Raw genomic sequence first — 144,179 nt, 5'->3', positions numbered from 1 at the left:
TTCAGCGACAAAGAGCCCTCCTTGTTTAAATATAGAAGCGTAAAGCAGATAAGGTTAAGTAAGCTGGCTGCTGTGAGAGTGCCAGGTCTGCTCTCTGTTCAGATAAGCAGCTGGAGGGGCAGGGGAGTATTCGCTGTGCAAGATTGCCCCGTATGAGTTACAACGTGGAGACAGGGGTACGAGGTGAAAACAAATTGAGCTGAGGCCAAAGATGCAAATGGTCAAATATATTTGTGATAACACGATGGAAGGCTGTTGGCATTACCTAAGGACATTTAATGGATTTTGAAAGATGGTTTGGCATGGGAGCTGCCTCTTAAAACAACTTCAGAAACATGGACAAGGGGGTGTGTGTGTGTGTGTGTATACGTGTGTGCCTGAATGTGCTTGCTTGCATGTGGCGGAGGGGGGTTATCCTACTTAACATTTGTGTTTAGAAAGCTTCAGGAGTGCTTTCAGAAGTAATGCCATCTCCTCAAAAAACACACACACACAATCCTAAACAAGAGATGAATGAACAGGGAGGCAGAAAACAGGACTGAGCCAGCGCGCAAGCAAATCCCCTTCCCGAATCACTAGGAAAAAAGTTTCTCCCCAGAGGAATGCTAAACTCCCTTTTTACTTACCAGCTTTTACAAGGCAAAACTGTTGCTCAGGAGAATAAACGCCTACTTTGTGTGCCCCCCGTGTAACCAGGAGGCAGTCAAGTCAGGGCTCAGCTAATGTATAATCTATACTTAGATGTCAAAAAACACCCCCTATTTAGGTTCTTGATTTACAATCCCTAGTTTTCATAGAAGTCAGCCATTCCTAGTGAAAGAATGCAGAGGAGATTTATAGGATCTGCATTATGCCTTAAATCTTAATAGCATTTTTAAAGCATTTTTATGAGTCATCCTAAGTAATGTTTTCCCTCTTTTCAAGACGTTACTGTGTAAAAACAGATCCAAATCTTTACTTTAAAAAACAAGATCATTTTGACCAACTATGCTGGCGTCAACTCTACCACAACGCTAAACGTTGTCAACAATGTCCTTATAAGCCTCTGTTTTCAAGGGTTCATAGCTTGAATGTAAAATGTGCTTTGTACTAAGGTTTGTCTGATAAGATCTCAACCTGCATGTGCACTGAATTTGTTTTCACCATCACAGTCAAAATAAAATAAATCTCTGGAGGCTTCTGTATGTTAGATGAAGGTAAAGTGCCTGACTCTGTGCCTTCTCCCCCACACCAGGCTCCTCTTTTCTTTGAGAAGTCTGCTTGAAATATATGTCAGCTCAGGTTCAGTCCACTTACGAGCAGGAATACCCCAAGTACATTAATCACATGCATACATGCAAAAATGTTGGCTGGACACATGTGTTTGCATCTATGCATGAACACAGCAATGCAGTGCTGGTTGTTAAACAGGTCTCTCAGGAACTGATGTCCTTTAAATAAAAATGTACATATTATCAAGGAAGTAAATAGTTAAGTGTCCTAAGGTGTATTTTTAGAAAATGAGTTTCTTAAACATTTTTATAGGAAACCAAGCAGCAAGTAGGTCATGCTAATAAGCTATTAGAAAATATAAATATATATGCTATACTCACTAGTAAGATCTTTCAGTGGGACTACTGACAGCAAGCACAACACTTAGGAGATATATTTGCAGAAGTTAGGTCCGTAGTTAATGATGGATTGCATAGCACAGAGATCTCCATATCACATCTAAATCGTTGCTGCCAAAATCACCTAACTCACAATGGTTGCATCTTTTGGAACAGTCCTAAAAGAGTTAGCTTCACCTGATAAAAACAACAGTGATGGGGACCAAACAAGTATCCCCATAGTCTCCTTGGCCACAAGTCTGATGGCCTCCCCCTTTCCCTTTAGCTGTGTGACGCTTGTGTTCCTGTCTGCTCAACCACTGATCTTCAACAAGAGATGGATGATACCTCAGCACAGAGTAGTCAAGAGCCTGGAGTGAGCTGCACAGCTTTGGGATAATGAGAAACTGTGGAGGAAAGAAAGACCAGTTCACCTCTCAACTGATGCAGTAGTCATGAGTCAGCCATGGAAAAGGTGAGTATTGGTGACATTGTCCACAGCTGGAGCAGGTGTAGTGCCATCCCAGGAGGAGGCAAGAGCTCCATGGAGGCAGCCTGGCCAGGTGCTGGGCACTTAATTTTCAAAACCTGGGCAAGACACAAGAGAAGAAAACAGACTATTAAAATCACTTTCTTGGTATAGGTCTTTAAATTCAGGTGATATGCCATTTTAAGTATGTAAATTTTCCCCATGATTTTGCCATGAGGGTCTTCAAACCGACTTCTTGGAAATACAGACATAAACATATCAGAATCCATTTCATGGCTCAGACTAAAGTTCAGTATTTTTATTTTGCATTTTATCTTGAGATCTTAGACTCTTCTTTATGATAAAAGAAATTGAAAAAGTTTGGGTTTTGTTTTGATTTTTTTTAAAAGGATATGTTCTAACCTATGGTTACTTAATCTGAAAGTGTTCAAAATGAGTAGAAAATATCTGTTATACACTAGGCTATTACAAGCTAGAGTAAGTATACATCAAATACTACCAATAGGGAAAGAAAAATAAGATGGGAACAGCAAACATTTCCAGTAAATTATAAATATGCTTTAGAGTATCTTGAATAACATTTCAAAGCACTCAGAATATTAACCCACTAAATCAAGTATTTACTCTGGATCCGGTCTTGCAACCTTCAGTCATGAGAGTAGTCTCATTCATAATAACAGGATTGTGAAGGTAAAGACCACTCACTTGAATACACATTTTTAGAGCCTGCTGTTATTCCCTTAAATGCTTTAAAATTAAAATAGTCCATTTACAATAGCATTTGATACGAAAAACAGTTTTTAAAACATCTGTCTCCATTCCAAGATGGTCAAATCAAAATCAGTCATACACACAGCTATTACCTGGTAAATATTTAACTTTTTAAATAGAATTTCTTCAAGTGTCAGAAAACAAAGTAATTAATTTAATTTTTGTGTAAACAATAATAAAAATTGATATCTACTATGCATAGAAAAGAGCGTTAAAATATGCCATCACATTGTGACACTTCATATTAAAAATACTTCCTCCTCACCTCCTCAAAGAATTTATTAATCAATAGCCATGAAGCCTAACGACTGGTAGGTGTTTAAAAGCAAATCATATTTTGGATACATACATGCCACTTCTAAAGCCATGAAAGAGGTCAGTATCTGTAAGTAAATAAACTCAAAATTCCTACCTCCTACATTCCCACCGACAAATAAACATTGATTTCTGTATGCAGTCTATTAAGCTTAATTCTAAGAGAAGAATAAATAAAGAAGAACGAAAACCCTGGGGACTTATCAACAGAGCTCAAATTACATCCAGATATCCAGTATTGATAATACATACATATAACAGGTATCAGCATGAGATGTGATTATACAATATTCAGAGTTCTTGGCTTTGGTCAGCCAAATAGTTAAACAGATGCTTAAACTAGAGTGTGTGAGGAGTCATACTGAAACATCACGTAACTGTGTGCTAAACACTTAAGCTCTCTAGACTGCTACTCCAGAGCATGCTTTTGCTGCTCTTCAGCTATTTTCAGTGTTTAAAGTTGAAACTTGAGTCCAGTTTCTGTCCTTCGCTGTATCTTTGCAGCACGGGAGGTGAAACAAATATTAAAACTCTCCTCTGCTCTCCCCCGTGCAGACTAGACAGTGAGGTCCACGACCTAGCCTGGAAACTCACAGCTGTCAGCTCACGGAAATCACAGACTTAAAGCCTCTGAAAACCCAATCAGCTGTTCTGCAATGGTGAAGGCACCCGAAGCCCCTAGGAAAGCTCCTCGAGTCTAGACAGGGTCTAGACTGCAAAAGCTCCATCTGGCACTATGAATCAGCTGCTCATTTTTCCTACCCTACCTGATCATCTAACAGGCAGTAGCAGAGCACCCCTGCCAGGTACGACCCCACGTGAAATACTGCAAAGCAAAACACGGGCAAGAATTCCTGTCTGCTGTCTTCCAACAAGGGTCTACCCAACAGACTCCTACTCGCTTTACCTCCCAGAAATATCTTATATAAGTTGGAATAGCTCCATCAGGACAGATTGGATAAATACTGTCCCCAAATAGAATGCTCTAGTGACAAAGCTCTGCCTCCGAAGATGAATGGCGTACATTCCTCTCTTTTCACAGAAAGAGAAGTGTCTCAAAGGCCACTAGCGGTCACGTTTGTCTCATGATTTTGAATACCTAGAGTTAAGTGGCTTAATGTGCTGATAGAAAACCTTTCCCTCATAAGGTCAGTGTAGCAGGTTGCCCCGAGAAACTGTGAGGTCTCCACCCTTGGAGATTTCCAAGACCAGACTGCAGGAAGTCTTGAACAACCTGGTGTGTTCCCAGAGCTGACTCTGCTCAGAGCAGGTTGGACTAGAGCTCTCCTGAGGTCCCTTCCAGCCTGAATTACCCTGGCCTGCTAAGAATTCATTCTCCCTCTCTCACTCATCCTCCCTCTGCCCCCAGAATTAAGTTTTCTCTAGGAATATTTTCATCTGTGCCTTAACATGTTCTTCAGAAAGCCTGCTGCTACCCAAGGAAAGCTCAGTTTAAGACAGAATTACATATTTACAAATACTGTTAGCTATCTCATATGTACACAGCTATTTTGCTACTGCCAAAGCCACAACCATTTTCCCCCCAGAGTGAGAGCTGCCAGCTGCAGCTTCCAAACGACCATTGTAATAAAACACTTTATTTTCAAACGTGTCATTTATAGAAGCAGGAAATGTTTTCCACCTCCTGAACTTTTCAATAGCTCAGGAGCATATTGTTTTCCTCTTAACTAAAGCTTTTAACAGTTCAGATGTATAATCTGTGTGGAGGAGTTTATGGCTGAACACATTGGAATACCTGGATGACAACTGAAACTCAAAAGGCAACGTCTTTTAATCTAGAGAATGAAATTTATACAGACAGCAAAAATATTTAATGCAGACAGAAAACTAAAGTGTAAGAGACCATGAGAAGCCAATCACTTCATCTTCTGTCCTTGGACAATCTACCTGTGCTGTTCCTAGCATATGTGTACCTAGGTTTCCTTAAAAACAAACCTTCTCAAAAATCTCCCTTAGCAATTTTTACTTCAAGATGGTAAATGATAAGGATATTATCACATGCTTTGACGGTTTTGGCTCTTATTGTTATTTGAAATGTGTCTTGTTTTCAGTCTGATTTTTTTTTTCTGTCATATATATACCATCCAGCTGGAGACTGTACATCAACTGACCTTGTGCTAAACAGACGTGTTTACATGCCACCTCACTAACCCATACAGGTGAAGAAACCTGTTCTCTGACAATTTAGGAGTTGCTCATTTAAGCATTGAATCTCTTGACCACTAAGAGCTGAACATTAATTTAGTGGGAGATAATTAACATTGACAAGTAGGGGCAAGTTATCAGCCACAGACACAAAAATGCATGTAACTTGTTAAAGCATGAGTTACTCTTGCTCTAGGATTGCATTAGCTCACACATTCCTCTGCTGAAAGCTTCCTTTTATTAAGTATACACTGTGTATGCCTTAAAGCTAGCACTCCCTTTTTGGCTTCATCCAATCTGGAGTATGAATAAACCGCTTCGGAGAAAACTTTTCTGGAGGTGATGGGAATAGTATCGGCTAATGCCTTGTACTCCCTACCCTAACTTCATGTCCCAGTGCTGGATCAGAATCTATTAATCTGGCTACTTTATTGCATGATCATAAGCAGACATTACAAAGGTCTTTTGCTGGATACTGAGTCAGCAAAGATGTGTCAGGGTTTAAGCCTGAATCTCAATCCCAGCTACAGAGAGGCTGTTGGAGGAAATGGGAGGGGGAAGAGAGAGGTCAGGGAGGGGATTTTGAACTAGGAGTGATGAGACAACAGGAATTATTTCTGCAATAGTTTGGAAAAATAAAAGGTTAACTGTGTTTTTTTGCCCCTCCAAAATGCAATGGGGAAGCAGATACTTCCAGACAATTAATAGCTTGGTGGCCAGCTACTCACATGGCAGTCAGGTACTCACAAGTACGTGTGATCTCTGGGCTGCTGACTTGACTCTGGTGTCCTCATTTGACCGAGTTCCATCCTGGCCATGACAATCTTAGCTGTAAGAGCTGGTTTTGGAATCAGATGTATTGCTATGAAAATTTCAGTCCAAACAAATTGCATTTTCTAGTGAAAATTAAACCTTTTGTTCAGCTTTCACCTTCTGACTGGATCCAGGTGAAGTTTGGTTGCAGGAAAGGTGACTGACTTCTTTATCTGGCCCACAGGATCAAACAAACATCTCTCAACAGAAATGCAGGCTCATGGTCAGATCAGAAGTTATGGCTACTTTCCAAGGCATAATGTAAGAGGTAATAACTTGTTTTTACAAGATGGTAAAGAAATGCATGGGACTTAGCAAAATGAAATGAGTCACTTTTTGATCAGACCTCTGCAAAACTTAGTGTGTTGTGTGTCAGAAGTTGTCTGAAGGTCGTGCAACTTGTGTCCTACCTAAACTTAGAAGACAAAGTATAAAACAACACAGTAAATCAAACACCTGTAGATGGCGAACATCATTCCTCAATAGTGCAGCTACTACAATAAATGGGGATCTTCACAGTACATTATGGACATCCCTGGCATGAGCGAGTACTTGTTTCCTCATGTGACAGGGTAAAATTCTGGAGTGAAGGCTTAGTAAAGAGCAGCTCTTAGGATTTTTTTCCCTGCTGGCATACAACAAAGTTTCATTGACTTCAGAAGACCATAAATGAGATTACCAAATATCTCAATAAGGACTAATTCATCTTTTTCTGCCTGTTAATTTTGTGATAATGCTGTATATCTGAATGGAGTTATAAGGGAAAAAAATAGCAGCATGACTTCTTTTTTTTCCCTTTTAATATTTTTTTAATTGAGATTCTGGTTTGTTACCTTTTGAGAAAAAAAATTCATCAAAATGTATGAACAGATTCTCTAAATTAGGTCTGGGTCTGCGGAGGGATCAAATGGAATCTAAAGTAGTTGTCACCTTAAGTAGTTCATGGTTTTGTTTTGTGTAGAGAATTTTAAATTTGGGCTCAAAATGCTACCAGAGAAAAAGTATAAGCAACAACCCCTAATAAACTCAAACCTATAAAGATCATCCATGACAATTGTAAAATCTTCCACTCACAATTTTTTTGTATGAATACAATTTCACATACAGAAAAAAAAAAAAAGGGAAGTTAACAGAGCAAACCAGACATGGTTTAGAATAAGGTGTTTTACTAAACACAATCTTTGCATTTCATCAATATTAAAATAAGTATCCCCTACCTGTTGTGCATTTATGTACTCCTGACTTAGTGATGATGAACTGTTTAACTGCCTGTATGTAAACAAAAGTCTCAAAGGCTTGAGAGGGGTAGTTAATCTCTGAACAGCAAATTCCAAGAGTATTCACCATGAATCAAATTCATATGCACCAAAAAACTCACTAGGCCCCACTGGCCTATCTACCTGGAAGTTTTTACTGGAGAATTGTCTTGCTGCTTTTGCTGCACAGTCAATTTTGGTGAATTTTGTGTGTTTTTTCATCAAAGTTGAGCCAGACAACACTGGAAGAGTCAGGACAAGGACAGTTTTATAGGTACAAGTTCTTCCAACTGCTTAATTTGCCTTGCCCTAGGATGATCCTTGTTGCTTATTTTTAGTGAAATTATCCTGTTTTTCGGGAAGCCAACCTACTTTATGTCTGTTTGGAAGAGCCTGACCAGTCTTCTCAGAAGATCTGTCCTGCTTTGGAAAGCTCACTCGAGCAGCTTTGGGCGTTTCCATCACAAGAAAGTTTCTCTGCCACTAACGGATCAGAAACAGCTCGTATATTCAGAGGCTGTTGACATCACTTTCTTATGTTACTAGTTTGTTATGAAACCTTAATTTCTTCACCTTGGGAAGCATTTTAGGTAGCATTTAGGTTTCTGCATTGCAATCTGTGTGTGAATCAATGGTGGCAAACACATCAAGTTCACAAGAGATGCCCTCTACAGTATACAGTAAAGGTTCAGTAAATACATTATTTTCTCATCTCATGATTTTGCACTAGTAACAACCAGTTATACAAGAAAGTACATTATATGGTTTTCCATCTACTTTGTTTGTCTTTTCAGTGCTGAATCTGCCACTAGGAATCCTATAAACTCCTAGTCTCTTATGTAGCATTTTTTAACCTACAGATTTCAGAGAATTTGCTATAGGAAGACATAAATCACCTTCACTTTACAGACAGGTAAGCACAGGATAAAAAAGCAAGTGACTTGCCCACATAGCAGCTCAGGGGCAGAGAGCAAGGTGTAGAATCCAAACATCCTGCCTCTTCCTGCTCCTGCCAGGAAAGGCTGGGGCATTGCTTTTGAGATTATGCAGTCAACAGTCATAAGGAGAAACCTTCTTGTGGTAAATTGCTTACTGATATTTGCTCAACTTTACCTTACTTAAACTCCTATCCTGTTATACATAACCTAAATAAAATAGTCTGACCTTTCAGATGAAATTGTGCAGTGCTGGGGGCAGAAACTAAGCACCGCTCCAGGAGTGCTCCTCCAGCCTCTTTCATTAGCTTCATGTCTGACTGACTTAAGATATTTGTTACAATTTTCCTGGAATCTTAAAGTTTAATTTGGAAGATGGTCACAGTAAAAAGGTTCTGTTGGGTACATAATGTGAAAATATGATAGCTAATAAAAGATGCTGATTTAGCAGCAAGAAGAGATGACCACTTCTGCTTTAAAAAATAATAAACCAACCAACCAAGCAAATCCATCAACAAGCACTACTGATTCTACACTGTTTCCACTCAAATTGAATTCATGTTCTGGATTTCACTTGATAGTATGTGACAAAGTGGGTCCTTGCAGCATCATGCGAAATGTGCTTTAGACTCTCCATTAAGTGGTCTGTAAACAATATTTAAAGTGAACCATAGTCCTTATATATATCAGTCATAACTGTCACTGGAAAGTTTGTTTTATTCTGTGACCAGCAGTGCTGAACACACAAGCAATTTGCTGCCTCATAGGAGGGAGCAGTGACGTTTGCCTGCTTCTGAACATTGTGCTATGGAGACCATGCAGAGACGGAGAGCAACATTACAGACATGAATTTAGCTTTCTTTATAACCACTGATACTCATTAAAAAAATAACAGATCAAGTTATTATTTATGTCTAGAAATGTCACCAGAATGTGTGACTAAGGACACATTAGAATGATCGCTTTCTATCAATTAGCAGCATGGGAAATATTTTTAGTGAGTCCACGTTTAGATTTTTCCACTTTGGGTAGGTATTTTGCCTGATATAAAAGACTGCTTGATGAAAGTCTTTACTGAAGGAATCACTACCGCTGGGAAGTTCAGAAATGATTTTCAGAAACTGAAATCTGATCACAGTCAAATCTGCGTTCAGCTCTCAGACAGCAGTAAAATGATGCCTTCGTGAAAGCGCTTCTAAGTGGGAAGGAGCCATTTGGCAAAACTCACATGCAGTGTTTCAGCAGGGGTCTTCAAAAGAAATAGAGTAACTCTGCTACACAAAGGCACCAGAAATGCTGAATTTCCCTACATGCATTGTCTTAGAAAACAGCCCTTTGTACTTCGAAAAGAACTGCAGTGGACAATGATTAAACTGCGTAACCAGGGGGAGATGGCAGTGAGGACCTGGGGCATGTACACATCCCTCTGTGCCCACACGACACGCCAGCAGAACACAAGTCGGCTCCGAGCCAGGAGCTGGGTGACCCTGGTAGTGCCATGCTGCTCCTGAAGCCACCGCTGAGGGGGTTGGACCCCGCTGGCATCCAGCATCTCTCCAGCTCTGACATACAGAAACACCCTCGGCTTGACTTCATGAATGGCTAGAAGCTGACACTGGGCTAATTCCATCTGGAAATACGGCACACTTTTTTTTAGCAGCAGCTGTAATTTTAAATGAGAATCTAAATCTGGAGAGGGCATCTAAGAGATGACCTCCTGCCTAACCAGAAACCGTGGGGCAGATGCAGAATCATGTGGCATCTTGGAAGACAAACTGGCTTTTCCACCTTAAGAATTCATGTATATCAAATATCAACTTCATTTTTATCCTTTCACACTGTCCAGAGATGTCAGAAATCAGTTTAATTGCACAGACTGTCAAGACTCCCTGGGAATTATGTGTATTTTCTCTCTCTCTCTGCCTCATACAGAATCTATCTTTGCTCTGAATAATTACTGCCAGAGCTGAATCAGAACCTGCCAAAATTGCAGAAAAGAATCCAACCCTTTTCTACAAACTTTCAAAGCAAATATGAATTTGCTTTGCTGGTCTTTTTTATTTTTTATTTTTTTTTACATGCACTGTCATTTGATTCTCTTTGAATAATTTAGCATGAATGAATTTAGTGAAGGATCTTTGGGCAGATCCTCAGCTGGTATACAATTGGCTTCAGAAAAGCTACGCTCAGTTACATCCTGAAGATGCATCACAGTGAATTTGAAAAGCTCTCTTGGAGATTATTCACCTCATGTGAATGCGACTGTTCCCATCAGCTATCTCATTTTAAGGATTTTTAGCTATTGAGTCAGAGGACAGACAATAGTATGGGATTGAACCCAAACAATTAACTCTTCACTCCGTTTTATTACTGAATCCTGAACTGGACTCCCACAGAGAACCTGTAACACTGTTAGTCAAAGAAAACAGAGCAAAATTTTAAATAATTAAAAATTTGGAAGACAAAAGTAAAGAGCAGCCCATGATTTGCACACAGAACATTTTTAAAAAACAGAAATCCAAAAGGAAATTAATTGAAAGCTTTAATCCCAACAAAGTATTCATTTTGAGATAATTATTGCCATAAAATCCTCTGCCACAGAGACACTGACAAGAAAATCATCTTCAAAAGTTACATACGTAAGCAGCATGGAACTTGAGAAAAGAGTTGGCAAGGATGAAACCCTACAGAGATGTGAAAAGAAGGAAAGATTTTGGAGGGAATTAAGCCTTTCAGCATAAGTCATTCCTCTGTGAAAACATGTTATCATTTAGAAGACTCTGAAACAGGAAAAAGATGGGGAAGATTTGCTAGCAGAAAGCCAGTTCCTCTTATAAGAAACCAGTGGGTAAAAAAAATTAACAGCAATGAACTGCATTTTGAAAAGCAGTCGAGTCAACTGTCAGCAATACAAGTGATTAAAACTGAAATTATACAATTTCTTACTCATGACACATGAAGTGCTATAATCTAAAAAAAAAAAAAAAAGGAAGGTCTTCTGCTATCAGGATTCCACCATTCTTTCCAGATACAATAGTTTCTGAGACACACAACATTAAAACTATTACTGTCCTTTGCTCCAGTCATGCTTATTTTGGCACTTACCCAAGGGTGCTATCAACTCATGGAGCAAAGCAATGTTCAGTCCCTGCCATAGCCGTGCTTAATAAATGTTGGGTTTGGTTTGTATTAGTGGGGAAATGACACGTGCTTTTTAATCTAAACAAGGTTGGCCAATATCTTAAACCACTTTCTCACTCTCTATGTACCGGCTAAGAAACTTTAGACTGACAAATAAATACACTTGCAAAGATCTCCAAAATGCTCTTTTCCTCAATAGCAATATTGCTACAAGCCCCCAAAGAGCAGTGTCCATCGGTACTGTATGTTGTGCCAACCCAGGATTCCGCTCCAGCCCATGCACTATGGTTCTTTCATACTGATTACTTACTTATATACATTTAGATAAAGATGCCTTTGACATAAGGTTTTACTGAAAATTCTATATGACAAAGGACTATACTCATCACAGATAATTTTGTCTATATATTTTTAAATGTTTTTAACAGTTGCTTAGCTAGTCAAACATCTTTATAAACAAACATAATTGTTGAAATTCTGAAACAAGAAATATTGGCTTTTTCCCTTTTTTCTCATCAAGTCTAATTTCATACTTTGTAAGACAGATATATACTTTGTATACAGAGAAGTAGCCCTCTAAACGTTACATTTCATTACCGTGAAAAATAGTCTTATTCTAGTAAGACCCAATATACATATGACATACAAAATGTTAGCAGATTATTATTTTTTTTTAAATTTTGCTGACTATCAGTATGCTAAATATTATGCCAAGTTATATGGGCAGGTCCAGAATTTGGTAGTCATTCCCATGAATTTAATGCAAAGCATCACATAGTTGCACTGCACATTATAACAAAAAGCCTGCATACATCTTACATCCACAGACTTTTTCAGAAGCCTACCTAAAGAGACAAGATGTTCAACTACCAGCATTGCTCTGAATATCCATCATGATGAGGGTTGGAAAACAAAAACAAAAGTAACTTTAAGCCCTAGAGAAAATTACTTCAGCTTCCTCTGCCACAAGCTGAGATGCAGAGACTGAGCAGGCAAAATCAGGATCAAAACCATTCCCTAACTTTCAGTTTTTACTACTTCTGATGCTGGAGAACTGCCCTGATTCCCTGTCTGCAGGCAGTCCTGCTTCTCCTAATCTCAGCTCCCCAAGTGTTTCACCATCCAGGCAAATTAGTTTTGTGGAAGTCTCAGTAAACTGTTTTTTAATCAGGCTGCTTGTCTTCATGAGCCTTCTGGTCTTTCCAGCTTGTGACATTTATACTTACCTGTGAATAAATCTACTGAACGGCCTCTTTAGAAGTTCTCACCAACAGAGAAAGAAGCTGTAAGAAATATATATTTTCAAAAGAAAATGAAACAGAATCTTTCAGAGCAGATATTCCTGATTCATATGAGGATAAATGACAAAACCCCAGAAACAGCCAGACCTATAAGCACAGATCAGGGGAACCAATAGTACCCCTGTCATCAAAGGCCCAACTTTGCTTCTGGGAGAGGGAAATTCATTTCTCAGACCTCTTATAACAGAAGAGTTAAGCCCAGACTGCATCAGTGAACTCAGAATTGCTTTTGGGAGAGTGTTCCCCTGACATCGCCAGTGTTTACATCATCTTTATTTATGTAGGCAATTTGTCACTCTCCTGGGGTGCAACTGCTGTCAGTCTGAGCTGGCTTCAAACTAGACCTGCAAGTGCAAGACTCAGTAACACTCATTACTCAGAGCGTTTTACTACCTCCTCAAACTCCTGGGCAGACAAGTCCGAAGGGAGCACAGCTCTCAAGAGCCGAGACAAAGCAGCCCCAAACCTGCGGGGCAAGGAGGCACCTTTCCTCCCTCCCCACGCTGTGGTGGGGCCAGTTCCAGCCAACAGCTGCAGACACCAGACAGCCTGCAGACAAGTGATGCTCACACCCCCTCCCATCCCCTGGTCCCCCGGGCAGACACCAAACAGGACCCTAGAATGAATTAGAAGCTGAGAGGAGGCCAATTCAATAAGGACTATGAGCTCCATATATATATATATAATCATTTCTTAAATCCCTAGATTCAGGGTGTGAGCATGAGCAGGTCTGAGTTTTAAAATAGAATTACTTGCTTCATAAAATAAATCATCTTTATTCAAAGAAAGCATTAGCCAACACTTACCTTCACATTTGTCACAAACTCTTCTTGTTTGAAGACATTGCACAGTATGTGTCTTCAAGCTTTTTAGTACATTTTCTTCCTGGTAAATTATGCTCTTTTCTGAGAAATGGTGTGAATGATGTGCAAGGTACAAACATACCTTCCTTGGTCCCCAATCCCATATAATTCATAAGTCTGCAATATGAAAAGGGCAAGGAAATGAAGGGGTTTTGGAGAGGTCAGAGGATGGCACAAGCTCCTCAGAGATGCTCTCAGGGTAAGGGTGGGAGTTCTTTCAATATCAGATTCATCGCTGCCCTTGTTTTCCTACCACTTTTGACCATGTTAGCTGAAGAACTATATCTAGTAAGTGAGATGCTTTGCTTTAGGCAGAAGAGCAAACCTCCTTGTACCTGTCATCCACCTAAAACTCTATGGGGATACACACATGGTTTGAATGAGACCGCAGCCTTTATGGAGCTGGGCCTCAAGAATCAGCATAGTTATTGACTCTCATCACTAATTATGAATATTAGATGCTTCTATCAAACAATAAGCATAGAATTACAGAATGGTTTGTGTTGGAAGTGACCTTAAAGTCCATCCAGTCCCACCCCGCTGCCATGGGCAGGGCCACCTTCCACTAGCCCAGGTTGCCCAAAGCCCGATCCAACCTGGCCTTGAACACTTCCAGGGAGGGGGCAGCCACAGCTTCTCTGGGCAACCTGTGCCAGTGTCTCACCACCCTCACAGGGAAGAATTTCTTCCTTAGATCTAATCTAAATCTCCCCTCTCTCAGTTTAAAACTGTTACCCCTCACCCTATCCCTACACCCCTGATCAAGAGTCCCTCCCCCCTTTCCTGTAGCCCCTTTAAGTCCTGGGAGGCCGCTCTAAGGTCTCCCTGGAGCCTTCTCTTCTCCAGCTGAACCCCCCAACTCTCTCAGCCTGTCCTCACAGGGGAGCTGCTCCAGCCCCTGATCATCTTCATGGCCTCCTCTGGACCCACTTGAGCAGGTCTGTGTCCTTCTGATGTTGGTGCCCCCAGAGCTGGACACAGCACTCCAGGGCAGGGGGATCTCACGAGAGCGGAGCAAAGGGGGAGAATTTCCCTCCCTCGCCCTGCTGCCCACACTGCTCTGGATGCAGCCCAGCACACGGTTGGCTTTCTGGGCTGCCAGCGCACGTTGCTGGCTCACAGTCAGTTTTCCATCCACTGATACCCCCAAGTCCTTCTCCTTGGGGCTGCTCTCCAGCCACTCCTCGCCCAGCCTGGATTTGTGCTTGGGATTGCCCCGACCCATGGGCAGGACCTTGCCCTTGGACTTGTTGAACTCCACGAGGTTTGCATGTCCCACCTCTCCAGCCTGTCCAGGTCCCTCTGGATGGCACATCCCTTCCCTCCAGTGTGTCACTGCACCACACAGCTCGGTGTCGTTGGTGAACTTGCTGAGGGTGCACTCAAACCCATTTCTCTGTTGGTTTTCCAGCTGAAAATGCAGGGATTGCTTCCTGCTGAACTGCTCTGGGGTCAGAATAATCTCATGCAGGGCTTTAAGCATCATGACGAGTCTGCATGTTGAAAAAGGAATAGTTCAGTTCTGTTTCCCTTCAAAGGGGATGCCGTGAAGCTGATAGGAATGTTCAGTGCATGATGCCAGAGTTAATAAGCTTTAATAATGATAAAAGATTATTTCAGCATGTCTGTTGTCCAAAACACACACGTGTCTCTGGTCAGTTGTGCTTCCAGTACTTTTTAGCTTACTTAAATATGCTAAAATCATACTAAAATTCACAGACAATTCACTGCTCACCAGAAAGAGCCATAGCAGCAAGTGGTGAGGTATATATCTTTGAAAACCATCAGAACAAACTTTTCCTGTCATAAATTTTCTCTGCTCTTTTCTTCTTCCTACACATACACACAAAAAGATAAGCTACTGTGATCTCTGTTGGTATGCAGGAGTGCTGCCAGCAATTTACTGTGGATCATTGGCGTAAGCATCCTCTGATCCTCTATGTAAATGCAAAAGCAGTTTACTTTTGTCACCTGAAGTTAGGATACACTTGCTGTAATATCTGTGTGCATCAGATCTGCTCTCAGTATTTTCTAGAAGGAAATCTCCCCTTTATTTTAAATAATGAATAATAAAGAGACAATCCTTCAACACAGAAATAAACTGAACTAGACTTGACCACAAGCAGCCACCAAGATTTAAAGCAAACTCTACCTTGCCTGCATTCGATGCAAAGTAATGTTTTAAATCATACTTATTAAGGCATTTTCAATCATTTCTTACCTGCCAAATCAAAACAGATTTCAAGTGAGTTGTAGCTTCATGTTTAATAACAACCCTAGTTCTTATTCCTTATTGCCCTGTAAGAAAACTGCATACCCCTCAATGTCCTCCTTTCCTTCCAAACAGCCTGCAGCTATTCAAAAATGATGCTAAAATCCATAGCTGAGATACTGCTCCTTCTTGGCCACTGCCCTGGAGCTGCCACTCTTTAAGGACTGGATAAAAGGAAAGAACAACCCCATCCCTTTGGTTCACCTTATTTCACTGTGCAAGTGACTGTCCCCACAGTTTCTGCATTTGCTGATCTCTGCTGCCCTCTCCTGCAGGAGCTGGACACTCTCCTTCAAAGATTTTAATGAAGTAACGTTATTAAGGCTGTTAATGGTGACTTCTTTAAAATCTGAGGGGATGGGGCAAGAGTGTTAGGATTAGGGAAAACTGAAGCTGAAAAGGGAAAGTGCTCATGACAGTTTACTGAATGGAGTAAGGGACAAAATAATAATAACCATAGAATGGTTTGGGTTGGAAGGGACCGTAAAGATCATCCTGTTCCAACCGCCCTGCAACAGGCAGGGACACCTTCCACTAGCCCAGTTTGCCCAAAGCCCCGTCCAACCTGGCCTTGAACCCTTCCAGGGAGGGGGCAGCCACAGCTTCTCTGGGCAACCTGTGCCAGGGACTCACCACCCTCACAGGGAAGAATTTCTTCCTTAGATCTAATCTAAATCTCCCCTCTCTCAGTTTAAAACTGTTACCCCTCATCCTATCCCTACACCCCTGATCAAGAGTCCCTCCCCCCTTTCCTGTAGCTCCTTTAAGTCCTGGGAGGCCGCTCTAAGGTCTCCCCGGAGCCTTCTCCAGCTGAACACCCCCAACTCTCTCAGCCTGTCCTCACAGGGGAGCTGCTCCAGCCCCTGATCATCTTCATGGCCTCCTCTGGACCCACTTGAGCTGGTCCATGTCCTTCTGATGTTGATGCCCCCAGAGCTGGACACAGCACTGCAGGGGGGGTCTCACGAGAGCAGAGCAGAGGGGGAGAATCCCCTCCCTCGCCCTGCTGCCCACACTGCTCTGGATGCAGCCCAGCACACAGTTGGCTTTCTGGACTGCGAGAGCAATTACTGGTTCACAGTCAGTTTTCCATCCACTGATACCCCCAAGTCCTTCTCCTTGGGGCTGCTCTCCAGCCACTCCTCACCCAGCCTGGATTTGTGCTTGGGATTGCCCCGACCCATGGGCAGGACCTTGCCCTTGGACTTGTTGAACTCCATAAGGTTTGCATGTCCCACCTCTCCAGCCTGTCCAGGTCCCTCTGGATGGCACATCCCTTCCCTCCAGTGTGTCACTGCACCACACAGCTCGGTGTCATTGGTGAACTTGCTGAAGGTGCCTCGATCCCACTGTCCATGTTGCTGACAAAGTTGTTAAACAGCGCTGGTCGCAACACTCACCCCTGAGGACACCACTTGTCAGTGCTCTCCACTTGGACATCGAGCCACTGACAGCAATTCTTTGAGTGTGACCATCCAGCCAATTCCTTACCCACCATGTGCTCCATCTCTCAAATCCATATGTCTCCAATTTAGAGACAAGGATGTCATGCGGGACAGGGTCAAATGCTTTGCACAAGTCCAGGTAGATGACATCAGTTGCTCTTCCCTTATCCACAAATGCTGTAACCCCATTGTAGAAGGCCACCATATTTGTCAGACACAGTTTGCCCTTAGTGAAGCCACGTTGGCTGTCACCAGTCACCTCCTTATTTTCCATGTGCCCTAGCATAGGTTTCAGGATGATCTGCTCCATGATCTTGCCAGGCACAGAGTTGAGACTGGCCTGTAGTTCCCTGAGTCTTCCTTTTTTCCCTTTTTAAAAATGGGGGTTATATCTCTTCACATCACTTCAGATGCCAAATATGATGGATAATGATAAGAATAAAATAAAAATAAAATAAGTAATAAGAAGAACTATAGCTAGATATTGATGTATATTTGAAGGCTCTGCTAGGGAGATATCTAGCAAGAGAATAGAAAATCTAAAAAAGTGGTTAACTTATCTATCATTCTATCTACCTTTTCTGTTATTACTGAACTCATTCAGCATTTCTTTGAATAAAAGCTGAGGAATACTAAAAACTGGATTGCATATGGGGGTCTGCTTGGGATTTATAAGACTCTGATTTCACACTACCTCTTGGGTTTGAAAGCCAAAGTCACGTAAGATGTTATCACAAAGCACTTTCACAGAAACACACAAATATTTTAAAAGTTCATCAAAAATGAAAATGTGGTGGAACAGGAAAGAGAAAAAAAAAGTACTTTGCAAATAATTTTGTGGCTGAGGAATTTGCCTGCAAAGCAGTCAGAAAGGATAAACAGATTATTTCAGTTCAGTTCAAAGAATGTGTTTTGGCTTTTTGATGAGATGGTTGTGGCACAAAATAATAATAAAACCCCTTACACACTGGCTTAGTCCTACTGGGAGAAAAAGCTGCTACCAGAAAAGATCACATCCAGGACCAGGCGATCACTGACAAATTACCTTCCTGCTCTCTTTTCATATTAGCAAAGCTGCTTTTTCTTGCAATGCATTAATCTGCCTTTCAGCTTGCTTTTAATCAAAACCAGGCTTAACTTTGCAGAGTGGAAAAAGAAAGCAGATGCTGAGGTAAACCACAGAGTACAACTGGAAGAAACAGTCAGAAAGAAAAGTCTCTTTGGCTTGATAAGTATTTAAGAACTATTTTTCTAGAGGGAAAGGAGAAAGAAAATACTCCATTTTGTTCCCATTTGGAAAAATGGCTATGCCTGTCTTTTTTTCCCAAATGTAGGAAAAATGAGCTGGTTTGTACAGTATTTTGCATGCTGCAACTCCTATTTAGTCATGTAACATTCAAAAAGCAAAAAACCTATGTTGATAATTTGCAAAAGAGTCCTCTCAGATTGTGGAAATAAATTGTTTGGGTTGTCAGGAATGAGAAACAAACAAACAAGAACTCCAGATTAATCTGTTGTTCTATGTGCTGGGGAGGGATTGTATGCGAGCAACCAGAAGTCAGGATACAATAATTCAATTACTGTAGAAACCAGCTAAAATTTCAGATGCAAGAAATTACTGGAATAAGAACGTGGTAAGATAGAAGAGATTCAGATATTTGCAACTTCATACCTTGGTTTTTTGTTTGTGTTTTGGGATTTTTTCTTCCTTTTAATGATTTCCAGCTGCTGATGGTACACACCATGAACATCTGATGTACACTACGTCTAACGCACATGATTGCGTTGGTAAATTCAAATACAGATATTGCAAGTCAAATTTTGTAATTAAAAATAAAAAAACAAACCTCTTGCACATTTTTCTCTCCCCAGAGGTTTCAAATCAAGAGCGCGGTTTCATGTCTGCACAGGCAACCTCAAGCCAGACTACCCCAACTCCAAACCCTCACATGTGCGTTCACCTCTTTGTGCCTTAGTAAGCATATGGTGAACCAGGCCAGGGAACTGGTCCAGCAAAATGTTCATCTAAAAAACCCACAAAGACCTTAAAACAAACAAACCCCATCATTTTCCAGCCAGTTCAGCCTCCAGATCTCTCTCGTGACTCTGCCACACAAGCACCAGCACAGTGTGAGTGAGAGGAGCGTGGGCGCGAGGGAAGTGAACACGGGGGTGAGAGCACATCATTTACCGATTCAGCTCACCAGGGACCGACTGAGCCCTGTGCTTGGGCGACTACATAGCTCCTAGCTGAGAGGATGGACCATGCGTGTTCCTTTATTCCTGAAAAAGACGTTAGATATACTCAAAGTGCTATAAAATATGCCAGATTATTAAAAAAAATTTAAAACAGAACAGAAAAGGCATTTGGGGGAATTCTCATATCAGTCAAGGGGAAAAGACTGATTAATACTATTTATATTGAAGAGAACTGGCTTATCTCAACTTGTTCAGGAGAAACTGCAGAGTAATGACGGGGTGTTCTTGGCTCAGTGTTGATGTGGATGCTGAGAGAAACTTTTCTTCAGCACGTGGCTTTGGCTTTAGGTTGAAACCCTTCCAACCAGGGCGGTTCTGCCAAGTCATCTCTCTCCAGCCAAAAAGCGTGTGCTAACAGCCTAGCCCAGCCCTGTTTGTCTTTGGCCCCAAACTAGGGAGCAGAGTAACAGATACGTAGCAAGAGAAGCGTCAAAAGCCACTGACCTCTTTAATTAGAAAAACCCTGCCTTCTCATCCTAAGAGGCCAAGAAAATACTTTCTCATTTTGTTTTCAGTCGGCAAAGGCCAAAAATAATTCAGAAGTTCTAAGGGTGCTTCTGATTATGAGGAAAGATCAAAATATTCTTAAAATATGAACTCATGTTCCTATGATTCTCGACATGCATAATTCTCTGGTTTCAAAGATACTTCCTACAGCAGGACAAGGAGTGGAAATCCTGTGTAAAAAGGAGTATAAAGCTACTGTGTTCATAGCTGCGTACTAATATCCAGGATGCCCTCATCACCCAGAAATGAATATGAAACATCTTCTTTGCAAGTATTTTCTCAGGCAAATGGAATTCTGTTAAAGTGGACAAATAACTTATTATTTAATAAAACATATTTTCCACCCCCAAAGATCCCCAGTTGTTCTCCAAATATCAGGTCTATTGCTTTAATATGTCCTCTTGTTCCCAGGGCCATTTTCATCTGCAACAGAAAGGTGGCTGGTTACCAAATCACCAAGGAAAAAGTTCATCTAGGGAACACAGGAGAAGAAAATTGATCAAGAAGTTGCATAAAATCTGTTCTGAAAAGAAGGATGAAAAGAGGGGTATTTTAGCCTGGATTATGAGTTTTATGAAAACTTGAAAATCTACAGTGCAGTAGACAGTATGGAATGTGACTGATGGAGTAAGTAAATGTGCTTTAAAAAGTCTCATATTTTATAATTGGAGATTACAAGTCCTGAATCACCCTCTCTTGTATGTCCAAAATTAAACACTGAGGAGTTTCCTCAGCAGAAACAAAGAAAACGAAGGTGAGGAGAAAGACAAAGAAGCCAGTGGTGTTCCTGGGCAGAGCCAGGTTTGCATGTCCTCCTCCTCCTCTTCCCCTTCATTTCCCCAGCACAGACTGGAGCTTTTGTTGTCATAGCACCATGCCATAGCTTCAACTCAGCTTAGGAGACAGTTGCTTTGTTTCATTTACTGCTGCCATTTCTGTGCTTCTGTATCACACTTAATACTAGGAAAGAAAGTAAAAGCGGGAGAGTAGCACAGGAGCAGAGCTAAGACAGAACAAGCTATTCCCAGGGTCATTTTACTGCCATTCATCTGTCCATAACTTCATACTTTGCTCTTCATCTGAAAAACAGCTTCTTTGTTGTTGAGGAAAATTTAAAAAAAAAAAGTTTCTCCCAAACGTTAGAAAATAACATCAAAAACCACAAAAATCAAAACAAGTGTTCAGAGATGGAGTCCTGAGAACTGAGGCTGGAAGATAAGACCAGCTTTTTGACATGGTGAATAAGGAGTACAAGAGCACAGTGATATGATCAAAACTGTGGTCTTGGAAAAGATGCCTGCAGCAGCCATCTTGCTGGCTTTCTGTAACACAAGATAACGCTAGTGCTGAAGCAAGGGAAAAGAATTACACATTAAATCCAGACAACAGATACAGAGCCTGGAGAAGATGCATTATATGGAAATCATCACCCAATTGTCTGACATAGCTTGGGTATAAAGACTAGATACTGGTTCTGCCAGTAACATAAACCACCAGATTAATTTACTGCTTATATAAAGCATTACTAGAGACAGAAACCAAAAAGGTAAAAAGAGAGAGGTCTAAATAAGTGGCAGAGGTAGAAACTTTGAAAAAGAGAATACAGATACTTGACAATCATTGTTATCTGGCATATTAAAAAAACCCAAATCTGTCTCAGTTGTAGAATACACCGAGTATTTGGAAATGTGTTGAAATGAGTATTTTGCTTCTATTAAGTATTATGCCTTCAAACCTGAATGTGTTGTACTGCACTTTTCAGTAAAAATGTTTGAAAGCTTGTTCTGACTCCCAGATGAGAGTGACCATGTTTTACAGATCCTCCGAGAGAACCAATCTACCTGCTAGAGAGGCATCTCACCCTTTCTGTACAGACTATGATTTGAGACACCATACCAGAATGAAGAGAATCTGAGAGTCTTAACAGCCTTGCATACTCAAACAACCCTGAAGACAATATCTGAAAAATATACCCAGAAAAGACAAGTGTGTTGAAATATGGAACCTTTGTCTTTATGTCAGTGACCCCCTAGATCCTGCAATCATCAGTGATGAGAGCGCATCGCTGCGAAAAGGCTAGCAGCTTCCCCAAGAGGGGATTATGAATATTAGGCATTATAAAACCGAGGAACATACACTGTGTACATTTTTTTGATCTGTGACTGCTTGTTACAGGTTACCGTAAAATTTCATTCATAAACAATACTGAAAAAATATTTTCAAAGGGTCACCAAAATACACTATTCTTCATGAGTCTATGATTGGATTCAAAAAGCAGGCCTCACAGCAATGAAAGACTGACTCAGTAGGGCCATAATTATGAAAGAAGTGTTTGAAAACAATGACCACTCACAAAAAAAGCACTAAGATGACCTTTTTGCAACTGAAATTTGTTGTCTATAGCTTTTTATTAGTTACAGCAAGTGAAATAGGAGCCAGACAAGTCTAATATAACTCTATTATCTCCTGCTACACTAGTGTGAAAAGTAATGACAAAACACTGCCTTTTTTTTAAAGCACTCATTGGCATCTGGTTCGAACAATATATAACACTATCACCCAATAACCTTCTGGAAAACAGTCTCTGAAATGGAGTTTGTCAGAGAGAACTGCACTGAACTAGTCAGTATTTGCTAAATGAAGTAGCAGTGACAATGACATGGAAAAAAAAATTTCAACTTATGGCTCTGATTGACAGAAAGAAAACCATTAAGTTGGGCCAATAAAGTCACTCTGAAGAAGTATTTAAAAGTCATTGCCTTTACTACCTGCTGAGTCTGGAGTCCAACAGACAATCCTCCCTTCACCCGTAGCATCTGCTGCCCTGCTCATGAGCTGTTCCATAAGGTGGGTGACTACAATCCCCTCCTATCATCCATGATTCCTCCTTCTGCTGCTGCATTAACAGGTAAGGAGGAGAAAATAGGAAGGTGGAAGGGGAAGTTTAACTTATGAAAGGGGACCAACAATTTCAGTGAATACCATGGAAATAAAACTAGTATCATGTAATCGCTTATCTAAGATTTTCAAGCTGGAAATCAAACTTAAACTTCCCTTCCCCCAGCCCTGCACCCATAGGCAGGCACTTACCTTCTGTAATTGCATTTTGAATATGTTAGTTTGTTCTCTTCTCTGAGTATACATGTCTTTCCTTTTCATCCACAATTGTTATGTCCAAGCTAGAATGTCATTTAAATCTTAAAACAAACTAGTTAATAGCAAGTTAAATACAAATTCTAGAATTTTCAAAAATTTTTAAAAAAAAATCTAGATGCTCTAATTCAGATTTATTTGTATGTTTTCTATTATTATTTTGCCAGAGCAGATGGACTCAGATGGACGAGGTACCAGCTGTAATCCCTCATAAACTGTACCTACGGCCTATGCCAAGATGTTACGTTTTACCCTTTTCAGTATTTCACATTTTAGTTGTCTGGTCATTCCAGACCCAGCTCATTACAACTTGATTTGTTCAGATGGACTGAGGAGACAGCAAAATAACAGAGTGCTCTGAAAAGGTCAATGTTCTCTATTACAGGGGTTGGAAGCCTTCTGGTAGTTGATTTCTTAGAACACATTTTATCTACGCAACTCCAGTCTCTCTTGTTATTGTTAAAATTTGCAGGAAGTAAATTAGTGTCTTCCACTTAAGTTGTCAGCATGGACTTCCATAAAATCTCTTAGTACACTACACATAATAAATACTTGTCAGAAGCCAGGTATTTTTAAAAAGGTAGACCTTGTCTTTTGATCAAAGGAGAAAAAAACAGTAGGGCAGGACAGTACTTTGCATGAGAGCAGCAAAGTTTAATTGTATGTACGGCCAACATCTGCCCATCCTTTAGGGAAACCGGGTTTCAGATCTGCAAAGTTTGCACACAGGCTCCACAGAAAATACTTCACTGTGTGCAAACCTACCAGTCCACTTCAAAAAATTTTTATTTCAGATTTTAGCAAGGTCATTCTCCCTTTGAATCAACAGGTGTGGACAAAATACATTTTGCCTGTGGGGTAATTTACTATTGCTATGAGATCCCACCTACACAAACATGCCACCTACCACAACATGTCAGCAACTCATGCAAGTAGGTATGAAGTTGGAAAAGAATCTGAATTATCTTGGGAAATGAACATACACTGACTTTGCTATTTAATTTTTCAGTACTACAACCTTTGGAGAGGTAAGGACACAGTTCTGCTGAATCTCTTTATGAAGAATCCTCTATTAAAGCTGTCACTTTTAAGCAAAATGTTTATACATTGAGTATCTGCAAATACATCATCAGCATCCATCCCCTGATTTTGTTTTGCCATTCTCCCATTCCTACATTTTAACAGAAGCCTTTTAAACACACTTTCCCCCTGACACTAAGGAAAAGGACTTTCAAGGCGTTTCCTCTCAAGTTCAATTTAAGAACTGGCAAGTTCTCCTCCCTTTCCAGTTGCTGTTGGTTCTTCTCATTCTTCTTGGAAACTTATGCTGAGCTTTGACACCTGTTGCCACCTGCCTTTACTGAACAAGGAGGCAGAGACTGTTCTTTCATCTCTGTGCAGTAAATTGCTGCGATATTATCTCACTTATGAATATAGCTCAATGTGTGAAAAATTTTGATAAGGCCTTTGTACAACCAATTCGAGCCTATCTGTTTTCCTCCTCTCTGACTTTTCTGACTTAATACAGAAATTTTAGGAGTCAGTTTTCACTAGTCCTCATACAGCAAAATCATGAAACAGTAAAACATGCCACCTTAAGAAAACTATGTTACATGCCAACACTTCTAATCTTAGCTCTTTCCTTTTTAATTCTGCTTAATATTGCTGCCTTCCAGCAGAACCAGATGAAATACTTGGAGACTATCACAGCTGTGGCTTGTATCTTCAGTGTTTAAGTAGAAACTTACTACCAAGAAGTCCCAATTCAAAAATACTAATGAGTCACAATCAGTCTCATCAAAGAATTTTATGCCACTAATTAGATCTATGGATACAAAATTTTTACCCTGAACTCATTAATGAATTCTCTTACTAGGTTCACATTAATATCAAAGTCGTGCTGAATTCTTCTGAGAAAGTAATAAATTAAATAATTATTAAAAAAAAAAAAAGTTCTTACTCTTTGCCAAGCTGTTATTATTCTACTGTTCACCAGCAATTAAATTTTTAGTTGAGCTTTTAGAACAAAATTTTGGGCAGCTAGCGATCACTCAAACCAAACACATTTCACATTTCCCATTAGACACTCTGTGATCATCCTTGTTTTCTGTCTCTAGGGCCAACTGCTGCAAAACATCACGTCTTAGATTATTTACTCACTGAACACATCATCATTCTGGATCAAGTTTCCTTGATGTATAATATATGCCTCTATCTGGTTGCAAAGTCTCTAAATTGGCAGATTGTTTGCATTTTAATGAAAGTAAATTATAAATAATTTGCAATATAGTACTAATCATTTTTACACTGCAATAAAATAATTTTGTCATTTTCCAGATTATTCCCCCTGAATCAAATGTATGTGTGTGTATATATATGTCTGCTTATATATACACATATATGTGTGTGTATATGTATGTCTGTATGTATACACACACACAATATATAACTAAATTTTTGGAGAAGTACTTCAGAAACTGATCCAAGTAAGCAATTTTAGACACTGTTAATCAATATGATTAATTTACAGAGACTGCCTTTATTGTGAGGCATGCCATGCTCCAATTAAAACTCTAAATTAGGGTCTGCTTATACTGCAACTAAGCTGCTAGACTGTTTTCTAGACTTTTTATTTACAGTTAGAACAAGTAAATCTATCATAAACCTGAAATAATTTGGACTTTAAGAATCACATCAGGAATTGAAAAAAATAACAGTTTTTAAAATTAAGTGTTATCACAAGAGTCCCATGACAACAGTTACCACAAGCCTTTCTCAGGTTGCAAAACCACTAGTTGAATGTGAGCACGCAGATCGAGAAAGAAAATGTCTGTAGGACTGAATAAGCTTCACACAGATGAACACATTTCAGAATGCTTCACTGAAATGAAGACAACTTATTCATCCTTGTAGATGCAATCGTATGCATGGCTTTGTGTACAAACCCAAAATGACTCATAATATTATGACGGGATAATCACCACTAGTTACGCTATAAGATATTGTCCATCTAGAAGTTGTCCATGTAGACAACCCAAATGTCAAAAAAACTCCTTATTTATGGACAAATGTCCTGGCTTTTTGCAAATGAATCTTAAAATAGCTACCAAATAATCTGCTCTGATAGTAAAACATTGTGCTTAATTAATATAAGACTCATGTTCAAAGACAAATGAATAAAGAATCTCTACACATTGACTTGCAAACCCAACTGCTCTACTGTTTCTTCATTGCCAAGAATGGTCAAACACAGGTTCCAGAATTATGGCTGCATTGCAGACTTCACTGTTGACAGAAGCTTCAAAATGCAAAACCCAGAAAACACAGATTATAAACTTCAGTGGTTTGAGGAAGGAATTCTCAAAGGGATTTAAAGGAGTTAAAATTTTATTCATTGGAAACTTTTTAAAATTCATTCAGTTCACTTTCTTTGTATGTTCCAAACTCTCAGGCTTGTCCTTCAAACATACAAGTGAGAAGCCTCTCACATTTCATTCTGTACAAGTGAATTCTACATCAGATATTTGGTGTTTTTTTTTTTTAAAAAAAACTTCTCAGCCAAAGTGACAAAAGCATCCTAAGAGTCAAGAGGAAAGTTATGTGAACTAGGAAGAAAAAAAACAAGACTCCACTGACATGGATCTCAGCACTGCTGAATGCAGATCATATTTTTGAGAAGTTGACTATCTGCACTGATGTAAGTGCACCGGCCTCCTAGACAAAACCAAGATGTGCAATGCTCGCTGGTGTCAGCTGACAAGGGAGGAAGAGTCTTGTATTGTTGTCTACGGTGTAACACGAAAACAGAAAGGAAGTGTTTTTCCTTCATCACTTATTTCCATGCTTTTTAAAATCAGAAAACGCAGACAATGTCTTGCTGTACAAATTTTAGGTTTGCTAGTAAAGGTTGGGAATTAATACCACTCAAACTCAACATTTCATTAGTACTAATATAGAAAATGTGACTAATATGTACAATGTTAATCACTTTCTCTACTAAAACCAGCCCTGAGCATTGTGCTGGTCCAGAAGGCAGAATGACAATTACGCAATCAGCATTCAATCCCAGTGCAACAGAAGACATTTTTGTATTAAAGAAAGACACACAGAGATTTTGAAAGTTTATTTTTATTACTGTAGTGTGACTGCATTATTATCTAAATAAACTTTTCAATCAATGTTACACTCTATTCTCATCATAAAGGTTTCAGTTGGGGAATGCCACACAGTATTCTGCAACCTTCACGCTCAAAGGTTTATAGAAACATCCAGTATTAAAAGGCCTTTAAAATGTGTTTCTTTTAAAAACATTACATTTATAAATCCAAGTGTATATTAAAGCAGGTTTTTTTCCAGAGACCCATTGACAAACAATTCTACATGATCTGTGAAAGAACAAGTTTGTGTGTGCTTACATTAACTGTAGTAACCTTGTCCATGAATACTGCTACCAAAAACAAGAGTAGGAATTGAGGAGTGTTGGAGTAGTCAATGTGAGTCAGAATTTAGGCCACTGTTAATGACAGTTACTTTCACTCAACTGTTGCTCACCAGTTGCGCATAAGGCAAATTTAGTTGCATACTTATTTTCCCAAGCTAAAGTAACTATTAAGCATTGTTTGTAATACATTGAACAGGAAGTATTTTATGGTGTATGTAAGATGTGGTAAGAAAAAATACGATACATTACAGTTAAAACACTAACTTCTCTATTTAGAGTGACAAAACTCACATTTTCATTTTGTATAAAAAACCCACTGTTGAAAAGCCTAACATTTCAAATTTTAACAGAAATGCTATTTCAGTTTTGAACTAAAAGTCTTATGGAGTTAGAAATGTCCCAGAGCTGGTGCATCTCTAGGAAGGAGTGTACAATACGTATCCACAAATACTCATACATAAGGAGAATCCAATGCACTATTACTTTAGGTAGACAAGCCATGAATTACATTCAAATGAGTGACCTTTTAGATGATGATTCTTTTCACTACTGTGTACTAAAGTTCAGTAGCTCCAACAACTTGGTAAAAAGAATAATTTTGGTTTTAGCCAAGGCTAATTTTCACATGCCACAGTCTTCAATTTGCAAGGGCAATTTAACATCAGCATCCACTCCTCAGCTGTAAAATTTCTCAGTAATAAATAGAAAAGATATATCTCACATAAGAATCAATAATAAAAACAAGTACTTAAATACTGGCACAAAAATGAAAAAAGATGTGATTGGTGGCATTCTTCAGTATCCGGACCATAAGATGTGTTAGCATAAAACGTATCTAATTAAAAAGCCAGCATTTTGGCTTTGCGCAATGCTTTCTTTACCTATTGTTAATCACACATTCAAATAACAAAACAGTAACTGTGGAGACAGCGTTAGCAATCTCCTGAATATTCTGCAGTAGCCTACCTTGCTGCTTTTCAGGTAGGATCTTCTCCCATCCTTTGATCCCATGAACCAGTCAACACAAGGCAGCATTTAGTCCCTAAGGTGTGCAGGGAGCACACACTTAAGAATAACATAGAATACAACAATACCTTGATTGAAAAAAAAGGATGTTTCATGGATTTTTGGAATGTCAGGAGACTTTCATAAGTAAACCTCTTAAAGATTCTATTCCAGACAGTTATGAAAATGACAATACAGTGAACTGATAACAGTAATTTTAAACAGAAAAATTGGATTGAGAAAACACGATGTTCCAGGAAAGAACTGTGTGTTTTGTGATCTATATTTATTCTTTAAATATATTTTTATAGTACAGACTGAATCATTTATACATATAAATACAACAGCAGTGAAGAACTATAAAGATTTGATTTTTAGAAGTAAATGGAGTAGACTTTTACACAGGTATAGAACACTTTCAGCACATTTTAAAATTTGATTTCTGCTATAGTTGAAAAAGTTGGAAATATTCTTGTACAATTTTATCATAGGCTTCTTGCCCCTCATGAAAGTGAAGACAATTTTAACATAAAAATAAACATAAAACAGTTCTTAATCTTGCCTCCACACATTTAACAAAATTTGCTCAAATCACACGTATCAGCTGTTACAGTGATTCAAGAGAAAAATGTATTTTCACACATTTCCACATATTTCCACATTTTCAGTGGAATCTCAGCCTGCTATCAACCCAAATTTCCTCATAAACATAAAATTCTTACTCTTGTGTCACTTCCTCTTTAGGCTGTTTGAGCTCAGTCAGTAACTCTTTACCAGTTTCTCCTGCTTTTGAGGCAAAGAGAATAGCTCCTTGTTTAAAGCCCAGGAGCTTCAAGCTTCTGGCATAATCTGCGTACACAGCATGGATCAATTTATGTAAATGAAGCATTAAGGAAAACACAAATTAATAACAAAATGAAAAAAACTCAGAATCTCTTTTTTTTCTTCTCAGTCTTTAGCTCTCCCAAGCTGAAAATGCTGAACATTGCTGCCAATTGTGTGAATTCAGTATTTTTCAGCAAAAATAAAGACACAAAAGTTGCTTTACATTCTACTATTGAATGCATATTAGCATCTATCAGGCAATATATAGAACGCTATACACTAAAACAGATACGTTTCAGATATGCAGAAGTATCTACCATAATACCATGTCATAACTTTCATAAGAAATTAAGAAATTGTAAGGTCATTAATTAGATCTGGAGTTATCTACATGATGACTTAGTGACTTTTTTAAATTTAAAAGCTAACATCAGTGATGACTCCATAAAACACAGATATTATTTACACATGCATTATTATTTATTGCATATAATACAAAAGTTAGAGCAACTGTTCATTTTCCAGAACACCAGGTTAGATGTGCAGACTGTAGAGTGAGCAATACTTTAGATACCTTTTAAAATACTTACTACATTTTCAGCTCATGTAATCTTGACCTTTAATTTTCTTTGTTTTCACTGTCTCAGAACTGACTCCTTCATAAAGAACTTCAATCACTAAAACAGTATGTTGGTGTATAGAGGGGTTCAATGAAGGGATTTTTTGTCTTAAGATACAGTGTTTAAAAGATAACTGAACCACTGATTTCACTATACAGGCTGCAGTAATAATTTCCAAATTCTGCAAAGATCATTTTATCATCCGTTCTTTTCTCTCCTATGATTATTTTCTTCACTTTTTGTTTGTTTTCCAGTGCCACAGGCCTCACAGAGCATCAGGAGGAGGTAATGTTATGGGTTTATGCAAATTACTCCTTTTCACTTGTTTCCTCATACTTCCTTCAAACTACATAACCTGGAAAATACAAACAGGAACTCCTATTCCTGTGCAGACTAGTTCATCTAACATTGGCTCACACATACTCACGGTGTATGAGTAGACAGATGCAAAAATGGGATTTCAGAAAAAGGATATTTGTATCATCGTTACTTTCCAGTGCCCCATACTTCAGACAAGCTTCAATGAATAAAGCTGCTCTATCGAAGTACCTCATACTGTTAAATGAAAAAAAAAAAAGAGAACAATTTGTTAGGACACAAAACAGCAAACTATTCCAGGACATCACATCAAAACACGTACATACATGCTTTCTAAAATGTTGCACCTAGGTCTGGAGTGGCAAATCTCTTCTGCACTGTGGGCTGAACAAGGCTTCTGATCGTCACCAGGGTTAAATAGTATCACTGTTTAGCTGCCACTACAGCACATACTCACACTCCCACACTGCACACACTGCTCTCTTGCTTCCAACGTTGCTCTGCTTTGCTCTCTGCGCCTTCACACTTCACAGTCCTTGAGCGTTCACTACACCACGACCGCGCTGATTGCTCTCCTCACAGCAGGGAGTGCTGCTACCCTGCTCCCAGGCAGGGTGTAGGAGCAGGTCACACTGTTCCCATGTACTGCCTCGTGCTGCCCTCGCACCCCTTAGCCCGGCGCTGCCCTCTCCCCAAGCTTCTTACATCCCCTCTTCCTCCTTGCACTCAAGGAAGTGACATTTGATGCAAAATTTTTGAAAGATCGAGGCTCAATTTACTCAGAAATAATCATAGCTACTATGAAGTGTTACTGCTAGTCAATGAGTGTTAGTAATCTTAAAGCCTCCAGTAAATTTAAATACTAGTATATTTCCTGAAATTGCAACAAAAACATCAACTCCAGCACATGGGAATGACACATTGCTGAGGTTAAAGTTAATTAAAGAAAAAATGCTAAAATAGAAACAAGTGTCAGAAATCAAACTGCAGGTCCTCTCCCCACCCCTTGACTTCTGAGTCACAAATGCTTAAACAGTAATTTTGGACAAGACAAAATACAGATTGTGCTGTTTCATCTTTACCTGTGCAACATCTCGGCAACTTTTGTAAAGCACCCCAGTGACAAGAGGACAAGAATGGCTTTGGACTTCTGGTTGACTTGTGGAGAGCAAAGGTGATCTACCCAACGCTTTAACACATCAGCACACTCCTCTGAGTTCAAACGAACCTTGGAGAGATAGAAAAGCCAGTTATGAATCCTCAGCTGCTAACTAAAGAAAGCATTCTGCTTCTGGTTCATTTTTTAAAGTGAAACACTTTGGGCAGAAGTAAAAGCATCTCAAATGACCAATTTGATTATAAAAAGTATACTAAAACCCTTGAACAAATACAATATAAAGAAAAAGAAGCAGTATATAGATATAACAAACCCCACTCTGGTCACTAGATATTTACATGTGATTAACATTATTTTTACCATATGGCTTTATTAAAATCTCAATTATCAAGGAGTTAGAAATCTTTATCCTTTACTGAAAACTTAAGGACAAAACATCATTATTTTTCTTCAGAGTGGGATTCACCCATTTAGAAAATCTGAGTATGACTTGTTATCTGCAGAAAGCATAACAGAATCTTTATTTAAAGACATTGAAAGATCATCCTTACTGTCTCCTTATAATTTGGAGAATTAATGCTGTGCCTAGGTACTTTTACTGTAATTACGTCCGCATATCAAAACAGAAGTTGATGCAAATTTATGTGGTTGGTGGTAACTTGGAAATCAGCACACATGGTACACGGAGCTCAGCAATGGAGCTCAGCACAAAGTCACACTCTAATTCCTTATCCACTTCCACTTGCAGGAGTATTTTTTTGTAGTTTATTATGAACTCTGTACTGCTGCAGCTATATGCAAGCTCACAAACTATTGCTCAAAAATTAGAAAATGGAGTATTCCAACCATTTATAGGCCCCAGTCTTCTCATGCAGATGACCAGGGCAGACCTCTGTAGTCAGAAGGCTGAAGAACAACCTGTCAACACTGTCTGGATTGGCTTGTTATAGCTTAACACATAGAAAGAACTGATGATGATATTTCAAACTGGTGTTTCAGTTTTTTAATGGGGAGAACTTCAGCACCCTCATCAGCCTCTATTCCTACCTACACTAAGGAGGTCATTTATGTTAGCAAACTGAAAATTGAGAAATTACATACCTTTGCAAGCCATGCTGCACGATTCCACTCGCCATAAGTCTGCAAGTAGCGACAGGCATCAGCAGCCTTATCGATGAGACACAGTAACTGTACACCCTCTGGAAAATAAAAAGCACACTATATAATAAGTTAAGGGAAAGAAGAGTTGCTATATAAGAGTGAGCAGACCATTCATCATCAGAAAAAGGATCTCTATATCCTTGGCATATGAAGATGTTGAAAAACACTAATTTCCACCACCTGGCTCTCCATATAACCTGGGTGTCAGTTATTACATCTTTTTTGTGCTACAAAGCTTAGAAGGACATCACAAAGCTCTCATTTATCCTTCTCCTTAATACAAATGACAAGGAGTTCACTGGACATCTCATCATAAAGAGATAATGATCTCTGCAAGTCAAATAAACAGATTTCATAAATAATCCATTATTTTAATTTAATGTTGTCCATAATGTAATTATTAACAGTGAAGTGTTAATTGTCCACAGGGTGGAAATCCTCTTTTTGTGCAAACAATTGCTAAAAGAATTACTCCAGAAATAAGTTTTCCAATGAAAATAAAACAAGTTGAACTTTATAACTGAGTTACTGATCATTTTTGTGTTAACTGCTCTAGGTAGTGTGTTGTAACATATGCAGCATATAAGATCTATTGCAACAGGACTTTCTCCTCTCCCATCTCCATTAGCAGCCTTAATAATGATCAGAATTACTAGTTTGGAAAATTCAAGTCAGATTTTACCTGCAAGCTTTCCATTGGCTATCATGTTGGTTGCCACCAGTTTAATGGTACTTTGAGATGGACCTGATGAGGTGACAGTTGTGACCAAGCAAGCTTTGAGCGAATCGCAGTAGTAATGTGCATTCTCTGAACTTGTTTCTAACAATAGTTGTACTGCTCTGTCAGTCTGGCGAGAGAAAAAAAAAAAACCACAACTTTGACCACAACATACTCATTTTTAAACAAAAGTCTTCATATTTTTACCCCTTTTAAGACATGGAACAAGTAACAATGAAAGTTATTCTAAAACAGGACACAGAAATATCTACTAGTATAGCAATAATTAAGATTCTATTTCAATAAAGCATTGTGAGTAAGGACAGCATTTAAACGCCCGTCATGAATATAATGCTTAATCACCCGCTAACATTTCTAGAAGAGGTCAAAGAAAACTTTAGTTCAGAATGTTTATTTCCTTGTTTACATAATCTTGTGCAGAGTTACAAAAGGAAGAGAAGCAAGCAGAGAAGAAATAAAATTGTAAGATGCAGAAACTGGCCAGGATGTCAAGGACTGATTCAATACTTGGTATTTTAAAACAAAGGTAGAATTCATCCATTTAAAATGTGAGCTACAGCTGAGCACCTAGCCAGTGGGGCTCATTACACTGCCTGCAGACACCTGTCTCTGAATCAAATGAATCACTGCAGACATGTCATCTCTGCCTGTTATTAAACACCTAACTTTTAGAGGTGTCAGTTTGGTGAGGTCAGCCAAGCTGATGGCTTAGATAATTACAGAAATAATGAAAAGCCACATTAAATACATATTAAAATACAGTGATTCAATAAACAGGCATTTTTAAACTTCTATAAACTGGCATTTTAAACAGATGATCTACAGACTAAATATTTCTGGCATCTTTACTGGTAACATTTGTTGACATGCTCAAACGTACACAGTGGCATCATTTAGAAATCATTTAAGTTTGAACTAGTAATACCAAAGCTATTTTTGGAAATGGATGCAGCACAACTGCATTAGTAGGGGACAGCTCATGATATATACTGTACAAATGCAACAATATTCTTATCAGGGTCTCAGTGAGCAGCTCTGCATAGTGTCTCAGGGCTCAGTACAGATCTCCCAGAAGCTTAGGTACGTCCTTTGTTACCTAAAATGAGAGTTACCCCAAAGATGTTAAATTTTAGTTATTTCTGGGAAACTCAAAATGTAATTTTTCTTTTCTAGTCACAAGATGGAAAGAAAGATTTTTATGGGGTTCCCATGAAAATGAAATAGTCTGAAGCCGGTAACACCAAACATTACCATATACCATGTCATTACACAGAGTCTGCAGTGTAATAACATAGTAAGATAGCAAAAAGTATGCACTGGGTGAATAAAAGTATGAAACAACATATATATTAGTAGACAAAACATTACTTGAATAGGAGAAGTACATAAAATGGACAGGGAAGAAGAATAAAAAATTCAAATATTACCCACAAACCTGGCCCAAGAGAAGAAGTTGATCAGCACATTTCCTGGTATGATCATACGTTGATCTCTTCACTTCCTGGAGATTTACCCTTTCAAGCTGGAATTTCTGCACAAAGAAGGAAAAATATTTTAAATGTAAGACTACCATAAGAAATAAACCCCAAGCATTTAAAAGATACAGAAGTATTTTGAGAGTTTTTGGAACACCTCATATTTTTAAATAATAGGGAGTGGTTTAATCCAGTGGTATGTTACTAATAAAAGTGAAATAAGTATAGTGAAAACCTGTAAGATAATAGGGAGGTTACAATGCTGAGCATTCATTGTGCTGATGACATTCTTATCAAATATATTTTTGAACTCCTTGAAATACCTGGAAGTAATAATTTTCACACAGTATGTCGTAGCATATATCCAAGGGATTAACCAACTGTTCTTGAAGGATGCCTGTGTCTGTTGGTTTTGCAGGCTTTTCCTGGGATAAACTGTGCAAATAGTGGGCAGCAATAGTCCAGAAATGCAGTTCAGATTCATCCCCATACAGCCTGAGAAGATACAAATCAGGATGTGAAACATGTTTGTACTTTTTCACATGCCACATAAATATATTATACATTTAAAATATCTTTTTACAAAGACCATGCATTCTCATGGGCACCACAAGTACTATATATTGTCAATGGGACAAACTGCAACAAAAGATTAAGGAATAACATTCAGCAAGTAAGATAAGAAAGAGGTTGGCCAAAAGACTGTTACAATAATAATTAAACTCAGTAAATGATCAGTATATAAATATATGGAAATTGAATTTTTATTATTATTTTACACTTAATCACTAATATCCTCTTTCGGCTACAAGAAAGTTAACTAAGAATAGTTTGAAAAACACCTCTGCACATAGAGACTAAAATTAGCTACACTTTAGGTAGAAGAACAACACAGAATAAATACATTTGAAATAAAAACCAGGCCTTCGCCTGTTTACATCAAATCTAACATGTGGTTTGAAGTTCTGAATTACATTTTTGGGCATTGTACAACTAAATGTAATGTAGTTAGCAGAACTATTCTTACAAAAGCACCAGCAAGACTGAAGGAAGTCTTCTACATCCAGCAAGCAAATAAAACTAAGTATTTCAGTAAGGTAACATTTCCATTGTCAGTCCTGAAAACACTCTAATATGTGGTAACAAAGTACTTTAGGAATTGCACTGAGTTAAAGGAGAATTAGTTGAGTACTTAAACTTCAGCACATTCATATGAATTAATAGAATCAGGACTTTATTAGGAAACATTTGATATAGTTATCTGAATCTCTACTACCTGGCAACTAGGAGACATCTTTGCAAGAGAGTAAAATCCGGATCAAGCAAAAGTTTCTTTATGTCACTGCAAAAAGAGAAAGCCAAAATAAACTGTAAAATGCTGTGCAAGTTTGTTTGTTTGTTTTGGAACACAAATAGGATATATAACCTACAAATTGAAAACAAAACAAAACATACACAATTTCTTTTCTGAACTGAAAAAATGCATCTATCAAAACAATTACAACACAAAGTACACATCATTTGAAATAGAATTGATCTCACAAATCACCCTACCAGTTCAAATACAAATAGTGAGTCCATCAGGAACCCCTTATTCTTGCAATAAAGGGAACAACCACAAGGGTGTACATGAAACTATAAATTAGTCTGCAGTGATTCTACAAATTACAAGATTAACTTAATTGCAAATAATTTTGCAACTATGTAGTGCCATAGCACAAAAGGACAAGAGGAAAATGGAAAAACTTCTGTTTACTAGCTTCAAATATAATTTTAATAGTTTAAATGGAATGTCAAAATCTGTTTTCTGTGTAAGCAGAACCATCTGCACGAACAGTACTCTGCAAGCATATCTTCAATAAAAGATCTTTAGAATTGTTTGTCTTGTCTTCCTCAGAGCTTAAACACCTTAACAAACCTTGGAGTATTTAAGTAGTGGTGTCCAATATAGTCTGGACCAACATCAAAGAACCATACATCACTGAGAAGTACTGAATAAAATATGAATGCTCACTGGTCAATTACAAATTATATATTAACCCCACTCAGTATCTTTAAATCTCTAGTTGCCAGCCACTAGTATGATAAGTCAATGTTAAAAATTCAATACTGACTTCCATCACACTTCATGTATTCAGAACAGTATATTTTGACTGTTGAGTCAATATTTAACAAACTACTTTGAGATAGTTTGCTTATTTAAAAAGGATATTTTTAGACTGCATTATGATTTATTTTTAATTAGAAAAAATAGAAATAAAATTTTTAAATCTTCAATAAAATGAATAAAATACCACCCTTAAAGTTATATAAAAATTAACTGTTTAGAATAAAAGCTGTCCTTACTCAAGCTTATCTTTATCTTTCTAAAAAAAAAAAAAAAAGCATACTTTCTTCATTAAGTTGTGAATTGTCACTAATTTAAGTTTTTAAGTTTTAAATTAAGTTTGCCTTCTCTGAATTCACTAGCTTTCTCAAATATTAATAGGAAAAGTCTTACTTGGACAACGAATTCAACTGCTCTTGAAGAAGGTTTTTAATATTTTCATTCTCTGGATAATCGCTGCATGAAAAAAAAAAGAAAAAAGGAAAATGTTTTCTATATTACCAAAATTACAGAATTATCTGAAATGGAAATTACTTGTAGTAGAAAAACACAAAAACATATATGGAAACAATCTTTCATATTCTTATGGTAAGCCATTCATGCAAGATTCTTTGTCTAATTACTAGCTGCAAAATAGTAATGAAAGATTGGTTTTGCTTTCTCTCATCCTCTGAGTCAGTGCCACCAATCCTTTTTTTCCCCACTTTTATTCATTAACCTCAAAATTAATGAAAAGGACAATGCCTAGCCCATTATCATGTGACCGCCAACAGTACACAAACACAATAAATGATAGAGAAAGGTGCTCCTACTAGGATGTGAAGCATGGCTTACTAAAAGCAGACAGGACAGTTAGACTATCACTTTCAATTACATTTTAGGTACCAACACTGACTATTCTTGCATTAACTTCTTGAATAAAGAGAACATACAGTTGTTTTCTGAAGTGATATAACCTGTAAATGACAAAAATATTGCCAGTACCTTAAAGTAGACAGCGGTTTTCAATAGCCAACTGAAAGTCAACAGAAATAAAATACTTGACCTTAAAGCCTTTTCTATTTATTATTTCTAGTAATAAATAGTGAAGCTATTATCTTTTTGGCTGTCCCAGAGAGTGAGGAAACTTATAAGTCTGACAGTTATTTGCACAGAAAGGCTAATAAAAGATGTAGGATTTAAAAAAAAACAATAGTATTTTATATATAGACATATATTTCTTCTTACATGTTTATAATATCTAGAGAATATTTCTCATCCCATGGCTGATGCAACAAGAATGCTTTTAAAGCTAATGAAGCCCTTGGAACAAGCAGATAGGGACACCATGCAGGTTCTGAAACAAAAGGAAAAGATTCATTGTTGAGTGGCTACTGTGCAATAACACTGTGCTCAGTAACCATAAAATATACCACCTTGTTTGCAAGCAGCAGAAGAAAATCATAAATCACAGTCTTTTCATATATACAGCATGGGTTACTAGACATAAAAGCTTATCTTTACACTCAAGCAAAAGCATTTCATAGAAGGTACAGGGTTATCAACCATGCTCAAATGAGAATTTCAGGACATTCCATATTGAGACTTCTGGAATACATTATTCTGGCATTAAGTAGAGCTGTATATGATGATTACTGCTAATACAAGGACATGCTAGAAAATAAGTACGCTATACCAAAACGTACCATAATGCATGTTTTACTTTTACTTTGCAATCGTAGTTTCTACAGTGTATTACAAGGATTAATATCCATCATCCGAAAAGTATGCTGTGAAGTTTAATACATATCTATATTAGCAAATAAATAAGATGAAAATTATAGTACTAACTGTTGTCATACAAATTTAAAAGTCAGTAAAAGTCTGGATTCAGTACAAAGTTTGGATGATATGCAGTAAATGCTACCCAGTAACTTAGGAGTAAAACAAGACTCAACCAGCTACATCATTAAATATTCAGCAATTCCCTGTACTTCATATGCACCGAATGATGTCGAAATCTTGTAAATGTGATTTTGTAATTAAAACATTATCACAGTGTAGAGGCAGGACAGCTAAATCACAGGCAACCTTAACCCTGGCATATTCTAATTTCAGTGTGCTTGGTTTTAGAACATTAATTTTTATAGCTTAATAGAACATTCATTTCATAGTAAAACTAGCTGTGATAAATTATGTGTTTATTCAAACATCCCACACCATGGCTCCCCACATCACCATTTTTTGTGATTTTTTGGTGATTTCTTACATATGTCTTAGTCAGAATATGTGTTTTAAGGAAATTGTATGAGTAAAGGTGGGATTGACCAAAAAGACCAAACCAAAAGCAGTTATTTGGAAGAACAGTAATAAAAAATAGAAAAATATAGCTTAGTTAACTATTTAAATAGTTAAATATTTAAATTCCCTTCTTAAACATATGGCAAAAAAAGTTAAACAGCACTAATATTGCTATTTTAGAGTTCAGTGGGAAAATCTACTTTGAAAAGCAATGAATCAGTCTACAAACTGTCTTTGATATCTGGAATATCAGAAAAAACATTTTCACACGTTAACAAATGCTTCAAAATCGTGTAATGAATATCAGTGATGTAGGTACTGATACCCAATTGATGTACTGATGCTCTTTAGGTCAACTTGCTAGACATCCATAAAAAAAGCTCTTATTTTGTTAATTTATATTCCAATTAAGATATTAAAAAGTATAGTTTATTTGGGAGATTAAACCTGTACCAAAAAAACACCCATATTCCCTAAGCCTACAAAATTTATCTGCATCTATGAAAACCACTATAGACACCTAATCCTCTACATATGACAATTCTCTGTTCTAACAGAAATGCTGAACATTTTTATGGTCCATCTTCAAAGTGAAATATCTAGCAGTCAATAGCCAAGAGAAATCAACATACCTATTAAGTCCTGTTCATCCATTCTAAAACACGATGGTTTCATGGACAAGTCTAGAACTCTAATGCACCCATCATCTGATGCCAAAACCACTTTGTCTGAAGTGCACCAGTCCACATCCAGGATTCGGAAATTAATGTTTCTTCCACTTCTTAAACTGCTCACCATTTGTACCTTGAAAAGTTGAGTTGTTTTTCATTTTTAGTAGGCTCTCCATCACACAGTGTAAGACTCTGTCACATGCCCATGAGGCACACCACAAAATTTGCAATAAAAGGTGAAGTTAGTCATAAATCATTTTAACGATAGTCTCTTCTGAAGAGTAGGAAATTTAGAAACCTTGGAGTAGGGCACATGGTTGCCCTGAAACAATACTTTTTCCCAGTTGAGAGCTGAGAAAAGATCCTCCTGAGCATAGCTTTACAGCTGCCTTTTTGTTATCTTTTCTGATATAAAATTTCCATGGTAAACTGGTGGAAATTTACACTCCTCCTTTAATTCCAGACCCTGATCTAGCATACATGCATCAAGGCAGAAGTGAGGTTCTCAGTAAGTCATGCTCTTCATAAACATACACCTTCTCGATAAATCCTTAACTCGTCTAGAAATATAGACATACTATTAACATAGAATTACAAGAATAGGATGATTTATTGTCCACAAACAAAACAGAGGTAAACAAAAGGTTGTAAACCAGACTTTTAACCACAGGTCAGTAGTCAGACATTTTGCAACCTTTCTGTAGCATCACAGAACATTACAATTGTTAACATAAGGAAACATTAACGAAGCATCCGCAGCAATCAACATCTATTGTTTCCTTTTACTTGTTCTAGGGCAAAGCATGGAGTTAAAGAGTTGTAAGGTACAACAGCTCTAGAGCATGATTAGTCTTAGCAGTAAGAGAATTAGAGAAAAATGTGGAAATATCGGCTAACTGGTTGTAGGCAAAGGTGAAGTTCTAAGGAGAGGATTATATGGATATAATAAGGGAGACTATAAAATATTTCTACAGCTATTCTGAAAGATTTTCAGCTGAAAATGTGAATTATTTTTGAATGCTGTCATGTGGGAAACTCTTTCCCTTGTCCCAGAAAACGAGAGGGAACAGCTACAGGAGGAGTATCCTACGGCATCAAAACTACTCAAACGTCTTTCAAGGAGAGACTCATGGGATAATATTCTATGCTGCCTACATAATTCACAGCTGTTCATATCTGCTGTCCAACTCTATCATAAACAGAGAGTTTCATATCGCTCAAATTAAGTGACTGAGCGCTGGTGCTCATTACAAAGTGAACAGAAAAACATTAAAAATCCCATTTCATACCCTCATACCCTGAACTTACTCAGAGGGGGGCTAAGTTAAACCAATACAATTATCCTTCCTTCCCCATGGTAACTATAATCCCCTAAAAGACCTATGAAACAAACCCCAGAAGATTTGTGAACATTACTATAGAATTTCTGAGTAGATGAGAAGCTAGACAATGTTAATTAACAAGTGTCTAGCTTTCTGGTATTCCCTAACAAATTAAATCCACGCCCTGAAGAATACATACCCTTGACTATGCACAGAAGTTAAGACACTTGTAGTAAAAACACTCTTGTCCACAGATTAAATGCTAAGATTGAGGACTCGCCCTTAAATTTTCAATGTTAGCCTCAAAAATATTACAAGAGAATGACAAAGAGTATCCTGGAAATTTTGTCAGCTTTATGAGTGAAAGGTACTTTTCATTGATGACAGCTTAAAAATGCTTGATAGGAACTAAACGTCTTCTGAGAAAACCCATACAACTTTATCATACAACTGTTGGCAAGAAATCATGACTGAGTAAAACTTAATCCCCGACTTGTCCTGATTTTCAGAAGTAATATGTGTGTTTTGCTAAGAAGTGCATATCAAAACAACACATGCATACCTCTTTTGAATCCCAAATTTCTGCTCCATCGTTGTACATTGCCATAAGTTTCTGATTTCCTTTCCCTGGGGCAAAACGTATCTTCTTCACCCAGCTTCGGTGTGTAGGAATCCCCCTAAGAAAAGCACAAGATTAGTATCAATCTTTTTATACCTAATATTGTGGGTAGTTGAATCCTTTCAGTGAATGTTGCAGAACCTAATATTGTACAGATTAAGAAGGAGAACAATCTATCTATCTATATACAAACGACTATCCAAATTATGAAAACTAAAAAGATTAAATGCTTGAAACAAATACTACAATACTTAATGTTTTATCAGAAGTCATTGCAGATGTAATGTAAGAAAGGTATCTAGCTATTTTAAAAACTTTGATAAAATGTTAATCTTTTGTGTTTTCAGATGGAGTAAATGTAGAAAATTGTAATACAGCAGGCATTTTTCTGAAATTTTATTCTCCTCAAAACACCACAGATGAACAAAAATGAGGGGAAAAAACATTCTAACACTCATTATCTCATGTTTGTCCGACTTAATTTGCATTCATACCTAGATACTCTAGCTTTCAAATCCCAGAAGTTTAAGTTTCCATCAACATCTCCAAGAACCAGGATATCCCCTTTCCAGGCAATACATGTAATGCTACCCATACTTCCCTGGAAATATTTAAGAAGCAGAACAAAATCTTGTGATTAATAGAGCCAAACACAGGAACAAACATTTCAACATTAGGTTGTGGGTTTTTTTAAAATATTATATGACATGATAGACCAAATTCTGCTCAGTTGAAACCAGAAACAATTCTATCACATATAAGCATTTATCAAGTCAATCGTATTTGCTTCAACATGCTTCAGAACACATTTCCTTGCAAGAAATTTTGGGTTTAAAGCAATGGAAATCACTTCTCTATCTCTTGTTGCAATGAAACACCAACATGACAGACCTCATTAATCACCATACTAGCATATACTGAAGTAGGAAACAAAAAATAAAAAGAATTCCTTTCTGCAAGTTCAACTTATCAAAGCTTTCGAGAACAACTGAAAAAAGAAAGACTGTTCTTCAGAGTAACTGGGAAAAAACCAAAACTCACAAGAGTGCTCTGGCCCACTCAAGTTGTCCTTATTATGTAAGATAAAATCCATTAACAGCACACAGGCACATTTCAATAACATCCTCTTTGTTATTCAAGCTTTTTGTATATGCTTTACTAAAATTTATTCAGAAAGCAAATCAGGGCCTATGAAGATTCTAACTTATATAAAAATAATTTATTTCAACAGTGCTTTCAATAGAAAAACTGTAAGATTGTGAAAACAAAACTGCTACTGTTTTTGAAGTTGGAATTTTTATTTCATATTTCAGACTACTGCATTAATGACCACTTGACACTACAATGCATTTCCTGATTTTTTTTCTGGCAATCATAGCTAAGAAAAAAAATTAAAGCATCAATGATACAGAAAATTGGAACTCACATCAGGAGGAATTCTTGCACTGTCTTTTACCGAGTTTCCTTCTACTGTGAGATGATAAACCTGCCCATCAGCACCTGTAAACACAAAGTGCTCTCTGGCAGAAATGTTCTGGCTCAGTTCCGATTTACTTTCAGCTTCCTGTAACAAGCTTTAAAGAGAACACAATGAGCACAAGTATTTCTTTCTTGAAATTAGAATTGCAAGGCAAATTCCCCCTAACTAATGCACAGATGCAGCACAAAAATGCATATATCCTTCAAAACAATTTATGCAGAAGCAACAGTTAACTCATTTATATACTTATAGAAATGTTTAGGGGCAAATAAGATTTTTACTTCAAGAACCAGGCAACTAATGGACTGCTACAGACACGTGAGAGACGCAGCTACACTGTTTCTCTCATTCAGCAGTAAATCAAAGCTCCACATTTAAAAGCTAAAGGAAGCTTTGCCCAGTATGTGATCAAGAATCAGTTCCAAAATATTCTGTTCTACAGAACAATGGCACACGGTGGAAAAACAACAACTGATGCAGAGTAACATTATATCAGAATGAGAAATACCTGATCACAGAAGATTCCACACTGCTAACTTCAGTATCTGATGCAACTGTCTGCCGGGCCATGGCCTCACGAGCTGCTAACTGCTTCTTCCTCAGGCTTTTTAAGTTATGAGAAGGTGACCACTCCTGTGAAAAATTGCCCAGGAAAAAAAGGAAAAGACAAATGTTTACTCCCTGAATTTACTGGCGATAATGATTTCAATGAAGATTGCTTTTTATGATACCTCCCTCCATCACCCAAGGAGCAGACCACATTTTTCCACCAGTATCTCCTTTTTTCTTGCCTCTACTTTATGACAGATGAAAATGGAAGGGTAAAAGCACTTATTTGTACACTACAGATACAGTAACATTTTGCTGCAAAATTTCTCATGGATTTTTATACTATCTCAACATATTACATTTAACAAACAGTAAGTAGCAGATTTTCACTCCTTACCAAAGCGGTCGCTGTAGGGAAGTTTTTAGACATTTCTCTAAGCAGAGTACATGTTCTGACATCCCAGATCTCCAATGGCTTGTCTTTAAATACTACAGCTAGATACTGCCTAAAACAAATAAGAATTTACTACATCAGAAGTAATAATTCCGTTTTAATTTGAGCATGTTACTTCACATATGTTGTTCATATCAGCACTCCGGAAACCCTCAAAAACTAAGAGGAAGCACAATAAATTAATTTGGCTCAAATCCCACTCTGAAACTTGTGATTTCCTGGAGTTACTGAGGTGCAAAAGAGTATCTGAAAAAGAGTCCTCCTTCAAAGCTAAAAGAATTAGGAATTTCTGTCAGGTGGTACTGCTCAATTACTGTAAAGGAGACAAGGGAAGTAATTCAGAGAAAGCAGCAGCACCTCTAATTTAGCCATATTCAGCCCGACTTGCAGTGATGACTGCACAAGGTATCAGAAAGACATACCCAGACTGTAGGTTGGACAGACTTTTTTTCTCTATTCCAGACGCATGCCACTATCCTAATCCAGTGACAAATGAACATAAAATCCTCTTACACTAAACCACTTGTCAGTCATGTCTTCAGACCTTTTGTCTGTGGAGCTAGAGGAGTAAAACACCTTCAATCTACCACTTCACATTTAACCTGAAAATACAGAAAGGCCCTAGAGCTATGTACCCTTTGCAACTGCATTAGTCTCTATTCAAATGAACTATCCTTTCTTGTTCTCACTCAACATTCTAGTCTCTTCACCTAAGCCCACAGCTGTTCTTAATTTTTAATATATTAATAAGACCATTACATGGTTGAACTCTTCCAAATTCTCTGGAACAAATACAGACTTCTGAAAATATTCGTATGCAAGCTAAAGAACATTAAATTTTTGCCTTCACTATAAAGAAAAAAACTTCTACAATTTAGACACAATGCCTTATTAAATTCAACACTATAATTTTATTTACACAGGAAAGTAAAGTAATCTTACAGAGTACTGCTGTTATTATTTTTGATACTATGAAGACCAGGGGTCTCCTCACAGGCCTGATCGTAAATTAAGTAGGATTTGATGGCAAACAATTTGGTCATTTATCAGCTGACTTCTCAAACAACTAGGCTTCACATCTGGCTTTCCAGCAGATAATTATTATAAAGGTGTGAAATACATACTTAGAAAAATTACTAAACAAGTGAAAAATCATCCCACCTTTGATGCCAAACTTCTAGTTTTAAGTGAGGCTTAAGTTCTAGAAAAGGGAATTAACTCATAAAATAATCAAAGTTGACAAAAATTGTTCAGCACTTTTATTCTCCCTAATATTATCAAAATGTCTGTTCAGTGAACACAATTCTTAAAAGAACTAAAATGCTAACAACTGATCTTGCAATGAGATTGGATCCTGAAGTGACAAAGTCAACCACAGAAACATTCACAGCTTTTGCACTTTGAACTAATATTCTAAAGCAATTTTCTCTTGATGTTGCTGCACATTTTTCTATACTCTCTGGAGTGTTTTTTCCTGGAATTTCTATTATTTCTATTAAGTCATGAGGACCTTCTTGCAGTAAAGTAAAATGCATAAACTTCACAAGGCTAATTACTTACTTTAAATGAGACACCTTTATCATTTCAATAGCTGGCTCGTCATTGCCTCGCTCCCCACGAAATGCGATGCTCCTGCCTGGAATAAAAAACAAGATGGGAGAAAACAGAAATAGTTACTAAACTAAATGTAAATATAGAAACAGTTTGTAAACTATTCTGTTTATAAGCAGAAATGGTTTACAAACTGAACTAGAACATCACCAAGCCGTATCTTACATTATTCTTTCACTGTTGAAGTTTTACTGCATTTCAAAGGACTAAATACAAACTCTTCTGTCCAATATAATACCTGACTCGCTTCCAGAACACAACCACTGAAAGTGATGCATCATCAGCATTATGGAAATACAGAAAGAGAGCTCAAAGAGTTATTATCTTCTACTCAAAGCCAATGAGATATACTCTCAGTTCCCCAAGGAGGAAATTCATGAGTAGATTTCAAGTTTTGTAAGATAAATTAATTCTGCCATAAACTAAGTCTGAAAGAATTTCCATGGTGAAGTACTAATTCATTCTACACTTAGCAAAACCATTCTCTCTTTCCAGCTAAAAGAATAAACCCTGAGAACTTATAAGCTTATCCCCAACAGTTTTCACCCAACTGTATAAAGTGTTGCAGAATTAAAGATGTTATACGTATCACTACAATAAATAATGATCTACAAACACCAGGGTATTGCAGGAGCTCCTATGAAGTTTCATTGCCCTTAGCTTTGAAGGAAAATTCAAGTTTTCAAACTTTAGCCACTCTTGAGGCTGCTCATAGCTAAATTACTTATCTTAGACCAATTATGTGAATAAATCTAGTTATCAGCAATGCTAGTTAGAGCTCTCAAGTCAGAGACCAGGCTACAGGAAACCTTTCAGCTCTATTTTCTTCATTAGTGAAGAAACACCTTAGGAATTTTCTTCCTTATTTTTGTTCAGAAATGTAAATGAGAATTGCATCAAAGTGCTCATGAAGCAAATACAAATCAGCACAGTTTTCCTAGCCCTCAAATAAAAAGTTGGGCTAATAAGTGATGGGAGAACCAACAATCAAACAGTTAACTAGTCATGGCTTTCTTGTAAGCTTTAAAAGAGGAAATGTAACATTTTTCAAACAAACCATATGCTAAGGTCTCAGGTATTCACATTTACTTGAAAATTGGTTGCCTGCAGAAATACTGAACCTTTTATCACTTACATTTATAAATTATTCCATACTGGTTTACAAGCTGAGTGAAAAATCAAAATCCTATTAAAGTACGTATCTTTTTTGCTTTGATTTTAAACAAATGAACAAAAGACATTATATGGAAAATAATTACAATAATGTCATGTGAAAAGAATAGCCTCTTTGTGCAGCACCCTGGCAATACAAAAACTGAGTCTTTTCCATAAGCTTAAAAAAAGAACAATAAAAAAAAGAATCACTTTATACTACATAAAGCAATTCAGAATTAGCCATGTGTTACAAGATTCAGGTTCTTCAATTAGAAATTAAATGGCTCCAGGTTTTCACATTCAAAAATAATTTAAAGTTATTGAACTGCTTCCTATTTTGGGCTGTCTAATCTACCAAATTATACCTCCTAGTATTGTGCAAAATATTGAGTTCAATCACAAATACATTTCTCTTCCATTATAAGGCCAGAATAGCTGAAAACCACAAATAACCTGTTAATTTTGCTATCAACAGCATCTTTTAAAAAGTTCTCTATTTTTTAACCCTTCTAATTCTTTACAAAAGTATCAGATTTTATTATTAAAATACCCATGTGACATTCATACACGCACTCAAACTCTGGTCATGCACCTGGCCCACCTTGAAAAATTATCTGTTGCTGATACAAACCACAATCAATGGTTCAACACTATTTCAGGTGCACATGAAACCATGGGTGTAGACTGTGACAAAACACATTTGGAAATATATGCATTGTGTGAACAAAATACAACACTAATACCCATGCTCTGTGAATGCTTCTAAACCTCCTGCTGACAAAGATTCATTCTTTTAATAAGTCCAAGCCACAGACATCTTTGCAAAGGTGTTGTTTCAAGTCTGTCTGTAGAGCACCAGATGGAACACATTACGTGGCTTCACAAGGACAGAAAAACAAAACCAGTTAAAAGTCCTCTTTATTATTTTATTTTGTCATGACAACAGAACAAAAAAAAATAGTAAGAACTTATGTTTGTCACTCCCCAGCAAATCTGTCAGCCTCTAGTACAGATTTCTCAGGAAATACTAACCTGTTGGTAGGTCCACGAGCTGCAGCTCATTCCTTACTAGCCCCATATTGTTAGGTGTTGACGTGGCAAAGGAAATAAACCCAGTCAAGCTTATCCACTCAATTCCCCTGTCATCAGAAGAGAGTACATGGAGCATATTAGCCAAAATATTTGAATGGCTAGAAAATAGCCTGGACTGAAGTACGATAATTTTTTTCATGCACATTCTTCAATTTGAAAACAGCACAGCAGTAATTTTCTACACTTTACGGAAATACTATATTTAAGCATAAAAGGAAGCTATGCATTTACAACTATGATATAAAGTTAGTAAACTGAATTGGAGATTTCTTTTCAGAGTACACTAGTTCTTGTTTGGTTGAAACAAAAATTTCAGTTAGAAGCACTGGTAGCTTTAACAAAAATCCCTCACAGATACTCTAGTGCTGAGTGGACTAAAAGCACTGCTCTGATTAAATCAGTAGTTTACCACAGGGGAAGAACTATCAAGTAACTTAAATTTGCCAGCATACAGAAAAATATTCATAAGGATAGCAGGGTGGGGAGACTTGATTCTTTCAGTATAGAAAGAGGAGAAACAAAGATGATCAAAACAAGAGAGGCCCTAAACAGATTTCAGAGGCTACCACAAAAGAACTCAAAACCTGGTAATTTTTTTTTGTTGTTGTGCTTTTAGATCATGCCAAAGTATCCACAAATCAAATTACCTTGAAGTGTTGCAAGGATGTAAAGTTACACTGTATACAACATACTGTCAGCACATATGGATTCTAAGCAAATTCTTGAAATATACCACAGGCCACAAAAGGATAGAAAGCAGCACTAGGTGGTACTGTTCCAAAACAAGACAGTTCTCCGTCCCCATTTCCCACATGCACTTTGTGCCAGCATAAATTGCTGAGTGCTTTATCTGTGAAATAAATCAAGGAACTAATCTAAAAGAAAATTGAGACTGTTCTAATACATACATATGGCCAAGTTCATTTTAACACGGATAAAAGGATTTAGGTTTTCCTCAAATCCTTCAAACACAGATTACTTAAAAACTATTTCTAGGACTACTAAGTCTTCTGTTACATAAATTGTAAAATTATGGTCTGTTTTGCAAGAATACATGTGAAATATGAGAAAGATAAATAACATTATTTATGATTTATTGTAAATCCAGCTCACATTGTACTAAGTAGAAGTTTCCCAAATGCAATGTAGGTGGATGAAAGCAAAAAGCACTCCCATAATATTTTGCACTTATAAGTTACATCCATATTTATCTTTATTTTTTTAGTTCAAGCTTTAAAGAAAATAAGAAACTTTATTCCTAAATCCTCAAGTAAAGTTAAAAATTTAGGACCCAGGCCTTTTCCCACCAGGACCTATGAAAGTTCAACCAATAATTTCAATCAAAATGAGAAGTATTCAATTATTAATTGAAACATTACAAGAATGACTGAATAGAAATCTACAATTGCAGTAATGTGTGACACTTGTAGTCTTGAAACAGTCGTAAATACAGGGAGCTTTCTGAAATGGAAGACATATGAATTGTGACACCTTTCTCATTTTTATCTATTATTCTACTATGGTTTTTGTAAAAAGCACAGAATACTCATAATGCATTGTTATTACCAGTAGTTATTCACCATTTTCATTCAAAGACCTGAGGCATTTTCTACACCTCTTTCATCAGCTCAGATTTAACAGGACAATTCCATTTCCTTTGTTGCTGGCTGGACATCTGTCAATACCAATAAAAACCTACAGAAACCCAAGACACTCATAATCAAAAGGAAACCTTAACTTAGCTAACTGCTTGCACTTGAAAGAATAAAATTTTTGTTATCGTCATACATGTAAATTGACAATCTGGAGACAGTGGTTCAAGTTTTAATGAAGGAAACAAGGAATTACTTCCCTACTGAAATGTCTCCACTTGCAAAATTTCGTAATAAAAGACATCTTTGTCTACTAGAATTAAGGGTTACATTCAGCTGTGAACTATATCTCAGATGGGATCCACTCTTTTAAAACATGAAATTCAGGGATTCTATACAGTCAACTTGTCTCAGTTACTTCAGGGGTAAGATTCAGTTGCTTTAATTAATGTTTCCGACATGAACAAATTACAGAGTGCATTTATGACGAGGCAGGTTCTACTCAAATTAACTGTAAGAATTATAAGAAAAGGAGAAAGGTAAAACTGGAAATCAAACTATATCTTAAAGAAAACGGTATTAAAATCTCAATCATATATCAGAAAATACTCCTGGCCTCAAATTTTATTATCTAAAAAGAATTTTCCTTGTTCTTCAAAAGTATTTGTACGGGCTATATGTCCAAAAGTGAACATCAGCAATGGAATAAGTTTTTACTTTTTAAAAAGAGGAAGGTTAAGAAAAAGAAATTGTTGAACATGGTACATCTGAGATAATGGTACATCTTGTAATGGCTACTTCAGAATTCAGTTCCGAATACAAAGAACTTCACTGCAATGCTGCTTACGCTTGTCAGGCACCACGTATTTATTAATGCAGAGAAATCAACCTAGCACACCAAGCTGTATGACAGAAGGGGCAGGGATTTTTCATTCATCTTGCCCTATGCGAGGAAAGTTTTTCAAGGAGGTGATGAATGTTTGCAAAGCAGTTTCCCAAAGGGGAGTCAGCTTAAATTCAACTGCTAAAACATGGACGTAAAGCAGTAATTTTCAAGTTTTGCCTGCAGGCCATAAACTTTGTTACAGTCAGTGAGATTTAAATTTTAAAAATTAAAGCTGTTGCAATCTTGAACTTGCTGAGCTTCAGCAAAAATGAATGAGAAGCAGCGCTCAAGTCATAGTTATCTATCTATCAGAATATGCAAAAGTAGCAGTGAAAGGCATTGCACCACTTTCCCTGAACTAAAGCTACATTGCAGGCATTTTATTTACATGTCTCAAATACATTCTTCCTCTGTACTGAAGATTATTATCATCTCCTATCTTACAATAGCTGAGATTGGTCTACTTAGAGGCCAGAACAGGTATCAGACTTAGTTATTTCATGGTTCTTCTAATTCCTCTTAGCCATAATAATTATTTGCATTTCTCTCTATCCTGAAGGAAGAAAGACTGACCTCCTGCTCCCTGCTTCTTTCAGCCAGCATAGATGCTATAGTCCCCTTCTGGTTTTTTCCCCTCACTTATGCTCCTAGCAGTGGCCTGGTTGACTTTTCCTCTTTGTGTTCTCTGAAGCACTTCTGCTGCTTCTTGCCTCAGTTCCCTTATAAAAACTAAATTAAACTCAAAGGAAAAGTATTTACTCACATAGTTCTATCTAAACAAATAGTGAAATAGCTAAGTAATAATCACTGATAAAATGAATATTCAAGGTTGCTCATGAGTATGAACTATCTTAAATGGAGGACAGAAAGACAATTCTCCCTCCTCCTAATCACAATACAGAATTGCAAAGTTTAAAAAAATCCAACAGAAATCAGCATGTGACTACATATGTACCTTCTACAAAAGAACACTTTAAACTTCCAAAAAATGCAATTGCTAGCATCTAGACAACTCAGTGGTCATTATTTTAGTACACCCTCTTAAACTACAGAGCACTGAAAACTCTGCTGGTCTTGAGTTACAATTTCAGGGTATTCTCAATTACGTACTAAAATAACGGCATACCCTGAAGGTGTATTTTCAGATAAAACTAAAATAGAGGCATTATGCAATCTATCTGCATTTTAGAGGTAAACTAAGAATTCCCACTGAAAGAAAGACTGTTGCACTCCATGAATATTAATTAAATAAAAATAATCCCTGTGCCTTATTCTACACTGCTTAAAGCGTTCCACTGAAGTCGTAAAAATTATGTAGAAAGTCGCTCAGATCATTAAGACTGGGATTGAAGAAATTAAAACAAATATTTAAAAGACTTACCCAGATAACAGCTTATTGCTAAATAAAATTCCCAATAATTTTAATTTTGTTTTAAAAATACCATTTGTTTGAGGACAGTTGCTAGAAAGACAATCAAGTTTTTCAAAAGTTGCAGAACGTTTATAAAGTGAAAAGCCCAAACTAAGAATACTTCCAATAACATGTGAAGCCTAAATAAAAGAAAGAAATATTTTTTCAAAAGCATATTGCCTCCTGTCTCCCCATCTTAAATTTTTTTAACGTATCCAGCAAGCACCATCTTGAATATTTTGCCATTAGTTAGCCAAAAATTTATGTCACTATGTACACACAAATACGCAGTACAACAGCTTTAAAGCTTACTCTGTTTCTTCTTAGGATGGATAAATACTGAGTATTTGGTCTTTAAAATCTTTAATGATAAAATTATTTTTACTTCAGTTAGAACTAGAACTGTTTCAACAGCAATTTCAGCCCCAAGAGGTCAAAGTAAATAAACCTTGGCCTACAAAACATAATTATTTCAAAGGACACAATCTGTGAGTCACAACAGTTATATAAATAAGCCACTATAATAAAGTTTCTTGTCCTAAAGAGACTTCTTTGTACTACAATGCACTAAAGAAACTGGAAGTAGTCGATATGCATCCTAGATCAGCAGGCATAGGTACAATTCAAATATTTAGTTCAATGTAATTTTCACTCCGATTTTGACAGTGTGTTACTTCTTATACACAGCTAAGATGCTGTTAGGGTAGACTACTCAAGAGGCAATTTTCTTGAGCGTCATTAACAGTGAAGCAAGACGTTAGATGTTTTAGTATTTGTCTCTCAGAAGGATTATAGTAGGAATTAAAATTAAAATCTTACTTGACTTCACAGGAATGGATGCTTAATTCTTTATGTAAGAGTCCACTTGTAAGATGAAACACCAGGACAGACCCATTACTTGTACCTATAAAAAGTGATTTAAAAAAAAAAAAAAAAAAAAGACCCATTTTATTCTCTTCTTCAATACTTTATTGAAAACACAAGATTTACAGCCATTTCCCCTCTCTCTTTTTTTTTTAATACCTGTAGCTATTATATTTTATAATTTTAGAATTTTGATTTCTAGTACTTAAATCACAAATATTAAATCCTTCAAGGTTCTCTGCAGTCAGTGATATCCATTTGGATCAAGACATTTTCCTGAACCTGAATCTGTAGAGCCTGTAGAAAATCTGTTCATTCTTCCTGCATTTTCACAACATACCCAGTTGCAGGAGAAAGGAATGTTTATTTTTGTTTTGATTACACAAGATGAGTAAATGTCTCAAGGAAGGGTATTAACTGTTATCCACCAATAATCCCAGGGGAGAATCATGAGTAGGTTTCACCGAATCATTAAAGCAATTCTGCTTTCTCATCCCTGAAATAATGATCTCTTTCAAATTACAAATCAATAACTTAGTAGCTATTAGCTTCAATTAGATCAAAAACATTACCAAACACTGGAAGTTAAAATTTTCTATTAAACACTGGGAAGACTTACTTGTTATTCTCTTTTTTTCTTTATACTCATATCAACCTCATTAAATAGAACAATGGATACCTGAAGAGCCATTCAAGGTACCTTAAGTCTAGAATGATGCAGACCTTGCTGTAAATGCACTTTATACCTACCTATTGGTTTCCTAATCTTTACATTTCACCTGTTTTAATGGCTACAGCTTATATAAAATCAAAAGTTACACTTTAGTAGCATGACATCATGTAAAGGTAACTTGCTTACCTTTTAGAGCACAAATACTGATGGCACTTTTAGCTCAGTAATAATAGAAGTATTTCGAGAACTGCACATGTACACGTACACATTATTATGGTATTTTCATTACTGGAGCGAGATCCTCTTTGTAAGCTCCTTTGTAACATTCACCTCTGCAATACCCGTCACCTTGCCCAAAAACCCTAGAAGACTCCATAGCACAGGCAAACCTTAAGAATAACAAGAATCTCCCAAGTTTGACTTGCAACAGGCACAGTGTGAACTGGGCAGCCCAGAATCAACTGATATCTCAGATATATCGAGAGCACGTTTGAACAACTCAGATCCAGAGGTCTGATTTTACAACCTACTATAATCTTTAAATTACAGCATCTCTGTGTCTACTGTTCCAGTCCGCTGACTGCAGAGAAAGACAGCAGCCTGTATGGATACACTGTGAAATCCCTGATGTGGTCTGAAAGAGCATGCCAGAAAAATCAGATTTAAATAGGGAGAACTCAGAGTTAATAAATCGGGTGCTCACTGGCAACTATTCTAATATCTAGATGAGTTTAACTACATTTGTAATAAGACTAGATTCATTCAGGAAAAATAAACTTGCTTTAAGTATACTTTTAGGCACTTACATCAGAACAAAAATAGTCTCTGTTAAGTTCATTTACTTATTCTAAGAATGCATTGCTGCAGAAGCCCGTTTTATTGACGTTTAGAACGAAGCGAGAGCAGCATGTAAAAGGCTGAGTGTATCAACAGACCAATATCATAGTAAATAAAAGGATAAATACAAACTTGCTAATATACTGCAATTTTTCAGGTAACATTACTTAAACCCAAGGCAGGAAAAAAAAGAATCCGAAGACTATCACAGATGCAAACTAATACAAGGGTCACTATCTGTGATTAGCTACACAGGATCAAAAGACCGATTTCTTTTTTTTTTCCTGTATTAGTAACTATATTTGTATTTAACATAGAATATATTATTTTCAGAGCAAGGAATAACCTATTCAAGGCACTTACCAACAGCAAGAATTGGCTCATACTGTTTAATGTTTTTTGTTGTAAGAGGTGGGCACATGCGGATAGCAAATGGAGGCAAAGGAAGTCCTGAAAGAAGTCCAGTCAGCAGAAATTTGAGGTGCACTTCTTGAAGAAAAGAACTCTTTAACTGTTCTTCTCCAGCAATTGTGCCTTGCCCTGCTTAAAAATTAAAGCTCTTGTTAGTATTAAATTGAAATCAGAGATGTTATGGAAAGTTATCAGATAGAGGAGTTTGTATAATGAAACTTTTTGGAAGATTGCACTTCTACTAATTTCTCCAATACTAACTTTCTAAGCAAAAAAAAAAAGGAAAAAAAAGTAAGTGCAACCTTTTCAGTCTTCTGCCAGAATTCAAGGATAGCTTTTACTTTTTTTTTCTCCTTTTGTTTTTTTTAAAGTTAGTTACAAATATTTTAAAATTATTAAACCAGTTCAAAGACTTATGGAGGTATAACTCCAAACAGTAAAAACTGAGTGCAATTCACCACTGGAAATACAGTGAATTTGCTCAGATACAATAAAGATGGGCACAAAAAAGATGTGACTCCACTGCTGTATACCTTCTGCAGTCAGCTGTACCAGTCCGAGTGATGTAAGGTACAAAATAACAATAGCTATGATGTCAATGACTACAGGAAATGCAGATAAAACTCATGTCCTAAATACCATCTTTTAATATATGAGATAAAGTGCAAAAGAACCTCCTACAGTGGTAAGCTGCCTGCACCAGCTAATACAGACAACTTTTAACAAAAGCAATTCCAAATCTGCACCTTTGTATCTCTGAGCAGCACTAGTCACTTTTCCAATAAAAATTAGTTTTAAAATTTAAAATTAGCTTTAAAAGAACATTTCTCAGTACTGAAGTGCTGACTGGTTTCTAGATTTCACAAAGATGGGATGCATCAGATAAATTGTCTTCATCCGCTTAAGATTACTTTCAAAAAATGACGGGATTTTGCCCAAATTCCATTTTAAATTACTTTTTTTTCCTCAGGGGAAATGAACTTTGACATTGGTCTGCAACACAAAGATCCTCAAGAAGATTAATTTGATAATTTCTTTAGCAAACAGGAATTCTTTTCTTTCAGAATTACTATTTAGGTTGCACATAAAGTAATTCTAACATATGTAGTTCTTAAGTAAGCTAATACGTACAATGATTCAAAAATCCTAGAAATGAGTAGCAATAGTAGTGAAAATTTCTTACCAATCATGTTGTCTAATGAGAGGTCTGGAAGTTTATTTTGGAATGCTCCTACGGGAATCCCACAGAATGAGACCGGGGAATATAAAGGTGATGCACTTGAACTGCTGTAAAGGAAATGAAAACAAGTTCCTAACACATACTGGATCGCCTGTTGACTTAGGTCTTCGATTTTTTCCCCAGATTGATCTTTCAGTATTCCTACCACTTATTACTTGCAGAATGTTTTTGAGAAGATTATTATCACCATCAACTTCCACAAACAACTCTACCAGGAGATAATGCATACACAAATGTACAAAATTCAAAATCACTTTCATCTTCCTTACAGAGGTATTTCTAAGCAACAGAAAAAGACAGATGTACCCCTTGTTCTGAAGTAAGCACTGAATGTTGGCTTTTAAATATATTGTGTATTAACATGTAGAGCTGTGTTAATGAATACAGCAACAATCATAAATATTTTGACATTTAAGAACAGATTCCCAAACTTGGGGAGCGGTTTTTGTTAACCTATATAAACCTCTTATATAGCTTCCAGATGACAAAACCCGTAACTGAAGCAATGCCTTTCACCTAAACATACGAAACACGATTGCCTCTACATATACAAAACTACAGCAGAAACTTACAGTATAACCTATGTTTACAATCTTGTGAGATATCTATGCATCAGGTTTTTGTGTTATTTTTTTTTTCCCAACAACTGTGACAGGGTTCTAGCTCAATCTCCATCTAAAAGGGACTCAAAGAGCCCTTGCAGCCTTGCAATCATATCTTGCTGGGCAAGATAAGCAAAGACTACTGACTGCACCCAGCTATATGTAAAAATGCAGTTTAAGGCCCGTACAAAGCCGTTTTCTTCAAAATCTCACTACAACAGACTTTGAGTTCAAATTTTAATTAAGACCATCAAATCCAGCAGGATCAAGAGCTAATGGAGGAAGACTCCTTCAAAACCCATTGAAGACTGCCAACTAGAAATATGCTTTACTTTTCAGTACAATCCAACCATATCCAGAATCCTCTAGGCTCAGTGCTTCTTCTTATTATTACATTTTCCCTGGTTATATAATCATGACAGAGATCAACGTTTTAGAAATGAGTCTAAGAATACAAGAAGTAAAACCCAGCGACATATGGATCCGAAACAGCTCTCTTGGATATGCATCACAAAGAATCCATCTAACAGTATTTTTGAGAACACCAAGAATAAAAACATTAAATCACTGATGAGCGACAAAAAGGATCTATGTTGAAAATCTGGTACTACTGACATTTAAAAGTGTACTAAGAAGTCTGTATTTCTTTTATGGCAGTAAGTTATTTATTTTATTCAATAGTACTTTAAAGGTTTATTGCAGCAGAATGGCCTTAATACACTGAATGTTCAAAGAACTATACTACTTCATATAGTATTTTTAGAGACTGCTCAAAATCTAAAACTCTACAGGCTTTGTATATAAAAATACCATTTATACCACCGTATTTCAGCCACCTGGCTGTGCAGCCTCGTATTGCTTCTGTGTCAAATTCAAACAAATATAGCAGAAAACCTTTCCCCTACTAAAAATGTGGTGCCCTCCGGACTTATTTTGAAGTCCTTTCACATGACATGATGAGGGATCCATTCCTGAGGAAAATTACATAGTCTGAAGAAAGCCAAATGAGAAGAAAACGTTCCCCCAAAATAACGTGAATATTCATTCTATCTTTTGTTTCCTTATTCCAACCACTTAGTATGGATTTATGTTTTAAAGAAAGAAGAGTAAATACAGTTCCTTCACTTCCCCAAAGCAAAGGAACTAATCTATTTGAATGATATATTTTGTTCCTCTCCCTTTCATTCATACACACGTATAGCACATCACACTACCATACACATGAGGACATCACTGTTGCTTTTGGAATATAATTAAATATTACACGCCACTTGTAAAGGTACAGATGGAAGCTTTGATAAGAAAAATAAATCCCATTACCTGTTACGCACATTTCTGCCAGAAATACTTGATTTTAATTCCCAGATCATTACCCTCCCATCACTGACTATGAGAGCTGCAGAATTCTCATTCACTGGGCAACACACCATACTGAAGGGTCGAACTGTTTTTGTTACCCTGATTGCATCACACTGACTTCTTAAATCATAAATCAGCTCCTGAACTGGGTCTGGATCTGTAACATCAATGTCCCACAGAGGACAAACAATTAGAGTGGAAAACATATGATGTAATCAATCAACAAAGGTAAATTTGCAGCATGACTGAGCTCTTTGGTTGAAGTCCACATGCTTCCTGTGCCACAATTAGGAAAAACAATCAAAAACTGTATAGTATTGATCTTGCTGTACACAACACAGCTCTGAAAAGTTCTCCAAAATGTAACTTTGTCTTTAAAATATCTTATTCCACACGAATCTTGCAAAATCTAAAAAAAATAACAGTTTCGTATCTGGGCAGAAAGTGCATCTGCCCTCCACAATCCAAAACTCATTTGGTTTACTGGTGAACCTGGAAGCAAGTAATGTAGCTCACTAGAAATTACCAAACTACCAAAACCAACCAACCAACCAAACTCTAACCAAAAAAATCACTTCTTTACATTTACAGAACTATTTCCCTTCTTTATTCCGGTCTCCTTCATGATATTTAACAGGCCATTCTTAGTAACTTTTTGTAAAAGAGACAAAGGTTTAATAATTTAGAACTTAATCTAAATTTAAGCCCATGTCTTAGTTCTAAAATCAGTTCTTCCAATTGACCAAATGACTTCCAAAACCTTGTGCTTTCCTGAAAACTGTTTTTTCTTAAAGATAAAAAGAACATACTAATCATCTTTTATCCAAAACATTCTTGTATAAGTGACTCTAAAGCCACTTCATAATTAAATATTATTTAGTGATAAAAGAATTTTCAGGATATTAATATATCTTATATTGCACTAAATATCAGAGAAGTCAAAAACAATTTTGGGAAAATGCAGCATGAATTTAATGTATAAGAGATAAACCACTAGAAGGTCTGTAATTCACCATCCTGTACGAGGTGTGATGGTTAATATTGGCGTTAAGATATTAAAATGCCTCAAAGTTCATTTCTGCACATTTTTGACACAAAACTTACCTGGCTCTTCATTTGGTGTTCCAGTTATACTGCAGTTAGATCTGCGAACTCTTAAAGTTATACAACCATTTTCATGTAGGCAAAATAACCCATCACGCTGAAAACAAGGAATTACCTAGGTAAAGAGACACTACGTTATACTGCGTTATCAAAATTTTATCCTTTGCAAAGTACACTTGCAAATGAACATACAATTCCTGATGTATAAGTAAGTCACTAAAAACATTGCCACTAATGCAACAGTTCAATGAATTTCTTCAGTTACAGTATTTGTGAATAAGGAAGTCAATTAATTAGAGAAATTAATTGAAAGGTTTTGTTCAAATTGTTTTCTGGTTTGGGTTTGGGGTTTTTTTAAAACATCAATATACTCATATATATTCTTTTTAGCTGTCACTTTAAAAAAAAAAATTCTTTTTTGGTATCAAAATTCATGAATCCAAGAGAATGAAGATGCTTCAATAAGACCTCAGGCTAGACTTAGCTGTCTAATTAAGCAAAGGCAGATGCTCACAGAACTAGTATTAACTTGTGTATAAGCAGCTTAACCACCAGAGAATGCAATGTCCTTTTTCCACAGCACTATTTCCACACTGATAAGTTTTGTAACACCACAAAATGAAGTGGTTTTGCTGAAGACTTCAGAAGACTAAATTAAACAATGCTTGGTTCAGAGGACATTTTCCCCCCTGATGAGCTAACTTCTTTTTATCCTCTAGAACTAATCAATGGGTCACGAACTTACATATGATCTTAATAAACTATGACAATGATAGAAATCAATTAAATTTTCATTACCTGTAGGAAAGGCACACCTGTTCTTTCAATTGCAATCACACCCACTGTCTGATTCACTTCCAAGTCAAGAATCAAAATCTCTCTGGGATACAATAACAGCATGTAGTTTCTTTTTGAAGGCAAATATGACAACTGAAGACAGTCGTTGAGTGTTACAGATTCAGCACTGTAAAACATCGGATATAAAATTTAATCAAGTTGTGTCAACAAATACTTCGACTCCAAAATAAATTTAACAGTATAAATTCTCCTGAAGCTGCATTTTTTTCAGGTATTCCCTATGTGGATCACTAGGCAACAGCAGATTTCCATTTAATTGCTACAGCAGTGCAAAGCATCAGTGACCTTCAAAAGACACAGACTCTCTGTTGACTTTTGTCTAAATAAGATTATAGAGCAAAATTCAAAATAGTCTGTGATTCAAATGGAATGAGTGTAATTCCTCCACATCTCAAATACAAAGCAATTCAATTATAAACAGTGCTAGCTGCCATGATATTTACTGGTATTCACGGGAAATTACCCTTAAACATACTGCTTACTTGAATTTTTATATTATTATGCATATTACTTTATTTTGAAATGAACTGAACTAGCCTATCAAGAATACCAGTCTTCAAAACTCAGAGAAAGTAGCAAAGAGCAGAAAACTTCACCATTTTGTGGAATGTTAACAGAAGATTGGCTGCAAGGTAAAGAGGTTCATTAGGTACATGCAATCCAATGAACAGTACTTAAGTCAGCGTTGAAGAAAATCATCCTCATACTGTGCTCAGTTTTGAAAGCCTCTGAACTCATTTAATGTATAACCCCTTCTGAGAGGTTGTGTTTGTTTTTAATCTCCTCATTCTACCACACACTAAATCTCCCTTACACACTTCTTGCATCTCATTCCCTGCTTCAGGAGTACGAGTCCCCTTTTGTCTGCAATCACTTTCCTGACAATGTCCTGCTCCTCTTTCCTCAAAGTTTCCCTAAATTCATATAAAACCACATAAATCATTGCTGCTACAACTTTTTCTTCCCTTTTTCCAATTCTAGTCTTTTCAGGTGTTCTGGATGGGAAAGGATATAGAAAAGAGCAACTTAAAATGCCATCAGGAGGATGCAAAAAAATAGTATCTTTGTTGATTTACTGTTACTACAGAGCATAGGTAAGGCTGCAGCAGCATACGTACTCAGTATTTGCAAATCGGGTGTTCTGTCCAATGTAGCACAAATCAGGCATTACAGAACACAAAATTACAAGATCATGCCCATTAACTTCATATAAAAATCGCAATTTCTTAAATGATTACCAGAGGAGGTATTAAGTCTTCTCCCCAGTTTGTAATTTAAACACATTAAAACAGACTATAAATTTCATACCTGCACTAAATTTTGGTGTCGACTGCTAACTGATAATACAGTCTGATTGGTTTGTTCTCACATTCACTAGAAGTCTGAGAAATACTTTTATTACTCCAATAAAAAATAGAAAAAAAAATTACACCACACAAGAAAGTGGCCTAGAGAATTTCTAACAAAAAAAAAAATCTCAAAATGCAACCACTTTAGTTTTAAAAGGTCAGAAAATACACAAATAAGTATGTATAAATTTTAATTTTATTTATACACTGTTAACTTAGAAAACACCTCCTACTGCAGTATCATGTATAACACCAGAATTAGAACTCTTCTCAGGTATCAGTACTTATACAATATTATTCTTATTATATCCCTTCTCATTAAATAATTTAAATGAAATACATTAGTCCATTTTCATCTTTTTTTCCCCAAGAAAGATGTTTCTGAATTTACACCTGCATGAAAATCTGCTCATGAAGGGAGAACATTATGTCATTAACTTATATAAAACATGCTGGGAAGATATGGCTGTTTTTATGAACAGAACTGGATGAATGACTGTCTATGTTATATTCTTAAGTAATGTCCTCACATGAGATATCCATCTATCTGTCCACCCCAATCAATTTTCTTTTTTTAAACTAATGATGTTATAGGCTTGAACCTAATTATATTTATAAAATATATAGGTATATAAAACATTATCTGAGAAGAAATATGTGCAACCTACCTTGGTTTTTCATTACTGATTAAGATTTTTACTTTATCAAGGGCCTTTTTGGCCCCCGTAGCAGCAGCCAGCTTGTTGTGAGAAGGGCTGGAATGGGGACTAGAGATGTAAACCTTCTTCCCTGAGCTGGCAGGAGCTTTGGAAGGAGAGAAGTCGGAGATGAACACTATTCCTTCACTGGTGAGCACTGTACCAAGAAAAACAATTTTTATTATAGCAAAATAAAATCTGCAATGTGATTGCGGCATTCCATTTTAATGAAATTTTGGTGGGGAGAAATGCTAATAACTTTAATAATACTGTATTAGACAGAAAACTCTTAATTATAGACAACCAGCACCTCCCACTGAAATTGCAGCAGATGGTCCATTACAATTAATTAATATCCACAAAACTCAAAATTTTCAAAATTAAGTTTATACTAAAAAAGTACTGTGGAGATTACTGGCAGAAACCTCTTGGTTCTTCAGAACAGTTATTCTCTCTCACCAACTATTTTTCTTTAAGCTTCACAATGCAAATAGAAGGCAGGGTTGCCCACATTGGCTGTATCACCAGTTTCTGTTCTCATGTAGCACATGACTCAAAGAATCATTAACTCACATTATTTATGTTGCAGCACAAAGAATCAGCTAAGCTGTAAAGACGTAGCTAAGATTTTACTACATGTTTATAGAAGGTTGAATGGTTTGGCAGACCAAAAAAAAAATACAACTACAAAGCCTGGAAACTGCACTGTCTCATTACAGATCAGGAGCGATGAAGCTAAATTAAAGAATAAAATGGTGACTCTCTTTCTCTTAGCTTCTTTCTGCTAAAATGTGAATAAATCTGCATTACATCCTCCTTGATGTCTGAATTGCTTTTGAAACTGATGCTCACACTGTATTCCTTTAAAAAAAAAATCCTGCTCAAAATAACATTTATTCTTGGTCTACTCATCTCACTGGATTCTCCCTCTGCATCCATCCTTTTATAGCCTTTTATGTCAGTTTAACAAGGCTCTCTATACTTAGCTTCCTCCAGCTCCCTATCTACACGTTTTACACCTTCTTTTGTACAGTCTCAAACATTTCTTTTCAGATGTCTAACTTCTCTTCTCATGCCTACTTTTTCTCTCCCCTCACATCATGGCATCTTATTTTAGAAGACTCCACATTAGCCAAAGACTCTATTGTCTTTGTTTTGAGACTCCTTCTTGGCATTTATAACATTATTCTCTACAATGCATTACTTTTAATCCCCAAGCTAACATTTTAGTTTAACATTTTTCCTGGTCACACATATTCAGGCCACACTATTCTATACATATCAACTTACAAGCTAAGTGTGAGGGATCAAAGGGGTCAAATGAAAAAGACAGAATATTTTCAGCATAACTTTTCTTCCAAAGCTTGGTGCCCGTGTCTGCATTCCACAGTACAATATAGTTAGGTGGATGAACTGCAAGCAGTAAATCTCTAGAAGCGTCTTGATTCCACAACCACTGCATGTCTGTCAAAAGAAAGAAGGAACAACAGTGAAATTAATTTTCAAAAAAAGTTTGTTTTATTTTAAAACTATTCTTCTTCTATAATAGCTCGTCTTTAAAGAAATAAATAGTGACTTGTTAGTAACAAGATGCTTCTGTTTCACAATTCTAAAAAATAAGTCCCTTTTATAGCCTGAATTTATGTTTTTAACAAGCAGCACTGAGTTACGCATGTCTACACACACACACACAACTACTGTAGAGTCAAAATGAAAAGAACCATATACCATCCCAATTAATATTTGGGATGACACCGTGAACCAAAACACCATCCCAAATTTTTGAGATGGTATCAGTATTGGACCTGGAAACAAATGTCTTCTCCACTTCAAACACTTTTAAAACAGAGAGCCTTAAGTTCAAGAGTAAAATGAAACTGACTGTAACACACAATCAAGAATACAAGTACAGTGCTTAAATGCTAGGGTCAGTCTGAAAAGGTATGGTTGCAAATCATCACAGCTGGGCATCATTTAAACATTCAAGATAAATACACATTAAAGACTATGTTTTCTGTCAATAAGAACATAGAGACACCTCAGTTACTTGAAAGGAGCTATATTAGAGCTTCCTACATGCTCCACAGGGCAGTGTTTTAGATAACAGAATGGGTCAGGCAGGCAATGGATGAACTCCCCCCAGTCCAGATCCTACCACTCACTGCATCACCTCACCAAGTTACAGCTTCTCTACAGCATGTTAATTTATTTTAAGATGTCAACAAAGCTTCCTTCCTCAACTGTTCTTCTGTTTTATCAATTCAGTTTTTTCAAAGCTGGTAAGTGCTTCTCACTAGGTTTCAGAGAAAAAAAAAAAAATCCAGCCCGGTGTGTTCCAATCAGTTACACTGTAAGTTAACAAAAGGTTAACTCCTTCTCAGCTGAATGCAAGGTTTGGATCAAATAAAGAAGAGTGCCTTACACTGAGACACCACTTTTCTGCTCATTGAAACAGTGAGGCTCCAGCTGTTACCCTACAAAGCTCTTGCAGATAACACACAGAGAACCAGCAGACCACTCTGGTGCTCCATCTCTGTATTTGCACCACTTTCTACAGGCTTGTAAAAAGCCAGAGGCCTCAGAAACAGATGGAAAGGAAAAGAAACTGCTTTTGTTAGAGGTTATTGCTGAATCAAATCAGGGACTGACAGAACAGAATTTTTATTCTGTTGCTTATTAACTTTTTTCCTCACCCAGCAGATTGGAAAGCCTTCACTGGTTCCAAAAACCTAGAGAAAACTTCAAATGGCATGGTCAAAACTCCACCAAACATTCAGTGAACTGGTGTCAAGAGTAAATAAAACAACTTCTAAACACACACACAAAAAGAAATAAAACTAATAAAATTAACTGCAGTCAAGAGAATAAATTTTCAGATTTACAATATTGCATCTACTTTCACAGGATTTATAAAAACAGAACAACAACAAAAACCAACCTGATTTCATAAGTGGGCTTTCATATGATAGAATTCAAATTAAAACCAGGTATAACATAAGCATTATCCCGAATTTTTAGAATAGTCCGAATAAACTATAAATTGTTCTTAGAAATTCATTATGGTAGTTTCTTGAGGGGGCGGAGGGGGTGGGGTGGGGGAAGTGTTCTAAATATTACTTCAGAAATAATTGGATATATTTGCTAGCGCGGGCAGTGGTAGCAATAAGCAGAAATCCAGAACATGGAGCAGAGCGTGTCACTGCTGCTATACTTGCAGAGTTATGCCCCCCAGCTAATTCTGAAAGAGCCAGCCGGGTGCTGGAAGCAGCCCACTGGCAGCATCAGCTCAGGTACTGGAAGCAGACCAGCCACAGAAGCACAGCCACAAACCTACCCAGGTTCATTCCAGTGCTCTACCCAGCTGGTCAGCTCTGTTACGAGTAGTTCCAACTGACAGAAAAGTGCCTACCACAAGTAATCAGAACCAAAAAAAGTTTTACAATAGTAGGAGAGTACTACTATCAACTACAGACTGCACCCATTAAAGCAACAGTAAAAATGACATTGTGTGTGATGCAACAAGGAATGAAGTCTAGATTTTTTGATGCCCTTTTCTGAGTTCTAACCACTACCTTAACTTTTTCATTGATGAAGTACAAGATGCTAACTAATGAAAGGGAGCATTTGATGGATGATGCCTTACTAATAAATGAGCACAAAAAGAAGCAAGGAAAAAGACACTTAATTATTCCTTTCCAATATATTCTCTTAATTGTGTTATACCTGGCCAGTGGCTATATTTTCCATTCTCTATCTGCCATCAGACCAATTAAGATAGCACTTGCCTCTATGCCAGGCTTCTAGACATTTCTGCCTCTAGCACAAGCAAACATAAATCTTCTATAGCTTACAACATCATAAATGCTTAGCTCCTTTCTCCAGGCTTTTTTGTTTGTTTGTTTGGGTTTTTTGGTGGAGTTTTGTTTGGTTGGTCAGCTTTTACTTTTGTTTTTCATTTCCCCCAGAGACTTGTGAAATCCCTGAATGAGATCAAGAATTTTTTTCTGATAGCAGGATAAAGAATCTTCAAATATCCAGCTGCCCAGAAGTGTTTGAGTAGTTTTTTTGAGTATTTTTCAGAACTTCCCAGCTGCACTAGGCTACCACCCATAGAACAGAATCAAAAGCAGCAAATTCTGCCACTAAACTATTTTCTCAAATGAAAGCTAAAATCAGTTATTTATACCATCCCAAAATTTCCCTTTTCTCTTGACTGTGTTAATCCTTGCTATTTATGTCTACCTAATTACACTAGAAACTAATTCAAAAGTGTCATGCTCAGTTTCAAGACTTTGTAATACTAACTCCAACTCCATGCAAAACCTTATTTACAACTCTCTTCTACACTAAAATTTAGTCACTTCTCACATTTTAATATTGCTATGCATAGAAAAGCCTCTCTGCTCCTACAGAATCAGACAAATGCATAGATGCTCAAAAAAACCTTCTCTCTCTAGTTATATTGCACATATACGTTATCATGCTAGCATATTTGACCAGAAGTAGCTATATCATGAACTTAGTCATTGTCAAAGTATATATCCATAATCAAAACTCCTGACTTACAGCAATGTAATACTATTGAAGTATTACACCACTACAGATAGCATTAACATTCAGGTGCAACACAAACTGCACTACATCATCAATTCAAAAGCAGGAAGATGTACTTGGCACTATAAATATTATTATTTCAATCAATCACATTAATAAAAATAGATTGTAACTTTTTGTCAGATATTGGAAAATATTACCATAATGAATTAAATCTCACAGTATCTCTCTGGGAGACAGCAAGTCTTACATTTACACAGAAAATGAGCAAATACAGAGAAAGCTAGTAATCCCAACAGTAAAATTCAGTGGCAGAACTGAGTACAGTTTGCAAAACCTAGGTGATGGATTTGTAATAAACCCCCATAAAGCAACTTCCATACAAACATCAGGGACTACCATTACCTTGAATTGGTTTTGCATGTTCTTGTATTTCACAACGAGCTGTTCCTGTTGCCACATCCCATACAATTATTTTTCCAGTAACATCAGCAGAAGCTAAACGTAAAGAATATGGAGAGCCAATATTGTGATGGTAATTTTCTTTAGCCCATTTAACCTGAAGATACAGATGAAAATTGGTCAAAGGAAGCAAACATAAGATACCATACTTCATATTTTTCAGACGGATAAACAAATAATAATTAACTCAACAAAAAAGCATAGTAAGTGTTAACAGTAATAGCATCTGTGTAAGATGAATACCCTTAAGCTACCATCAGTTGTGCAAATTTAAGGTATATTGCAACTGTGCTGCATGACTGCTTGGTTGATGTTTTCAAATTACATAAATCAACAATCCTTGTCCCTGAAGGTAACTACAACAATCTATAGATATATGCTATGTATATAAAATTTTTACTAAAATATTTAGAAGAAATTAAATGGCAATGTTTAAGGTTCTGTGGGCATCTACAATCCTATAACCACTGATTTCCGAACAAATGAAAGTTGAAAATTTACCATCCAACTTTTACATACATCCTAAAACATTTCATTTTCCTAATCTGTCAAATGTAAGTATATTGTGGTATTTAGGGAGGAAAGAAGGTTCATCTTTCATCTATATGTGGTCTCATGTCAAGCTATTGCTGACATTTGCTATCTTTTTCATCCCTTTCAGCATGGTGCCACCACTGATTTCCACATACCGCTTTCTGGTTTGGGATTTCAAGCTGCACGGGCTTGCAAGTTGGCAATACTTATTAAAACTGTGTGTCTTGAAATACGAAACATTCTGTCTACAAGTCTCTGGAGATTATAAAGAGATAACACTGACTCCTTCCTTATCTATTCAATATGGACTTGTTTTGCTATCTGCTTTAAAGGTAAACTTCTGCCCCTAAGACAGACTGAAGATACTAACAGAATAAAGAAACCTTAATGCTAAGCTAATGGGAACTTACCTACTACAAAAATTACACTCTAGCTGTGAGGGCTGACACCAAACACCACACTTTTTGCAGATATTGCAAGTAAGACATTAAAAAAATACAGAAATAGAGTTATCATTAGGCACCACTAACTTTGCAACGTGAATTACATTTATAACAGCATTCATAGGACTGTAGGCACCTTTGTGCTACCCCTCTCAGAGGTGTGACCAGGATACATCTCCAAAGCCTAGCTGAATAAATTAAACAAAAATTACACATGCACAGCAAGCAATCTTCAGAGCTCTAGCTATAAACCCAAACTGTGTTTCTACCAGAATAACAAAGAATTCTTGAGAGATTCTTCTCTACCTGAAGATTTCAGTACTGCAATTCCTGGTTCCCTGCTGTTCAAAAAAAAAATTACCCATGAGGATACCTGCATGTAGCTATTAAAAAAAGTAATTATCAAAACCTGCAAAGTTGTTTCTTCCTCAGTTAAGTATGTATTACTTTAAAGCAAATTCCAAGTCTGGAAAGCATCATTTCCCAAGGGAGAAGCCATCACCAAGTTATAAGCAACAAAAAGGAGACCTTTAACAGGATCAGTCTCAACCAGAGCTCCCGTGGCTCTCTAACACCATAAACCCTCTTTTCTCATTGTAGATGCACAGCTCCAACAAAGTCCCCACACATGACCTGATCCCTCTACTAAAAGAAATTATTTTCTTACTGTACTGGTCACTGCCTCCCTACCCTGACTTCAAAATACAGCAGTACTGGTCAGAAACAGGAACCAGAGGTGAAGTTTTTTACGATTTTCACAATCTATTTTACCTGATTTAAAGGATCTTATTATCACTGTTTATTAACACATCAGAACAGACACAAATGAAATTTCAATCCTCAATCAAAAAATTGTTCCTGTAATTACATTCTCTTTTGTAAAAGTACTCTCTCAACTACTCTTTGTAAAGGCACAAAAAAAAAAAAAATCAGATATAATTCACTCTGTACAAAGTCATCAGTATCCCACAAACACCATATGGACATAGGGACAATTAACACAAATCCATTTTCACTGAAACCATTACCTATTCCAGACACAACTACAACAGCCAAAGGCCAGGAAGTACTTAAAGAAAAATAGTTAAACAGACTGCAGAAGGATTATGAAACAATCGCTCTTCTCTATGCTTTTTTTATTACAGATAGTGGTGTGTTTTGAAATTTTTCAAAGCTGAAGCATGGGTTTTGGGGAAGAAGATCCCCTGTAGACTGAGTTCGCTGATGTGAACCTCTACTACATAGTTTAAGTCAGACATACACAGCAGACTTCTTACAGATCCCCTCCAGCTTATTTATGCTCTTAGCATTTACAAACAAAAAAAGATGTCAGTTAGGAATTGAAGAAAATTTCTTACAAATGCACATAAAGGTATCTGCAATGATCATGGCCTCATAATTTCTCATATGATGTCTACTTCTTAAAGCAGAACAGAATTTCTCTTCGTTCTTCCTCCTCATAAATTAGTCATTTTCTTACAGTGTATTTCTGTTAATAAAGCACCAGATAGTGGTTTGGAAAATTATCTTATAAATTATACAAAAACTATTTGGACTTCAGCATTTGGTTTCCTATTGAAATAACATTATTTCTTAAAGCTAGTGAACATAACTGAAGTACATTAAAATGCTATCACTACGTGGACCAAAACCTAATTTTGCTACAACTTATTATCTAAGCTAAGTTAAAATTTTAAAGCAGAGTCATCATTATAGCTACTACCTCCATACCACTTACATTTTCTATTATTTACACAATTATAGACATTGGAATTGATTTGTTTGTTTTAAAGGGTAGCCTGAAGACAACTGAGGCTAAGGGTATGCTTAACCCAAACAAGTTGCCAAAAGGAAAGAAAAGGTATCGATTCAGAGTGCTGCTTACTCCATGGTTGCTGTCGTGTATATACCTTTGGTCTGAGATAACTGAGAAATAACCTCTCCTTACTTAGAGTCAAGTAAGTTGCCTCACACTTGTCACTGGAGACTTTATTCATATCAGTGGCACAAACTGTAAACGACAGCAGTGTTTGGGCAACCTTGACAATCCTCAAAATTCAGTGAAACATTTGGGCAAGCATACCAACAGGCTGGAAGAAATCAGTTTTTGGTCCTTTGTGACATTTTAGAATTATTTTTAAACATATCACAGCACACAAGTCTCAAAAAATGACATAAAGTATCTATTTTGAAACCTAAACTTTCTATCTTCTTTTCTGCCAGTCAATTTCAAAATTCCCTCTAATGAAGCAAAACTAATTCCTAAACCTTACAACCATATTTAAAAGCTACAATGTCATTATCTATATGGCTCTTGGCCAAGATCTTGTTTGGATCTCTATCAGTTTTGCCCTACCCTGTATTTTCACCCAGGATTTGAACAGTTTATTTATGATTAGAAAAAACCCACACTTAATGGGACTCTGTGGCACAGTAATACATTATACTATATAAGGATACATAAACACCACCATCTGTGTAACTACTGAATATACTGAAATTTCAAAACCACTCACCAAAAAATTGAAGCTCTTTACCGTGCAGAAAGACATTATCAGAACATGATGGCTCAGAAGTCAGTAAATTATCAAACCCAAAGACAAAATAATTGTGTTTAATTTTAAAATACCAGAGTGGCCATATCTGATATAGAATTAGTGTATCTACATTAAGATAGTCTATTTAAAGAAAATTACACATGGGAAAAAATAGCATCCAATTTCCAAAAGGCACAAACTTTTACTACAAAAAACATCAAAATCCCCCTATCTAGAAATCTATTTTTCTTCATAAATTACTGTCTTCTAATATAGCATTTGGGCTAAAGACTATCAAACACTACATCTGCCAGCCAGACATTTCTCTAAGCTCTGACAGAATCTGTCATCCTCCACAGTCAAAGAAATGATGTATCAAAGAAATACATCCTGTTCCACACTTGACCCAAAGTCAAACGTTCTGCAACTTCAAGTCAAGTACCTTCAAAGAAAAGTACAGGTACCCTACACTTAAGCTTAAATTTTAGCCATTTTTTATTGCTAAAATAAATGTTCAGTTTTGTCTGCTGTTGTTCCTTTTCCATAGGTAAGAACAGAAGTAAAAACTTAAAAGTAACTTTCTAGTCCAGTGGTGCACTGGTTACCCCCACAACAGGAAAGATCAGCAAGGGCATCAACAAAGAGATTTATTTGATATTTTGTAATGTTAATCTGAAAATCTGTCATGTTAAGAGCTTTCTTAGAAAGATTTCTGTCTATGTTCTATAACACTACCAAGTTTTTCTATATATTCTATACCTTCTATAAAAGTATACCATCAACCTCAGCCCAAATTTCAGCATGCATGGTTTCATTCAGCTCTAAAAGAGATCATGTAAAATATGGGTATTTTACAACCGATTTTATGTGAAAATCAAGTGCAATGTCAAGTATTTACAGTGATTTAGAAAAATAATATATACCCCAGACTCAAGTAATATATCTTAAAACATGTACATCTCACCTTGACAACACTAGCTTTGTGTCTTTCCAAAACCTGTAAAGTCTGAGCAGTATTGGCATCAACTATCAGCACAAGAGAATGACATCCATATGCAATCAAACCTTGCCAGCCCCTAGAAAAGCATGTATCATTATCAAACAGGCAAAAAGAACAAAAAGCACTTCACATCAAGAATGAGGCTTTTGTTTTGTAAGTGGAATGCATGCTACTAGACACAAACTTCAAACAGTAAAAACTATTTAATAACATAAAACTCAAAAGCAATATAAAATGCCATTGCTGCACTGTCTGCTGAACGATCTGCTGGTGGAACTCTAAGCCATCACAAAGCATCTCTTTGCGTCCATCTATAAAAAGTCTCTTCTGTAAATTTAAGACATCATATAGGAATGAATGAAATGCATTCCCAAATTTTATATATAAGCACACAGACAAGCAATATATTTGCAATTATATAATTAATTGCATCTTTTTTTTTTTTTTTTTTTTTAAAGATAAAAAGGAGCATGTAAACGACAGTTACAGTAATAGTGAAAATCTGCTGAGGCCTGTCTTGACTTCAGGAGAGGGTAATGCAGCCACCAATTACAATTATAAAGCTATGGTGAGCACCAAGCAAGTGGGAACAGTCAAAGGAGAAAAACAAAGTTTCAAACTAAGAACTTGAGAGTCTTCAGTGTTCACTGCTTTGCAAGCTGACAAACCTCCAGGCCACAGTTTTAAAAAATGACTTTTTAAAGTTCTCTTTCCCTAAGATTCAGCAGTATTAGGGTAGTGCTTTACACCACAGCTGGGTGAACTCGTTGTTCAGTGCAATGAATACAAAAACCAATATATGCACCGGCTTTGTACATCAAGTCTCAAAAATAATAGAAATAGAAACCTGAGGAAGCTGCTCAGATCTCCACAGTTCGTTGCACCAACAAGAGCTCTGCCCGCAGCACCAAATGTCACTGCCAGAAGGGACTGGTCCAAGCTCATCTGTGGCCATAGCTTTGTTCTTGCTCGAGAGCTGGACAGCAGCAGCTCCCCAGCAGCTCCCTGCCCGCGCTCCGCCGGCCTCTCCAGCGAGGAGAGGACGCGGATTCCGGCAGCTTGCGCAGCGCCTGGCAGCAGAGGGCTTGCCTTGCACACAGCAGCACAGCACACCCAGGTCCAGGCACAAAAAAAGGACCCAAGTATTTACAGTGACCACGGCGGGATTCCCTGGCAGGGGGGCACAGCCGGCTCTCCGCAGGGACCGCTGCCACCGCTTTACCGCACGCCCGGCAGCTCCCGGCTCTGGTTGAACCTCGGCACCTGGCCGGGCTGACTCTATAAACCTCCCGCTTAAAGCGCGGGGCCGCCCTGCTTGGCGGACAGAGGCGGGAGGCAGAACCGGGGCAGGCAGCGGAGAGCGAAGCCCAACCCGCGGCTGAGGCGGGCTCCCCCGGGGAACGCCGCGGGGAGAGGCCTGGGGCACCTCAGCCGCCCCTGTCGCCTCCCCGAGCCCCGCAGACCGTCCCTGCCCGCCCGCGGCCCCTCACCAGTCCGCCGCCCCCCTGTTCGGCGCGCTGAGGGCGCCCGTCAGGGTCCGCGCCGGCAGCTTGATGTTCACGGTGAAGCGCTGCATGGCGAGGCTGGGGGGCGCTGGGCCCGGCGGGGCGGCCCCAGCCCGGGCACCCGGTGGACCGAGCGCGCCGCGGCCCTGCCCAGCGCCGCCGACCAGGAAGCGCCGCCTCGGCGGTGCCTCCGGTCCGTCCCGCCGGGGTCCGCCGGGGCCCCGCGGCTCAGGAACGGCAGTTCCGGGAGCGGCCACGCCCGGCGCGGCTCGGAGGGCTCGCGCTAGGCCGCGGCCCTGCCCTGCCCTGCCCCGCTCCGCCCCAGGCCGGGCCCCTGAGAGCGGCAGCCGCTCGGTTCCCGCCACCTCAGGCACCGACTCGGGGGTGTCTGGTTTCCAGCCCGCCCCACGGTGCCTCCGGACAACCCCGGAACAGCCACCCGGGACGCGGGTTCTGCCTCGCTGGCTTGAAGTCACAGGGCCGGGAAGAAGAACGGGCCGCTGGGGTGCAGAGGCCTCGCCTGCCTGGGCTGAGCAGCTCCAGGGAACCTTGTGCTTGGGGTCAGTCTGTGAGTGAGGCACCTGAAACACCACCCAAAGGGCTCCCACGCAGGTCTCCAGGTGCGTGGATGCTGCAGGACCCACAGAATCACAGAATCATCTCGGTTGGAAAAGCCCTTGAAGATCCAGTCCAACCATGAACCTCACACTGACCGTTCTCAACTCCACCAGATCCCTCAGTGCTGGGTCAACCCGACTCTTCAACCCCTCCAGGGATGGGGACTCCCCCCCTGCCCTGGGCAGCCCATTCCAACGCCCAACAACCCCTTCTGCAAAGAAATACTTCCTAAGAGCCAGTCTGACCCTGCCCTGGCGCAGCTTGGGGCCATTCCCTCTTGTCCTGGCGCTTGTTCCTTGGGTCAAGAGACTCATCCCCCCTCTCTGCACCCTCCTTTCAGGGAGTTGTAGAGGGCGATGAGGTCTCCCCTCAGCCTCCTCTTCTCCAGACTAAACCCCCCCAGTTCCCTCAGCCACTCCCCATCAGACCTGTGCTCCAGACCCTGCACCAGCTCCGTTGCCCTTCTCTGGACACGCTAGAGTCATTCAATGGCCTTTTTGGAGTGAGGGGCCCAAAACTGAACGCAAAACTGACCCGCTGCTAGAGCCAGAGAATATCTTTCATTGCAGTAATTTCTGCTCCAGAGTTACCTCTGAAATGGTAAAATGCAAGTGGCAGCTCTCTTGTAGTACCGCTGTTGCTGCTGCATCCCTCCAGCGCAGCACAAAGTGCTTCCCTCGCACCATAAGGCACCAAGTCCCACCTAATGCAGCCCATCCTCCAACCTGTCCCCAAGCCGTCACTCGTGCTGGGCAAAGCCACCTAGGCCGACACATCCACGTGCAAGAACACTCTGCATTTGCACAGGAACACACCAGGCTGCAGAGCACTGAAACATCCAGAACTTTTTTGGTGCCACAGCAATAATAAGATGGCCAGAATCACATAGCTCCAGTCACGTTACTTGATACACATGTGCTGCTTGGGGGTTTGTCTCTCTTCAAAACAGAGATGGCTACTAATTGTTTATTTGTTATTTTTCGTAGTGAAAAAGATGCCACTAGATGGCCAAAGTTGGCAAGACTGTAATGCCAGCTACGTGTTTTTGCAGTGCCGCAGTGTCACTTTGTCACAGAAGATGCAATAATGCTGTTCGGGGTTTTTTTTCTTTTCTTTCTAATCACAATTGAATTTGTGCAAGTGGGAACTCAAGAAACAACCTGCAGCTGATATCTTTTCCAACTGTCTTCTGAAGAAACCTGCTCTTGAAACACAGTATATTGCTTAGTACCATTTTAACATCACTTTAATATTGGAACTTATTTCTCAAAACCTTCTCCTCCCACAATATCTCTCTACTCTTAAAGCTGAAAAATCACTGTTTGGAGAAGTAGAGGGCTTTTTTGTTCCTTTTTCTTTGCTACCACTTGAGGACATGACCTACACCTCCAGAGATCAATTTTGCAGGAGCCTGAGCAGCCACTAGCTTCATTAATTTTAGTTATTTTTTTGCTAATTCTGTGTTTTTACTCTGTGTCCTTGGACAATCTGCTGATGATGACATTTTTGGAGGGTTTTGGTTGGTTGATTTGTGGGTTTGGGGCTTTGTGAGAAGGGTGCTTTGGAACTTTTTTTGCACAACAAAACCAGAGGATCTTCTTGACAGTTTTCCATCTATTTTCTTGACATCAGAAAACCAAGGGATAAATGCTTACAAGAGATACTTTAAGGTAGTTGAAGATAAAGACGAAGGTACCAGAAAAAGGGGAACAAAAGAGGAAATGAGGGCTGTGTCACCAAATTGGTTGAAAAATTAATCTAAGAGTGGTTTTCAGGGTCATATAGCAGGGTGAAGCTCAGGGAGCATCAGCCAGACAAATACATACTGAAGATTCAGATATCAGAGGGATAGAGAGGAGATGAGGAGGAGGTTGTGAGCAATGATAAAGATGACTGGAAGAGCTGAAAGAAATAGGAATGTTGTGAGATGTTGGAGGGAAGGAAGAGGCATTTACTGGATGAACTACATGTGATTCCTGGGGTCCATCCGTCACTACTCACCAGCACAGAGACTGATGCACAGCAAATGGATGTGAACTAAAACCAGAGATGCTAACTTTTTTTTTGAGGCAGTTAACAGTATGCCCTCTTTTACATCTTACTGTTAATTTAAATCATGGCCAAGCAAGAATGCAAAATACGTCAAGGCACTTAGTCCTCTCATTCATCTGTAAATACAGTGATACACTTTTAACTGCTATACAAACAGTAAATATCAAACTTAAAGCTGTTTAACTGCATAGTCGGTGATACTATGAAACCCACTAAAACCTCTGGGACTAGCAAAAGTCCAAAATATGATACCCAGTGGGAGAGACCTTATTCCAGACAGCTTGAGTTCCAATTGTCCTCACAAAGTACATATAGAGAATGAAGTAATGGGTGATCATAAAAACCATTTGAATAAATTCATGATTAAATAAATAATGAGAACTATGATTTTACATAGCTTTTGGCTCATGATTCTAAATAATTTTTCTGTGAGTTTGAACAAGGAAAATTGGGACCAAGGTAGAGACATGTGCACAGTCTCCCTCTTTTAGGTTTCACTGTTATATAATAATAACTAGGAATAATCCTGTGAAAGCTTCTGAGACTTCTTTAATTTCCATGGCCTTAAGTTAGAGCTCCAGGAGCTCCTGGGATCCACCAGTGAACCACCATGGTCTGACACTGTGGCTGTTGCATTCCATTATACAAACCCCAGTTTGAAATTAGGATATGTAACCAATTCATCTATGCTATGGGGCAGGGTTATAGCTGCCTTACAAATTGTGTTGTTATTGCCTCAGTGTTATAATTTCTACTCCATGCATTTAAAGCTCTCTAAGTTCTCTGCTAGTTAAGTGTCCCTTGTTGAACAGGGGCTGAGAGTGAAAACTGTGCACAGAGCTGATGCTATTCTCTCTCTCAGGACTCATGCACAGAGCACAGACTTGCACAGTTGTCCTTTGCCTTGTACAGCCTCACAGCTGTGTGCGTACCTTACGCAGCCCCAGCTCTATGCCACATCCTGTGCCCCCACAACTGGAATGTCCCCAGATGGCAGACAACTTATCCGAGACAAGCTGCCCCCCTGCACCTGCAGCTTGAGATCATCAAGTGTAAAGGCAGATACAGTACAGCCATGGCACAGCACAGGCTCGGTGTTTAGGAAAGCCATATGGGAAGGTAGTTCCCTTGAGAAGACGTGTTCCCCATCACTTGACCTGCCATGACACTGTCTTTTCTCAGGAAGACAACCAAGAGGTCTGCTTTCAGAATCAACAGAGAATTGGGTCCTCTTCCAGCGAAGCATCCTCTCTAACAAAGCGTGAGCAATCACAGCCTTACTCAGCAAAGCATGCTGCACAACGAAACACTGCAGGTATTTCTAAAGCTGCACTAAAGAAAGGGGATGGAAACATCTTAAGGCATCCCTGAATGCAGGTGGAATTCAGTGTCCCCTCCTTTTTGAGTGTTTTGAGTGTTAGTGTGGATAACTGTTATTTAAAATCAAGCATCTGTTTTCTATTCAAAGGGAATGTATCTGAAGTCAAAATTCATTTAACCACAGCCTAACTTTATAATCCTAATAGGGATCTTTGTATTTCATGTTGTATTTTCAGAAAAAAATTAAATAAAAGGTATTGATGAAAGAGATTCTATTTCTGGGACTTCAGAGTTCTGCTAAAATTAACATAAAAATAAAATCAATATATGACTTTTAGAGCGTGAAATATTTGGCACCTAGAACCCTCTCAGCTTTATGCAAAACCAGATGTTTTTGACCAAAGGCTCAAATACTTGTCTCCCTTCCCAAATGCTTTCAGCTCAAAAGCTCAAAAATTATCCAGAAACTGTCCTCCGAGAGAGCATTTCTGGTCTAATCCAGTTTCACTGAACTTGCTGGATATGTAAATGTAAACTTTCAAAGGTAACGGAGCAAACTATGAAGAGAGCTCTAATGACTGCCAGCAGTCTCACTTTGGTTTGACTAAGTGTCATCAAAAGAAGAACTTCCCAAGTGGTCTGTTTTTCTCTGAAAATATTTTCCTTAGCCTTAAGCATTTCTCTTTTTCTAAGGGCCCAAAAAGATGATGAAATGTAGAACAATGATTATTTTATTCACAAATTAAACTTAATTTCTATGGTGCCAGTTTTGTTCTGTTTTTTCTGATTTAATCCTAGCCTCAAGTATCCTTGACTGCTCTAACACAATCATGGAGATGCTCTGGCCCTTATGTTTCCTTCTGTGTCCTTTCTTTGAATACTTCTGCTGATGAGTATTCACCCACCTCCCTGAAATATATTGCTATAACTGAGTTCAAAGCTGGGGTAGATTTGCAGTCTGCCATTCTTAAAAGAGAATTTCAATTAAATTTAACTGTTTGGGTTTCAGGTGTGATTTCAGGAAATCTCATTTAGGGACAGCTGTTAAGAGAACAGTCCTCTGACCAGTGATGCTCCTCTTGTGTCTGGTAAGAGTGATGCTGGCAGCCTCTGTCAAGGCTTCTTTTAGCCCTTTTGGGGGCAGAAATCTCACCCCACTGGTGTCTGTTCTTAATGTGCAGCTCAGTATGTGTCTGAGGAGACCTGGGATGAGAACAGGCATCTAGTCAACATGAGAAGAGCACATTGAGCAGAGGACAGGATGAGCTTCCTACTGCTGTGCTGCTGGTGGTTCTGTGTGGCTCACACTGCCTGTGGTTTCTGGACACCCTGTGTGGAAGAGCAATAGATTGCATCTTCTGTCTGTTTTAAATGTGGACATGTGTATTTTCCTCTTCTGTCTGGCTTTGGTAGACTTTTTTGTGAAGGGAAACTCAAAAACTATTGATCATTTGGAACCATACATTGTAATGATGCTGGACCACAATATCGGGGTGGCTTAATTTTCTGAATGAGGGATGTAACAAATCATAAAAGATTTAAAGATTTTGTAAAAGGAAGAGAGGATTTTTCTGTTACCCAGGGAACATCTCTTCCAAATATTGGCGCCATGGAATAACTAACTGGAATAATCTTGAACAGGTAAATTATTGCTGCATCAACTTTGACAGTCATAACAGTTTGTTAAATACTTTGACACACAGCATCAGAGAAGTCATAAATAAAATAAAGAGAGGGCTACTGAATAGGACAGAGAGCTCAGTCTAGTTCTACTACAAACTTGCCAATCTCTGAATCATGTGACCTTATCTAATGTTGACCGATGCAGTCGCACGCATTAAACAGTACCCAGGGAGAGTGAGTTTATCAGGATCTACATCTCTCTGTCTCATTCCCCATCCGGTACAAGATAAGTAAGCACTTTATTCTTCCACTTTTCTCTTGTCTGTTCAGTTTATGAGGCCCTAAGACAGGGTTTGTCTGATACTCTGCATTTGTACAGTGTCTCATGTGCTCAGAACTCACGGAGGTTCCGAATTAAATTGCAACCTAGAGGCCCTACATGAAAACAATAAGGCAAAAGAATAACAGTGTACCCATCAATCCTGTAATATCCTGTACACTGGTAATGTGAAAAATTTCCTGAGAAACACATCAGATAAACAGACATAGATCTGAAATATGGGTGTAATCACTCACGGACACAAAGAGGGAACAAGAATGCTAATCCCAGATATCCACATCCAATGCCCATTTGATTGATTTGGACTTCAAAAATTAGTTTTTTCCCTAAAAAGGGAAATCAAAATTTCCACAAATGTAACCCTGAGCTTTTTTAGTGATGACTGTTGCTAAAGTTCAGACACTGGGTCTTGTGCACACATATCTGCTCTGGGTAACTCTGGTGAGTTTTGTGCCTGGGATGCCAGGCACTGTGCAGTAGATTTCCTTGCCACTATAAGATCCAGTGACTGGGTAAAAGGAGAGAAGTTCAGAGTATTTCAGAGCTTTGGAAATGTCCTAGCAATCTAAGAAAGTATTTGTTTACTATTTTATTAGGTATGTGCATGAAGTAATATTTTTTGTAGCTAATAAGTAATTTATCAGCATCTGTGTATTTTACTGTAAGACATAGGATAAGAATAACAGAGATGTGAAGCTGGGATCTGACATCTCTGTGAAACAATGCAGTATACTCAAGGCTGATAAATCAATCAGTGTTCCTGACAACCCAATGTTCCATGACCTAAATGTTTAAGGAAGAAGAAATCTCTAAGAAGACATGTTTCATGAAAAAATAATGGAAAATGAAGTAAAGACTGATTTTAAGAGCCATCTGCAACTCCATGACTACAGCTAATGAAAATGTGAATGTAGTAGTTTATTGAATTTCATAAAGTGTATATTGAGAAGTAAAAGTGTCCTAGTGTATATTGCATATTAAATGGGTGGAAAAAGTTTTAATCCATGTTATTTAATGTTTTGGATTATGCGGGTTTTTTTAAGCTAAATTCAGAAATTCAAATGTCCAGAAGCCACGGTAACCATGTATATCCAGTAAAGTGTTATTAATTGCTGCATGTAATAAATCCCCCGCAACAATGTTTAGGTTGGATACAGCCCACAAATGATTTTTATGAGAGCATAAACCTTCAGTTATTCTTATTTCATAATGTGTAACATTTTCATTAAATGGTTTTCACATTCTTTGGAAAATTATATATTAGAACTCGTTTGATTCCAATGTGAAGTGAAGTTTGACAGTTGATGTCAAAGTATGGCCCTGCTTCAAGGGCTTAGATGGAAGACATCCATGGAAAATCTTGACATGGTGCAAAATAACCATGTGTAATTCACTATATGGCAGTGCAATCTGCATGGGGCAAGGAAACAAACAGCCTAGCATATCAGCCACCTGAACCATGATGATTCCTTCTCCAATGTCTCTCCTCCACAAAATGGAATGTGAATTCTGTGGTCTGGCATGGTTTATGACCAAGTGATACTGTGGAGCTTTGAGCATCTTATAAGCTCAAGGGAAACTGAGGATGCTTAAAGCTTGGTAAGATCATACAATATAAAGAATCAAATAAAAGGCTAGGATAGCCTGTGAAAGATAAAGTCCCTGTTTAAATACAAACAGTATTAGCAAGGAGACAGTGACATTAAAGTAAGAATTAATTTGCCATATTTGATGGACCTCCAGCCCTCGTGGCAGTTACTTGGCTATCAGTTGATACTATGGATGACCACTTCTATTACAGGTTATGGATATATTCCCACCAGTTCTTCTGGGAGGTATCAGCTGCTTTAGGTAGTAGTTTCTGATAAGGCATTACATATTCAATCTCAGTAGCAGCTTTGTAATTGCTTATTTTTTTTCTAATAAATAACTTAAGACTATTACACAATTTTTTGCTATGGGATTAGGGTTCTTTGGTGAACCTTATTGCTCTTTTTTGAAAAGAGTCCTGGAAAACATCCTGATCTCTTTGCTATGTTGATATATATTAGGTGGAGGACCAAAGCCTTGCAGGTAAATATAAGCAAAAAAATAGATGTTCCAGGAAAATTCTGGAAGTATGATGCACAAAACTTGCTTTCCTTCTTACTTGGCACAAGTGACAACCTGTGACTTCTCTCTAGCTGTGCCATGATTTCTTTTTCCTCTAGAGTAATTATAAATTGATCAAAGGCAGAAAGACAAGATGCAGTTTTTGAAACACAAGGTATAAGTGCATCAGAGTTCCTGGTCAACTTGATTTGGGATTTGTCACTTTTCCAGTTTAAATAAAGCAAAGAATGATCACCTAGGAACAAGTCCGTAAGAATCAGAAAATCATGCAGCAGTCTAGCAGAACAAAATTATGATCTATGCAATCTGTATATTGGCAGCGTAAATAAATACCCAGGTTTGTGACATCAGAGAGAGTAATTCTACACAGCTGCTGGAATCCAAATATGAAATAAAAATTTTAGAAAATCAGCTTCTGAAGTTGGTTCATTAATGATGCTTTACAGGCTACTCTACAGATTGTGGGTCTTGGGCACGCAGGGGAAGGACACTGGTTCATCCCGGAGGAAGAAATAGCAAGTGGCCTTTGAGATTTCGTTAAAGGATGAAAGAAGTCCTTGGAAAAGGTTCTGAAAGCAAACCAGCATGGTGAACAGCCCAGAAGTGTGGGTTGCTGGCTGTGGGAAGCTGTAGGGTTTGGATGGCCTCCACCTCATCAGAGGGGAACGCGCCAGTCTGTGGGACAGACTGGCCAGAGCAGGTAGAAAGCAGCTCTGCAGAAACATCACGTGTGGGAGAAGTGGAAAGAAATGGAAGCTGAAAGCAATTAGTTTAGATTAGAGTTTGGGAACCATGGGAAAAAGAAAAATATCTGGTCAGGGGAGTGAAGGCAGGTCACAAGGGCTTTTTCATCAATAAGGCTGACTCCTGCCGTGGCTGTTTTTCACATTTCAATCTGCTTTCTCATGGGACGTTAAGTTACTGAAAGAAATCAAGTGAATCTTAGTACTTTTTCTGTGGTGGTGTTACAGTTCACATTTCAGATTTTAAAGAGCTGATGTAAATGTTTCTCAAAAATACAGTAATTATTTGATCTGACTTTGAAATAGCGCTGAAAAAGCAAGTTTTATCATCACTGATAAAGGTAATGTAGATGTAAAAACCCTCACAAGACCCATCACATTTGACATATGAAGCGTCCAGTTCTTATAAATGTCTGCAGGGTAGGAAATAGCTGAAATACTGTATCTATTAATAGACAAATACCATGTATCCATATATATGAAAATCATCCTCTGAAGAGTCTATTTAAAAAAAAACAACTGACAGTGTAGTAGAGATCAGACCGCTGCCTCACCGGCTATGAATAAAAGAGTCCTGTTTGAGCTGTGTATGTCAGTTTATATTCTGTGGCATCAGCAGCATTCATCTATTTTTCCCCTTCAGTGAAAATAGTGGGGAGAGCGAGTTGTGTCTTTGCTTTATTGGTGCTTTTCTAAAATGTTCAATTCCTCTTCTTTAAAGATGATTCTTTAAAATGTAAAATTGTTCTCCCAACACACAGTGGATGTCAGAGAAGTAATAATAGCTGTTGTTTTAGTTCATTCTCATACATGCAAGAGATGGTTTGACTGGCTTCAGCCATGTGATAAATTGACTTTAAGGCCCTCCCTACTGTGGCAATATTTCCATACTTGATTTTATTTACCTTTCCATTTCTGACTTTTCACTATTCAGCACAGAAGAAAAACAAAAGCAGATTTAAAAAAACCAAACCAAAACAAAAACTAAACCACACACACACAAAGAAAGCAAACAAAAAATCCCCAGGACTTCAGGGGTTGGCACTAGGAGTTTTATCAGTAAAAGACATCTCGTGCCTCAGACGTATGATCTCTGTTCAAGTGGGAATTATGGTGAAATACAGGACTAAGAAATCTCTGAAATCTAGGACTTCTGCAAGGATACACAGTGTTCTTCCATGCCTCATTAAGCTCACCTGAAATGACCCAATCAGTGTTGAAAAAGTTCAGAAAAGATAAATTACTTGAGGATTTATATATTTTTTTTAACTTCACTCATTGTAGGATCATAGAGCAGAGTTATAAGAAGTCCATGTGGGGATTTAAATTTACAGGGCAATTTATACAAGAATATTCAGACAAGTAGTGATTTTTTCACACAAGTAATGTTTGGAAGCCTCTGACAACTGCTTTTTCAAGACAAACTTATGTGGAAAGAACCTTTAAAAGCAACACTGCATAAGGTAATTTAAGAAGTCAGATTCTTCCAGAATGAAATGCGACCGGGGAATTTAAAATCTATGGCATTAAGTGGGATTTTGTTACTCATGAAAATGTACCTCTGTCTCTTTCTTGCAAAATATTTTCAGATTGTTGTCTTGAAACTCTGCCATAAAGGTGTCACTGTATTCCTGTACTGCAAATACTGGGGATTATTTCAGATTTCTGTTGTTTCTCCTCTCCAAAGTAGGACTCCCATGAGATCAGGAAGGAGGAAATATATTCAATTTGAAGCCAGTTCTCTCAGGCCATATTTACAATAAAATACTTGATGACTGGCATTCTTAATGGGACATCAATTGTGAGAGTAAGAAACCTTTATTTCCAAAAATGGTTATATATAACCATTTTTTTTCCTATAAAACAATAAAACAAATTTCACTCTAAGCCAGATCTTCAATTCTGACAGTGCTGAGTGATAATGAAAATACCTCTTTCCATTAAAATTACAGCTGAACTTTTACTTCCGTATTGATAATTTCTGTACCTACATCCTAGAGAAAGTGCTCTTGGTGCTGCATGCTTGGGCTGGCACAAAGGAGCATCCCACTCCTGAGATCCCTACCACTGAAGCCTGCCATCCAGCTTCCAATTTGTTTTCCTAAATTATGAAAGTGCTGACAGTAGGTTGAATGCAAAGCAAAACCATTTATCTTCCTTTATGGAGTAAAGGGATATTTTCCTTAATTCAACAAATGGACAGACAACAAATGTTTTCACCTCTGTGATGCATTTGTGTGCAAACTTTACCAGACCTGTCAAGTTTAGATAGAATATTTCTGTACTTCATTATGCTAAAACCCCCAGATCCCTTATAATAGGATTTTCACAATATCTGCAATATGGGAAGCAAGAATATTCTTTTACTAGGGACATGACATACATTCATCTCCCTTGAGAAGGAAGTAATTGAAAAAATTACTACTGCCAAAATTTGCATAGTTTAAGGACTATCTATTCCTTAATTCTTAATGGGTATAGTTTGATAAGTATCTTTATTGCTGACCACATGGCATCAGTATACTTGAGGCTTTCAGTAGAGGAGAAAGACTGTTAGTGCTCTTGATGAATGTGGAAGAAGAATATTTCTTGAACTCACTTTGGGAAAAAACCGTGAGTTGCAAGGCTTCTAGGTCTGTCTGTACTAAAAGCAGAGTATGATGTCACCAAAGTTCCCATCTTCAAAACTTCAAGGTGTAAACAGCAGCAAGGTGTAAACAGATGACCACTTGTGGTAGCAATGGAGAGAATTATGTTTCTGCATGCTGCCTGTGGTGCAATGCTTAACACATGAAGCATTTCTCACATACTTTTAAGAAGCAGAGACTACCTCAATCCCTTCTCTTCTTTGACAATATGTACGAAGCATGAACGAAAGGAAGCTCAATGAATTTGAGATGCACCAATCTGCAGAGCAGTCAAATGAAAAAAAAAATCTGCTCACATTATCAATAATCTAAGCAATATTTGATAAATTAAAGTAAATGACATGCATATCAGAATGCTCGTGCCTTCTACATACTCTGGGAAGATGCTCAGTTCTTCCCAGTCCTGGGATGATGTTTGTTCACGTAATGTCATTTGGGATTCATGGAGTGCCCTAATTCTTCAAAGTCAAAGGCCTGCATTTCTCTCTGAATGTAATCTTGACCAGACAAATAGCATCAACCCTGTTTTAAGCAAAGATCGGTTGTATGATTTTTTTTTTTTTTTTTTTTAAGTAAAAGATTATTGCAGTATCAGAGTGAGGATGATTCCCTAGTCTGGAGAAACGCTCATGCTCTCCCTCTGCCAAAGAAGCTGTCATTCTCATGTCAGTAGGGAGCTAGTTCCCTATAGCCTAACATTTCCCTCCGATCGTCACTCCATTACCAAAAGAGGCTGATGTCATGGTCCATGGTCAGAACTTTGCACTTGGAGCTCAGCAAGCCAAGCTCCACAACCCAAGCTGTAAGAAATTACTGAAGTATCAGACAAGAAACAGCAGGGAAATACAAAAGATGAAGGACCGCAATTCGACAGTGAAGCAATGCTGATCACCATGACTAAGAGCTCAGCTGCTGCCAAACAAGGGGAAACATGAGTCTATGGTAAAAATAATTTTCACAGGTTAAGTCTTCAGCTACTCTTGAAAGGCTTCCTTCATTTTATTTCCTATTCCCCTACAAGCTGTTTCTTACAGCAATTTTGGAATTTCTGCTATGAGAAGAGATCTGATATTCAGTTTTAATACAAATTAAACAGCCACTTTTTCACTGGCAAGATCAACAGATCTAAAACTGTGAGCCCAAAACACCTTTTCCCTTCTTATCAATTCTGTTCCATCTTCATCCTTGCATTTTCATTTTCCCTCTCTTTGGCTCTCTTCGCTACATTTTGCAATACAGATGTTTTTCACATAGTGGATTATTGTAGATAAGTTTTCCATGATAAAACAGTTCTCTAGCTCCCTATTCTCCACAGAATTTTAAATAAAATATCCCTGATTTGAAGACAGAATGATTAATCTGAATCACATCCCAGATGTGCAAGCTTCAGAGCAGAAAATATATAAAAAAATAATTAAATATTTAGCATGAGTTATACAATGTAAAATCAAAGGAGATTTGAAGTCAGAGTGGTGATATTTACAAAGCATTCTTGATTTTGTTTAACCTCTTAACAAATAATTTCTCCAGTAAAACCACAAGTTCCGATATCTAACTTTCTAACTTTTTGTAGAATGTATCTCTGAAATGTTACTACACACTTCTCAAAAACTTTCGACTTGCATTTGGACAGGTTAAAAGCACATTTTACATTTTAAGTTTCTTCTGCTTCATAAACGTGAGTATTCTGACTTTTTAAGGCTTTCTAATGTTAAACCTTTTTTGTTATATCAAATCTGTGATAGCCCTTGCAGGGACATTTTCAGCCTAGTGGGAGCCACAGTTCTCCTGTCCCTAGCAATCAACCTCTTAGTACTTACCCAGCAGTGCGTGCTGAGCTTTCTGCTTCAGAGAGCCCAGGTGCCAAGACCATTCTCTCCATTATCTCTTCAGTAGACCAAGAGTTGCTTTCACCTGCAAGAGGAAAGGCAGGCAAGGTAGGGTGCCTTCCATCTCCAGGAAAGGATGAGAAACCTTCCAGAAAGAAAGTACTACCATAAGTTAATCCTCCCCTTATTTGGCATGAATATAAGAACCTTTTGTGCACACATATTGTTGCACACACAAAGTGTGCTTTAGAAATTAGACAGATATAGATCCATAAGGTTTTGTATTTGTCAACATTTTTTTAAGTATGAAGTCTTAAATTCCAAAAGATTTTAAGTCCGCTGACTTTCCAGGGTATAGAAATGCTGATTGGCATGTAAAAGTCAACACATTTGATAGATGCAGATGATTTGCATGGCCAACAGTCATGATTTCTTGCACAATTTTAAGGAAGAAAGTAAGTTTTGAAACATAATCTTGTAGTTCATAACATTTTGTAGTCCTTTGTAAAGTAATTTAAACACAAGTAATCTCAAGGGTTTGATTTTTACATGGTATTGACAAGCATGTCTAATCCATTGTGCTACAGTTTACTAAGGGATAATTGCTCATTTGCAGAGGAAAAAAAAACCGTAATAAACCTTAGCCAATTTTTCCCCTCTAAATGATATCACATTTCTTCAATTTTTGCTTTATTTTCCATGTTTTTAAAACTTGGAAGGACTAGTTATGTGACTCACAGGAAAGTATTTTTGCAACAGATGAGACTAATTACACTGGCAGTGTGAATGCTTACACTGTTCTAGCCCTCTTCATAGCCTTCTTTATGCATTAAATGTTGGACAGTAATTTAACAATTATTTTAGCAAGATTAGAAATTACACAAGGATGGTGGCAGGGAGGAATAAGAAGAGAACCAAATAGAAATCTGATTATTTCAGATATTACCATTGGGATCGTAAAATTAAGTGCATTCCTCATTTCATTACAAAGTTCAATGAAAAGTACAACTCCATTATTCTTAACAGTCAGCAACTTTTTTTTTTTTTTTTTCCAATTTTCATGTTGATCTCCTTGGTGCTCAGAAGGGCTACTGGGCAAAATGAGTTCTTGCATCTTTGATTAGATTGAAACAATCTGATTTGCAATTTTTCAATATCTGTTCTCTTCAGTCCAGTGAGTCACTGAGACACCTTAGTGTACAACAAGATTTAGTCATAGGCAACACTGTCAGACTGCAGATAGATCACAAAATACTAGTAAATATATATAGGTATGAAGATGATGGGGTTGTCTGTAGGTAGCTCTGAAGCAGGAACAGAAACAGTTTGCTACCTGTACACTGTGTTTTTCAGTTACACAGAGGAATCCTTTACTGGTGAAAACTCAGCAATACCCTGGATACCAAAGAGTTTTCCTTCAGTTATTGTGATTCCTCACATGATATGAAGTGGTAACCGCAGTGGGAATTAGTCCTGCTAAGTGCTTGCTGCTGATGTCCATCGGTGTTAGTGGCCTGGCAAAGGCATTCACAGGAAGGAATCAACTATGGACATCTGCTTTAAAAAGAGAAGATTTATCTCTTATAAGTGAAATTAGAATCCTTATGTGTTGTAGTGCACTTAACGTTCTTCACCATACACCTTCAAAAAAAAAGAAGTATCACGATGCTTATTTTGCTGTAGGAAAAAACTGTCTCACAGGAGGATGAAGAGGCTCATCTAGCAAGCTGGTGGCAAAGCTAGGAAAAATGTGAGTCACTTATGTCCCAGTCTGATGCCCTATCCAAGTTCCCTCAAATAAAAGGATTCACAAACAGCAGGAGCCTGTGTAGCAAAAACTCCTCATTAACTGATGCATTGTGGATTTTATATCAACTCTTCTTTGAAAATCACTGTTTAGCTGTAAGTAACCCAGGCGTTTCCCATAAAACTACTTGTAACACTGAAACCACTTGCAGCTCCTGGGATACAAAGCACATCTGTCAAAAGAAAATCCTCATTAATAAAGTATGAGAATTCTGGCTCTTTTACAAAGCCTTAATGTGACACAAAACCCCTTCTCGCTGCTTGTGATAATTTTGCCTTTGAAAAGAATTGAGTTTTCTAATGTGAGCTCACATCAGTGGATTTACTGCAAGAATGAATTTGACCCATTCTTTTCTCTCTTAGCGATGAAGAAAACAGGTGCAATGAGAAGAAATAGTTGCAAAAGACACGTGAAAGCAAACAAGCTATTCCTAGTTCTTCTGTGTCTTTGCACGTAGCGCGGAAGCGGAGCCGTTGCTGTGCACAGACTGGGATGTGAATGCTCTTGCCATGCACGTTTGGCCATTCACTCTCTCGATGAAAGGGATGTTGCCTGGAAGCAGTGTTTGATTTGTTTGCTCATGGCTTACTGAAATGCAGCCTACATGTTAATATTTATCATATTATATAACCTCAGCCTGAAAAAGTACAACAGCAGCAAATGAATTGTTTCAATGAAAACTTTTTGCCTTTTCAAACAAATCTTCCAAATTTCCACAACAAACTATGAAACTTGAGGCATTTACATTTTTAATTTTCCCTTGCCATGACTGGTTTTAATTAACAAAAATTATGGTGGCAGTGACTGGCACAGATAGATGCTGGAACTAATTACTAAGATGCCGTGAGTTAAGATTTAAAATGTAGATTTAATTTTGGAAAAGAGCAATATAAAAAAAAAAAAAAAATCAACCCTACAGCCTTTAAAAAGATAACAGCTTGCACCAGTGAGATGACCTGTCTCTTACAGGAAAGTGGATTTTGTCAGCATATTTGCATGCAGTACTCTGCCAGATTTACTGAAGACTTTCCCAAAGGCAGTTGCTCTCACATTTGCAATTCCTAGCCATCTCTTTGATTAAACAATTGAACCCCCTTGTAGCTTTTCTATTTTCACATATTTTGGTCCATTTGGTCACTGTAGGGATAGGTTTTCAAAGCTGTCTAGATGTATGTGAAGACTTTTGGAATTTTGATTGTACCACCTGGAGTCCTCAAAGGCAATGACATCTAATTAACAAATGTCTCTGAGTATATTAAAAACGTATCCCCACAAGTTCATGGTTGAGAAAATAAAAATTTAGAAATTAGCTTGACTTGGTTTGTTATGCTTTATTGCTGTCATGTTTTTATATAGTAGGTCTTTTCCAAAAGTCAAAGAATAGGGAAAGGCCAGAAATTGGAAGCAAAGTAAAAATGGAAAAAAAAAAACCAAAAAACCAGAGAAAGGACTAGAGAGTGAGATTTCAGTCACATCTAGCAGTGATAAATCAAATGTTTCTAAAAAGCTTGGTCAAATATGTCTGTTGTTTTTGTGGCTGACTATTTTTCTGTGTAATCACTGTAAATCATTTGGGTAAAAGTACTGTTTTGTGGACTAGCCATCTGTTACTATTTCTTAACACCTCAGAATTAAAAAGTTTGGATATTAGAAGTCTCTTCTTTTGTTGAGTTTAAATGTATATTCTTCATATATATTTCACAACACATGCTGCAAAATATTATTTTTATATTCATGATTTTTAATTCATTCTCTGTGTTCCATAGATAACTTTTTTGGTAATGTCCTTTTTAACTCAGTCTTTGAAATAGTTACTTTTTTAAAGGGCAAGTAGGAGATTTCCCAAGTTTCTCCTGTTCCCAGCTCGTGTTTAAGGACCATGAGGGATGAGGGGATCTGTTTTGTCTACTCTCATGTCATGGGTCTTCTTAGTCCTAAGGCTAAAGACTGGATAGTCACAAGTCAGAATGATGGAGACTCCAGACTTCATTTTGAATGCAAACTAAACATCTTCCTTCTTAGCACCTCAGAAGAGAGTTTTCTTTGAAATGATGGAAAAGTAGCCAGTATAGCCTTCAGGGCATGAACTATTTTAGAAAGTTTTATTCTAATATTGCTGAAAGCACTAATGGTAAAGGCTCCCCTCTGGATTAAAGTGTATCTTTGATTAATTTCAACCAATTTCTCCATTTCATTGAACTGAAAAATATAACATTTAGATGAACACCTATCATTATCATGTTTCCCAAAAGTCAGAAATTATGCCAGTAATTTCAAACTTCTGACAATTAACTTTATATCTGATATATATGCAAAAGCACAAAGTTTAATAAAAAACTCTAGTCTGGCTGTAAAGCAATCAGCATGAAGCATGACTTTATGTTCTTTTTGGCTTAGCATGATTTCATGTATTTAGTGGGATGCATGAAAGACAATAACCAAAATGTGACCTACTCATTTCTATTGGAATGTAATCAATGACCTAATGATAGGTCTCTAGCAGTTGTCAAGTGTCTTTATGGACTTCAAGAACAGAGGAGCTCAGGCTTCTGGTCCTTGGCACAGCAAACGTGTCTTCATTTGTTGACCCATTCATATATATCCTGCTATTGCCTAATATTGGGGTAGTATTTCCGTAAGCAGCTTGTGAGAAGGAATTAATCAATGTTAGTGTGGGGATGACACATGCATCTAAACTGATCAAGAGTGTAAAGCTATAATTGATAGGATTAAGCAATCAAAGGGCAATCAGTCTTTTAGATCATAGACAGGATATATAATAATGTATTGTGGATTTCAGAGGCTTTCTGAGTAGTTTGGTTCTCTGTCAGTTTGGACTAATAAAACTAATCTGTTTTTAAGGAGAGTGGCAAAAACATATTACTTATTATAATACTATCTATTATTTAAAAAAAAAAGAACATACTTATTCTTACTGTAAGTAAAAGAAAGTGCCTTAATTCTACAGACCCTAAAGGGTGCAAGAAATGAAATTGTAGGAAGAAATTAACATCTTCTTACCAAAATTATCAGTCAGAGGCAACAACCTGCACCTCACTGTAACTGATACCCGGCAATTTCTTTATTAATATTACTGTTGTAATATTATAATTTCACTGTTATAAGATTGCTCAGATTTGAGGGATGTTAAGTTTAAGGTTCCAGCATGTGCAAAAAGTGAAAACTGATCTTTCTTAACTACAGCCCCTCATGAACTTCACTGATGCCTCATACAAATGAAGACGCTGGCTAAATCATGTTAAATCATTCCCTCAGAATGGGAAGGAGAGTGAAGGGTGCTGCCCCAGACTCAACCCCAATATTAATTACAGTATATTTCCCCAGAAGTCACCCATTGCATTTTCACTCCAGAAGGTGGCTGCAAATGCCTCACTCTGCCAGGCAAATAGCACTTCTGGGGTTGAGACAGTCTTTCAGTAGGAGTGTTTATAGCCTTCTTGATTACGGACTGCTAGGCCCTACTAAGCTTGTGTTTCTTACAGCTGTCCAGGAAGCTCAGGACATATTTAAAAAACATTTTTTTTTTTTTCCTAGAAAACAAATCCCTTTCAAGAACATTTGTTCAGTGAGACATCCTCTCCACCTGCACCCTCTTCTCTGCAGGCAGAGCTCATGGTGCTAACGAGGACTACAGCCAACACTCTAGCCCCCTTTAGGTAAAAACCTGAATTTCCCACTGTTGTGAGATACAGCAGAAACTTGTACCATTCACCCCTTGACTGGAAGAGAATGGAAATTTTCCTTCTGCTTTCCAAGTGTTCCCAAACTTCCTTATTTGTCTAAAAGAATCCCCTGTGAAATAGCAGTCTTCACACTCATGTTTGTATTTGTCATTTCTTAAACGCCTGTAATGAGGACAGACATCAACTGGATTATACTTTTAGATAAACCTTACGTAAATCCTGATGTTTACTCTAAGTTACAGATTCTTAAAATGTCCTTCCTTACTGGTTCTCTTAAAGTGTACAGGTATGTTCACCAGCACAAACGCTGCCATTATCTTCACTTACATAGTACAAAATATTTTAACTTTCAGCACAGAGCTGAAAAACATCTCAACATTGGCAAATTCAGTTAAAACATCCCAGTTTCCTTCCAAGAACTAAGTTCTCTTCTCAGACTGCTGAAATTGTATTACATTGAGGAATAAATTATAGAAAGTGCTAAGAACTGCCAACAGTCAGCACCGAAACCTTGCAAGCCCCTTCTCTTACAGATGAAGATCTGAAACTCCTCCAAAGCAATAAGTAAAACCAAGATTCCTACTGTCGATTTGAATCATCTCAGAAAACTAATTCATTTCAAGATTCTTGGAGATGTTTTGAGCTGCACTTGCATTTATTACTATTCCTGTGGAGTAGTTGCTCCTCAGTTGCAATCCCCCAATAAAAATCCGCTATGAGACATTGTTGACAGAATACAGAATTTTGGATAAGAATCTAAGTTGACCTAAATCAAAATACATTGCTATGGCTCATTGAATTTGTTTTAATATGCTAATAGAAATTCAGCTGGTGCACAATGCTTTTTTGTTGTGATTTTCAAACAAAAGCATAAACTTTATGACAGCATATTAGTTCCTAGTCCATTTGCTGTACTTAAAACTTGGAGAAAGAAAGTGTGTTCAGAACTGCTGCTTTTTATTTCAGTGAAGGTCTTCTGTAAGACCTTCATAATTTTGTACAGCTCATGACTATCAGCCCTGACACTGATTACAGCATGAACAAACCTTGCAAGTGAGAATGAGCATGTTCCCACTGACTGCTGTGCTCCTCCAAACTGCACCCAGGTGATTTTGTTCCTGTGTTATCTTTTCCTCTGCCCTTTGCTACCAGCTGAAACAGCGGCTGTTCAGACTAGTGAAGTGCTCAAATTCACACCTGATTCCTGAGTTCAAATAACCTGATTTTCCCTCGCATTGAAAGATACTGATTTTGCTCGGTGCCTTTGGCAAACAGACTGTCCTGACATGGTGTGTAGTTATAGTCTTCAATACACAAGTCTGAAAAATGTTGGCTTCCTTCTTTGGCTGAAAAATAGGTTAATTATGAGAAGCATCTGCCAATCTGGAGAGCATGATTCTGTATTCCTGGCCATGTGGCACTCATGTCATTAAAGACATAAAATCCAACAATTTAAATTAGGAAGAACATTAGGAAAAAAAGTTACTTAATTATAACAAAGATTTCAAGAAAAATCCTCTCTTTTTCTTTCTGAAATGAGCTGCTGAAAGTCTGAGGACATTATTTGTGAGTCACACAGGGTAATTCAGGTGAACTGGCTAGATTTCCTGTCTTTGTCACCACCAGCCTGCAGATTCCCAGCTGGTAGGTAGGACAAACGACAACCACTTCAGTCTGGCTGCCCTTGCAGTTTGTTTTCTGCCACTTCTGATGATCAAATCAATCAGTGGTCTCACTCTCCAGGACCCCACTCCTGCACTGGGGGCAGAAATTACTGAAAAGGCACAGGTAACAGCCACAGCCTACAGTTTCCCTTGCTCGAGGTTCATGGGAACAGGGAACATAGGAAGAAGATGTGATGCTGATAAATTATCTGTGAACAGTAAACACACATTCTACATAGGGCTGGGCATGTGAAGCTCCCATCTCTGTTTCCTCTCCTGCAAATAGATGGCACAGTTCAAGGAACAGCTCTCTAAACAGACAACTCCAAAACCCCACCATTTTGTTTTCTAAAGGATGAGCAACAATGTGCGAATAAATCTTTAGGTTCTCTAGAAATGCTTCATGACCTTTCAGCAAAAGAACAGTTATACATCCCCAAGCCACACAGGCTTCTTTAATAGATTGCTTGATTGAAGTTTTGAAAAATCAATCTGTTCCTTCTGAAAGATACTGCATTGACAATCTGGCCAGTGACCTTGTGAGCTTCTCTGCGCTGTCCTGTCTCAGGTTTGTGCTGGAGGCACTGGTAGAGATGGGAGAAGTCTTCTGTTTAATCTCAACAAGCTGAAGAAAACACAGAGTGTATAGTGCTAATTTTTTGCTAAACAATCATCAAGAATTCAGTTTTAAACTAGTGACTCAGAATAATTTACATATAAAGAGTATGAATTTAAAAGTTATAATTTCATTCCATGATGTCCAGCGGGTCCTAAATGGTCTCCAGGAAACTTATTTTCTGAAATCATTTGAAAATGCTTTTAAAAGGTAGAATGACCTATTTGCAGGACATCCTCTGTAAACATGAATGCAAAATCATCAATTTCTTTGCAGAAGGGACAGCATCAGGAAAAAGATTAACAGGTGAAAATATAATTCAAAATACTGGCTAAAACTCATGGGTGATGTACACATTTCTTGAATTTGTATCCATTGCAATTTCATCTCAATTTGAATATTTAAGAGAAGTCCATTTTGAAAACCAGACAAGAGGTTTAGATTTCTGAACCAATTCAGATTCAAAGTGAGTTGCAACTTTTTTATGCTTAAGCATTTTTTTATTCTACTGGCTAGGCAGAATTTCATGGGTGGGCGGGGAGGCAGGGGTGGCCAGAGGGGTTTCCTACAGCTCGCGTTTCTTTATACAGTCTGCCTCAGGGGACTTCATGGTACCTGAAATGGTAGTGGACATGTAGAAGCTGCAGCTAACGTGCAATATTTTCCAGATACACTGTACCAGTGCCATTCTGTGCTATTAACACGTAGAGTAAATGTTAACCAGTTCATTGGGATTACCCTTTCTTTAAATAATGAAAGGAGCTCTTTTGTATCTACTGAAGCAGTCCCAAAGAGCGAGTACAGACAGCTCTGCTTAATTAATTCGTATCTTTTCCTCTATGAGTTTTAACCTCCCTATAATAAAATGTAATAAGATTAAACTATGCCTTAATTCTTTGCTAAAAAGTATAGTATCAATAGAAAGATGCTAAATCTTCATTTTACAGAATTGAGTAGCATATTTTGAAATCTGATACAGCTGTTGTTGAAACAAATTGTAGTCCCAAGAGGTTACAAAGTGAAAAAACCTAAGAATTAGCATAATGAATTTTTTAGAGGGCTATCATCATTCAGATGCTTATTCCTTTTCTATTTCATGTCCTTCTATCAGTGACATATGTTAAACATACACGTTCCTGAAATGTGGAAGGAGGAGGGGGTGATATTGCAAGAACAGTAAATAATTTATGACAGAAAACTGCCTATCTTGATGTTGTGGGCAAAATTAGGGTTAGTGGGAAACAAATATCTGCATGGGTGAAATTAAAACTATTTTCCACCACCAAAAAAACATACTGTTGGAGCACAGATAGACACTTACAAAGCTTTGTTGCAAAGATGATGACTTTGGCAGCATTTTAATTGCATCTGTTATCCATGGTTGTGCATAGCCTAACCATATACGATAGCTGCATTAATGTTTCTTGAAAGCCTTCATTAACTGATGACATTAAGCTAATGATAAAATAATGATCTGTGCAGGACTAATGTTTTTACTGTAATTTAATAACCCAAGAAGAGTATATTTTGGACTACTTTGTTATTTCCTTTAAATACTTTCTAAAACTGTTTGATTTTTGCTAGGCTATTTTCTCTTCCCAGAATGTCCAGTGAAAGCAAATACCATAGCATGTAGCCTTTCCAGTCTGCAATATACTGTGCTTTGATAAATAGCTGGTTGTGATGACATTTACGGTAGTAAACCCCATCCATTTTTCAGAAGTCTGAGGCTTGAAGGGACCTCCCCACACTAGTTACGGGTGGGTTTCAGACTTCACAAGCTGCAGTAGAGCTGGACCCTCTGAGATGTCAGCAATTTCCTGAGTGTTTAGAGACACGCACCAGGGTGACACAAAGCTTTTACAGCATCCTGGGACCATGAATAGGTCTGGAAAAAACATGAGAAATTCACACTACCATAATCCTTAGCTTTCCTCAGCCCTTCTAGAGGGCACCCCACTGATGCTAAGCCTAAGTCTATCCTGACTGCCTCTGAAGGAGAGCCAACGAGTGAGGCAACCTGAGATGCAGGGACTGAGACAGGGCAACTACCCCAAATTTCAACCAAGCCTATAGCTGGGCATGGAGTAACCAACCTCATCTTCAGTGTCTGCATGTCTCTCAACTACCAAACTCTTAATAGTCTCTGCCAAAGCTTCCTTTAAGCTTTTCTGATCTTCCTAATCCAACAGTTCTCCACTCGTCTCTTCCTTATCAAACTAGACAAAACGTTAGACATACAGTGTCACTATAGCTCCCTCCCATTGTTTTCTCATCCCACTAGCTACCCACTTAGCACAACACCATGGCCCAGGCTGAATCATTTCACATACCCAAGCCTGACTTGCTGCAGGTTTGGCTTGTTTCAAGGCAATTTTCTATAAAATACTTCATTTACAGACTTAGGTGAAGCTCCTTCCCTTGGATATCCTGACTGCGAGCTGTAGATAACAGTTAATTATTAGAGCTAGATAGAATAAAGCTAGTCAAATATTTTCCGTGATTCAAGGCATATGAAACAGTGAATTGTTCATGTACTCTTCACAAGGGTCACAGGACACTGAACATAGCAAGTAATTAAGAACACTTAAAAGTAATAGCTGCTTTTTTTGATGTAGGCTAAGTACTTTGAATGCATTCACTGTTTGAAAATAGTCCTTAATTGCACAAACTAGCTCATATTTAAAAAAGTAACAGTAATTCAGACATGAAAATTCTGTGAGGGTTCAAGGAGAGAACAAACATGAACAGTTTAAGACAGTCAAAGTCATTAAAGCAATATAAACCAATTTTAGCTGTTACTCAGCTTTTATTGACTCAGTGTGTTCAGTGAGCCAAAGGATGCTCTCAGCTGCCACATGGCAAAGTTGTTAGACTCCACATTTCCAGCAAAGCAGAACAGGTTATTGCCTTTGACTCCTGCAGGTAGTTTCTCTAATTATATGTCAGAGAAAGATGCAATAATGACCTAGAATTTGGTAGCAGATATTTATTCCTCTTCCATAGCCTGTACGAAAGTTAACTAAATTCAGTAGGAAGAATTTCCGTTAAGTAATAGGCTCCATATTAAGATTTTCATATGCTCGTTATCTATGCATACTGTTTGGAAAGGTGTTTAATTGCAGGTCAGCATTTGCTTATTCTTATGTATTTGCAGCATGATTTGTTATTTCCCATACTTGAGTGAAACATATGATCATGCAACTCTACTAGATTTCTTACAGAAACATTAACGTAGCACAGCCTGAACATATCGGAAAAAGAAGCTCATTCCCTTTGCTTCAAATTACAGGGGTGAATGAAGAACATGAACTATTTTACATTTTGTCTCAAGAGAGTTATAAATAATGAAGACTGTAACATTCCTCACTGAATGTCGCTATTTCTGGTTTTGTCTCTAGGATGATGGCAAAACAATTTTTCTTCCTATGTATTCTCTCTCTCTCACACTACCACCAGAAATTCAGCTTTTCCCTAAATAATAGCAATCATCCTTCCTCATATAATTCTTCTTTTTACACAGAGAAGATTTTTCTCCACAGTTTGGTTGTGACTGACTGGATCTTTGGTGCCTTTTTCCTCAAGACTCCTTGTTAATCCCTAAAGGCATTCTCTAGTTTTCTTTCATCTGCTACCACCTCTTTGATCTTGGGGACTCTTTGCTTTATCTGTCTTGAAGCTTATAGGCCAAATTTTCAGAATTAAAACTGAAACTGCAAAGGACAGAATGGAATAAAGATGTATATTGTTAGCTCTGACCACGCTGGAGTATAAAATAAAACATAACAGCTCAGCCAAACAAAAATACACCACAGAACAGGATAACAGAAAATAGCCTGAGTAGCTGACATCACACGTTACTCTAAACATGGTTTTCTCTGCTCTGAGCCACACTAAATATGAGCCCTTGCTGCCTGAATGTTTTTTTCAAAATAGCCCCTCTTTAATGATACCCAGCCTATGACAGCTTAGGAAGCTGAGTCCTTAAATCTCTCAACAAAAATGCATCAAAAAGATGAAAATCTGTATAGTGAATGACAGGTGCTAAGAATTTTGCTTGACAATGAGTTTTTAAAGTTAGCCGCACTCTGTCATACGAGTCAAAGTCTGCCCTGGGATGTCTTTGATGATGGAAATAGGAATGCTGTTGAAGTGTGATCCAATTAATGGAAAGTTATTCACTCTGTGTTACTGATCAGGAGACATAACAAAGTTAAGAGCAGAAGTGTGGAGGAAATGAAGTACCACCACTAAAAGACATGCGGAAGAGTTGCAGAAGGACTTGGAGAAGGAGGAGAACCCCCTGGAGCAGCAGCAGCTACAGGAAAAGAGTTGGAGGGCTGGTAAAGCACACAAGACTTATGTGTTTGTGAGGTGTACTGAAGCACTATTGCTTTTCCTTTTCCAGCCCAGAAAAAGCCAGAACACAGATCTGTTAATTTACGACTGTGAAGGCTCTGGGCTGGGGCTATACTCAAGCTCTCCAAATTGCCAATGACATTTTTGATTATCCAGACTGAAGTTACTTAAAACGCCTGCTTTGCAGAGGATGAATTTTCTGCATCTTCAGGCCCCTCTAATATCTCTCTGTCCACAAAAAGCTGAGACACCCAAACCAGCTGATATACTCTTGGTCAGTTGTCTTCGCTGTTGCCTGCTACAGAGGGACTGGGCAGAAAACTCAAGCCTAAATAGTGACAGGAAAAGTGGCAGGAAATCCAGCAGCTGGGGAGAACAGAGACCTTATTAAAGCCCCATGGAGATAAGGGAGATGGAGATCGGCCCTTATCTGTCCCAAGAGGCAGCTGGGCACAGGCACAGCTCTAAACCAGCCAACCAAACTGGTCTCAGAGAAGGGAGGGGACTGCGGATATTAGGAAGCAGGGAAGGGTATTTGGAGATGTGGGAAGAAGGCAGAAGCTTTTCTGCAGTACGATCTGAAAAGGACAATGAATAGCATGAAAAAAAAAATGAGACAGCTTTTGGAAAAGATGAAGCTATTGAGCTTTGCTCGCTATTTCAGTGGAAAATCCATATGTGTACCTGTATGCTTTGTTAGTCTGTCCTCTCACCTTTTTCAGAAACACCAGGCTGGATGTCCTTTTTCCTTCCTCTGTGCAGAAGGAAGGTCATGCACAGAGAGAAACCCACTGCAGAAGAGCACAGTGAAGCTGAACCTGGTGCCTGTGTGCCTGCCTGGGCACCTCTTGATGTGTGCCCTTCGCTCCCCATCTTTCTTAATGTTTCCAAACTGGCTGCCTTTTTATGAAGTCTGAAAACCTATATTTATAGCTACTCCCAGAGAAGTTGGTTACTTCTTAGTCTCCATAATAAACCGCCTTAGTTAATAAATTTTTTCACAAGGATTATAGCCTCCAATTTAATAGAGTTATAAAAGCATGACTTGAACTCTGTTGATTTCATTGTAAAGCAGAAAGATTTGGAAAGATTTAATAATGGATAAGACTTTTTGGACTGTAATAAACAAGATTTTTTTAATCAACTTTTTATGCTTGGCAGATGAAAAGAATATGTGTTCTTCAGATGTATATTTCTGAGTAAGCATGGACTGCAAAACAGCAATATAAAAACATTAAAAAGAATGATAAACTAGACAAAGACTGAAAAATATAGGTTAAGGGATTCTTATAAGCATAGTATTACATTTTGTAATATGAAATATTATAGCAAAATCAATGCTCACAGCTCAGTATGCAAGTATTTAATATGGAGAAGTAAAACTGGTGAAGACCCTGACCAGTTCTTAGCAATATCCATGTGACTATAATGAATTACACAAAGTCATTCATGCAGGAAATTACTCAGAGATTATTACGGATCTCGGTTCTCCAGAATGTCTCTTGTATTAACGAGTAACTACACAGAGGTATCACTAATAAAAAGCACTGGACTGTGAGTTTTGGAAGTAGGAACTTGCTAGCCATAATACAAGTACAAAACAGGTACTAATAATGAAACCCATCCAATTTTTCCTCTGATACACCTCAGCTGTCATGTAGAGGGACTATGTAAAATGAGAAAGTAATTCTGCTTCCAGTCGTGAGTTCTCTGGGGTGATTGCTCCAGAGTACTGCTGATTTATTTTATCTGGGTATGTGCATGTATGTAAAAATGAATGGTTGGAAGCTAAGCATTGGTGAGCTAGCACAGCTCTTCATCCTTACAACAGTAGTATCATTAATTTTGTGACATTGAACTGGGTGAAGGTAAGAAGTGGTCCGTGGCAGGTTTTAATGAAATGGTAGGTACAATCTCAGCTAATGATCTGTGTTTTCTCACCAGTGGCATTTCCTAGTTCATAACCAGATGAGATGCTCCACAAACAAGCAGGAATCTCTCTGGAAGCTCCTTGACCCTGAAGCTGTCCTCTTGTACAGCATCTTGCTCTGGACTAGATACCTTCATGCTCACCCCCAGTTTCTCTTTAGAGATTAGAGGCCAACGATGGCCTGCAACATGGTGGTCTTTCTGGCAAAAGGACCACACTGAGGCATGAGACATCTTTGGGAAATTCTGCTGGAGAATAAAGATCAAGTGAGTGCAGGTCATGCAGTAGACAAACCTACATGTGAGCTCGATGGATCTGCACAAATTAATTTTACAGCAGGACAAAACCTGAAGGGATAAAGCTGCGATACTGGGGCAGAACTATTTTTATGGTAGGAGTCATACAAACTACTGGCAGTCTATGGTAACCTGGGAGGCCTATCTACAACCTTCACTTCTACTCATTTATTTTTTCACATAGTTTTAGTTCAAATTAAAAAACTTCCCTGCTGTGAGTTACAGCCACAGCTAGTTAAAGGAAGAGAACATCCATGACAGCATTGGGATTTCCTGACATTACTCCCAGACCTGACTGTTTGAACAAAATTTGAAATTTAAAAGTAAAATGTTCAGAATATTCCAAAATATTATCATGTTACAAGGAGACAGGGACATTTTCTGTTACCTAAGAACCTTCCCCATAGCCTTCCTAGGTTGGACTTTTTCCTCAAAGACTTGCTTTATTTCCTGTCATTTTTACAGGGCTAGCACCAGTACAATTCTCTATGTATCAACACTGATATCTTTTCCTCTCTCAGTCCAATTATTCAAATCATTAACTGTTAGTACTTAATGAAATGTCTTGCTTCCAACCTCATTAGAGGTCAATATCTTTTGTCAGCCAGGCCAACATTCAATGCATTCTCTAATTAACAAAGCTCATGCCAATAATATCTTTGGTGGAATTCTGCTTAACAGAAATATCGAACATATATTCAGTGCAGAGATAAACACTGACCAACACACTTCTTTTCCCCCAGAGAGGAAGGAAACTCTGACACTTCCAACATAATCAAACTTTGAAGACTTCAACATAAAAATTAAATGTGCATTCAGGATTGCTACAGACAACAAGGATTGAACAAATGACATCTGAGAAGTAGCAGAAACTGAATATTGAATTATGTAGCTGTGTATTGGGTTTACATAGCAAAGTTTTGATAGTGGGGGGGGCTACATGGGTGGCTTCTGTGAGAAGCTGCTAGAAGCTTCCCCTGCGTCCGATGGAGCCAATGCCAGCCGGCATTTACTATTACATTTTCCTTTAATCCCTATTATTGTTATTATTTATGCAGTTCCCAATAGCACACAAGACATTTGTTAATATTCTGTGCTTTGAAGTACTGAATGTAAAACAGGTTACCAGGTTACACATGGGAATTTATTACTTAAGCTTCCTATTTCATCATAGCATTATGAAATCTCTTATTTTTATAATTAGATTCCCTGAATTACAGATTCATGGGGGATTATGTGGCTGTAAAAGAGTTTCCAGATAGAATGGCTCTTTCAGGTAATAACTCTTAAAACTCCAGAATTGCTGTGATGAGAACTTAGACGTACCAACCCAACCACATCATCAATGCCCTGCATGTGTTGTCATTTTAGTCAGGACTGCAAAGTTTTGGCCAATTCCCAATGGCCAGCCAACCTTCCTGGCAGCAGAACTCAGAGACAGAAGAGGCCCAGTGGGGAGGTTTGCTGTAGTTTGCTATGGAAGGGCAAGCAGATGGCCCCACCAGTCCTTCTCGCCTAACTCCTGTAGATATGTCAGATTAGTTTTTCAAAGATATAGCCCAAAGGACAAATACTGATTTATAGAAGTGTCAAAATCATACCTATAGGTTCCTCTGGTTTTGCCATCTTTGGATCAAAATATTTCTTTCATTCCAACTTTAGTTAATGGCTTCACTGGAGTCTTTAATAAGAGGATGTCTGCAGTCATTTAAATGAAGGTTTGGGCCCTTTCCTGAGCCAAATACTACTCATTACCCACATCAGATGTAGCAAGTATACATGACAGACTCCTTGAGCCTTCAAGCTTACTAGAAGGGAAATGCTTGAGGTCTCCTGGGGCAGATCCACACTCTTTCATGTAACCTGGACAGGCCAGATGAAGAACAGGCATGAGCCTTGTGCCTAATAGATATCCTAAGCTGACATCTTAAGACAGTATGGAGACTTCAAGCCCAACCTATTAGTGTTTACAGCCACTATTTTGCACAGAAAAATGTGTTGCTCAGGAAATAGCTTCCACTGGAAACTGGTCTTTACATGACTGTCCATGCAGCCCAACAAGCTGTGTAAGACACTGACCATGTTCAAATTCAGAGCAGACCAAAGGAGGAAGCCTGAAGAATATCATTCACTTGTAAGCTCAATATCTGACTCAGGTTGGGTGTTTTCTTTTTGCACAGAGTCTGTGTTTTCATTAGCGAGTAGTATCATGAAGTGGGAGATAGTCACCAGAGCAGAATGTTTGGTCTGAGGATCTTATGTTCTCACCCTACATACTTCATGATTTGCTTTGGACTGGTCTGGTCCAATGGACTGGACACTTGTTAGTGGTAGGAATGTATTTTCTGATTTTTCTTCTTTGAAAAGGATCCAGCTATGAACTCCAAGACCACTCCACAACAGAAACTTAAAAGTGGTGAGGGGGCATAAGTCTCAGTTGCTCCAAAAGTTCACTCCTGACCTGAGCTAAAGTGAAGGGCAACAAAGCTGTTGAAGGGTCTAGAGCATGTTTTCTGAGGAGCAGCTGAGGAAAATGGAGTTGTTTAGCCTGGAGAAAAGGAGGCTCAGGGGAGACCTTATTGCTCTCACAACTACACAGAAGGAGGCTGTGGTGAGGTGGGTGTTGATTTCTTCTCCCCAGTAACAAGTGATAGGACAGGAGGAACCAGCCTTAAGTTGCACCAGGGGAGGTTTAGATTGATTATTAGGAAAAATTTCGTCACCGAAAGAAGCATTGGAACAGGCTGACCAGGGAAGTGGTGGATTCACCATCCCTGGAGGTATTTAAAAGACGTGTAGATGTGGCACTTAGGGACATGGTTTAGAGGTGGCCTTGGCAATGTTAGATGAACAGTTGGACTTGATGATCTTAAAGGTCTTTTCTAACCTAAACGATTCTATGATAATGTTGACCTTCCCATAAAAAAATCTGAGCAATGACTATAGAAAGTTTTCCTTTAGCTGGTAGAAATTCTTCCACTATTACTAATTTTCTGGACTATTTACATCAACCTCTCTGAAACAGGAAATGTTGATGCCTTACAGTCTGAGTCAGGATGAATTGGTTTACCAAGAGGTCAGCCTCAAAGGGTAACTGTCAGCTTTTAGTGGGTGATACCATTTCATAGAGGCTGAATGGCATTAGTGATTTAAAATAATTTTAAATAGACAATCTAACTCCAGCTGTAGGTGTTTTGTTTTTTTTTTTTTTTTTAAAATCTGTTAAGTACATCCCCACCCCCTGTATGGTCACTTTCTCCCCAACTTTGGAGAAATCGGCACTGACTGTATCTTTATTTTCTCTCCTTTTAAGAAAGCGGTAATAATACTTATCTAACTACAGCCTTAGCTTTCAGCTAAAAGCCTTGTCAAGCAGATATCTTAGGGATATGAATATTAAAGAAGAATCTCATAAAAGCTACAATTCCACCATGGACACAGAAGAGTAAGTACCAAATATCCTGAAATGTTTGCTATATAGCAAAGAATAATCAAAGAAGAAATTGCTGTTCAGAAGAGCTTTATAGAGCTGATTAGGATGGAGGACTTTCAGATCCCAGTACAATTCATTGACAGAACCAGACTGTTTTAAAGTTTCTGGAAGTTAAATTGCCAAATGTTGTTTTTGAAGATATTTTCAGTAATTTTCACTAAAGTAGAAAAAAAAAAAAAAGGAAAAAAAGAACGCACAATAGAGCATATTCATGTTTACCTGATTGTAAATGGACTTTTGTGCAAAAAATGTTCTCAATCCTTATTTCAGCCCCATTACATTCAATATAACACTGAACCTCCTAGTGGGAAGTAAAACTTCCCATTGTTCAGTTCTGACCAAAATCAAGAATCTTGTGCACCAACTATATAGTAATGAGAACTGCTGTTACTCTCCTTGACAAATATCCTGGTCCTGGGCACTGCACAACAAACCAACACAGATTGCCTGTTTACCAGCAGACAAGAAACCTTCTTCCTTTACTGATAATTGAAGTCAAAAGTGTGGGTGTTGCCCTTCCCATGAAAAAAAATAACTTGGAGCTATTTCTGTTACAGCATTCCCCCAGCCTCAAACCTCAGGATTGTTGTGGGGGTACTTTCCATATGGACAACATATGGGTGGTTATTTAGGAGGGAGTAGCATAGCCAATTTATCATTATTTTTCCTTTAATCATAAAAATGTTTCTGAGGAACACACTTGCAATAGGTATATTTTTTGTCATAAGTCCCCACTGAAAACAGAATGTGATGGTGCTTGTGATAGCGTGGCTTAATTTGAACTTCCAGTGCAGAAGGTGTCACGATGCTCACAGCTAAAGATTGTCATAGAGATAGCCATAAGCTCAGGATCTCATCAACCTCTGTCGTTTTAGGAACTGGGTTCACCTGTGGACTAAGCATGGAATATCTGTGGCAGCTTGTCAAACACCACAGTCTGTCCACATCATGTGACACAACCATGTCACATTTTAAATAACATAGTGAAGGAGAGGCTGACTGATGCCCAAGTTACATATATTAAAGAGAAAGAATGAGGTGGAGTGGCTTTTCTCATCACGTCTCATCCACACAAGGTAACTAAGGAAAATTGATAATCATAGATGTCTCACAGCCCAAGGTGACATTTATAAAGCAGCTAGAACACTCTAACAGAAGAATCCGATCATGACATTTTCAGGGGGAAGAAAACCAAACCAATCAAAAAAACCCAACCCAACCAACCAAAAAACCCCACACACCACAAAATTGCTTGGTTTGATATGAGCCCTGGCATCTACTAGATGCCATGCATTCACATCACTGACTCATGCCATGTCGCAAGGAACCAACCCCGAGATTCTCCATCTTGGAAACATATTCAGAGACACTTTTCCATTGTTTCAGCAAAGCTAAGATCAGAACTTTGGTCAGATTTTGATACATTGAATGAAAAGAAAAATAATCATGTCATCACATCTTAGATATCGGACCAAAACTGTTTCTTTGATTTTAGGGTATCAAGTCTGTGTCTGGATCCTTAAGCTCCCTTTGTCACATATCAAGTCACCATTATTCATCAGTCCCATTTTACAGCAGCCAGAAAAACCTGGATTTAGCTCTAAGTAAGACACGCTGTTCCTTTTACAATTAAGGCTAACATACTGAACGCAATAGATTTCTTCTCCCCCTCTGTGCACCTGCAACATTATGCTTCAGGCTGTTGGCTAACAGATCCTTACTGGTTTACAAAAGACAAAGCAACTGTCATTTGTCTACAATTTCCACAGTTTGTTTTTCCCTTTTCTTTTCCTTTCTCTCACAAATGGACTGACCTAGGTGGTACAAAAGTGCCTCTCAATGATTAGCTTTGAGGCAGAGAGAGACAGAGATGAAGCATGCTTTAGATTATGGGATAGCAAAGTATCCTTTAGCTAGAAAATAGTTATCTTCCTTATTAATCATAGCATAGGATAAGCATAAGGACAGAGGGTGGAAAAAGGAGGTGGAATTCAAAAATAATCTTTAGGTTACTGAATGCAATTTCCATCTAAAATGACCATGATGCATAATGAAAGAACATGGGAGTTACGCGAGTGCAGTGAAAGGAAATAAATTAGGTGTAGACAAAACAAAATTAATCTCATGGCGGAAAAAAGAGAAAGAATAAAAGGAGAAAAGGGAGATGCTAGAGTTAGGGGATAAGAGAAATAGAAGTTACATGGACAAAAACATGCTTAGTAGAGTGCAGAGCAGAAAACAAGGGGGGGGGAGATCTAGACTGAAGCCTGAAAATGAGCATTAAAAAAATCTCATTGAAGAAGGAAAAGGAAATACTTGAAAGGAAACATAGCTGCTAAAAAGAGATGAAAACTCACAAGAGAAATCTTATGTACTTGAAAAATTATGAAAAGAGACAATGAAATAACAGACTGTGCATAAGACCAAAATTAGCCTGAGGGGGAAATTAGACTGAAAAAGAGAATTGGAAAGTAAAACAACAGAAAGTGTTCAAGCAGAGAAAAAGATCAAAAACTCAGACAGGGAGATCATAGTGTATTGTACTATATTTTATGAAAGGATGGAGCATGCTTAGCACTTTCAAGGTTTCCTGCTTGCTTAGTCTGAAATACTCTCAATATAAGCAGTTTCCTGGAGCCTGATCACAGACTCCTGTTTTACAAGGATGTCATTTCTCCTGTTTGTTTTTCTGTTTTCAGACATTGCCCCTTTCCATTATCTTAAAACCAGCTCACTGATAATCCCAAAGCAGCTGACTTCCTAACGTCAGCTCCCGTTCACAGCATCTGTCTTTGTGGGCCACAGCAAAGATAAAATATGGCCAAAATAGTGTTGCTAGCAAAACATCCATTTCTTGCCTGACTCCCAGCACCACTTGCTACAGATCTCATTTTACTACCTTCAATTAGGTTTCTGCCCATTAAGCAATAAAGCGTAGGCATGATTTTATTTTCAAATTAATGTGTGAAGTCACTGTAATTAAGCAATAAATAATAAAAAACCAAACCAACACACACACAAGTTTCAGCTGTCACTGGTGCTAATAAGAATCAGGTGCAGCTGCAGTGGTGTTATTCCAATATCAGATAATAATTGAATGCAAAAGTCACATTCAGTTGGTTCTTGACTAGTGCCAAGGACATATGAAAATCATTTGTCTTCAGGTTTAAAGGGGTACTTTCTTTATTTTAAAGGAATATTTTTAACTAGTATCTTTTTTTATTTAAAATATGCTTTTTCACTATTTATTTCTGTTCAAGAAAATAAAAACATCAGTCTGTTCTTTCACAGAGCAACAATATACCTAGATATTAAACCTGATGTAGAGAGTCATAGAAGTACTAAAAAAGGAGGAAGCTGTATTTTAATTAGCAATCATTGATCATTAACAGTTTAATTCCTGACACAGAGAAGATTTTCAGCATATCTTGAATTTAAACATGCTGAAGTCTGATGCAAGCCAAAATTGACACAAGCAGGTATAGAATTGCTCTGCTGAGGGATTTTATAATCTGGTGTACATAGATTCAGAACTGTAAATATAATTATTTCATAACTCATTTACTTGTTAAAATTGATAGCAAAAGAATGCATGATTTGCTTTATAGCTGCAACATGCAGTGGATCCAATAAGTGATACAAACCAGAGCGATATTTTATGTTCATGCTTACATAGCATCCTGTGTCAAAGAAGTTGTTTGCCATCTTCACAGTCCTCACAGATACATACAGCTCTGCAAGGAGATATTTTGGACCACTAGATAAATGGAATCATTAGCAACACACACAAAAATAACCCACAGATGGTTGTAGGCTCATTATGATTAGGGTTTCTGGGGTTTTTTTGTTTGTTTCTTTTTTTACTTAGTTTAAATCCATCAATGTCAATAAACTGATGGATGTGTCTGTAAGTATTGTTCATATGAGTTACTTGATTCTTTATCAGAAAAAATAAATAAAACAGGGGCGGTCATAGTAGGGTTTAATGGCAGACTTAAAGTTTTTAGTCTCTCCTGAATCTCCTGTAGGCATCCATTTTTTTAAAAATCATCTTTTATTATGTGTGATTAGGGCTTTGGTTTATTTATTCTCTAGGTATCAGATTTGCCTGTGATGGCTCATTTACTCTAGGAGAATTCTCTTCTGGACTTCAGAGATTCCAGCTCATCTCCAACCCAGTGTTCACTACTCATGGGGGTGGGAAAGGAGTTCAACAGTAAAGTGGTTTTCGTAGTGCATGGTTCTGTAATCTTAAACTACTTCTACAATTCAAAATGGATAAGAAGCAGCATTTCCTCTGTACTATAATCCCACTGTTCAAGGGATACAGAATGGATTAATAAATATCCCCTCTCTGACTCTTGGGCATCAGTGTCCCATGGAAATATTGGGAGGTGGAGGCACAAGCATTGCCTCTGGCCTTTGCTTCACTCTCAGGTAGCCCCCTGAGAAGGATGCCATCACAGACAGTTTTCAAAGTTCACGTAGAACTACTTTCTCTGATTTAGCTACCAGTGTCTTACTAGCCTGCATTCTTCATTGCCCTCCTCTGCTTCAAACAGCCACAGTTCCCCAATTTAGATACAACACAGAAAAGTTTAATCCTACCCCATCCCTGCTGTCCCCTAGTTACTTGGCTCTGGAAAGCTATAAACTCACTCTAAGTAACTTTGATATTTTAATTGCTGTTGGAAGGTTTCCCTTCCTATGCGCTCTGACTGTGACAGTGAAGCCATTCCAATGGCTAATTAATGCATTTACTTGCCCCTTGTCATTATGCAGTAAAATATGCTTTTCTGAAAAAGGCACATTTGTCTGGATCAGTAGGGATCACTGACAAAGAGCTTTTCCCTTTTTGAACAGCACCAAACAAGCCAAATTCAATGTTTCATACACAGCACTCATAACCACCTTGGAGGTTTTCAGAATATTGTTTGATTGCTCCTCATCAGAGTATTTCTATGGCTCATTTTCCCCAAGATATAGCTTTTGTTAATGATGATGGGCTTTCAGTTTAAACAAAGTGAGAGTTTCAGTTCTTAGGTACCAAGGCAATTCATTACAACCTGCCTGTCACAGCAAGCAAATGTGAGGCTGTGCATGGATGAAATCCAACAGCACACACCTACCTACTGCAAAAAGAAAAATGCTTGAGACAAAAAGCCCCATCTCATTGTATCAGTCTGTATTTGAATAACCATTCACATATCACTGCCTGGGGCTCTTGCGCCATCATTTTGTAACCTCTGACAAGGACCATTTGGATTTGTAATGTCTTCCCTATGGAAAGTAATTAAGGTGGATGAAAAACTTTGTGCTGCAATGGTTTGGGGCTTTTCTTTTGCTACTAATTACTTTGATTGAAAAGGAAACCTTTGTTGCAGCTCTTGGTACAGTCAGGTATTTTATAGCTTTTCCTCTATATCTTCTCTGAGCATTCATATTTGCTGGACTAACTCCCACAGCTGACAACTGCCATTATACTCTGGAGAAGCTCTTAAGCAGGGAAGGAAAGCTGCCCTGACATTCCCTTCTTTTTGTCTTGCTTCCTATATCTCCTGCCACAGCTCATGGATGTCTCAGGCAACGTTATTGGAAAAGTTTATATAAGGAACCTTTTGGCCAGTTGAAGAGGTCAAAAACCAGAATAGAAAACAATCTTGCCTTTTTTTTTTTTTTTTTTTTTTTAATACTTCATTACACTTTCCATTCACATGGTTATCCTTAATATATTAATATCTGAACATTAGATTTTCTAGTCAGGGTCTTTCTGTACAGATATCAGGATGTTGTTTCCATCCAGCAGTGAATTAGAATTAGTTGTTTTGTCTGGCAAAAAATAAAATGCTTTCCAGAAGGTACTGGAAGGAAACAATTAACAGATGATCTTCCATGACTGCTCTTGACAACAGTATACATTTCATTATTGTTTGTCATCTCTTGTCTTCAGTACATAAGCAGACAAAGATTTTCCCAGGGGTGCATCTATGTCAACATGTGGTGCTATACTGATGGATTCAGATTAGTAGTTGACATGAATTACCATAAAACTTGGCATCTTTCCTCTTCATCACTGAAAATGAAATTTAATTGAGGAAAGCAGCAGCAGGTGGAATTAAAGCTTGTCCATTTAGAGATCTAGTGATAAATACTGGAGATTTAGAAAATTAATACTGAGTTTAGAGAAGAGCTGGTGTGGAAGCAGAAGAGATTGGAACAGTAATTGGAGAGCTTGGATAATAGAAAAGTCCAGTGTTTTAACTATAGAGATGGGTATGAGACAACAGAAGTGCTTGGCTAAAAGCTAAAGAAGAGTTTTTGGCATGGTGAAAAAGGATGGAAAAAAGACCTGTTATTAACATGGAGAAGAATAAGGTAGGGTAAAATTGTTTAGATAAAAAATAGCTGGTGAAAATCATTGACCAAAACTTGGCTGAAAACTGAAAGGATATGAATAGTTTGGATACAAACCATTCATTTTTATTTCAAGAGGGGAAGGATTCTCTATCCTGAAAGCAGAAGGCAAAGTGTTTGGAAATCTGTGCTCATTTCCCTCCTCTGCCATGAGCTTTTTATGTGCCCTTGAGCTAGCCACTTGTGCCAACATTTTCAAATGCATTTGTCCTAACCAGACCATGTCTTTTAGATGGTCTATTGAGCATCTGCAACATCTACAGCAATAGAGACACACTAGTAACAAGGAAAAGAAAACTCATTAAACCCAAAAAACCACTGAAGAAATCTACTTTTCTGAGCTATCTATTAATTAAGAAGATTAGATGTAGACCTGTAGAGAAACAAACTCTGCATCTTTCTTTTTTAGGATTTTTTCAGTTTGTGTGGATGTTAAAACCCCGAAGTTTTCCCAAACTTATGCATACGAATTAAACAATAAAACTTCAAAAGAAGTTCAAATAGGATTACCAAGGCTAAATCTCACGCCTTAATACTCATTTCTGTCTTGATACATGTAGAACACTGCCTGTTGATAATGCCTGGGCAGACAGTACGCAAACCCCTAGTCTCCAAAAAAATCGTGTTAGCACAGTTTCATTTAAGAGGCTAAAAGTGTTTGGTTTGCATTTTCAAACCCTAAAACTTAATCTGTTTAACATAGCTAGTAGAACAATATTTTCCCCTCTGCATTCAGAGTAACTTTCCATGACAAACACTGTGGAAAAAGTTTAAGTCATGAAGAACTGGGTTGTTTTTTTTCCCCCAACTTGTTCCATTTTCATATTCCACCAAGTACGTCTGCTACTGAGATCCCAGGTTAAGCTAAGCAAGTCATACATGCATTTTCACTGTCCACTCCTTATTTTGTTGGTTCTCAGCTTGGGAGCAAGATTTGCAGAGATGCCATCCCTCACTCTGTACAAGGTTTAGCTGGAGGATTTGTGGGAATCTAATGAGTGTCACAGTCAGTGCTACTTAAACCTGCTCTATTGACAAAGCAATATCTGCTGCAAAAGGAATATGTAACAATAAAGCTTTTCTATTTATTTCTTGTAAAGATATAAAATTTATCATGTTGTCAACATGCTTATTCTCTTGTGTGCTTAATTCTATCAATTAAGCAAACAACCTGGTCATTCTCTCTCATGTGTTTCAGACAGTGACACTGAGATGTAACATTTCTGTGATTCTTCAGTTTGAGGATTTTTTTTTAGCCAATTCTCTCATTGTTTACACAGGACAACTGAAACACTGTGACCTAAATCAGATCATTCCCCTTAACATGAAACATAAGCCACTTTGCTTTGCCCTTATTTTTTGTTTTGTAATTAAGAGCAACCCAAGCCATTATTTATGAAGATATCAAAGTGCAACTTAGGTTCTCATAGGTTTTCAGTTTATTCTGCTTAGAACTTATATAGCAAAGTCCTTCACATTACTTGCACTTTTAAGCCATTAAGGTGGCTCTATTTTCAGCGTCCAGTGGAAGCAGCAGCTGGTTAAGGTGCCGTGGCAGAGCAAGTGTTCAGATCTGCAGTTCCTGTATTGCATTCCCAGGTCTCTCTGACGAGCCCTCAAGACACTGGCAGGACAATCGGGTGACTCCATCCCATGTCACACAGACACACAGTCTTCTTGCGTCTTGGACCCAGGTGGCCCTTGGGTTTCACCATCATTACACTGCACAACTCCCAACAGAAAAGGCACAAAGGCTGAGCTTTTTCTGTGCAATGCAGCATGACCATTGTGGCCATGTGCTGTCCACAACAACTGGAGGAAGGTAAATTGTGTAATTCCCTTGTATTGCATCCAGAATCTCCTCTAAGTATTGATGTCCTTTATACTCATCTCAGAAGTGACTGATGAGAATTAGGTAGCTGCCAGTGGTGGCTAAGTTGATAAATCAGTTCACATCTGAGGCACTACCACCATGAGATCCAAAGGCCTCAGACTGACATTGCACTCCTCTTAACTAGCCTGGCAAATTGCTGGATTAGATAGTCAGTATTCACAGGAAAGAGAGAAACTTTCCAATGAGAAAAGAAATGGAAATATCTGGTAGAACAATACTGCAGTCAGCAAGAGGAAACTGGTGAGAATGTCTGCTGAATCAGTAGGCAGGCTGAAAAGTAAACCAAAGCAGATACAGGAGGGCATCAAGCATTTGTTTTCCATCCTTCATTCCAGTATTTTACCTAAACTGGTCTACTTGCCATTACAAAGATTTCAGATACTTCTGTTGATAAAACAGCTCTGTCAGTCACAATAAAAAGCTTGCTGCAACAGTCAGTGTTAGTTTTACATTTGTAAACTACCTTCTAAATAGTTACTTTTAAAATTTTTTTAAAGTCAAAACCAGGATGTCAATGTGGTGAGTTTTACCCTTCCAAAAGGGAATGCAAAGTGAAAACAGAATGGATCCTGTTGTAGCTCAATTGTGTTATTTTATTTTCCTTCCAAGTAAAGGCTAATCCAACCATCATCTGCTGCCTTTCAGGTATGGAGCTCCCCAGCTCGCCTGTGCCAGTGACTCCAGCCAGGCCATTAACAGCAGAGCTGATTGTATGCTCCTCTAACTGATACTTGGCCTTACACCAGAGGAATCCTTATGCCCAGTCATGAGTAGCACACATAATATTAGACAGCTTTAACTTTATTTTGTTTCTAATAAAATATGTTAGCCATTAAGTCCGGTGACGGAAGCCAACTCTGTGTTCTCTCAGCCCACTATTTCTCCTTCGTTTTTTCATTTCATCTGTTATCTGTGCTAATATTTTGATTAGAATCAAAACAACTATGTAATAGCTATTATTACATTTTCTACTATAATTATTCCTGATTGCCACAGCCAGGATTCAGAAATTTGGTGTCCAAGATGCTGTGAGCTCTACTCAGAGAGTATAGTTTCTGAACAAGCCCCTACAGTTTTATGTAAGGTAAGAGCCACACTGAAGAGCTGGGACTGGTCAAAAGGGTGTGAAACCATAGGGTCAATTCTGAGACTCCTAGAAAAGAAAGTCCAAGAAAGAGTGGGGGAAAAAAGAAAGAAAAGACAAAGCAAATTGAAGCCATAAACCATGAGCCCCTTTCTGACCAGCCTGAGCTGGCTGATGGCTCAGGGACTCTGCAAGAGGTTGGGATCTGCCTATCCTCCCTGCCATAGCACTATTTGGCTACATATTGATTCTTCATATCCAAATCTACATCAGCTGTAAAAATCACACATTTCCACTGAAGTGAACACAGCAATGCTTTGGAACTGGCCAGCTTCTCAGCTCCATTTCTTTGCCTGCACTCAAGGTAAATACACTCAGTGCTACCATAATAACATATGCAATAATGAATAACAGGGCTTGGCTTGTTTTTTAACCTTATTAAGTCTGTCATCATTAAGCAGAATTGTTTGTGTTTCAGTATAAGGATTTCATTTTACTTTAAGGTTCCCCCCATTTAAGATAATTTTACAGCCTCTAGTTTTCCATTTATTTTCAGTTCCTTAATATTTTCTTTTGCCTAGTGAATGGGAATTATCTCAGCATCCTGTAATGTCTGTGTTCTGCCAGCAACGCTCATTTAGAGGGTACACAAACTCTTCCACATGTTGATATTTTGAACTCTGGAGTTAATTACAGTAATTTCTATTCAAACAGGCCTATCAAGAGCAAAGCAAGAGGAGGCTGGATTTCTTGGTGTAGTGCCTGAAGATGTGCGCTAATAAAGACATAAGGAGCCAACTTCTTTTTTTAATTATTTCCTCTTCAGCTGTCCTTAGAATATTAAAGCAAGCACAGTTTGTAGGAAAACACAATAACTTTTATTACACCAACTGGTACATCCAAAAGAAACAGGCACACTCGGGCATGTAAGACCGAGTGTGGCAGCTGAAGACCAGGTATTTATTTGCCTAGCTGAGGTCTAATGGCCTCTGTCTAGGACAGCATGGATATCCCCAGGCACTGGTCCCCCTCCTAACAGGGAGGGATCCCACAAGGGACAGCAGCAGAGTCCTCCCTGAGGACAAGTGGCCTCTACCTCCCTGTAAGAAAAAAGTGATGAAGCTCTGCCCACACTGCATTCAGCTATGGGTATGTCCATCATGAGTCCTGTAGTAGGTTTTTGTCATTTTTTTTAAGCTACAAAAAGCCCAGGGTGAGTGCAGGTTGACAAATGAATTAACTATGACTGTTTCTCCCCACCCCAATACAGTGAAAAGTACAATGGCAAAGACATTGCAGAAAGCATGTGTTGAGGAATAAAAAACCCACAAAAACAAACCCCCCAATACACCCCCAAATCGACACAAACACAAACAATAAAAACCAAAACAACAACCATGCTGGGGTAGAATTTTGAATCTGAGTCCTCAGTAGTCCCACTGAGATTGGAGGCATTAGGAAGACATCTAGGAATAACAAACATGGTATTTTACTATTCAGAATAATCTCCTGACACCAGAAAGAAGAGATTTGAGGCAGCTCATGGCATTGGTGCCACTATGTTTTCACCCAGCACTTACTAGCTCTTTCATTGTACACACGCTTGGTCGGGCTGCTGCAGCTCTCAGTCATCAACTACTAATTAAAAATATTTACTTCACTTTCCAATCTCTTATTTAACATGCCCCAGCAGACCTCAGCCGTATTCAATAGTCTCAGTAGCCATTGCCAACAAACATTGATTAAACAAAAAAGGTTTATCACAGAAACAACAAGCTTCAGGCTCTGATCTCTGCTGTGTACAGATGTCACTATGCATTCTGCTCAAAAATGCTCTACCATAGAGGGGCAGGAGCAGATTACCTTTCAGAAAGAGGACACAGCATCCCAGAGCAAACCTTGTGAAGCATCTAACTCCTCTCGAGCATTCAAGGAATACAGAAGCAAGCAGGGATATTCTCTTAACCTCCCAGTAAGAGCAGGTTAATGAGACATATAGAAGAGGTAGCTCAAGAGAAAACACTCTGCAGTGGGATCTTACTCACGCACCCAACACAGAAGCCACAGAATAAAGCATAAATCTGCTGTCGGTATGTTGATGGAGGGAAATTTACAATATTTTACGGGAAGAGATGGGCTGTCCAATCATACCTGACACTAAAAACATTCCTGTGACTAAGGCACGCCCTCAGGGGTGGGTGCACACAGGCAATCCATACATAAGCAATGATAAATTTCTTGACATAGCATGTATTTCAGAGAGAATCTCTTCATAGGTACATGTACCAATATGACCAAAGATTTGGGATTGCCAATGGTTTCTTTTCTAAGAAGTGTTTTTTCTCCATTTTATAGCCAGAACAAATATTCTTCAACCAAATCCTACACCACTTTGCCTGTTTCTAAAAAAGATTGTGAAGCCCACTCATAAAAAGATGTGCAACCCAGTATAATATTTCCTCGTTATATTAAATCTCAGACAAATCTGTCACCAACCTAAGCTTACAAGTTTCCAATATTCTCATCATAGTCAGTGGAAACTATGATTTTAAGCACACATTTAATAGTAACACTTACACAAATATTACATCTCTAGAACTTTAAACATCCACATACTAACAGAGAAGTTAAGGTTAAATTTACTCAAACCCTTGAAACCCTGGAAATGTGAAGCATCCACAACCCCATATTAACTTTATTCCAAGGAAAAAATATGCAGAGAAATAAAAAGAATTTTTTAAAAAATGCTTAACTAGGGCTAGTTTTCCAAGTGGAAAATTAAATTTTCCACTGCTTTCCATTCCTTGGGATTCTTAGAAGAGCTTCATTCATCATTGAGCAAGCTTAGGTTTTTACTTTAGCTTTTCCCTGTTTTGCTCCACAGCTGCTGATCTTATCAGTTGCAAGTGCTGCAGACTTAAATCACATTCAGTATCTGCTGACACCAGTACACATACTGAGCAAACCAAAAGTTACAGGATAAGTCAGAATTTCTTGATTTGAAGAAACAGAAACTCGGTGTGGGGGATAGAAGACTATGGGGAAAAGCAGCATGAGCTTATTTCTTCACAAGTCTGGAGAATTTATATAAAGAAAAAAAAATAGCCTTTTTTCTGTTCAGTTCTTACAGAACTCACAAGTATAACATTTAAAAATTAATAACTAGCTTATAAAATTTAATTCCCTTTGCCCCTGACAGAACTTTTCTTTCCCCCAGAGAATTTACAAGAGTCTGTAAGAAGAGTTTCAGAGAGGCAGTATTTTTTTAAGATAGCATCAACATACACAATATTAAAACCATTGAGATATTTTTTTGTTGTTTAATATAGGAAAAAAGTTATTTTTTAACACATACAGAGCTCAGTAGAAAAACAAATACTATCCCTATTGCTTTCAAATTGTGTATATATAGAATTAAAATGAACTCACTTTTTTTCTACTACTGCATCAAAGTTGTGTTGTTAGACACAGACTTCAAGGAAGCAGGAGGGTGTACTATTGTGCTGGTTTCAAAATAAGCAATAGTAATAATAAGGCTATTCAAAAGAACATATTTTTAAGAAAAAGAAAAAACAAAGCAACCCTAAAATGTTCAAATTAAAAGAAAAAACCACACACACAAAAAAAAGAAAACACAAAAAAAACCCCAAATAAACAAATAAATATAGCTAAGAACTTTTCTTGTGTAAAATGTCTTTGAAGTAAGACTAATATCTGCTGAAGAGCTCTTTATATCCCCATTCTGCAAGCTCTTTGGCACAGGTGGATTCCTATTGACTTCAGCTGCCCATTTTTAAGGCAGCTGTTTCCTACACTCCACGCTGCAAGTGTGCCTCTGCTTTGAGGGGGTTTTATCCCTCCTTCCTGGACATGGTTTATGAGCTCTGTGAGATCAGCCATGGAGAGTGGTGTAAGGCAAGTATCTATGCCAACGTGTCTGGGTCTGCAAGTGAGGAAAGAGGGGAGGTGACCAGACACCGTGCGGAAACACTGTATGGCAAAGCGTTAACAGGAACTCACTGCAGATGGGGTTTAAATCAGACACTGACCTTAAGCATTGCACAGTCGATGGTCTGCAGCGGTTCTGTGGCTGAAATTCAGCTTTTGCTGCAGCAGGGAGCAAGTTCCTTTTGATCTGGTCCTCAAACAGTGGCACGGAGACCCCTGCCAAAGACTGCAAAGGGCATCCTATTTCAGGATTAGGTACTCTAGTGAGAAAATGTTTGCTTATGCTAAATACAGATATTTGTAAGAAATTAAGAGGGGAGAAAAAGATGAAATCTGGCATGTAGCCAGAAGCCATAAGGCCTTCCCCTGATACAGTAAACTTTCCAGCATGCGTAAATATGGTCATAGGTGATCCCTGTGCTTCCTGCTTTTCCAAAGGAATCAGAAACACTCAGTGTGGACGTATTAGAAGAACAAGAGACAGTATTACAATTTTTTTAAAAAGAAATCTGACAAAACCATATAGCTTTAGATGTAGATTAAGAAGTTATTTGGAGTTCTCCAGTGTGTATCTGCTGACAGGGAGTTCATTTTTTACTTAGACTAGGTATAGTTTAGTAAATATTTGCTATGAAGGGAAGTGTAAAGGTGTAGTGTGCTTACAACAATTTTTGTGGTTATTTATTTAATGACACACCAAGATTGGTAGGTTTTTACTGATGGAAATACATGGGTCAGCTCACCAATTTCTCTAGAAAGAAGCAAGTCTGAGATTACCTGGAATTGATTTTGAATTGTCCAGAGAACCTTCCACTGAACATAGTAAAATTTTCATCTCCATAAAAGAAATCACTGGCCAGTTGTCACATGTATAACTCATGTTCTTAACCCACGTATGGCTATTCCTCCAGGGCACAGTCAGAATCTCTGGAAGGCTTTTGTATTTAACAAATATCCCCTCTCAGCCACTGCTATCTGATTCAATTTTCTTCTGACTGTCTGCCTCTGGGACTTTTTAATTTTCCAGGATGTGGTTTTTGTCTTTCAGCACACTACCACCCATCACAGAGAGATACAGTCCATACCTTTGTGTGCAATAAACCTTTAGAGCTGGAGAGGAAACACATAGAGGTCTCTCTGTGACATTTCATTTCCTTAGCTCTGCCAGAGCTTTAAATATCCATATTCATAGAGTCCTTCCAGCTCATTAATGGTCTGTGATTCCCTCATAACCCAGCAGAAGGAATATGTGCTTTGAAAGATCCACTTTACTCAGTTCTCTGCCAGGTAAGAACAGTTTGCAACAGCTTTCTCAGCTTTTCATGCAATTCCCCTGCACTATTAGAGTCAAATATTGCTGTGAGTTGTGGTTCTAGGCTAAAAGCGCCTCTTCTCACTTCCACTGTACCCAGAGATATTTTTATATCAGTGGTAGTTTGAAAAAGATTTATTGGGGGAAAAAAAAAGGCTTCTGAAAGACTGTGCTCCCATCATATTTATTTGCTCCCAGTCTCTTTTGTAGCTTGCCTGAAATGAAAGTCACCTGCTGGCAGTACTATTTTGTTGTTAATGCTTGTTTCCTTACTGGCTCTCTCAACACTTTCAAAATATTCAGGTTTTTTCCCCCAATGGAGGTCTCTGGTCCCCACTGGTGCAGACTGATCTCCATCAGCCAGCTCGCTAGGAGATCTTAAGTCATGCCAGCAATTCCTTAATAACTGTTTGTTCCTGCTTATGCCCACAGCAGAGACCTCCAAAGTTGTACTATTTTGTTTTATTTACGTTAATTGATTCCCCTAAGCTCCTCTGGCATATTCAAGAAAATAACGTGCCACATTTTCCTCTGACTTGCAGGAGGCAGGGAATTAAACAACTTATTCTCACCAAATTTCTTTATTCTTACAGCAGTGGCAAATTAACACTGCTTGCTCTGGTGCAGCCCCCTTCTGATTTTTCGGAGTTTGAAGGTAGTGAATCCCCATTTCTTCTCAAATAAATACAGACGCATGGGGAATATACTCAGGGCTATCACCTTTGGCTTTCAGTGATGATAAACCTTTGGCAGATGCTTCTGTGGAAGCCACGTTGCTGCTGTCTCCATGGGGCTGCCTGAGGTGAAAGTTAGCTTCTCAGACATCTCCAGCACTATGGTTTGGAACATCGTGTCTTCTGTCTTGCGGTTTCAGACAGCTCCAGATTGCCATCAGAAATCTTTTTTCACTGGCACAGATAATGAACAATATCTATTTGGAAAAGCAAAGCACTTAGAAGTAATTTTTGATTTTTGTCATATTTTGCACTAGAGCCAGACAGAACTTTTTTCCTAGAGATTAAACCAATTTTGATGAAAATTTTCATGAAGCTTTTCCAGATACAGGATGGAGTTTATAGGAAAGATGAAAGAAAAAGGTAAAATAATCTGACCCCAGAAAAGCCAAGACTGTTGATGTCTCATCAAACAGGATTTAACTGTTAACACACAAAAAAAATCTATATAGGACTAAAACACCTACCTTGTTTTAAACCGCATCTTGCTAATTTGTTATGTGCTGTAGGAAACTGATAGCACAAAATTCACTGCAAAACCTTATGAAAGCGAAGGTAATATTTCGTTTAATTCAAACTCAGTTATCACACTCCTCTTGTATGCATGTATTCACAAGTACCAAAACGTGTGCATCAAAATTGTCTGGCCAGTGTCACTGGTATGTGACACAGAGGATGAGGTTTATCAATACATACCAATCTTTTAGACCCACTCTATTGCTTCCTCTGGGGAACTCTTGCACATGAACATTTCCATCCATGCTTCTATCTAGACCAATTTTAATATTTCTTGTGTAAATCTCTGCAATGACATGGTTTTCTCCATTAGTCAGGGCCAAATCATGACAAGTGAGAAAATCACATCTTCTTCTAACTGCTAGGAAGAATTGAGAAACTCTGCTTTTTTCCTGATTTTAACCAAAGGCCGTGTTCTGTGTCCATAAATCTTTGCCAGAATATCTTAGTCCTGCTTGTTTGCTTAGAATGAAGTTTCCTAAACCTAATGTATTTAAAAATTAATTCATGTTTTTAAGGCACTGTCATCTTCAGGAAAATTATTATTTTTTTCCACTGTACAGCTGTACTAATAATTTTTGAGTTCTCAAAACACATATAGTATTGGGGCATTTTTCTGTCTCAATTGTCAATGCTGTGTAAGTTTAAGCAATTCTCTCCCCTTCAAGAAATCCTCTGACCTCAAACACAGTAGGAACTAAAATCCTACCTTAAAAACCCCAAGGCTCTCCAGTATGTTTGGTACCAGGAGACCCTCCTCCCACATGCTGTGCGTGCTGCCAGCTACATCACCAAGTGCTCTACCAGCTTTCAGCCCACTGCATCCACCACTTGATCTCTCAGACGAACTGAGGGTGCAGATGTGTGGTGCAGTGACATGCTGGAGGGAAGGGATGTGCCATCCAGAGGGACCCAGACAGGCTGGAGAGGTGGAACATGTAAACCTCATGGAGTTCAACAAGTCCAAGGGCAAGGTCCTGCACATGCCTTGGGGCAATCCCATGCAAAAATACAGGCTGGGTGGAAAATGTATTGAGTGCAGCCCTGTGGGGAAGGACTTGGGGGTATCAGTGGATGGAAAACTGACTGTGAGCCAGCAACATGTGCTGGCAGCCCAGAAAGCCAACCATGTGCTGGGCTGCATCCAGAGCAGTGTGGGCAGCAGGGCAAGGGAGGGGATTCTCCCCCTCTGCTCTGCTCTCGTGAGACCCCCCTGCAGTGCTGTGTCCAGCTCTGGGGGCACCAACATCAGAAGGACACAGACCTGCTGGAGTGGGTCCAGAGGAGGCCACAAAGATGCTCAGGGGCTGGAGCAGCTCCCCTGTGAGGACAGGCTGAGAGAGTTGGGGGTGTTCACCTGGAGAAGAGAAGGCTCCTGGGAGACCCTAGAGCAGCCTCCCAGGACTTAAAAGGGGCTACGGGAAAGATGGGGAGGGGGTCTTGATCAGGGGTGTAGGGATAGGACAAGGGGTCACGGTTTTAAACTGAAAGAGGGCAAATGTAATTACATATCAGGAAGAAATTCTTTCCTGTGAGGGTGGTGAGTCCCTGGCACAGGTTGCCCAGAGAAGCTGTGGCTGCCCCCTCCCTGGAAGAGTTCAAGGCCAGGTTGGACAGTGAAGTGAGGATGCAGGACAACTAAGAGAGACGCTGGACAGGCAGGATGATGCAATAAAAGGATGAGTTACAGCAGGATGGGCTCTTGAGATGAGGAAAGGAGCTGCAACTACTGAGTCCCCAGATAAGGAACGGAGACTCAACGAATGCTGAGTTGTCATGACTACGGAAATGCTGAAGTCATGGTGACTAATGGAGAAGACCACCTAATTGGGTGAAAAGTCATGAGAGGAAGAGGAGACATCTTCAATCTTCATCCTGAAGACCCTCGCCCAAGACCACCAGGAGCCACTGCACAGGCGCAACGGAGAGGGACTTGGAGTGGGATTTATGTTAATGATTTCTCAAAACTAATTGTAATATCTCTCCCTATTCTCGGAATTATAATGAATATGTAAACACTTTACGCTATAGAAAGGAGCCACTTTTCGCTCCAGGGGGTACACGCTTGTGGAGGGGCGATCCCCCGTGCACCCAGCGCTGAATGAACATACCTTCTTTATAACCTTACTGGTTGTAAAGTCGTTACTCCGCACGTCAATGGGGCTTTGAGCAACCTGGTCTAGTGGAAGGTGTCCCTGCCCATGGCAGGGGGTTGGAATTAGATGATCTTTAAGGTCCTTTCCAACCCAAACCATTCTGTGATTCTATAATTCTCACACATTTTACGATTGCAACTATGTCCAGGTAAAGCAAACAGCAGACATGACCTGTCTTCTGACATCAGTTGCTACGTACCTTGATTGGTCAGGCCCTGCATGATTGATTCTTGCCCATTCTGAACAACAAAAGTTGGATTTGTGAAGATTCAGCATTTAACTCAGACCCACTCTTGCAATCCACAGCTGGTTTTCCTACAAAATGGGCCTTGATTGTTCTTTCTCTTGAGCTGGAAAAAGTGCTTGGCATTTCCAGCCTTTAACAAGGCTTAGGTCTGAGATGGTCTTTTCATTCAGAAGTACCCTAATGACAGTCATCAAGGGCTTTCAGTGTTACAATCACTTTTTAACACTGAAAATCCGACTTAAATATTCAGGATGTGGAAACAATTACCCAAATTGTCCTAGCTACTGAAGACCTCAGATAGTCCAGTGGAAAGAAAATGCCTGTAATAGTCGGTGACCACCCAACCAGGGTTAGTGTTGCACTTGTGAGAGCTCCTGACAGCACCTCAGTTGAATGGTGTGGGAAGTGGATGGCTCTTCCCCCAGCTGCCAGCACCAAGCCCTGCTGTTTCTTACTGGTCTTCCCCCATGATGCTAAGAACAGCCTCTGAATTTACGGGGTAGACCAGAAGGGAATGGGAAGAGACTTTCTCACTGTATTAACAAAGGAAAGAGTGTGTTCATGAGAAGGCTCTCTCACAGATTTGCTGAGAAAAGCACTGCACTACTTTTTCATAGTACGAGAAACCACAACTTTTGATTAAAAAACGGGTATCTGGGCAGTCTTACACTCATTCCCTATCCATTCTTCTGCTGTATGCCCATCCAAAATGTGGTGATTTAATCCAAGGATAGTTAGTCCTGAATACACCTGGGGAAATAGGCAATTCTGCATTTTGGTGACTGCTAGTCACAAAATATACTTTAAGGACCCAGTCTGGAGTCCTTATTTAAATACATCACACCATCTTTGTGGTTCAGATTTGGAAGTTTCATGCCCTAAAAACAGGTGTGCTAGGGTGGCAGTGAATTATTCAGCAATCCACATCTATTTCAGACACTGGTGGCTCAGATGTGGCTCTACATTGAGCTAGCCTGGAGACTACAAACAGGAGTTGTAGGTCAAGAAAATTAAGCAATTCCACATCTAAGCATATGCTGAAGTTAAATAGTTGTCTCAAAATCCATTGCAACTGTTGCATTGAACTCTGACCCAGCAGAGCCATGCGTTAGAGATTTCCTGGAGTCATATTTGTATGAAAAACTCAGGAGTAAAAATGATCACCAGAAACACGTAGTTTGTTTGCCATCAATCCTATTCAAATATAAATAAATGTAAAAGCAAAAACTCCTCCATATTTAAAAATTTCCCACCTGCCATAAACTGCAGATCTATTACTTTTTGCATTTTTGTCATTTTGTTTGGATATGGAATTGAAAAACCTAGCCTAAAAAATTTGGAAGGATTTACACTTTCATTGGCAGTGCAGGAAAAACAGTATTTTCATGACTGACCTTGAAATGGGGAAGCTTAGAGCTAACTAATTTAATTTTAGTTCACATTTATTTCATCAGGTATTATGTCAAAATGGAGAGTTAATTTTTCTCTTGGTGATTGAGAAAGCATCCCAGATAATTAGCAAATCAGACAGGTCTGTCAGGGAGAAACTCTGAGTTCCTCATATTAAACCAAACCAGGCATTTCTGAAGCCCAAGAGGAACACAGTCTGAACACTTGGTAAGGAGGATTTGCTATTTGGAATTGACTTGTCAATGACGAGGAGTATGTTATTGTGAAAGAAAATCGATGCAGAGATGGCAGTTGAGCTGAACAGTAAACAGTTGGTAAAGGAACGCCTGTCTCCTTTGTGGTCTGATCCTGAAACCTCTTTGATATCTTTTCCTAGGATATCAGACTGTGTTTATTCTTAATTTGAATTATGATTTCCTCAGGAGCCTACAGATATTAGAAGCATCCACTCACCTTTGAATATAAAACCTAACCTGAAAGTAAAACTACAAACAACACACGTTATAGACAGTCAATCTGCCTGGTGGATTCCTCAGTAGGTTACAACAAATTTATCCCAATGAATTTTTATTGTAATGTTTTACTATAAGATGAACAAAATTATGGCAGTGTTGCCCTCTCTACGTTCAACAGAAGCTATTAGAAATAATGTGGTCTTTTGCAAAGTCTCACAAATTATGTATCACTCCTGAGAAGATTAAAAACACTCCTGATGCAGGAAACTGTGAGCAGTTAAATTAAGATGGGATGAAAGTAAAGTTTTAGGTAGGAAAGAGGGCAGAGGAAAAAAAAAAAAAGAAAACCCAAAACCAAACAAAAAAACCCTATTTGCAAGCTTCAGCAGAGAGAGCTGGTTAATATCATCCAATGCCAAATTCAAATCAGTAGTCGAAGCCAGAAACCTCCCTTGGGTTGTTCTAGCAGTGCTGCCTTGCCAAGCAATAATTAACAATGCTGGTTGTACTCTGCACAACACAGGGCTCCTGTGTGCCCTGAATCACCAAGCGCTTCCCAAGATGTTCAGCACAGCTCTGGGAGCTCATGCTGAAGCCTCATTGCACCTTGATAAACTCCAGCACCCTTGAGGTGTTCAGGGTGGCCTTTCATAAAACAGCTCAGAAACACAAACACATAACAGGTTCAATCAACAAAAGATTGTTGTTTGTTTTTAATTTGGGGAAGGTGGTGGTGTAATGTAACTGGCTTTCTTCCTCACTGGTGAAAACTGATACCAAAACAAAGCCCAGAATATTTCATTAACTGTAAAGGTGAAAGATTATCAGTTGCTGCAGAACTGCCCTGACTGAACTGATTTTCTCAAATAAACAAAATAGAGCAAAGAAAACATTTTAATGCACCTAGTAAAGCAAAAAGGTCTTTGACTGGGGGAGGTACTGTGATGTAGTGATTTTAATCCCACATTTAGTATACTTCATCGATTCTACTGCCCTCTAAACTGTTACAGACAAATCTGTGCACTGAGTCGAGAGCTGCTTGAGGGAAACAGTCTAACTTTCAGAGGATCTATCTTGTTGACTTTCAAGATTTTTTTCTTTTGGTATGAAGGCAGAATCTAGTTATACAAATACATAATAATAGTCACAACAGCTTAGACAAAGCAAGAAATGGATATTGCATGTGCCTTTTGCAGCTGTGGAACTCATCTAACTTTTTACCTGCCAATTTTTGAGATTACTTAGTAGAAATGTGTGCTGATCCATGACTGGGATTCTTAGTTTCTAGCACAGTACATCATCCTTACTAATACTAACACAAGGTGTCCTTTAACTACCCATTCAGCTTTTCCTCTGCATGAGGCAGTCCCAAACCTGGACAAAACCTTATGGGTTGTAATAATTAGCTCCGAATTTTGTGAAGAGTATGAGCAGCTATCGAGAACCTCTTTTTCCTGAAATAGAAGGATGCACTTTGGCATTTTATTAATGATTGTAATTCAGCTGAAAGAATCTGGCTTTATGGCCTTATATTTTTTCTTTCAGTGGCAGAGATTCTGTTTTGAATGACTCCCGAATATCCAGTCATGTATTTGGTTTTCTGTTTATAAAGGTCAACATCAAAAGAACATGGGAATCCCGATGCATTGTTCTAGGTTCAGTAAAAGAACTGGTATGAAGGCAGCATCTAGATATACAAACATATAATAATAGACACACAGCAACTTAGACAAAGCAAGGATTTGATATTGTATTCCCATTTTGCAGCTGTGAAACTGAAGTCTGGAAAAATGAAATTAAATTCCTCTAAAACAATTCAACCTCTGGGTGACAAGATCTTCCTTGGATGAAGATGTAATTTTTGATCATGTGAATATGTTTAAGACACTTTTCTTCTCTACACACTAATGTAATTAATTTTAATAGATATTTGTGTCAGAAATTGAAATTGATGGAAGTGACAGAGAGGATTTCAGGATGTTGTGAATAATATTTCAACTAAAAAGTCAGACACTCTTAAGAATACATGTTCATCTGCATTAGTAAATCCCATCACTGCCAAGCTTGACTACCAGGCAGAAAAGATGAAGTATAGAAGGAGTCAGAAACTGGATGTAACTGACTGTGTACATCCTGAGCTGCTACAAAGTGTTTGAAAGATAAAAAGATTTGGCAGCAGTTGACAGCAAGAGGAATTCATTTGCAACCTGAGCTTGCTAAACCTTGTTCTACGAACCAGAAGAACAAAATCGGCTTGCCACTGTTTGCTTAAAAAAACCCAACTCTGCTCTCGTGGTGGTGAGGAGTGAGAGATAGAAAGGCTGTGCTTTCTCAAGAGAAGATGCAGTGGCTCGGGGGATTGAGGGGAGGAGGATCCTAACCCTGGAGCAGAGAGCAGCTGAGTATGTGTCACTGGATTCAGTCCCAGCATCAGCTGTCTGGACAAGAGCACTCACATCCAGAAGAGGTCATGAAGGTGTAAAGAAGTCAAAATTGTACAGGGTTTGTGAAAAATAAATGCTTTAAAGATTTGCCTAAAACTTTCAAAAGACTTATTTGATTTAAAGTTAGGCTCCAGTATTCATGGAGATATCAGTACAGGATTGGGAATTTACTTTTAGGTGGGACAGTCTAAATTGGATTGAAAAATCTGCTTAGATTGAAATGCTATATAGCTAGATTTAAAGTCAGATTAATTCAAGCTAAAAACAGAATTTACCTGAACACTGAAGACTCTGCACATGACTTCCTTATAGACAGAAGGGCCCAAGTTCTCACCAAATCATAGAAAATTTATTTCTTCGAGAAAAAGAGCAAAAGTACAAATCACAGTGTTTCCTTTGGAACAGGACACAGCTTCTCTGAACCTTGGTTCTGGATCTCAAAAATTAGAGAGAGAAATCGCAGACATTTCAAAATCTATACAATTTCAGGTTCTAAATGTAAAACTGAGAACTGAGAGTTTGGCTGGTTTTTTAAAATCATTAGGTGGTTTAGAGAAAAATAAGACATCGTGATTTGTGAAAAGTGTTTTGAAGAAATCAGACACAGCCATATATACATACTGCAGGGAAAGCTCTTGAAACAGCTTGGGTAATGTTTCCAAACCTCATCTGTAGATAAGACTGCTAATTGCATTTTTGGTAATCTAAGTAAAAGTGATTAAATACTAAAACATGGTGCCACAGATGTCTACTGGAATCATCTCTGAAACCAAGCCATTTATGTGCCTAAGCATGGATTTCAAAGTCTACATGGTATTTGAAAAAAAATGATGGGCAATTTTGGCTTCTGTTTTTAAGTACCTAACAAAGCTAAACCTCTAATTCTACAGATATTTTTTTTATAAATATACTGTGATGAATAAACCCCCCCCTAAACTCAAAGATTTAAATCACTGCATTTATTATGAGAGGTAAAAGTACATTCCTCAAAGGAATTCATTAATGTAGTAAAGTTACTATCATACGCTGAACTTTGATGGGTCTTTGAGCAAAACAAGAACTTGATGTTTGGCACTGCTATGTATATTTTCATCTTTTCAAATAATGATTTTTTTTGCTGTTACAAAGGGGAAAAAAAGATGGTCCTTTCATGTTATTTTCATTCTGTAGTCATCAGATTTTGAGCTATGTATATTTAAATGTTTCATATCAGACAGATAAAGTTAACAGAAGCATAATATTTTTAGCAGTTTATGGAACTGCTGACCTGATGTTAGCTGGAAGTTCAGTGACTCTGTGTAGTGGTATCCTCCGCCTATCTTCAGCAGGGTAAAATCAACACCAAGTCACGAACCCCATTATTAGATCATCTTGATGTAGACCTGTGAGGAACTCCTTCATGAGAGTTTACTCGTCTGTGACTTTCAGTCTTCTGGCACCTAATGCTAGCTCTAAAAGTTAATGTGACTACTGTAATAGAAGTATGCAGCTCCTATGAACTGTGGTAAGGTAATTTCCAAACAGGTACATACGTACCCTGACTGGCTACATGGGCTATCCTTGACTTGAGAGGATGTCAGACTGGGCTGTTAGTCAACAGTCACCATCTGGAGATGTCTTCTGCACCCATTGACCTGAAGGGTTGAGAAGCTATTTTTCAGAGTCCTTGAGGCTCAGCTGAACTAAGCTGTGGTTTAGCTCAACACACCGTCTGCCAACTGAGTACTATCTTAAAGCTAAGTTAATTTTCAGATATAGTCATTTTGCCATACCACAGACAGAAAGTGAGACAGTCCTATTCAGGCTTTCATAGTCAGTTATTTAGTTTGCATTATTCACTTTGCTCATTAGAATATAGGAAACTGTTCCCAAAATAATCAGTCTACCCTCTTTTCTGTTATTGATCATAACTTTTGACACTACAGTATATTAAGCCAATGCCATTTTATCCTTGTTCAGTTTTGGTTTTGACATAAGAATGAAAATGATGATAAAAACATGGAAAATAGTCTAGCCATGAAGATTCAAAGCAGCTCACTGTCATTTGAGAAGACAGCACAAAAATCTGTGCAGAGAGCAAAAGGAAAATTATAATATTTAAGGGTTAGATTATTATTCTGGTGACCTTGACTGCAGGAAGTTAGTACAGTTCAGCTGTACTGAACAGACTGTACCACTTCATTATGATACCTTTAAACAAAAAGGACAAATACAGATTCCCCATTTAATAACCCAAATGTAAGTTTACAATAACATTTTTGGTGTTCAGCTAAAAAAGCTTGAATATGTATTCAAGTGCAAGCAGACAAGAAGAGTTTCACTCTTAAATTACATTCTCATAAAGGCTATTTGATCCTCGTCAGTCTAAAGAGGAAAGCTGACAGTGTACACAGACAGTAGAGCTTTTACCATCTAGAATTAATAAAAATGGATAACGTGACATTTTTCATAGACCTTTGACTGCTATAAGATTGGGAAATAAAATACAAAACAAGTTCAAACTACTTAGAGTAGCTGGTTATCAGTGAAAGCTAGATAAATTTTTCTTGCGTGTTTGTTTTCTCCTTTATTTTGGTCTGCTTTTCAGATAGAGACATGTTAAAATAAGTTCTTGTTACACAAGAGGAAAAAAAAAGAACATTACCATATTCAATTTCCCAGAAATGCCTATTGTAGCAGTAAAAGCAGATGGCACCAGAAACAAATGAACATCAACTATTCTTGAAGTGAAGTATGTCTAATTAGAACAGGTTGTTTTTGATGAAGATAATGACTTTTGAAAATTCATCAATTTTTATGCAATAAAAAGAAATTGCAGCAAACATTTTCAATAGCCTGTAATACTTGCATCCAGGCAGAGAGTTAATTTAATTGGTCTGCCAAGGGTTGATCTTGCAAAGGTCTGAGCACTTTTTTATTTCTTGCTGAACTGACAGAGAGATAAAGGCATTTGAAACTTTTTCAGGAGCCTGCTGGCATCATACATACCCAACTGAATGTAGCTCAACTTGGTCAAAAGCATGGCTATAACATTACCGTGACAAATGGTTTTTTTGACCTATTAGCTGAACATTTACTGCTGATCATTCTGAAAGACACATACTTACACTGAGTTGACTTCTACCCTGAAACTACTATATTTGTGCTGAAAATGTAATACAGGACTGTAGATGCTATGGCCATGGATGCAAGTGATTTCCAGCGATCTGGATTTCAAGTATCTATTTATATATCTCTTTTTCACCTATATGGACTCAAGACTTAAGGAGTCTGTTACCTTGCAGTTCTGAATGGAGAAAGAGTAGGTACAAGGCAGGAAAATAAAACATTACTACACCTGCACCTTTTATGGAATAGCTGTAAAAAGTTTCTCCCCATCTGCTGAGAAGTCTTGTAGGGGTTTCCAGAAGATTCTGACTAAACAATTCCTACGTGAAGAACACGTCATTACGCCTATAACGTTCAAAGGTTTCACTTATCTTTTCTGTTATTTTCATACATTCAGCTCAAAGAGAGCTTGGATTTGCCATGCTTGACATCTCTCTGCCCTGTTGTACTGGCAGCCACTTGTCTCTTTGCCTTTTACTGTGAAATTCCATGATAGCAAACATAAAGGTAGCCCTATACTACATCTAGCTTTCACAATTTTGTCATTCTGTGGGATTTCCCATGTTTCCCCTCATAACATCCTCTCTAAAGTCTCCAGAAATACTTGGGCAGAACTGCCATTGATAACAAATATAGACATCAATACTTTTTGAATCCCCATGTCTATCCTACAAAATGGTATTCTTGTTTCTTCTACAAACATTAAAAATCAGGCACCTGAAGAAAAGAGATATCATGAATATTCTCTGGAACAGACTCCTCCTCTCAAGCACTTCTGAGAATATGCAACTCACATCAAAACCAAGCAGTCTTGCAAATTTCCTGTCTCTGGTCATGGACATTAAAGCATGGATAAAAATCAACATTAGCAATTCATCTCAGGTTAATATACCCACTGTTTTTCAATGAAAACTAAAAGACAATCACACCACTCTCCCTCCAAAATGGTCTAATATCATTGAATTGACAAAGTTTAATAGGATTTGGCAGTTAAGATACAGAAACAGGCACTGGATAAATTGAGGAAGATCCAGCTGCAGCTCCACAATTCTAAACAATAGCTCATTATAGATTACTTCTGAGTGTTTACTCAAGAAATAAAATTAGGAGAATTAATTTCGTTTGTTTCTAAGAGAGCAGAAAAATTAAGTACGAATGTTTTCAAATGCAAATAAAATGACACTTTTTCATGTATGCCAAAAGTCTAAGAAGTGTTACATAGGAGTTGATCAGCATGCCTCACAAAAAAGTATAAATATTATTTATGATTGGAACATTTAGATACAACTCAAAATTTAGAACACCTGTAATCTGAGATTTTAGGTTGAAACCAACAAAGGTACATTTTCAAAATATTGCCTAAGATGTTTTTTAAAATAGAAAACAAATAATATATCTGACAGGGGGAAAGCTCAAGAAAAGAAAGAGAATTTATTAAAAAAACCAACCTATCTCTAGCATAGGGTGACATTCATTAGAATGAGAGCTATTATAATGATGAACCTAGACATGATGTTTAGGAATAGGGCTTTCTCTGTATGACTAGAAAAAGCGAGAAGCTTGAAAACATGGAGCCACTAGAGCATTACCATGTAATATGAATATAGTAATGTATGTCAGTGAATTTTGTCGAGCTGAAGCATACTCATTTTCATATTACTTACTGGAGATGATTACTTAACATTTTAGTTAATATTCAATGTTAATTAAACAGGCTGACAGGAGAGAGATGGCTCAACATTTTTTGCCTCTTCTGTCTCCTTTATTAAAGCAACTTTGGCCTCAGGATAGTAAAGGATTTTGCTACTTAACACTAGCATCATTAAGTATATTAAGCATCATCTCATCAAAGAGACTGTGGATTTCCAAATGGTTTTCTATGAAGTTTCCTCATCCTGCTCCTAAGTACCGTAAGTTATTTCAATACATTCAGTACAACTTTGCTGTGGAGAAGAACATCCATCAGGTTCACATCTGAGATGTTCGAAAGATTCAACCAGAAAAAGTTATTTGATTTAGACATTTTGCCCCCCTGCTTTAATTTGTTTTTTTTCTTATAAAGGTTTGTATAAGCCATAAAATACTTCACTGATTCCCTAGGCTTACACAAGTCTGGTTCTTTTGTAATTTCTGACAGCTGCAACACTGGCAACTGCGTTGGATTTAATTAACCTGACAAAATGTCTGCTGGCCTTCTCCCTCCAGAAGAAAAGCTTTTGTTCACTGAGGAAGACTCAAATATTAGGACAGGTCTGTGAATTGTGAAGGCTGAAGTTAACTGACAGATGTCCCTTTCCATATCCACAAACAATAAGGCAGCTGATTTGCCTGGTTGAGTGAGTAGGACCTAGAGAGTTTAAGCTCATGCACGGCATGGTTTATATGAGTAAATACGGCAGCTAACCACAAATCATCCTGCCTAGCTTGGATGCTCTCTACTGAGCTAGGTTGTAACACACTTGTCTCTAGCCTAGCAGGGATGACTGAAATATAATATGGTTGGTTGAGATTTTTCACTTTCAAAAAACTCGAATAGCCCATAACACTTCCACAAAACTGGCTGGGAGCCTGTCGCAGGGACCCCCTGGGTGCTGCAGCTCTGTTTGCTCATTCTCTGGATACGCACAATTTTCTTTCTCACTTTCTCACTGGAGCAATATAGGAAAGCTACCTAGATTTTCCAAAAATACATTGCTAAAAACACGCTTATCTGCAGACATGACTTTGCCACACAAGCATGGCCGTAACAGTAGCATATAGATGAGGTCTTGCTAAGTGTTTTTCTGCCTCAGTCCCTGTAACGATTACTTTGATCTCTGAAGGCAATGGAAACACATTAACAGGAATAGGCATGTAACACTAAATGGGATATGACAGCATCTTTCTTCTCCCAACAGGATTCCCTTGCCTATGATCTCGCTCATCCCCTTTTTCTTGGCTAACAAAAATCTGTAGCTGGGAGGTTCAACATGTTTCTCACCAGTGCTTCTAAATTTTAGCATTCTGGAGCCATGGCTTATAAATGAAGAAATCCTGACTAACCCTCCAGATCTCTGTTTAAGGCTACAGCCAGTGCCTCTCAGCAGTGTGGGGTATGATAAGATGGAGCTGCCAAGTCCCATTCCTGGAGAAGCAGGTTCCAATACCAGCTGTCTCTGGGCCAGGATCCCCCTTTACCTGCACGAGTCATGATCCCTGCTGGAAAGGCTGGATGAAAACATCAGTAGTCTTGCAACCCTTCAGCTTCAGGCATGGTGTTTTCTACCTGTTCCTGTGCCCTGGCATTAATGTGCTGGTCCTGTGCTTTCTGTACGGGTTTCATCCTACCTAGATGTGCTTAGTGTGAGGATCTGGTTTCCCTCACAAAATAATTTTGTAATGCTAAAAAGAGAAAGCTCTTTTAGGCTTCCCCGATAAATCAAGCTCCTTATTCCTTCTCCTGTTCCAACTCACATTCATCTTTCTTTGACCATTTTTGTGCTCAGATTTGCACAGGGAACTCCAAATGAGGCCTCACTGCCACCCACCACAAGACATGAGGATCTCCTCACCTTTATACTTTACATGGCTGGATACATGCAGTTTTCTTCATTAGCTGAACAACAAAGGAAAAAATACCATGAAGTGCTCTTGGTAATCTAGTAATTAAAATTCAAGATGTTGAGATCAGGACAACTGCAGACATGGGAAGAAGGAATTCCACAGCCTCGTGGTTTTCCTTCAGCAATCACATAGCATGGCCCTTGCCTCATAGGAAGCAGACCATTTGAAAGGTGGGCTTATAGTCCTCTTCCAGTTATCCCCAGTTGCTACCATGCAGTATGAAATCTAGGTTAAAGTGACTCAGCTGAACTAGGAAGGAAAGTGACTCTGAATGGTGGAGGATATCTACTGGGGTAGTGCATAATGCCACAGGGAAACATCATCTGACCTCCAAGGGAGGGACTAGGAGGATTTAAAGTTATATAAATTGATGATCCAGTTTCCTCTGTAAGTAAACACTGGATCTTTGCCTTTGCCTATGGATAACATATGGACTTATAAATCCATGGGAAACAGAACAGAAGCTGTTTCTGACCAGTAATACAAAGACGTGCAAATATCATTAAAAAAAAGAAGAAGGATTTTTTTCATTATTTTCACTAGGGTGGGGTTTTTTTAACTGATTGTATTACAAGCTTTTGAGAAAAAAGTTTTAAAAGCCCACCTCCCAAAGTCATTCTGAATGCTCAGAGAAGAGCAGGACACTTACTAAGAATAAAATTAATACTGATAGCTTAATTTAACTCTGTCACATCTCATGATCAAGGCTTTCCTTGCCAGTGCTCATTCATTTCCCATAACAGCCAGCATGGACTTTACAAGTAGGGCTGAATAAACATGGACTTTATAAGCTGACACCATATAAGACAGCCCTCGAAATAATTTTCTTCTCTGAGCAGCAGCTGTTCCTTTCCTGATGTCCATGTCTGGGCTCCAGCCAGCAGCCACGGGGCTCTCTGTGCTGGCCACAATGCCAGTCTCCCTGACGCTGATAACATGCTGGGCATGTAATGTCAGCCCAGCAGGTCCTCCATACCTTAGACTTTCCCATTTCTAGCCTCAGTAGGTTCCTCAGAATAATTACGTGCTTGAAATTTCTATACTGGGACTGCCAGAAGTAAAGGCAAAAATCTGTAGGCACACCTACTTCAGTTGTCCAAGAAATGAAAAATGCCAACTGTTCCTTGTCCTGTGTTTGAAAGATGGGGACCATTACATGGCACAAAAGCTGATAGCAAACATGTTGCTTTGTTTTAGAGCAACTCTTTTAAACCTCAGATTTTTTTTTTTTAATTTCTTGATTTTAGATTAAAAGTGGAAGTATCTTAACTTGTAAAAAGATATTTCCATTTTCATCTTTTGCTGAAGCTATTGTCTACACTAGACCTGAATTTGCAACAAATACCTGTCACTATGAAATCCTATTTTCCCCCCAATAATCTATTTAATAAAACGACTTTGCTCTGTGTGTTTAGTCCCTGGTTGTAGGCTGCCTCAGGTCTTTCTGCCCCTTGTCAAAAGACAGCTGGTAAATGACTCCATGAGGACACTAAGACCTAAACAGGCTCTCAGCCCAATGAGAAATACATCACAATCCCTGGGATCTCAGTGTTTTCTTAAGATGCAGTCTCCCCTCCCCAACTTGGATCTTTTCTGCAACATTAATATGTTTGGATTTATCACCCTCCTGGGCCAGCTGCTATGGACTTGCTTGAGTTCAGACTGTTCAAAACTGGCACTGTACAAGGCAGACTGTATCTACATTGCCTGCACTGGGAACAGATTAAAAATAGGGTGTTCAGTTCAGAAGTCAGACTCTAATTAGAAGCAGTCTTCCTCCAGTGGCTGAAATCAGGAAAGACTGGGAGTACTGAATTAACTGTAAAAAAGGCTTTTGAATTCAGTTTTTAAAAATTCTGTCTGCATTGTAGTTTCTTCCTTTGACTTCAGTTGAGGTATTTTATTTTCTACTAGTGAAAAATGTGGACTACTGAGCAACTGAGGTATACCCAAAAGAAACTCTAAGCTTATATCTGAATACCATCTCGAGATTGTGTTCACTGCTAACGAAAACCCAGTAAAGTGCTAAGATTTTGACATGGTTAGAAAAAAATCAGAAAAAAAATCAAGGTGCTGATGGAGCTCTTCACAAGGGAAGCTTGTAATCAGGAAAGCACATAGTCAAAATGTATAATCACTCCAAATGTGACAATGTAAAATACCATGGTTTGGTAATAAAAACAGAGATTGCACATATAACGGGAGTTCATCAGTCAAAGAGGGAAAAAGATAAATAGTAGCCTAACTGAATAAATTCAAGACTCTCCAGTGAGGTCCAAAAATAATGCACATACAAGGGTGGATAGGGACTAAAGGAGGGGTGCCTATCACATCCCACTTGTTTTCAACACTGGAAGAGAAGGTAACATGCAGGGGGTATCATAAATGATGGTATGAGGTGAAGAGATGGGGAAGTGATGAGAAGAATGACCTGCCAGTGTGCTTTGATCTGGAAAATGGTGTTCCATGAGGTGCTTTACCCAAGCACAGCAGTGTCGCTAATCTGTATTTAAACCAGGCATCCCATGATAACAGTACACATCTGTAACATGAAAACATCTTGCATAAAGGTAAAGACACAAAATTCTCTTGGAGCCTCTGTGTCCTCCTTAACCTCATCTAATCATTGTAAAGCACTCCTTGCCCAAAGAATCACTTTGATTAAGAAAACTATGGATATAGTGAGGAACTCTTCGATTTTAGCAATTTATGGGGGTTTCCTAAGGTCAAACTACACATTACCATTTTCCATTTGCTTTTTATTTCTCATGCAAAAGAATTTTTCTGTGTTACAATTCCTTGACTTTACTAACCTATTCCCATTATCTTATACATAACTTTTTTTCTACCTTACTGGAGGCTTTACATTCACTGTGAAACCTACCTTGGCAAGCAAAAGCATTGTGCACTAAATTTTCTGATAGAAAAAATACTGCATTTTGTGAAGAAGCCAGAGATAGTTACCATAAATCTGGGAGCAATAGTTTGCTGTAAGGCCAGGATCCACGTGCCTCTGTGTGATCAGGACTTGCTTTCTGCTCTTGGCTATGGGCCATTCCAGTAGTGGGCTGCCCGTAGGTCACGGGGATGTTTCACTGATGTCTGCCAAGAAGAGATGGACACCTGGAAGCTCATCGCCATTTTTAGCTTCTCAATAACTGTTCCAAAGTGTTGTAAGTACTGTGATTAAAATTATTTTTTAAACAATGCTGACACCATAAACTTACCCCAAGATAACTGAAGGTATGGAAAAGACTGAAGAAGAAGGGTCAGATTATGCTGTTCTATTCTTCTCCTAAGCAGAAACAGATGAAGAGAAGCCAGTGTCTACTGGAAATTGTTTTATTGCACTTGTCAGTGAAACTTCTTTGTAGTTTCAGGAGATGTTATGTTTTTTAACTGCTTCAGTAAAGCACACAAAAGGAAGAAAGGCAATGACCTTACTAGCATGGGGCAGATTTGATTCCTGCTCATGTTTTTTCCCCCACTGGAATGAGATGGGGTGCTTTTATTTTTTCATAGGTGAAATAGAACAAAAGCAGGAATGGCATTATACTTTCTCGACAACACAGGCTTTTCGCTTTTTATTTGGTAAAGCTTCCATACCTCCCTCCTTGCAGCATGGGGATGATTTTTAAGAAATTAGCTGCAAAAGAAAGCTGACAGATAGCATTCCTCATCAGTAGACAGCACAACTGCTAGGATGTAGCAAATTTCATACTCAGCTTGCCTGTTAGCCTTGAGGGGTTTACAGGGACAGATTTTGTTTGTTTAGTTTTCCAAGATGTTAAGCAGAAACAAGAACTCAGAGAGCAGCCCAGACTAGCTCATTGTAAGGCTGCATCTGCAGTGAGGCGATAGTGTAAAGGAGAAAACAAAGCCACATCTAATTGTGGGGTGAACAATTACAATATGGCATGGCCAACAGCAGAAATAGATAATAATGTAAGCAGAGTATAATTTCAAATCGGGAAATGGTTTTATCCAATGCTAATCAGATGCCTCAATCAATTGAGAAAAAATTATGCGTGATTGTGTTGCAAAATTCCAAATCCTGGTCTAACCCTCTCTTGCAACTTGCTTTGCTTGCTGGTATCTGCAAACAGCCACATGACTAGGTTTTATTAGAGAAGGGGTTTAGGGGATTCACAGATGAACAAATCTCTGCATGCAAATGAATCTGAGTTTTACTTTACTTATTCCAGCTTTAGATGTCAGAGCAAGGATATGCCTTTATTCTGCATAAGTATTAGCTTCAGAAAAGTCTGTTGAATTCTCTGAGTGTTCAGAGATCTTTAACAAATCTATCCTAACTCAGCCAACCCAGTTACAAGATTGTTTTCTGCTCCTTAGCTATGGACTAAGCAAAAACCCCTCAATAAACCCATCATTTTTATAGCTTACATGTGGGAGTAGCAAATCCAGGACCGGCTTTGGTCTGGGATGAAGAGAAGTTCCAGGTTGCTCTGTGACAGACGCCCTTGACCCCTTACTAAACTAGCAGTAGTTTGGTACAGGCTCCAAAGGAGGTAAAGGCCTGAGCTGTAGCTGGGCCAAGAACTCCTCTAGTTTCAATCTGTTCTCTGAAAACACACAAAGGAGTGGAGTGACACAGTGAGCATCAGTGCATATGAACTTGGATCACAGATCATGTGATTAACACCTGAATAGTGGGTGGCTTTCCCAAGACTCATTTATCAAGGAGCAAAGAAAGTTGTCGGTACTAGGAATCTCGTGTATACCTTTCCCATTGCATATAATTTGACTACAAGCCAACCACTTTATTCCATAAATAGGGCAGCCTAAGTGAGCCTTGTTTGAGCTCTCCCTGCTAGGCAGTGTGGCTGCATGGCAGTGATCTCCCCTGGAGCTGGGACACCTCTCAAGGTTGCTCCCCAAGGCAGTGAGACCTTTTATCAAAGGCAGTTCTTTGGTAAGTGACCGATATCGTGCCTAACCTTGTATTATGTTAACTTTGATTTGTGCCTTGGTAGCTTTGATTTTTGTCTTGGGAACTTTAATTTGTGCCTTGGTAACTCTGATTTGTGCCTTGGTAGTTTTGAATCATTGTTCAAATGATCGTGCCACACAGTAATAGACATCAAACTTTAAGCCACACTTTTACACCATATTAAAACCACTTTTGCGAATAGCTTTGATGGTGATTCTTTAAGTGATCTAAATCACCCATTTGCAACATTCTCGTAACCATTTCTTGCTTGTCAAAATTTATAGGAGCAGGATGAGGCATCTCTCAGCCTGACCAGCCTGGCTGAGGTACTGGCATTGCTAAGTATGCAGTGATGCAACTGTACCATGGCAGTGAAGGAGAGATGTCAAAACATTAGGCCACAAAGATGAGGGGAAAGAAGGTAGCTACAGATCAGTGGCTTGTTTACTCTTGCATTAGTGCTGTACCAGCCATGCAAAGACCTAGAGAAAGAAGTCATTCCTTATCCTGAGAAAGAACAAGAGTCATTCTTAAAGAATTCAATTTGAGAGTGAGAAAGATTCTTCCTTGCTTCCAAAAAAACAGGGAGGCTTTTTCTCCCAGGCCATACTGCCACATCAGCGGTCAGGTAAGACCTTCTCAAAATCCCTTTCGCACGCATCTTGACCGAGGGAATCAGCTTCCAACCCACTGTTACCATCAGACCTATGCAAGGACTGACCAAGAAGGAAACCACGTAGGATGGAAGAATGCAGCAGGTCTGGTCACAATCCTTATTTTGGTGGGTGCATTACAGTAGATTTGAAAGTTAATTCTGTTGAATTAATTCAACCAGTGTATCTGATTTATTTGTTAATAAGCCTCAAAACAAGCAGTTTCACATCTTTCTAAAAAACCAACCTCTAGATATCACTAACAAAAAGTAAATCTGAGAATTGCACAAGCAATTTACCAAATATGAAAAAAAGTGATGCTCAGCTCTTATAAGTTTTTCAGTAAATTCCTGGATCCTAAGTTATATGGAATAACAGTGAACATTACAAAATCAGCTATTAACAAGTGGTTTTGAGTACCAACTGGCTAAAAATGAAGTGCTCGTTTCCTTCCAATCAAAAAGTACTCCCCATCAAGTTTTTTGGCAAACTAGAGCTCTGAAGTGACACCTGTCAATTGTTCCAGTCTGCTTGACATATTTATGTCAAACCAAATATCAAGAGGAGCACCTTGGCTGTAGAAATGTTATCTTATAAAAGTTGCTGAAATTTTAAAAGCATACATAACAGCCTCTATATAAGGATACTAAAAGTTGTATTCTAATTAGTGTAAAAAAGCAGATTTTTTTTTTTTTAATATATAATGTTGTTTGTAAGTTGGATTTCTTCAGCTTTTGATGCAAAAACTCTTGGGTTTGTTTTTGGTATCTTTTTTTCCTAATTACCATCTTTGCAGACAGTATCATGGATGGTGCTAATATTTTACCTATTATTCACCAAAGATTCTGTAGTAAGAACTTAGTTCAAACTTTTACTGAAGCTATACAGGTCAGGGAAAAAACCAAGCTTATCGTTGCATAAACATTTAGGCTTTGCAAGGATTAAGTGCAACAGGAACTTTTGCCATGTGATATAAAATAGGCAGTCGAGTGACTGAGACATTGACATGTGTTTGATAACACTCCCAGTTGCACATTTGGATATTGAACTATTAATTTAAACATGCAAATAAATTTCATCTTTGCATAGCATTAATTCACAATTTAAATTATCTTTATTTGGCCATATTGGATGTACATGAGGTGTGTAGTATTTTTGTTGTATACAAAAAGCAACTGTATGCTTGCAAGGGGCATAATGCTGTATGGTCTAAAAAGAAAATCATCACCAAGACCAAGCTCCAGTTCTCCAAGATAAATTACATACTGCATATGTGCTGAAAAAAACCTGATGTTGACCTGAAACGACGCACCAGTCTGCATCAACTTGGAGCTATGGTACATTTTTCTCTAGGTGAAACCTTTTCTTGGTTTAATATTGCACTTGCTCAGAAAGTCTTGTCACCACTCCCTGCCTTCCTGTCTGTCTTGTAAATTATTGCTGCTGTTAAGCACTTCGGCTTAATAGGTTCAAGTTAGAAATACAGACGGCATCTTATCAAGTCCACCGATGAAGTAAACACTGAAATGTCAAGGAAAGAGTTCAGGGAGACAGGCAAGGAATGGAGTGAGGCAACTGTGATTAATCAGAAATGATTTACCCAGGCTGCCTATACTCACTCTGGACATTTACTGAAAACACATATAAAGACTTACTTACTTTGTGAACAAAACTCATTGTGAGAGCAGTTATAAGCTGTTCTCCTGGGCAATATGCCAGATCACAGACCATACTTAAAACAGCTATATTGCTGTGCTGAGAGAATATAGGTTGTGAATGTTTTCTTTATAATAGCACTTTAGCATATTTAAAAGGTTAAAATCTCTAAAGAGAAATAAAAGCAATGGCTGGGCTACATTTTAAGGCATTTTATGAAAGTTAGTGTCTAGCTGCCAGAAAGAACGTTATCTTTCCCCTCAGATTTGTAGTGGGATGAGGTATGGTTTGGTCTTTTCAGGACCAGGTTTGTTACAGAGTTACAGAGTAAACTAGTGCTGTAATTTGCAATGTATGATGTGCAAGGAGATGAGCTGATGTGACCTTACGAACCTCTTTCAACCTTCAATTCCCTGGTATGGCAAAGGTGAAGTATAAAATGCATCACCTGGGATGGCAGATGGTGGTGGTGGGTGGAAGTAAAAAGGCCAAAATAAATGAAGGCAGGATCTGTATTGTTGAAAGTTGGTCAGATAAAATGAATTTTAAAAAGGCCACGTAGTTTAGATAGAAGAATATAGAAAGATAAATTAGATGACCCCTTCGGATTCCGCTATCTATTTTTAAATGATGTGTCAGACAGAACACCAACCACATTTCAAGATCACAACAGGAGTCTCTGCTTCCCTCTGTGTGCTCCTCTTTGCACAACTGTCACACTCACAGGTACCAAATTCTTGTGTATGTTGGTTAGAACAGTACTCTTTAAAGATACTGGTGGCCTTTTCTCTCCATGTATGTCATAGCATGTAAATATTTTCATAAGGAGTGCTGGCTGCTACATATCAAAAAGACAACTTTCCTAACTACATTCATGAGGAGTAGGTATATGGAAGTAACAAGTATTACTGCCTGGTGATCCATTACACAATAAAAAAATGAGAGAGGAACCCAAACAATAGAAAATCAGGCTCACCACAATACCAGGTCTAGTTTCCTAACCAGCAGTGTTTCATATAGCAACTATCGCTCTGCTACTCAACTGCCTTGTAAACCAGTGACTATTTGCAGACAACTTCAAACTATAATTATTTTAAAATGTCTTATTATGTGAATAATCATTTGTCAATTATTTCAGGATAAGACAGTATTAACAGAAAGAATAAGTCTTTAGGAGATTCTTCTTTGAGAAGAGTTAGTAGCTCCAAGAAGAGTGAGTTTTTTGCTGGTTTATGTGTATTCTCTCTGTTGTCCCAAATTTTTATACTGTTCCCCATCCAAGAGTTTCCCATACAGTATCATTAGTCTGATGAAGAGGACTTTGAAGAAACTGGTCAGACCCTCGTTTCCTGTAATCTTAGGGTAACTTTTGACTCTTATGAATTAAAAAAAAAACACTCCAAGCAGAGCTGAAAATAATCTGAGAAATGTTATCTAAAGGCAAAACCATTTTCTTAAATTTCCAATTAAAGCAAACCAGAAGAAGAAAAGGTCATGTGTTCAAGGCCTATATCTGGTCATAATTTTTCAGTGTCAATGTAATGGAGTTCTGATTAGTACATTGCCCTCATTTCTTCAAACACTATTTTAGTCACTGACATATCATTGACTCTTTATTAATATGATAATTGTTTAAAAGGCACTGACAAGGAACAAGAAAAATCAAGGAGTATTAATCACAGTTTAATTATTTTTTAACATGGTAAATACTTACCAAGTGACAAACTACTTATCTAGGTCTACAGATATGGGGAATTGCCAGACTTTAAGGGAGCTGAGTGAGCAGAGGCTGCAGAAGGAAGCATGGAGGTAGCGGTGCGGAAGTGTCTGTGATGAAGGGGAGTACAGGGACCTTGATCTCTGACCCACTGAGGGGAAGAACTGTACTTCCAGGGCATCACCAGCCTAGGGCTGGTTGTGTTTTAGTATAACTTCCTCTTATTTCCTGTTTTCCCCTATTCCTTAGCTTCCCCTGCAGCCCTTTTGCTGATCTTTCCTCCCTCTGTGTGAACCTGACAGCTCAAGTAATTGGTATTTATACACAGCATCATACATCACTGCTAGATACACCTTTAGTGACCTAAACTCTTTGACATCTGTTGGAAGACCTAGGTAAAATGAATCACTGCTCTTAGTGTCTAGTAAATAAGTCTGCACCTTTTAGCACTGCCAGAATGGTAGCATTAACCTGTTATTCCAGTTTAACAGTTAGGACACACTGCTGAAGAAAGCGTTCACGTTCACCCTGACTCACCTGGGGTTTTGCAGTCTCCTTTCTCTGCCATTATTCTTTTTCATTAAATATGTATGGATTATAAGCCTGGTATTGTGAGAAGGCACAAACAGAAGCAAAGAGGCCCCAAGTCAGTCCCTTAACAGTGCTGAGAAGCAATCCCACAGTGTTTGCTGAGAGATTACACGCTCGCCAAGGGGGCCTGTGGTAGAAATGGATTGGAGGAGATATAGATGGCAAAGCTGGATTCCTCCATTCTCTTCCTACAATTGAAGTTTTCTTTCTTTTATCCTAGTTAAATATACCATTATTTATCAAACTGAATCTACAGGGGGAATAATCTTCTCAGTACTTCATCTTTTTCTCATTTACTTTGCCAAACAAGATGTTCCTCAGTACCAGTTTGTTGAACAGATGCAGTAGCATGGCAGTTTTAAATAGAGCTTAGCACTGTGCACAGCTGAGGTAATGTCACATTTAAACCATTTTATGTTTCCACTCAGTAATTGCTTATCTTTGACTTTTAAAGTCTGTCAGATGTATGTATGATAACTATGAAAGCTATTGTGAAGACTAACACCCAGGGCTGATAGTCCTGTTTTGATATCATTACTTTAACCTTATCTGGAGTGTGTTATATTACAGTGTGTGATAGTGACCTATCAGGAAACTACCAAAATCTTTGGGTTTAATGGATATATGGAGGCAGGAAAGTGGGGGAAAAAAAAAAAAAAAAAAAAAGGTCCTTTCTCATAACAACTACTCAGCTCCAGTAACAAGTAAGACCAAACCAGTGTAGCAAAGCAATGAATAAAAGGGCTTCACTTGTTCACAAATGCAAACCCTACCCTTCCTGAGGTTTGATCAAGTATTCTCTAGTTTCCCTTGGCATCAGGACTGTGGATTGAGATATCATGGCACTGTGCTTGTGAAACAAAATTAAAAGCTTTAGAAATATCACAGAAAGCTTT

General features: G+C 38.2%; 1 protein-coding gene across 10 annotated transcripts; it reads right to left on the bottom strand.

The window, feature by feature from the left end:
• Positions 1-28,987: 28,987 nt before the first annotated feature.
• On the bottom strand, positions 28,988-73,394 carry WDR11 (WD repeat domain 11). Of its 10 annotated transcripts, none has more exons than XM_074875438.1 (31): positions 71,696-71,807; positions 69,553-69,683; positions 67,161-67,314; positions 65,536-65,606; positions 64,895-65,010; positions 63,492-63,665; positions 62,172-62,358; positions 60,095-60,260; positions 59,297-59,411; positions 58,154-58,349; positions 56,175-56,278; positions 54,944-55,123; positions 53,026-53,110; positions 48,258-48,364; positions 46,020-46,095; positions 44,403-44,511; positions 43,965-44,089; positions 43,403-43,550; positions 42,471-42,577; positions 41,920-42,034; positions 39,997-40,168; positions 38,312-38,420; positions 37,478-37,540; positions 36,254-36,319; positions 35,301-35,472; positions 34,938-35,033; positions 33,446-33,611; positions 32,704-32,801; positions 31,568-31,713; positions 30,643-30,722; positions 28,988-29,598 (listed from the first exon to the last, which is right to left on the bottom strand). In XM_074875438.1, the coding sequence occupies exons 6-31, from the start codon at positions 63,661-63,663 to the stop codon at positions 29,441-29,443; spliced, it is 3,318 nt and encodes a 1,105-aa protein (XP_074731539.1). In that variant the 5' UTR covers positions 63,664-63,665; positions 64,895-65,010; positions 65,536-65,606; positions 67,161-67,314; positions 69,553-69,683; positions 71,696-71,807; the 3' UTR covers positions 28,988-29,440. The 10 variants fall into 10 exon arrangements, with proteins under 10 accessions (XP_074731539.1, XP_074731540.1, XP_074731541.1 ...); XM_074875439.1 differs by having other exon boundaries at positions 64,895-64,982; XM_074875440.1 differs by lacking the exon at positions 65,536-65,606.
• Between the last annotated feature and the right edge of the window lie 70,785 nt (positions 73,395-144,179).

Source organism: Strix uralensis, chromosome 7 (genome assembly GCF_047716275.1).
Source record: "Strix uralensis isolate ZFMK-TIS-50842 chromosome 7, bStrUra1, whole genome shotgun sequence".
In the NCBI taxonomy this organism is placed as follows: Eukaryota; Metazoa; Chordata; class Aves; order Strigiformes; family Strigidae; genus Strix; species Strix uralensis.
This window is presented reverse-complemented; position numbering and strand designations above follow the sequence as displayed.

Excerpts from the sequence above, each read along its gene's own strand:
- WDR11 (XM_074875430.1), bottom strand. The coding sequence starts at position 72,676 with ATGAGCTTGGACCAGTCCCTTCTGGCAGTGACATTTGGTGCTGCGGGC. Across the intron at positions 60,261-62,171 it reads ATCAGTAATGAAAAACCAAG|TGCTGAATCTGTAACACTCA; the intron begins GTAGGTTGCACA and ends GATGTTTTACAG. Across the intron at positions 32,802-33,445 it reads AGCCAATGGAAAGCTTGCAG|AGGGTGTACAGTTACTGTGT; the intron begins GTAAAATCTGAC and ends TTTATTTTCCAG.